The 144,179-nt window shown below is 33.1% G+C and overlaps 1 protein-coding gene and 1 long non-coding RNA gene across 2 annotated transcripts; both read left to right on the top strand.

Annotated features, from left to right (window-relative positions):
* The first annotated feature begins 26,814 nt into the window (after positions 1-26,814).
* On the top strand, positions 26,815-29,090 carry LOC143062257 (uncharacterized). Its single transcript, XR_012974645.1, has 2 exons — positions 26,815-26,952; positions 28,725-29,090. It is a non-coding gene; the product is annotated as an uncharacterized LOC143062257 (long non-coding RNA).
* A 7,017-nt stretch (positions 29,091-36,107) lies between these two features.
* On the top strand, positions 36,108-128,720 carry LOC143063631 (sorting nexin-4-like). The gene is made up of 14 exons (XM_076235877.1): positions 36,108-36,238; positions 53,913-54,019; positions 78,373-78,511; positions 93,969-94,046; positions 98,045-98,116; positions 100,430-100,477; positions 109,164-109,219; positions 109,871-109,943; positions 110,554-110,681; positions 113,277-113,366; positions 115,317-115,407; positions 124,846-125,003; positions 126,110-126,224; positions 128,367-128,720. Exons 1-14 carry the CDS (start codon positions 36,143-36,145, stop codon positions 128,412-128,414), a joined length of 1,299 nt encoding a protein of 432 aa, XP_076091992.1. The 5' UTR covers positions 36,108-36,142; the 3' UTR covers positions 128,415-128,720.
* The last annotated feature ends 15,459 nt before the right edge of the window (positions 128,721-144,179 follow it).

Raw genomic sequence — 144,179 nt, 5'->3', positions numbered from 1 at the left:
ATTAGAATCGGAATAATAGTACTGTAGTTGAAGAGTTGCCACCGTCAATTTTGATTTGACCAATACGCTACATGTCGCCAGTAAAACTGCATTTGCGACCGTCAAATCGACAATTGACGGTTGCAACTCTTCAACTACAGTACTGTTATTCCTTAATTATCGCTAGAAACTAAGGAGGCACGTGGCATTGCTAATGAAATTGACATGGAATTGACAACGTCGTCATAGGTAAAATAGCTAAAAACAGATTATCATTGGTCATCTCAATTCGATTTCTTTTCTCGCTTTCGCCGTACCGGCTCAAGCAAGAAAATCAATCTCTTATGGTATTGTCGGGTATTGCTTGCACTTACATTAGGGCCAAGTGCAACTTCATCGAAACAGGAATCCTTCTGAGAAAAAATAACGCGCATGTCAATAAGGACTCTAGTAAATCATGCGCACAAGATAGTAACTCGTGGGCACAAGATAGTAACTAGTTCGCACAAGTTGTATTTTTTTTAAAAAGTTTTGCATGGGTCTCCAGAGATTCCGTACTGCCAAAATTCCGATTAGTTTACACAAAAATATAAAATATATATGTTAATTATATTTATATTGGGTTTGAATTTATTTACATTATATCGGAAAAATATTTCTCGCAGACAACACTAAATATTATACATCAACTCGACACGGAATCTAAAAAAAAAAACATAAAACATATTTCTACGCAAGCAAATTTAATAAACAATGATTTGATTCATGTTTTTTTTTCACTGTTCAGTGGGTTTTATCTCTAAATCTTATTTCAGAGTGCACGATACTGATTCTTCGTATTTCACCTTTATCAATATTAGGATATCTGTTTAGAATATTCCATATATTATGGAAATTTACATATACAAACTGCAATTTACCCCATGTTCTATTTTCAGCCATGTCGGTCATGTTTGTTGACAGGCGAGGGTCATCGGACCCCATTTTATACTTGATACCCTAAGGATGATTATGGCCACGTTTGGATTTTGTCTCTTTAGTTTCAAAGATAGAAGCCAAAAATGGCAATTTACCCCTGTGTTCTATTTTTGGTCATGTTGCTTGGCAGACGGGGTCATCGAACACATTTTGTTAAACCAGATACCATAAATTAAATGATAATTTTGTCAAAGTATGGTATAACTTGTTTCAGAGGAGAAGATTTTTGTAAAAATTACCGGAAGACGACGACGAACACCAAGTGATGATAAAAGCTCAGTTGGCCTATATGGCAAGGTGTGCTAAATAGAGATGCAGAGGTTCAACTAGGATTGGATTTATATGATAAAAATCAAAATAATAATCGTTGTTCAATCTAAAACTTAGCTATCAAATCTAAATTTAAAACTTTTGTTTATAATCATTTGAAAGATGATCAATTTATGACTGTTAGTATCTCGACGAATTCGAAAAATGTATTATTATTAGAATAATAAAAACCTACAACTACTACTATATGTTTTGTACTACTACTACTTCTTATTATTATTATTATTATTATTCTTTTTCTTATATTATTTATAATAATAAAACATAGTAAGATATAATTTTACGATTAGAATTATTCATAATAAATAATTGAATAAAACAAATATGATTTTACGGCAGACAAATATGCGAATCTACTTACCAAAAGACGAGAAGAACAGTAGTGAGACTAATCCGTCTTCCTTAGGTTATTTTGACTGTTGTCCATTGTGTATAAAAACATGTTGACAGTTAAATTTCTAGCAATGAACAGCTTTATATTTAGCCAATATAATTGACTTGCTGTCAAATCTTTAGAATCCTACAGACTTTATTAAATCAAGTATTTGCGCAGGGGATTGTTTCCTTACTAATTCAATACTCATTTTTTCCTTATTTATTTCTTTAATTATTGAGAACTTGTAAGCTGTGCGGTATGTGTTCGCGTTATAGTTTAATTATCTCGAGCAAATAACATTCGACCAGCTTTATCATGTTCAAAATTACGAAGTACGCATTCGATTTTCTTAATTTAACTGGCCGAAGAATGTTGCAAAAAAGCTATTGATACTATAATATCAAAAATGTTTTTAATGTGATGAACAGATCTAAAAAGATGTGATATGAGAGTCAATGAGACAACTCTGTAGCCAAGTCACAATTTGTAAAAGTAAAACCGATTCACAGGTTTATTTATCATGAATGAGTGGTTATCGCAAATAAATATCCGTTTGTTCTTTCGTCACCTCGTTCGTCCACATTTTTGTATCCCTTTATGCCGATGATTGTACTTTAAAGAGGCTCGAGGGTACAAAACATTTAGCCACAGTTTAAACATGTTCACTGTCATTACAAATTTTATTTATTACACTATTAGTTGTTACTTCATGATATGGTACAAAAGTCAACTAAAGACAAATCAATTCGCTTTGGCCCCAGATGACTTTTTTTTTTTATATCAGTGAAAAAGCTCAAAATTAATTCCCTTTGGTGCACCAAAATTGAAATATCTCTTTTAACTTATCGGTAACTCATATTTTTTATTATTTTTTTCAAATAAGCTGTATTTAAAACTAAACAATTGTAAACTTTAAATGATTTCTGTAATTTCGTTTTTTGTTAATTTCGATACTGCAACTATTTCTCCTTTTAGTTCAACAGAAATCAAAGTACAGAAGTACTGAACATCGGATAACCGCAGGTTCTTGTGGATGGTCAAAAGCCAGTGTCAAAGAAACAAATCACATCTCTATACCTGAAACTGAGGTTAATTTACAGAGATATTTTTTCTGATACAAGTTCGTGCTTGGATGATGAATAAATGACAGGAAATTCAACCTCACCGTAATAACTATTATATTGTAGTGATACAAATCAGTATACCTTGGACTGTTATACTAATATAATAATAGCCCCAGAGAATACACTGGTTTGTTGTTATATATTATATTAATATTACGGTTGCATGTATATATAATTTTCGTCTATTTGTATATCATTCTATTCTACTATTATTATAGTGCAGTGCATGTGCATGGTGGACACTCTTCTGTAAAAAAAATCAAAGCATTTAAGGCTGTTAAAGCAATTGCTGTCATGTTAATGTTTTGGGGACTTTTATTTTTCATCCACATATATAATAATTAAACCTGACAGGGCAGGAGTGTTGTCTAGTGAGAAGCAAGAAGGTTTTAACTTTATATCAATAAAAGACTTATAAAATAATATGTTTTATATTTCACAAGAAGACAACAAGTTTACCAGGCTAAAGTTGGGGTTAATTATACATGTGCTGAAACATAAAACTAAAAAAAAATCATTATAGATTATCCCCTGGTAGTGTTTGTAACTGGGCAGTAATTTCCTTTGTTTATTTAATTTGAACAATTTTCATAATTAATTTAAATTAACCATTTAGTTAAAACATTCTAACTTTCCCGACGCAAATGTTGAAAAACGGGACAGAAATAAAATATCTTACAAAACATAAACATGTAAAAAATAAATAATTTTATATATTTCAGCTTACTAAAAATATTTTCATTATGTTACTTTGACATCCTTTCTTAAAACTAAGTCCCAAACATAATTGCTCAGTTGATATGTGTTATCCTCATGTTATACGAGATAACTATAATTCTGATGCAATCCCGAAAAGGGGGGTCATCACAGGCAAACATGACATTAAATTGTCATTATACGAACAAGAACAAACAGCTCTATGTTGCTTTGATATTTATCAATTTTCAGGAAACATTGCGAAAAAATGATCTGGTTAAATGTGTTACCTTCGTTAAATAAAGAATTTTATTATTTTTATTAATATTATTATTATTATTATAATTTATTATTATTATTATTATTATTATTATTATTATTATTATTATTATTATTATTTCGAAAACATGTGAAATAAATTTCAGGTCCATTTCATTATAGTGCATAACAAGATTGGGTGAGGTGGACGAAATTGACCTTAAAAGAATCGTATTGTCTTTTGATGTCCAAAAATAGGCAGATTGGACATATAAGGACTTTATCTAATGAATACATAAATTTGGGATTTATTATTGTCATAATATTCTAATGAAACTGAAAATTGTATTTTTATGTTAGGATAAACAACAATTTTACCTGGCGTAGCCATGCGTGAAATGGTTATCTTCGAAAACTGGCGTATTTAATGGAATAGAACGTAAATACAGTATTTAAACTTTCTCTTTTTTTCTCCGCAATAGGCTATCACAAATATTCTTTATAATACTACTAAAAATATTTTATTTCCCCCATTTGATCGCTATAAATATGAAATATTCATTTTAATAAAGTGGTATCGTCATAAGGTGCGTTGAAACGAACAGTGGTATAGCAAACATCGAATTCTCTGAACTTCATACAATATAAGGGCATTTCCAAATAGTCTCATATGTAAAGCACAATGCATCTGAAAATGGATGACAATAACACTGAAAAATCGTTGTTCACCTTACATTATTTGCACGTGCAGTATAGGTGTATTTTAAAGGCACAACAGTTAAGCTGCCTTATAATACTTCAATCGACCCGATTTACTTTTTACAGTTAATTCCTAATAAGATAGATATTTGGCTAAATATCTGCTTTTTATCCAGATTTCATGTCCGAATATTTGCCACAGATTTACCGACATTAATGTGGTTTCTAGTTTTGTCCCACATTCAGCGATATAGCGGAGGTCATTTGTAGTCATTTTCAAGCATAATATTTGTTCATTTTATAATATCCGAAGCCTTTTGATTAATTTATGTTGTTTGGTATTGTTGTTAATTCGTTTTGGTTGAATTTAACTGGGAAAGTGAATATAATTATCATTAAAGGGTCCACTTGTATTTTTGTCCATCTGATGAGTTAAGCCTTTTACAACTGATTTTTATAGTTCGTTCTTATGTTGTACTGTTATACCACTGTTCCAGGTTAGGGGGAGGGTCGGGATCCCACTAACATGTTTAACCCCGCCACATTATTTATGTATGTGCCTGTCCCAAGTCAGGAGCCTGTAATTCAGTGGTTGTCGTTTGTTTATGTGTTACATATTTGTTTTTCGTTCATTTTTTTATATAAATAAGGCCGTTAGTTTTCTCGTTTGAATTGTTTTACATTGTCTTATCGGGGCCTTTTATAGCTGACTATGCGGTATGGGCTTTGCTCATTGGTGACCTATAGTTGTTAATATATGTGTCATTTTGGTCTCTTGTGGACAGTTGTCTCATTGGCAATCATACCACATCTTCTTTTTTATATTTGTTTGGTTTTCAGGTGTGTTTGATTTGTTTTTTTTTAATCAATCAAATGGACAATTTAACAGTCTCATTAAAACTGGTCCCGCCAGATGCCAAAAAAAAAGGAGAGTGGATGTTGGTGTTGACAAATGCATTATCTGCGATTCTGTTGTTGAAGAATTTTTTATAACATCAACAGAATCGGGAAGAAAAGTCTGATAAATGCTGCAGCAAACAGACGTGATGATTTGTACAGTTGTTTGAATGAATTCTGCAATGAATCAGCAAGTGAATTACCCGTATTTAGGTATCATAGGTCATGTTATAAAAGCTACACAAGTAAGTAGAATTTATAATCAGTATTATGTTCTTCATCTGAAAAGGAAACATCAGATATAAATAAATTCAGATTTATCTAATTCTTTGGTGCCTGAAAAAAATGATCACAATACATCAAAGTGTATTATTTGCAAAAACAAGTCTCATAAAAGGGTAAAAACATTACATACCAATTCATCTGTTGAAAGGTTAGTCAATCTTAAAGATGCTGCTCTTAGAGCATGCGACGCTGAAATGATTAATCGATTAGAGCAAGATAAATTGCTCAATAATGCAGTGTATCACCCAGCATGTCTGACCACATACTTGGCATATAGACCAAAATCCACTGATAAATCTGCGTATGATTTGGCATTTGAAAGAGTAGTTGAAATTATAGACAGATACCTTATTCGTGACAAAAAGTCTCTTGTATTGTCATCACTTTTAACAATGTACATGTACCAGTCTTTTTTACCTGATAAAGTAAGTAAGACATACTGTAATTTCTCTTAACTTTAGGTTTAACATGCGAAGCACTACAGGGATGCCATTGCATTTTTTGCTCAACAAGGACAAGGTAAATCTAGCATTGTATTTGCTAGCGATATTTCCATTGGAGACGCTGTTAAAGCAGCGAATAACATCTAAGCAGAATTAGAAATGCTTGAGATAAAAGCCGATTTAAGTACATGTCTTAATTAATACTTTTTTTATAACATTGTGTCTTAATCATATTGAATCACTTGTAATCATTTGTATGTAATTAATGTTGATTGTTCTGCTCCTTGTGGGCGCTTTGATTAGCAATAAAATATATTTTATTTTATTTGATTTGATTTGTAGCGCCACCAAAAACCAACGAACAAACCGATATGCATGTACTTTTTGAAGCAGCCTCAATATTAAGACAAAAAATGGAAAATCTTTATATATCTGATTATTATAATGCAAATGACGAAGTATCGTTGGAAATGTCAGAAGCAATGTTGCTACCCTGTTTGATAAGTTTTGTTACTTGGCTTCTTGACAAAAAGTCTTTTGAAACATATCAATGGATATTTCGCATGGCATTCGAAGAAAATGTACTGCTCTCGGAGAGCGCCTGGTGTCAAATTGTAATAACATAATTACTCCATTTAGTCTTGGTCTTGCAGTACAGTTGTATCACGAGTTCGGACTGATTTCTTTGATCGAAAATTTACATGCTTTCTGTTTTAAGTATGACAAGGTTCGGAGGTTTTTGACTAATATAGCGAATGCTGAAATAACAAAAATATAAGGTGATTGTTATGTCCCGTTCGGTATAACTAACTGTGGTTCCTTAATCCAAGAAGGTGTTGTCAATATTGAAATAAATACCGAAACGATTAACGGTAAGAACACATTACACTCGATGGCGCGTGCTTTATTCCAAAATCAGTTCTACATGGAACACTTGGATTTAGTATCAGACAACGGTTTGAACGGAAACAGGACAAATCATTAGTCTATGACGAAAAAGTTTCCTCGCTGATGCAGTGCTTACTAAACCCTTTACAAAACCAAAAATAAGAGGCGAACCGTCTCGTCGTCAAAATGCACTTGAACTATAAAACACTTAAAAGATCCAATCGGCCAGACTCCAGATATGTTGTTGGTAATTCGTAGAATGATATGCAGAAAGTGATCTGTCTTGCTCATGAATTCTCTAGTAATTGTACAGAACAACTTGTTCCGTTTTGACAAAATTATCCAACCCAAAATAATGGCTCCCCATGTGCTTTTGGTTGGAAAAAACTGCGCAAAATGACATGTTAGAGCCAGTTTTCTTTGAAGGACAAATGATATTAGACTTTCTACAAGATCTAATTCGTTCGTGTAAAGGAAAAAAACTTTACAGGCAGCACGTGTTTGCAAGGACCAGGGTCTTCCTTGCACTGATTTATGTTTTTGTCAAAATTAAGGTAGTTGTAACAATGTCCAGCCAGAATCAGCCGACATAGCTGATGACACAGATGAAATAACATAAAAATAGTTCTTGTTGTAAAATTTTGTAACTTTATTTTAATTTGCTATAATTTTTTAAACGTTTCATTTGGTATGAAAATAAACTCATCATGGATACCAAAACAGTCATGTCGCAATTTTTGAATTTGTTCTACAACACGCTTGCACTTATTGAGTAATATAAAATGAAATTCAAAACAGTGTGGCTGTGGCCATTGATTGACACATTAAATTCATCCATTGACTGGGACAATTTACGTGAACGTTTGTCTGTTACGACCACTGTTCACGACGTACCTACGATAGACATTTAAACTGTGGGGTCACCAAAGGTTTCTTAACGCCTTTAATTATAAAATAAATCGAAAAATTAATCAGGAATAACCTTTATGTTTTGATTTATATAATAAGTATAAATCAAAACATCGTGTTATTTCTGATTAATTTTTCGAATTACTTTATTAAGGTGTTGTGAACCTTTGGTGACCCCATAGTTTAAGTGTCTTTAAAAAGTACATAGTGAGCAGTTGTCGTTACATACAAACGTTCACCTAAATTGTCCCAGCCAATGGATGAATTTAATGTGTCAATCAATGGCCACAGCCACACTGTTTTGAATTTCATTCAATCACTTCAATAACTATATTATATGAAAAGGTATCTTGTATTGAGATAGTTGGAATTCATTTTAAGAAAACTCAGTGACCTGTCGAATCCTTGAAAACTGAAAGGAAATTTAACATGACTGCACATTTTGTTTGATTTATCAACTGCATTTCGAATACTCTTTGGCAAACTTTTATCCTAAAGTATTCAAGCAGTGCTATTTGTCGAGGTCAAACATCAAGGTAATTCTGTTACTGTTTTTACTAGGATTTATTATTTGAATACCATGGACTACCTTCAAAATAATTAAATAAAACGTTGTTCTGACGTCATGTGCAAATATAAAAAAGATTTCGTATGAACTAACGCATTTCTACATAATACTACACATATGATTTATTGAATAGATTATTAGTTTTGAAAAATATCAATGGTATTGTTTCTCCAGATGAAAATAGGATTTTTTTTAAGTGATGACCTTTGACCTTGATTTTCGGTATAATTGTAATTATATAAAGAAGACACGTCCATGGATGCAAGTATAGTATTGTTTGGTAGAGAATTGAGGCTTCCCATTTTCTTTAGATAATCAGTCGTATCCTGAATGTAAGAGGGTAGTTCTTTCACATGGGGTCTTAGATGATGGTCTACAAATTCTGATATCTTTTCAGTTGGGTGACTATTCGCTGAAACAATTGGTCGACCTGGATTGCCCGTTTTGTGTATTTTAGGCAACATATAGAATCTTCCAGCCTTTGCTTCCTTCTGAAGAGGTTGAAGATAATTAAAGGTGTCATTGTATATATGCTTTTGGTCGAACATCTCTTGAAGGATAGTGTTGATCCTTCGAATAGTATTTAGTGTTGGATCTGTGGCTAATTGTTTATAAAAGCATTGGAAAATTATAGAAAATGACTCATATCTAAAGAAAGTATTTTCCTCACCACCAGTCATGGCCTTCAGAAGACATAAAACATCCGTTACAAATTAGTGACATCTGCATTAACAAAGCAACCCACTCCTCCTCCCGGTTGCTACACACAATGTGGTCGAAGGAATTGCTTGCGCTGTAAATCTGACAATACAAGCAGTTCTTTCATCAGCTCCGTCCGTAAAAAAATATACCATCTACTCAAATTCCAACTGTAAAACAGAGAACTCAATTTTTGTATTAACATGTGACACTTGTGGCATTCAGTATGTGGGTGAAACAATGGACAAATTCAATATTCGCCTCAATAACCATCGTTCATGGTACAAAACCAACAAAAACTGTCCTCTCACAAGACAACTTCGTCAAAGAAACATCCTTTTGATAATGTTACTTTACAAATCATAGAAGTCAATACTGAGTGGGACACCACGGCGCGAAGGAGAAGAGAACAATTTTTGGATCCAACAGCTCCACACTTAAGAACACGTTAATTTGGTCTTAACGAAAAAGACGAGAAAGATACAGGAAAGATAAAGAATAATTTATTACACAGCTTCGTCCTTTTTATCCTGTTATATTGGCCAATGGACGTTGCTAACTTCAACCACCAATTATGTTAATAATATTGAACTTCATCCAAATTATGTATTATTTTCAAGGCATCTAAATTCAAGTGCAACATGTGCATTGAGCTTCAAAAGTTTCTTATTATCTTCATCCAATATCACCTGGACATATGCAGCTTGATAAAGCTACATGTAGTTTGTCTAGCGAAATATTGCGTTTATTTTTATCAGTTTGTAAATATTTTAAACATTCTAATATTTACATACTAAATAGTGAGTTAAAATAACATTGTTAGGTAATCTATAATTTTATTTGTGTAGTTGAATTAATCTCTGTACTGATTAATCCACACTCTCATAGATTGGTATGTCATGTGCTGCTATTTATATGCACTTATTATTAGAGCAAATAAAAAATGAAAATTATACTTACTTTGCACTTCTTAGGACATTTGTTAACTAAAAACGGTATGTATATCAAGCGTGGTAGAAAGTGTTCTCTAATCAAATTGGCGCAAATAATTCGAAATGTCGGCCTCATATACATGCGCCAATTGATTAAAAAAAATTAAAAAGAAAGTTATTTCGTTCACTTTTATCATGTAAATTTGAAGATTTATGTATATTGTATATACCTGATCTGTATCAGTAATCATTCCATATATACAAAAACATTAGTAAATCAATTTAGATAAAAAGCGGTTATTCAAACAAAAATGAAATCTTCGTAAGTTGGAGAGGATATTTAAGGAAAAGCCCACTTAAGATCTTTGCCTGGCTAGGGGTTACTATAGGAATAAAAAAAAAGTCAACAAAAAGAAAGAGAGATATGGAAAAAAATTGACAAACAAAACGATATAGTAATTCAAAACTATTAACAGTTTAACTATTTCCAGCCAGTTTATGTGAACCTCGCCATGCAGTCATTTGGGTTGATTGTAATAAATATATTAGTAGCAATGCATGTGGTTGTTAAATTTTATTTTCCCCTTTTTTGTGTATCTTTGTTATATTTTTGTTTGTTTTTGTTCTGATTGAGATTGGGACACGGTGAGGATGGCTGTATCTCTATTTTGACAATTTTACCTACTATGTCTGTTTTGTTCACGCATCGTTATAAATATAATGGAATTTAATGCGACTGTCAAACAGGTGAGAGGTTTATCGCTATAAAACCAGGTTCAATCCACCATTTTCTACTTTTGAGAACGCCTGTACCAAATCAGGAATATGACAGTTGTTGTCCATTCGTTTGATGTGTTATATCATTTGATTTTGCCATTTGATAAGGGACTTTCCGTTTTGAATTTTCCTCGGAGTTCAGTAGTTTTGTTATTTATAGATAAATCGTACAAATGCTTACTGGTCAACTCAAAACTAACATTTAAAAAGTATACATTTGAATGTAAAGAATGAGATGAATAGGAGGAAAACGATGAATCCGTCAATGTCAAATAATGTATTGCCTCAAATCCCTCGACACTCTAAATATATGGAGCATGTGGAAAGTAACTATTAAATGTTTAGTAAAATTTAAAGGATACTTTTTTCATATAAGTGTGATTATATTCTTTTTTTTTCTTTCATTTTTATTCGTTTACACATCTTTGTATGGGGAATGTTTGGTTGAATATAATACGTATAGAAAGCGACGCTAAAGGGAATGTATTTGAATATATTATCATATATACATAAATTATATTTATTCAAATTTTAATTAAAGGATCATTTATCTTTCTTTTTTTTATAACAGACTGATGAAAAAAAATTGCTTAAATCGTTCTAGATATTATAAAACATCAGGATTTACGTTTGCTAGCAATTTCATGGATGTATGCATAATTTATTATTATTATGCAGACAAGAGCAGGAACGATAACTCGTGGCGTAGCGTCATTCGATATCGTGTAACCATTTAACATATGTTCAACGTTGTTCAACGTTGCGTGCCCAATGTGTTTACAAAATATTCTGACATATCTTAGGACACGTTCTTATCCTAAGATAGCTTCGAGAACACCACCCCACGATTAAAATTTTATGTGTACGCTAGACGCGCGTTTCGTCTACAAAAGACTCATCAGTGACGTTCGAATAAAAAAATGCCAAATAAATTACGAAGTTGAAGAGCGTTGAGGACCAAAAATTCCTAAAAGTTTGGCCAAATACAGCTAAGGTACTCTTTTCCTCAGGTAGAAAAGCCTTAGTATTTCAAAAAATTCAAAGTTTTGTTAACTGTTAATTTATCATTATGAACATATCAATGATAACTGAGGTCAACACAGAAGTGCTGACTACTGGGCTGGTGATATCCTCGGGGAAATAAATCTCCACCAGCAGTGTCATCGACCTAGTGTAGAAGCATAAGAATTCTACTTTCCAATAAATAACTATAAGTTTACATTTTAACAATTTCGTAAGAATACTATAAGTTGGGCCCAAAAAGGGGTCTTACTGGACCTACTCCTTTGATCAAAACAAAAGAATTTCTAGACACTAAACTCATCAATTACAATCGCTTAACAAATGTAATAAATAACTCGATGCCATTCTGGACATAGTACAAATCAATTTCTGTTATTCCTTTCATTGTTCGCGTATATTCTTAAAATGTATTCCGCAAAAGCGAAAACATATTCGATACTTTCCATCTGTGTGAAAAATTAGATCAATTAACACTCCCCGTCGTAAATATTTAATTGTTTCTTATCGCAGACTCTGTGAAATTCCCTTGTTACTTTCGTAACATATGTGACCATGGTTAATTTGTCGGCTTTATGCCTTGATTTCTACTTGAAAACCGATATCTAGTTCTTGATAGTTTTCCGCAGTGCAAATGACAAATGTAATGTTGTAAATTGGAAACATTCAGTTATCATCGGTTATGAAGAACAATTGATTTGAAGTATACAAACACACAAAATTACAAAAAGAAGTTGTTATGGTAACAACGTTATTAAGTTACTGTGATGCACAGATTGAAGAAATAATATTCACAGTTAGTGCAATGATGTTTCTTTCACATAATCAGTTTCTGATTGTAATGGTATTCGGTAACCAAAAGATAAATTTTCATGTTGATACTAATTAAGATTCACTTAGTTGTCACATCATTTTCGATCTATGAATTTGACTGTCCTTCTGGTATCTTTCGACCCTTTTTTAAGATTCACTCCTGTCACAAGACGTGTGTCAACAACGTCTATAACAACACAATATCAACTGCTCAAATGCATTGTTTTAGGTCATCAAAAAGCTATTTACGTTCATCGTAATCACATAGAACTTTTGGAAAACATTTTGTACATAATATGTATTTTCTAATGCCCGCGTCACACTGTCCCGATTTTTATCTACGATTGACACCCGAATGCGAAAATTGTAAGTTCGTACGAAGTTGGTCCCGATCTCGTTAAAATACCAAAAAGTGACCGAAGTAAAGTACGATGAATAACGAAGTCTATACGATGGTGCCGAAATTATATACGATAGCAAAAGATGGACATACGAAGGTTAACCAAAGACGGGTATTTAAGCTTCATATCTCAGCCGAAGCCTACACGATGGATCACGAAGGCTACACGATGGATTACGAAGGCTACACGATGGATTACGATGATGACGCGATGGCCATACGATGTCTAAAAGACGTCGTGTACAGCTTACGATGCATTTAAATTATATGCCGAAGGCATCACGCTTTTTAAATTGTTTAATCAATATTGAATATATATTATATTGTACATTTAATTTCTGGTTTAATCATAAGACGGAAGACCGTGGGCTTGAAGGGTAAAAGTTGACTCTGAGTCTCTGCATATAATGCCACTAAAATCAGGGAGAGGAAGAGGGAGGGGTATGAGTCTGTACAAGTCTGCCATGCATTGCGGGAAATCGATCTTTTTGTCTAATACTTATAAAACTTAGTTTATTATCCCCTCGCCTACTACATGTAAGTTGCGTGTATATAAAATTGTTATGGACACTCTAGAACCAAAATGCTCAAAACTTTGTATGGTGTTACTCGTTTAGAATATCTTAAGCGCTATTGACTTTAAAGTTCAGAGGTCAAGGTCACAGGGGCAGTTGTAATACAAGGCAATATCACCCTTGTGGACACTCTAAAACAAATATGCTTCTAAAGATTTTAACCACATTTGGTATATTTTTCCTCCTTGTAATGATCTGACATTTTTTACGTTCAAGGCCAAAGGTCAAGGTCATGCAGATGGACTTGTTTTTTCTCCTTGAAATAGCATAATACACAGGAAATTGGTTGCTCATTTTTTTACCTGCTGGTTCTAAAGACAATATTAAAGGTATTTCCAGTTACTGAAAGATTTGGTTGATTTCTAAAAAAATAGTTTATGTATCAAATATGCATATTCAATTTACCATTTTCTGCATGTGTCATATACAAATATAGTGTCCATATTTGTCCCCAATATGTTACATACGAGGGGATGCCACGCTTGGCATTGCCTTGTTTGAACTGTAAAATATGTGCACTAGTCTGAATAATCACCCATAATTATGCCCCTGTTTACTGATCTATCTTAAAGGTAAGGTAATGGGTTCATTGATCCCTTTTATTCAAAAAGAGCTCTTTCCAGGAGAATATCATAATAATATAGACAAAAGGAAGGATGTGGGGAAAGCAACAAATGCGGCAAAATATGACATATAGAAAACAAAATGGTTATGGAGTAAACATTCGTGTGACAACAACTCAGACGATACATAAAAAATCAGAATAATGAAGAAAAAGTTGGTTTCCCTATATACGTGTACCTGCAGTGTTGGTGTACGAGGCGCGTTTTTGATTTTCATTATGTTACTTGATATGAAAAATTGACAAACAATAATATTTTACTTGTAAAAGTAAATCCTGAGCCTGTAATAGCTGCTCTTTTTGTTCCATTTGAATTAATAGAAACAACACTGTCGCCTTTTTTGTTCTCATAGAATCATATGATATGAGCTCCACGTTTTGTGAACGTCTTTCTTAACTGTCGTATTAGACTGACCAGTGCATATCGCGCAAGGCACATTAAATGTATTTTAGCGCGAAAATTAACTTACATTTAGCTTGATTTATTGCCGTCGTAATTCCATCTTGTCGCCTTCGTACTTTTATTCGATGGCAACACGACGGGATTACGAGGTCTTCACGAAGTCATGTTGCCATCGTAAGACCTTCGGGTAGCTTCGTGATTCATTCGTGTAGACATCGTAATGTCAAAACTGCCCGATTGAAACGATGGAAACACGAATGCAATACGATGTTCAAAGATGCATTCCCGGTGACATTACGATGGTGAGGATGGTGATACGAACTCAATACGAACCCTCAACATCGGACGCACCTTCGAGGATTTTTTAACATGTAAAAAAATTTAGAACCCTTCCCGAAGTTGTCCCCGAAGGCTAGAAAAGTGGCCGATGGTTCTACGATGGTTAAAGATGGCACTACGAATAGCCCTATCTGGATACGATCAGTCCCGATTTTGAAAATTTCCATAATCGTGTTGCCATCCGCGTAAAAATCGGGACAGTGTGACGCGGGCATTAACAAACAAAAATGAGTTATAATGAGTTATAAAGTTTAATTGAATTTGTTTTTACATTATACATCGAATGAATCCATGTATCTTAAATATTTTGAAAAATAGTTTTACTAACGATTGATAAATGTTAGTCTGATTAAAATGATAAAAGTAAGTGGCTACATGTTTTGGTATTTAAAGCGCGGGCCCTTTCAGGCATTTGAAATGAGTCTGTGATGCATGTATATGCTTGTATGTAGTGCATTTTAGAAATCATCAAATTAACTTTAATCATTTGAATTCTCTATTTCACTCATAGATGAGGCTTTTAAAATATAAAGCAAGAGTATCTAACATATTTTGTACTTTTTTATTATACTTATGTTTTATGTACTTAGTAGTTTGGTTAATTTAATGCATGCCATCAATCCTGTTCGGGTATACATAACCATAACTAGTAAACGTAGTCATATCGAGGAGTGTTTAGTGCAATGACTTTGTCATAGTTTGATTAAGTTGGTCAAGTTTTGGTTAGATTACTTCCCAGACCGAATGCCTTATTTCATTTCAAATGAGCAAATAGAAAGCAAATACGATGTTTGAATTTATATTGTCAGTTAAACGATGTATAATGAAATCGTTGATATTATGTAATTAACATAAGATGAGCAACATATCGAAATGATATGGTTTAAAGACTAGTTAAAAAAAATAACAACAAAATATCATCTTAAACTCAAATAATGTCAATCACAGCCACGCGATCAATTTATATTTACAAAATTAAACCTTACAACTTCAACAAGCATAATTTCAAAGAATGATATTATAAACTAGAGGCTCTCAAGAGCCTGTGTCGCTCACCTTGGTCTATGTGCATATTAACAATGGACACAGATAAATTCATGACAAAATGGTGTTTTAGTGATGGTGATGTGTTTGTAGATCTTTCTTTACTGAACATTCTTGTTGCTACAATTATCTCTATCTATAATGAACTTGGCCCAGTAATTAGTGTAAAATATTTTGTAAAAATTTACAAAAATTTACAAAAATTTATGAAAATTGTTAACAATTGACTATAAAGGGCAATAACTCCTTAAAATTTTGGTCATGTTGACTTATTTGTAGAACTTATTTTGCTGAACATTATTGCTGTTTACTGTTTATCTCTATCTATAATAATATTCAAGATAATAACCAAAATCTGCAAAATTTCCTTAAAATTACTAATTCGGGGGCAGCAACCCAACAACAGGTTGTCCGATTTGTCTGAAAATTTCAGGGCAGATACATTTTGACCTGAGAAACAATTTTACCACATGTCAGATTTGCTCTAAATGTTTTGGTTTCAGAGATATAAGCCAAAATCTACATTTCACCTCTATGTTCTATTTTTAGCCATGGTTGCCATCTTGGTTGGTTGGCTGGGTCACGCCACACATTTTTTAAACTAGATACCCCAATAATGATTGTGGCCAAGTTTGGTTAAATTTGGCCCAGTAGTTTCAGAGGAGAAGATTTTTGTAAAAGATAACAAAAATTTACGAAAAAATGGTCAAAATTGACTATAAATGGCAATAACTCCTTAAGGGGTTAACTGATAATTTTGGTCATGTTGACTTATATGTAGAACTTACTTTGCTGAACATTATTGCTGTTTACAGTTTATCTCTATCTATAATATATTCAAGATAATAACCAAAAATAGCAAAATGTCCTTAAAATTACCAATTCAGAGGCAGCAACCCAACAACAGGTTGTCCGATCCATCTGAAAATTTCAGGGCAGATAGGTCTTAACCTGATAAACAATTTTACCAAATTTGCTCTAAATGCTTTGGTTTCAGAGATATAAGCCAAAATCTACATATGTTCTATTTTTAGCAATGGTGGCCATTTTGGTTGGTTGGCCGTGTCACGCCACACATTTTTTAAGTTAGATACCCCAAAGATGATTGTGGCCAAGTTTGGATTACTTTGGCCAAGTAGTTTCAGAGGAGAAGATTTTTGTAATCTATAATACTAAAATTACGAGGTCCAATTTGTCAGCCGTCATCGGGTAAAAACGACAAATCAAAGAATTCAACTCTTTATATAACTAATATAGGACAATGGTGTAGATTAAATATGACACCACTCCAGACCTTTTTGTTTTCCATATAATTAATATTGCCAATAATTAACAAGTTCCGGGTCTAATCCGATACCGATACCAATAGTATATTCACCTGTTATCTATTACCTTATCTGTACGTTCCGCATTTGACAGGCGCACCATCAAACGGTCTATTTAGGATTTTGCTATATACACGGGTCATAATCAAAGGGCTGACACTACTAAATTCAATCATTGTCAAATTGTTCCCTATTGTAGCTTTATTCAGCAATCAGCAAGACTTTCTAAGATAACTAATATAAGACAATGCTGTTGATTAAAAAATACCCCATTCCTGGATAGCCTGGACCTTTTGTTTTCCAAATAATTAATATTTCCAATAATTGATAAGTTCCAGGTCGACGGGTTCAAACAGAAAGATTTGAAAGCAGAGAAAACTGTGTATCTTATAATCGACATGACTTTATCAGATGACAATACCAATTACTAAAATAAGGCTTAGGCATAGTTATATACTTTAATTCAGTCACGGACCCGCGATATCACGGGTTTGTACTTGTAGATTACTAAGATTTACGAAAAATAGTTAAAAATTGACTATAAAGGGCAATAACTCCTAGAGGGATCAACTGGCCATTTCGGTCATGTTGACTTATTTGTAAATCTTACTTTGCTGAACATTATTGCTGTTTACAGTTTATCTTTATCTATAATAATATTCAAGATAATAACCAAAAACGGCAAACTTACCTTAAAATTACCAATTCAGAGGCAGCAACCCATCAACGGGTTGTCCGATTCATCTGAAAATTGTAGAGCAGATAGATCTTGACCTGATAAACAAGTTTACCCCCATGTCAGATTTGCTCTAAATGCTTTGGTTTTCGAGTTATAAGCCAAAAACTGCATTTTAACCCTATGTTCTATTTTTAGCCACGGCGGCCATCCTAGTTGGTTGGCGGGGTCACGTCACACATTTTTTAAACTAGATACCCCAATGATGATTGTGGCAAAGTTTGGTTTAATTTGGCCCAGTAGTTTCAGAGGAGAAGATTTTTGTAAAAGTTAACGACGACGGACGACGGACGCCAAGTGATGGGAAAAGCTCACTTGGCCCTTCGGGCCAGGTGAGCTTAAAAAAGAACATCAAACAAACCTCTTCATAAGCAAATCAAAACAAACAGAACTTTTGGAACAACATGTCAATAGATACAATCTTGATTATGTCATAAAAAGAATATATTGAAAAATATTAATAGTTGGTTAAATATTTTGTCTTTGCTGTTACCATGTACAACACAACTTCTGGATATTTAGAAAATGTTTCGTTAAAACTGTAAGCATATTTTGTGCATTTTTTGCATTGCCAATTAGATGGTTTTAGCAGCCAGTCTGGTCAATTTTGTCAAAAAAGGATAAGGAACATTGATGATGAATTATTCACATGCAAGTGAATAATTCGACCTAATTGAATCGTTATTCATGTGAACTTCAATTTAACTCCTTATCTAGAGATAGAGCATAACGCATGAATTGTGCGTGTGAAGTTATTTAAAGAAAAAGAATGTCAATATTGAAAGTGAAACAAATGACTGTTCGGAGATCAACTCGATAGTTAATGTGATGGCGTTTAGACTAAAATACACACGACACGAAGCTATATCTTATCGATCCCATGCCCTGTAAATTGTTTATTTTAGACTTTTTATGAATTGGAAGAATGTTTTACATTGCTATAAATAAAATATGAGAATTTGTGTCAAATCGGTCAACATAAATTTGACAGCTAATTTCTAATAAAAAAATTACCGATAGCAGTATTGCATCTGCTGCAAAAAATAAATTGCGAAGATTAAGATATTTTAATATTTTGATGAATTAAAACAACGAAATACTTCATTATGTGTAAAACTATATGAAATTATCAACTTAAGTTTTTCAAGACGTTTCTGTCAAATATTGTCTATCCTGTTACTGTAACCACAGAATCAGGATAGACATAACACGATAGACACATTTCGTCATTTATGAACGCTGTTGTGAAGTTACTACTCCCTTTTGAGTGATTGGTTTCTTTTTGTAATTTTTGTTTCCAACACGTTATTGCTTTTTTTACAAGTATAATATTTATGTAATTAATAAATATATTAGAAACAGCACTTAGACCCGACAAAAGGGTACCCACTATTTATTTTTTTCTCCAAATGTCTTGAAATTTCTTTTCTCCGTACTGTTATGCAAGACACGTGCTATGATAATAGTTATCAAAGGTACCAGGATTATAGTTTAGTACGCCAGACGCGCGTTTCGTCTACATAAGACTCATCAGTGACGCTCATATCAAAATATTTGAAAAGCCAAAAAAATACAAAGTTAAAAAGCATTGAGGATCCCAAATTCCGAAAAGTTGTGCTAATACGGCTAAGGTAATCTATGCCTGGAAAAAGAAAATCCTTAGTTTTCGAAAAATTCAAAGTTTTGTAAACAGAAAATTTATAAAAATTGCCACATTATTGATAATTTTTATGTCAACACCGAAATGTTGACTATTGGGCTGGTGATACCCTATATATATTACATAGAAAATAGGGAAAATATCATTTAAATATGTAACCCTGACACTTTTCGCACACGCAAAAATCGGATTTAATCTTATCAAGATAGATCTAAATCGTGTTTAGTGTTAATGTTCTAAAATTATAATCCTTGTACCTTTGATAACTATTTTAACCACTGGGTCGATGCCACTGCTGGTGGACCTTTCGTCCCCGAGGGTATCACCAGCCCAGTAGTCAACATTTCGGTGTTGACATTAATATCAATAATGTGGTCATTGTTTTTATATAAATTTCCGGTTTATAAAACTTTGAAATTTTCGAAAAACTAAGGATTTTCTTATTCCAGGCATAGATTACCTTAGCCGTATTTGGCACAACTTTTTGGAATTTTGGATCCTCAATGCTCTTCAACTTCGTAACTGTTTGGTTTTATACATATTTTGATATGAGCTTCACTGATGAGTCTTATGTAGACGAAACGTGCGTCTGGCGTACTAAATTATAATCCTGGTACCTTTGATATCTATTTTAACCACTGGGTCGATGCCACAGCTTATGGACGTTTCTTCCCCGAGGGTATCACCAGCCCAGTAGTCAACATTTCGGCGTTGACATGAATATCAATAATGTGATCATTTTTTTTTATAAATTTCCGGTTTACAAAACTTTGAAATTTTCGAAAAACTAAGGATTTTCTTTATCCAGGCATAGATTACCTTCGCCGTATTTGGCACAACTTTTTGGAATTTTGGATCCTCAATGCTCTTCAACTTCGCAACTGTTTGGCTTTATACATATTTTGATATGAGCGTCACTGATGAGTCTTATGTAGACGAAACGTGCGTCTGGCGTACTGAATTATAATCCTGGTACCTTTGATAACTATTTTAACCACTGGGTCGATGCAACTGCTGGTTGACGTTTCGTCCCCGAAGGTATCACCAGCCCAGTAGTCAACATTTCGATGTTGACATGAATATCAATAATGTGGTAATTTTTTATAAATTTCCAGTTTACAAAAGTTTGAAATTTTCGAAAAACTAAGGATTTTCTTATTCCAGGCATAGATTACCTTAGCCGTATTTGGCACAACTTTTTGGAATTTTGGATCCTCAATGCTCTTCAACTTCGTAACTGTTTGGCTTTATACACATTTTGATATAAGCGTCACTGATGAGTCTTATGTAGACGAAACGTGCGTCTGGCGTACTCAATTATAATCCTGGTACCTTTGATAACTATTTTAACCACTGGGTCGATGACACAGCGTATGGACGTTTCTTCCCCGAGGGTATCACCAGCCTAGTAGTCAACATTTCGGTGTTGACATGAATATCAATAATGTGGTCATTTTTTATAAATTTCCGGTTTACAAAACTTTGAAATTTTCGAAAAACTAAGAATTTTCTTATTCCAGGTATAGATTACCTTCGCCGTATTTGGCAAAACGTTTTGGAATTTTGGATCCTCAATGCTCTTCAACTTCGTAACTGTTTGGTTTTATTCATATTTTGATATGAGCTTCACTGATGAGTCTTATTTAGACGAAACACGCGTCTGGCGTACTAAAGAATAATCCTGGTACCTTTGATAACTATTTTAACCAATGGGTCGATGCCACAGCGTATGGACGTTTCTTCCCCGAGGGTATCACCAGCCCAGTAGTCGACATTTCGGTGTTGACATGAATATCAATAATGTGGTAATTTTTTTTTTTTTTATAAATTTCCGTTTTACAAAAGTTTGAAATTTTCGAAAAACGAAGGATTTTCTTATTCCATGCATAGATTACCTAAGCCGTATTTGGCACAACTTTTTGGAATTTTGGATCCTCAATGCTCTTCAACTTCGTAACTGTTTGGCTTTATACATATTTTGATATGAGCGTCACTGATGAGACTTATGTAGAAGAAACGCGCGTCTGGCGTCCTAAATTATAATCCTGGTACCTTTGATAACTATTCTGACTCATACATTCTACGAAATTTCATTTAAATGCTGACAACTGATTTTCCTTTAGAAATCAAAAGTTAAGCATAGGTGTACTGAAAATAAGAGTAAAATTTGAGATAAACAACGTGCGTCATTAGTTACGCGAGATATTTCCGCTACTCCATGGGATCATGAAAGACAAATGACTTTTAGCCACGGACAGCAAATCTAATTATGGCGTCAATTTCATTATGCTGGTCACGTAATCTTAAGTTAAAAAACAAATTTTTTTAGCAACGGCAATGACTCCGCGAAATCGACGACATAAAGCTATTTTATGGTTAATTGATCATACTTAAATAACTGTATCATTATATACGGTAGGTTTTAAACTTTAAATAAGGTTGACTTTCCATATAAAAAGAAGAATGTGGCTACCGAATTTATTTTTTTTTAGGTCAAGACAGTCTCCGCTTCGGACGCTTTTTGTACCCTTTAAATTAATACAAAAAATCCCTACCTTATATGAATCGATTCAGTGAATATTTTCCTTTAACACTAAACAAATTTTATATCCCCCACCGTGTTCCTCTTCACGGTAATCTAATCATAATTGACTGAACCATGGCGAATATTTAACTACCAACTGTTCAATGTATCTTCGTTAGCCACCTTCTTCTATTTATATTGATAGACGACCTTCCTTTGGATAGAAACGAGAGCCTGTGCTCTGATATTATGAACATGAAATGCCTTTTGTTACTAAAACTTGAAAAGTAAACCGATCGTGTGTCAGTTCAACAGGTCCCAAATTAGAGACCGACCAAAGTGAGATTATTCGAACGAAAAATCGCTGAAAGGACGGCTGAACAGAAACGAGAGAAAATAAGCATTTCGCTCAATTTTAGTGAGGGAAACAGTTTTTCAGTGTTATAATATCTAATAATTTATCAGTATGCCTTATGCCATAGCAAAATGTGTATACATGTATATGATAGTATTAAAATATCTCTGAAATTATAAGCAATCATTGTAATGATGGCACCTGTCGTGTTTCAAGACCCAAACAGTGAGAGAAAGTATTACAGAATGTATTTCTGCTTTGGTGAATAAACTAAGGCAACAGTAGTATACCACTGTTCGAAAGTCATAAATCGATTGAGAGAAAACAAATCCGGGTTACAAACTAAAGCCATGGAAAACACATCAACTATAAGAGGAAAACAACAGAAACACTTTAGTGCAACAAAAACCAAACGACAATGTGACACACAGAGAAACAAACTATAAGATAACAAATGCCATTTTCCTGACTTGATATAGAACAATTTAAGAAAAAAATGGTGGGCTGAACCAGGTTTTGTGGCTAATTGGACAACATTACATGAACATTACATGACAGGACTTCAGTATAAATAAATGCAAGAACATTCAGGGCAGAGAACTACACAAATAAACAATACAGCTATACATGTCTTATAGTTGTCAAAGGTGCCAGACGGGCGTTTCATATACACAAGACTCATCAGTGACGCTCAGATCAAAATAGTCAGAAAGCCTAAATCACTATTTAACTAAAATATTCCAAAAAATAATCTTGTAATCTTCTAGAAATCAGGGAAATTGCCAATAATATTGCATTCATTTTAAATTGAACTAGAATACTACACACAATTAGCTCAGAAAAATAAAACAATTGTCCTACGTGGTAAAATATTTACCAAAGGTGAGGGTTTTTGGCCAGGTCAATTATTAAAAAAAAAATACTAACCAAGGCTTTGGTGAACACAATCCATAATTAAAGGGGGAAATGTTTCAGCATTTTCCTTGATTGCATGTTTGTCTCTATTTTGTCATACTTTGATGGAAACATTTGTGTTAATGCATACATCTTCTTAGAAGAAACAATTGTTATTCTTGATTACACATAAATACTTCACTTCAATTCAGCATTCAGTGATTTAGAAACAGACTTTTTTCTTTGTAGATCTACATAAAAATACTTTTTATAAAGATTATGAGTATGAAATGTACATTTATGTTTTAAATATTAATTCTATTCTAGAGTAATATCTTTAAAGAATTTCTGTTAAGGCTCATTGTCACTTTTTTTAACTGTAATGTTTATTTCGATTCTAAATGTCTTAGATCTGGTCTATATACATGTACCAGCTTTGATAATTGTTTGGTATTACTATAAATTTTCACTTCTTCGTACTATGAACATCATAATGATTTATTTTGTAAAAATATTTCCTCTCTCCATTTTAACTCTATACCTAACAACACAATTATTTTCACTTAGCTGTGTATATCAATCTAAATGGCGGATTTTCGTACAAGGTTATTTGTTGTTTTTCTGAAATCGTTTAACATTTAACACTTTCTAAATCGACAGAGATACCGCGGATTAATTGTACTCGCGATAGCATTGTTTTTATGTATTTTCCCATAGAGTGGCTGCCATCTCTTGTACAACCACACAATCCTTTCTGGACATGGTTGGCACAATCTTCTTACTAGTCGTAGCATGTTTTTCATGAAAAAAACGTCTTTTCACACGAGGTCAGTCCAGACACGATCATGGTAAACGGATGATCAAAAACAAAGTCTTGTCGTTGCTGCTGCTGCTTCTGAGGTACTTCGTAGTCTTCTTTCACCGAAAGGTACTGTTTCTTCTGCTTCTGATGTACTTTAAAGTCTTCTTTCACAGAAAGGTACTGTTGGTGCTGCTTCTGAGGTACTTTGTAGTCTTATTTCACAGAATGGTACAGTCGCTGCTGCTGAAGTACTTCGAAGCCTTCTCTCACAAAATGTTATGTTCCTGTTGCGAATGCTACTGCTGTTGTTGTCGTTGTTGTTTCGTCTGCTGCTGCTGAGCATGCTTGTTTTTCATATGTCGTCGAAGATCGTGATGCAAAGAATAAACGGTACGACATAGGTTGCAACTAAACATCTTCACTTTTTCTACATGTTGATGAATAGTCTCTTTTCGTTTTCTTTCGAAAGTGCAGCAAGCAATAAGGGTGGTCCGGTCTTTATGGCGACAGAATTTGAAATTGTTGTCTCTCAAGACGAATTAGATTTTATACAAATCGGATCTGGTTATTCTCAGGTAAATTGTTTTTTTTTATACACGATGTCCGCGATATATCCGTTCAAACCCCCTGCCGACCGATTGAAGTATGGGCAGACCCATTATCCTAACAGAAATCGTGTATAATGAACAAGAAGCTCTCAAGAGCCTGAATCGCTCAACTGTATTTCAGAGAAGAAGATTTTTTAATGTTAGCAAACTTGATGAACAAATTGTGTAAAATTGTCTTTAAAGGGCACTAACTCCTTAAGGGATCAATTGACAATATGGTCATATTAACTTTTTTGTAGATCTTACTTTGCTGAACATTATTGCTGTTTACAGTTTATATCTATCTATAATAATATTCAAGATAATAACAAAAAACTGCAAAATTTCCTTAAAACTTCCAATTTAGTGTCAGCAACCCAACAATGGGTTGTTCGATTCGTCTGAAAATTTCAGGGCTAAAAAATCTTGACAAGTCAAACAATTTTACCCCTGTAAGATTTGCTCTAAAAGCTTTAGTTTTTGAGATATAAGCCAAAAACTGCATTTGACCCCTATGTTCTATTTTTAGCCATGGCGGTCATGTTTGTCGATGGATCAAAACTTAGGATACAATTTATAAACTAGATACCCGAAGGAACATTTAGTTAAAGTTTGAAGGTATTTGGCCCAGTATTTTCAGAGGAGAAGATTTTTCAAATTGTTTACGACGACAGACGATGACGACAGACGACGACGGACGCCAAGTGATGGCATAACCTCACATGGGGACCTTCGGGCTCCGGTGAGCTAAAAATGGGGTATTTTGTGTCTTGGGCCATCAAACTTGCCAGTATGTGCAGGTCACTGTTATAATTTTATTAAAACAAAAAAAATGAGTCCAATATCTATCTATATATGCGTGAAAACATTTCTAAAATACAAGCATCCAAATGCGGAAGGGGGGTCTTTACCTTAACTATGCTGCACTTTACTGAACGGTATACAAGCTTTGAATGACAATATATCTCAAATTACTTTAACAAGAAAACTATTCGCGCTTTAAAAATCCCGTGCTATTTACATTTCAAATATCATACTTAATATATTTACGCAATGCGAATTGACCAAACCGAAATATCAAATATTTAAAACACAAACCTGTTTATTTAATATAAACACCAATAGATGACCACTGTGCGGACACACACTCACGTGTGATTGTTAACCTCATTGGTTGATATTTTTGGCGGAAGTACATGTGATACATCCTCATTCTTTCAATATCCAACCTGTGGGAAGGTCGTGCTCCACGTGTTGTCGGCAATGTAACTATATTCTTTAACTTTTACTTACATTTGCCTTGGTGGCAATATAGCCTTGGTGGCTTTAAGACCTTGGTGGTCATTTATATATGCCTTGGTGGCAAAAGACCTAGGTGGTCATTTATATATGCCTTGGTGGCTGTGTTAATAGACCTAGTTGGTCATTTTTATATGCCTTGGTGGCAATAGACCTAGGTGGTCATTTTTATGATTTTTTACATTTGCCTTGATGGCAACAGTGAATTAAAAATACTAGCCTTGGGGGCGTCAAGACCTTGGTGGTCATTTATATTCACCTTGGCGGCTTCTTGATGGAACTAGATGGTAATGTTTGACCTTGGTGGCAAAATGTTTTGGGATTTAGACCTTAGGCAGCAACCGTTTGATTTTCTGGGGGGGGGCTATGTTTTTTTTTTGGAAAAAAAAGTTTGTTTCCAGTTTTTGGAGAAAAAAATAATTTGTTTTTGATTCTGAGAAAAAAAAAAAGTTTGTTTCACCCTCAGCTGCCACTATATGTAATGCTAAAATTGAAAGAAAAAAATTGTTTTCGACTTGTCGCGAAAACAGGCGAAAAAAAAAGTTTGTACAGAAAAAAAAAATATACTGAATAGAATGTTTTTGTTTTCAGATGGTGTTACCTACAGCTTTGACAGGGTGACGAATGAAGAAGTAATATGACATTGCACGATGATTCATGTCAATGAGTTCGAACAACCTTTTTAAAAGGAAAGGATTTTTTCTAATCAGAATATGGTGAGAACAAATTGCAATTGAAGTAATGTTTTGATTTCTGAAAATAGGAAAATAATGAATGGGGAAATATTGATACTACACTAAATTATGTATGTCTGTGTTGAGAAAGGCAGAAGATGCTAATATGGCACGGTACTAAAAAAAATCTGTGATGGAAGCGGCTTTATGTTCAAATGAACCTATTTAAAAGTAATGTATGGCAAGCCGTTCTCGTCAAAACTATATGTTTAAACCATTTTTCGAAAAATTTACACACTGAGAATTACAACAAAGCACACCGAGATTTAAAAACTTCAAAACGCACATTGAGAATTGAGAATTACACACTGAGAATTGAAAATTACACACTGAGAATTAAAAATTACACACTGAGATTTCATAAAGACGCACTGAGATTACAAAAATGAAAAACGCACACTGAGAATTGAAAATTACACACTGAGAATTGAAAATTACACACTGAGATTTCAAAAAGACACACTGAGAATAAATAAACTGAAAACACACACTGAGAATTTGAAATTACACACTGAGAATTTAAAATTACACACTGAGAATTTAAAATTGCACACTGAGATTTGTGCGCACTTTTTATGCGCACATATCTAATTAGTATACTTAATCTGAATCTATTACAAGCTTAAAACAACAAGGGGACAAAACTCGTTAGTCCTTCGATTTGGTTCCAAATTATCAATTAAAAAAACTTTAGAAATACAAGAACAAGAAAAATACCCACTTACTCTTATTACAAAATATAACCAAATGGTGAAAAACTTTATTAAAATTATAAGAAAACATTGGAACAATCTGCAAAAGAATGCAGTGAAATTTTTACTCAAGTGTCTATTATAGCATATAAACGTAACAAAAATATAAAAGATTAACTAGCGAAATCAGGGAAACAGTTGGAAGACTTTGAAAGGGGAAACATGTTTAATTACTAGTAGTAATGATCTGAATTATAGGCAACAAACTTATGAATATGAGCGATGTTAAGTCTTGAAATTTACTACGAATGTTGGTTGAAGGAATCGCATTTCATTATAATGACAAGAGTTCTTGAGATCAAGATATAAATCTGTTGAATTATTCATCTCATGAATATTCATTAGTAATTTGCATATTAATCTCGGTGCGTATTTTTGAAATCTCAGTGTGTAATTAACAATTCTCAGTGTGTGTTTTTCAAATGATTTCATCTCAGTGTGTCTTTTTAAAATCTCAGTCTGTAATTTTGAATTCTCAGTGTGTGTTTTTTATTTTTTTAAATCTCAGTGTGTAATTTCGATTTCTCAGTGTGTTATTTTAGGTTTTTAATTCTCAGTGTGTATTTTTTTCGAAAAAAGGGTTTCAACATAGTTTTGACGAGAACGGCTTGCCATAGTAATGCTAATAATTTTTCCGTAATTTCATGATGTTTTCTATTGGATGTGTATTTAATTTCATTGATGTGTTGAAATATGTCACAAAAATCTTTTTGTCATGGGAGATTAAATAATGGTTGCAATATTTTTGTTTTGTTTTGTTTTATCTAAAATAATAAATAAATATAATGTTGAATGATTTTGTATACTAGTACAAATGTATACTTAAATTTTATGTATGGTTAAATTTTTAATTTAAATTTCTTTGTCTACAGTTCGAGTGACACTGATTCCCTAGTGGTTTTCCACGCGGATTGTAGGCAAAGGGATTTTTCCTTTTCAAAGTGTGACTAATGCTGTCTTTAGTACAAATAAACAATTTGTTATTGGTTAATATATTTTCAGCAGACATGTGAAGAATCGAGTGGAAATACAATTGTCAATGTTCCTGATTATGAAGTAAAGAGTGTGTTTGATTCAACAACAGTAAAGACAGAGACAAGCCAGCATAGTTTACACTTGGAGGTTAAGTCCCTTTGCTTACAAGCTTTCCACATGCTGAAGATGTTATTAGAATAATGACAATGTTCATTTTGATATGAGTTCATTGCCTTAACTCAACTTTTAAAAGTCCGTATGTGGTCAAATTCATGAGAATTTATTGAATTATGAACGATTTATAAAGAACTGTTTACATGCATCTTTAAATGTTTAGAAGTGTTTTAAAGTAATTTTAAAAGGAATAATATTTAATAAAAGTGTTGAATTTGTTTTGAGTATTGGGAATACTATTCCTTAAGGGAAAGCCTTTTGCTAGTGGTGTATTTTGAGATTGGCCTGCAAATATGCTGTATGGACTATAGAGTTTTCTATGCCCATAACTTAACATGAACTGGATGCAAGATTATATCAATCACTGAGGATATGTGTATTACATAACAGAAACACGTGTATGCTCAACTTTAATAAATACATTTATATTCTAATTCGTTACCTCAAACGTATATAAAGTATTTACGAAATAAAAACAAACACTTGCTACATAGGAATATCTCGCCAGCATGTGCAGCTATTTTTTACAAAACAAAGAAAACGGCAAAGATGACAAACGTGTGTTTCTAAATTCCTATTTTTTTAGTTACTGTCAGACGTTCACTGATATTCTCTTTACGTATCCGTCCTTAGCCCGGCCTGATTTTCAGCGACCGTGTTATTTTTAATATTCGATCCTTAACATGCGCATTTGCAGCGCCTCTGGACCTCAAACTATGCAAACCAAAATACTTTTTGTCTAATCCAATAAATTCTAAAGTAGATAACAAAATTTATCTTGCAGTAGTTTAAGAAAGCATCCCATTTCTTAATGTGTAACCATTTACGGATTTACAAAAAGATAAAGGGCGAAAAATAAAATCCTTACTGTCCGACTTGATGTTTGCTTAATTTAAATATATCATTAACATTTTTAAAGGGGCACTATCTACGAGATATATAAAAAAATCTAATATATTCTTTGTTTGGCTCAATCATTAATGGAATGCAAATAGTGAAATAATAATTTGCTTTTAGTAGCCAGTATGGTTCAATTTTGCAAAAAAAAAAAACCTTGATTATGAATTATTCACTTGCACTGAATAATTCGACCTCATTGAATCCGCATTCATGTGAACTTCAATTTAACCCTTTAGCTTGAGATGGATAACACGTGAATTGTATGTGTAAAGTTATTTAAAGGAAAAGAATGTCAACATTGAAAATGAAACAAAGGTAAACCATTTGATTGACTGATTTTATCCACAAAATATCATTCTTATACAGGTAAAAACGATGATAAACATTTATTTATAATATATAAATATGAAATCAAATAGACCTAGAATAATTCAACAGCACGAGTTTGCGTAATCTATTTATATCTATATTTATGTTTACATCGCTTATATGGTCATCGGATGACTTTGGAGGCCAACTCGATAATTACTTAGATGGCGTGTAGACTAAAATATAAACGAAACGAAGTTACGTATTTGCATGTCTGTGCCCTGTTAATTGTTTATTTTAGACTTTAAATAGTTTGGATAAACGTTTTACATTATCATAAATAAAATATGATAATTTGATTAAAATCGGTGATTATGAATTGACAGCTAGTGCCCTTTTAAGATTAGATTTATCGTTATCAATTAGAATAACAATTTGGTGCAGAATTTCTGGTGTAATAGGTTCTTTCTAAACCACAATGTGTCCATCAGATCTCAAAGATCCTTCTTTCACAGAAATAACCAATCCGATTTACACGGATTCTCAATTCCGGCTAATCTAGTAGTAAAAAGCTTCATTTATGCTGGTAGTAGATTTACCAATATTTGTCAAATAAACTAAATATGATGAAACAGAAATATCTAAAGCAGGTAATGTGTTTTAAATATTAAACATGTTAAAAGATAAACACCACTTACAAAAAGGATCAGAAAGCGTTGAAAGCGTATGTTTACTGTCGTTGAGTGTTGCCTGCTCTAGGTGACAAACACAAGGAAGATATCTGGTCTAAGGAGCTGCATAGATGGAGATTGTGACTGACGAAAAGAACCAATATCAATTCATCTCCAGGTTTTGAAGACATGTCTGAAAGATGTGTTACCCAATGAAGGAAAATTAAACAAGTATTCATATAATAAAATACATATAGCATTAAACAATCGACCGTGCCTACTACACATACTACGACATATGATACTTGGACCAGGTAGCTAAAAATTGTCATCTTTTATTTACTTAACTGGGCAATATGTACATCATAAAATCTCATTCACCATGTCTGTAATACCGAAATTGATATCAGGACCATGTGAAACATCACAGAATTATAGCGTCTAGTCTAACTGCGAGAACAGTTGATAAAAAATTTTCAATTCCAAAGATACACTTTGGACTTCTTCCTTTTACATAGATTCTATTCGTTTCTTTAAATTCTAGCACATCCTTAACATAAGTCTTGTAAATCAATTTTTTATTAAAAATATATGATCAAAATGGCGCAGATACCCAGAAAAGTGAGTTAAAAATATAGATATTGTTGTCTTGTTATTCATCACACTAGCGAACCTGTCAATAGTATAAGGTCCCCATAAACTTTCTAAAAATTCTAAAAATTCAATTGAAATTTGCCAATCCTCATGATCACTCATTTTGCTAATGCATGTAATCTGCCTTTTAATTCAATGTCACTTTGCACATTGACCTATATATTTTATTTTTGCTCTTTTGGTTGCTTTATTTTAAATCCCATATCAATGTATATGCTAGTGTTATGAAAAGCTTGTTATTTTGAAATTGAATAGTTAACTTCGTTAAATTTGTTTCGGTATCTGTATGGCTTAATCAAACCGCTTAATATTTGCTAAATAAGTTAACCTGGGTGATTGTGTTATACTGTAGTCAACAGGCAACACACTTTAAGTTGGATATAATATTTCGATATAAAGAAGAAAAGCAGCTAAAATAGAAAAACCAAGCTAAAATAATTGCCTCTCAATTTGAAAGGTTTTTTTTTTTTTAAATTTTTGGAGATTTTCTGTAATCATTTCGACATTATATTCTCATTCATGAAATCAGCTGTAAAGGTAATCAAATACAAGTGTTATAATCTGCTTGTAAGAATAATAATGAAGCTGAAGGCATCGATGCCAATTAAACCAAAGATTTGTGATCATTTGTGACTTTATTGATGTGGTGTCTATCTCATTTAAAAAAGTTAATTGCTTTTAGTAATACGTAAAAACTTCTGTTTACTTATAGAAGAAAACAAGGCGGCATGTTTGAAAAGTAAGCGACATAACGACAAGGAGTATTATATTGGTTGACTTCAATATTTTCATTTAGCACTACCGTGGTAACATCTCATTAACGCTATAATATCGCAAATGAAAAGAATGTATAGGGTTTTTGATGACACTGTCGTACCAGTGAAAGGTTTAGCACTATAAAACCAGGTTCAATCCACCATTTTCTACATTTGAAAATGCCTGTAACAAGTCAGGAATATGACAGTTGTTGCCCATTCGTTTTTGATGTGTTTTGTCATATGTTTTTGTCATGTGATAGGGACTTTCCGATTGAATTTACTTTTGACGTCCATGAGACAGATAAAAAGATATTTATGGGGATAAAACGTTTACCGAATTTAAAAATAGACCAGTTTTATTCAAATACTAAATGTATTACACATTCTAAATCGCACCGAGTCCAGTACCTATATATCTCCGCGGATTTTTGAGTGAACCTTAGTCCTATATATTGGTAAGTTTTTGAAGTCATTTGATATCTTCTGAGTTAAGGGCATACGATACAGTAGAGATCCCTCGTTGATTTTTTCTTAAAATTTTAATAGAAGGTCAATTTCAATGTGTACTTTTCAAATATGCAAAGAAAAAAGTACCTTCATGACTTACTTTTTGAGATAATTTGGTTCGACATTTGCATATTTGGAAGAAAATCCCTGAAATTTCATAAATTATGACTTTTAAAGAAAGTAACAATACTTTTGAACGAAAAGTCACAACTTAACCGGGTTTTTCGTAAAATATTCCCTTGATCCATGGCATCAACATGCTGAAAAAAGTTGAAGGTTAAATCAAATCATCATGTTCCGGATTTAGATTGCTATATATCCGGAATAAAGAAATTGACCATATTTTTGCGTCTTTTCGGAAGTGCAGAAAAAATTTGATCGTTGATTTTTTCCTGAAATTTTGGCGGAGTGTTCTTGAAACAGTACTTGATTGATTGCAAAAGAAAAAATTTGGGGTCCATGTGCTTGTTTTTTCAATAAAAGCCATATACCTTAATTATTTACGACGTCTGTCAGTATGTCGCTAAATTACGTTAGATTAAGTTTTAATCGCAACAACGTCGTGTATTTACTGCAATCAGCTATTTTACTATATAGATAAAGCTATACGTATAAACGTAAGCTTTATACGTCAATGACCTCAACTAACCTTTAAGCCCCGCCTACTTACCAGAACTACTGTATTTCATCAACAACGTCACATCACAACCATGACAACGTGTAGTAACAATGGTCAAACTTTTATGAATTTAAACTTGTTATGTCTTCAAATTGGTAATTTATATACCATGTTTATTAAATGTTATTAATAAAGTTCATTTTCCGGCCTGTTTAATAAATTTCATCAAAATGTCAATGTCTTACCGCCTGGACTACGGTCATAGGGAAATACCCCAAAATGGTACCCCAAGAGGGAAATTCCAAACACTTTTTTTTTTATCAATATTTGTTACATATATTTTTTTTTTTTTATCGATTTCAGTATAAAAACAATATACGTATAGTGTCTTGAAATAAGAAATTTATTTGTATTCGGCACGAAACCATGGAAATGCTCGGTTTAACCTCGCATTTCCCCCGTTTCTAAGCCTCATACAAATAAATTTCATATTTCAAGACACTATACGTCTAAGTCTTACATATGGAACACGATGTCGACGTTATTAATATGGTCGTGGTATTACAAGAGCCTGCTATAATCGCAGTAGAAGCGTGGTAAGGTCGCGTTGCAATCGGATAAATCGTGGTATGGTCGTAGTGGGGACGTGATGAGCGTAGAAAGATCGTAATAAGCGTAGTGAGGTCGCCGAACAAGCGTTGTTAGAACGTGGTATAATCGTAGCGGGATCGTTGTAGAAGCGCAAGGAATACGTAGTAGCAACTTGAAACTTACATTTTCATGCCGCTCATACTGCGAGCTCACCACGATCTGAATCTATTTTACATCGCGGTCTAGTGTGACTGGGGCTTAACATAAATATCAATTAATAGAATACCAGTATTGACAAGTTTGTTTTTTTACTTATAACGAATTAACGCAAACTTTGGAACGATAGTGTTTTATACTATTTCAGCACTGTTCCAGGTTAGGAAAGGGTTTGGCGTCAGCAAAGTGTTTTACTTCGCAACACTATATATGTGCATGTCCCAAGTCAGGAGCCTGTGACTTGTTGGCTGTTGTTTGTTGATGTATATCATACTATTTTCCCGTTTATTGTTTTGTAATTATATCAGGCCGTTACTTTTCTCTTTTGAATTGTTAAACCATTATTTTTCGTTTTTCGGGACCTTTTAAAGCTTACTTCAATGTGGTATCGATTTTGCTCATTGTTGAGGACCGTATGGTGATCTATATAATAGTTGTTAAATTCTTTGGTAGAGAATTGTCTCGTCGGCAATCATAACACATATTTTTCTATTAATTAAATTATTTCTGAAGCCTGGTTTGCTGGGCGATCTAAGAAAGGAAATTAACTCCGAATGCGATACCGTGAACTTTGATGTGACGTACATTTTATCAATCATTATGACTATATGATTCCACAATTGTTGGTGTTCAGATGATCAATGCAAGATATGAACGTTACTATTGCCTTTATCCTATATCCACAACCTCCAATGCTCATATACATCTATAAGTTCGGGATTTCTCAACTCACAAATACTTCTGTCAGTGAATGGGAAATTCATATTTTTTTTTATACACAACTACATTTGACGACATTTACAATTGGATTTTCACAAACCATGTTTTTAAAGACGTATAATTGTCTGATTATATATTTGTTTATTTGTCATATTTTTCTTCGGTTAATTTTTGTTTTTCTCCTGTTGCAAATAAAATTTTAGGAAAAACAAGAACGTGTCCATAGTACACAGATGCACCTCACGCACTATTATTTTCTTTGTTCAGTGGACAATAATTAAAAAAGAAGATGTGGTATGATTGCCAATGAGACAACCGTCCACAAGAGACCAAAATGACACAGAAATTAACAATTATATATAGGTCAACTATTGCTTCAACAATGAGCAAAGCCCATACCGCATAGTCAGCTATAAAAGGCCCCAAAATGACAAATGACAAATCAAACGAGAAAACCTTATTTATATAAAAAAAAAAATGAACGAAAAAAAATATGTAACACATTTTATAAACAAACGACAACCACTGAATATTACAGGCTCCTGACATGGGACAGGCACACATACATAATGTGGCGGAGTTAAACATGTTTAACTTAGTGGGATCCCAACCCTCCCCTAACCTGGAACAGTAGTTTAACAGTACAATATTAGAACGAACTATAAAAATCAGTTGAAAAAGGCTTTACTCATCAGTACAGATCATGGACAAAAATACAAGTGGACGTGGCCGGGTACTTGTACATCCCGACAAATAAGTCCACTGAATAGAACGGGCATTCGGGAGTGACGTAATTTATTGAATGACGCCATTGTTTGGTATGTCACGTCACGAACGTCAAGTTTTCATATTTTTCACAACAGCACGCAAATTGTAAGGTAAGCCAGGTGCTTCGGATAAGTAATTGAGAAGTTCTTTTTATGCTTTTGAAGCAAGACAAACGTAGAACTGAAGGTAATCCAGTGCTATGGACCAGAAAACAGTTCATATAATATAATACTCTCCTGTTGAAATATATGATAAATCGTATAAAACATGGCAAAATCCGTATCAGATTCACGACACATATGCCGTATCACCCTCGTAAATCTCAGGTTAAATGTTCTCTTTTACACCCAATCGGCAATCCTCGGGTTCGTGAATTCACAGGCACTTGTTTCTATCAATAGGAAGGTCGACTATACGGATAGTCGACGTTCCTATGGATAGAAACAAGTACATGTGGGTGCAGCCGAGTTTTACATCATAACCTATGGTGGTGCTCCTAATAAAGAAGGAAGATAAAGATCATATATATTCATACAAGTTCCGTTCGATATATTCAAGATGGAGGAGAGCGACAGGTCCTCCCCATCAACACCAGAAATATTGTCATATTCTGCTGACGAAGAGCCTTTAGAGCTTGCAAAGAAAGCTGGAAAGGTAAAAGGGATTTATTTCTTAATGCATTACACTCATAGATTTAAGTTATCTATGCAAAAAACCGTAGCCCCACAGGACGCAAAATTGGCGAACTTTTTTTTTTACGACTGGACACAATTACGAACGATTTCCAATGTTTGCCCTCTGAGATCATATTTATCTCAGAGTTTGCGAAATCTTTTTTCCCCTGTTGGTCCTTGAAGAAAATCTATTGGTCCTCACTATTAGTTCTATTGAAAAATACTAAAATTGTGTCAGTCCTACGCTAGTCCAAATAATTAACCTCACCGGACACAATTACGAACGATTTTTGAACTGTAATTAAGGTTTATGTACCCTTCTGTAGCCATTTTTGTACGAATTTTTTAAACCTCAATTGTATCAAAACTAAAGATATAATAGAGATAGGCCTATTGTAGAAAATCCACAGCCTTTATCCTTGTACTCTCATATTTGGCAATTTGATGACTGATAGATATAGGATTATTGCATGCAGTGCTAGCATTGATTTCCTTAAAACAAGTTTATAAATGTAGTTATTGGTTAAGACAAGTATAAATATGGCCAAAATCAAGTACACCTTTTAGGGTGCGCTCGACTTTAGTGACTCAGCACGAGGTGTTTTGGAATTTACAGGTTACTTAGAACTTTTTGTAAAAAATAAACACTAGCACATCATAGAAAATCAAGTGAGTAATTTATGTTTCAAATTTTATAACAAAAATCTCTGTATTTAAGGCTGTGGATTTTCTATAAAAATCTTGATTTATTTGCCACAAAGTCCTCCTTTTCTATTAAATGCAATGGAACAGTAAAAAATAATGCTTTGCATCAAGTTTCCCCTTGGAACACGTACAAAATGGCCTATCTCTATTATTCATTATATCTGTAGTTTTGATACAATTGAAGTTTTAAAAGTTCGTACAAAAATGGCTACAGAAGGGTACATAAACCTTAATATTTTTTTATGTAGATTTCTTTTTTTGAATTGTTTATACCATAGAATTTAAGATATATGAAGGCTTTCCATTTTGCATCATATCCCACACAATTTTTTATTCACGTTAGGATACTTTAGCATGTTTAGTAAGATTTGCGTGACCTCGTTTTACTGGTCAAGAGAGCCACATATGGACGCAATTCCGAACAGCACTATATTGATATATCTTGCAGAAGAAATCAATGACAACAGTCTAGATTGATAAAGCATACATTAATCTTTATCTTGATTTTTTTGTTTTTGTGTAAGTTCCTCCTTTAAAGGAGCACTAAATTCAAGGTTATCCATCTCGATTGTGTACTTATCATTCATCTATTGATTTTTTTTATATATAGGTCAAAATTTTTTTCGGAGTTCTCTGGACTTTTCAATAAAATTAACATATTTGCTTTTTACCATAAATAGGGTCATAAGAGTCTAAAAAACGTCAATTGTTGGGTGATTTGGGCAAGATAAAAGGCATCACGCATATGAACAGAATCAGGAGATATTTTTCTTTCTATATATTAACAAAAGAAGGCAATATGCACTTACCTTTATGTTTTTTTTTATATAACTTGCAGGTCAGATTGCCGTTCTTATAATATTTTCGGAATGATTTTGTCATAGTCACAAATGGTACATAAATTGTATTATCATGAAAACAAGGGAATTTTAATAGGGTTTTTATTTATAAAAACATTTATTGATAAATATAAATAAATATGATCTCAGAGGGCAAACATTGGAAATCGTTCGTAATTGTGTCCAGTCGTAATTGCGTCCTGTGGGGCTAGGTATCGGTACCGTTCGCCCTAATAACATGTTCGCCCTAGATCTGTTCGCTCCAAGTTCGTTCGCCCAGAGTCCATTTGCCCTACTATAAAAATATCAATATTCAGGGTATTGAAGTTGAATAAACTTATTCAGATATTTCTATGGTATATATATCATGTATATTCTTGAAATTTATGGAAACATTGAAATATTTAAAAGTTTATGGCTTGTTTATGATCATTAATTGTTCAATGACAAAATAATTCGGATAACTGATTATTGTGAAACTTGTCTTTTGATGGATTAATAATAAAAAAAAACGTTTTATTTTGATAAAATATTCAGCTTGAAATTAATAAAACCAATGATGTACAAACTGTAAATTATGAAACAGATTTACAAGTTCATTTATTTAAACTGCATACTTTCGTGATTGACTGATTGTATTTTGTTAACAAATATCAATAAAGATAAATACATTGTATTCCAGTATTCTACTCTGCAAATCAAAGGGAAAATGATAAATTGATTGCGGCAATATAGCTAAATATTCTGTCAATTTTTCAACAAACTTTAACATATTTTGTTCAAATACTTAAAATAATGCGACTAGACAACAATTAGAAAAAAATAATAATCAGGGCGAATGGACCCTGGGCGAACATGTATCAGGGCAACAGGTACTAGGTCGAACATGAATCAGGGTGAACGGACCCGGATTCAAATAATTATGACGTCTGGCAAGGCTATTTTATTTTTTTTCTTGGACGCCTTCCTACGTCAGAAAAAAAATTAAAATAGCCTTGCCATACGTCATAATTATTGGACTAGTCCTACGCAAAATTTTGGTGGTAAAATCCTGAGAACTGACACTTTTCGCGAACTCTTTTATTTATATTTATCAATAAATGTTTTTATAAATAAAACCCTATTAAAATTCCCTTGTTTTCATGATAATACAATTTATGTGCACTTGGTGAATGTTGATGACGATGACAAAATCATTCTGAAGATATTATCAGATGGCAATCTGGCCTGCATGTTATATAAAAAAAAACATAAAGGTAAGTGCATATTGTCTTCTTTTGTTAATATATGGAAAGAAAAATATCTGCTGATTCTGTTCATATACCTGATGCCTTTTATCTTGCCCAAATAACCCCACAATTAACATTTTTTAGACTCTTGTGACCCTATTTATGGTCAAAAGAATATCAGTGTTCTAGGATTCCCATTACCCGTTAGGCCAAAAAAAAAAATAGGTGTGTTTCCGGTCGCCCGACCGACCCTAATTTTTTGGCGCCGACCCTAACTTTTTTTTCCCGGAAAAAAAAAAAAAAAAAAAATCCGGATTTTTTTCGTTTTTTTCCGGAAACGGTTTTTGTTTAGTATAGCCTTTGAATGGCATCTTTTAAACGTTTGATTTCAAATAAAATTTTAATACAGTAAGCATTTGTGTGATACAGATTGAAGTCAAACAACGGCATGGCTTCTGCTATGGCCATCAGTCAAAGTGTGTTATCAATAACAATCGATGAGTGTCCACACAGGAACGAGATTTGGTATTTGTAGAAAAGCTGGCATCAGTTCTGTGAACTAAATTGTCTGAAAGAAACTGATTATAAAACAGGTCTTTGCTGAGACAGACTTTGATGGGCTTTCTGTGTAAGACTATAGCCTGACCCGTACAGATGGCATATCAGTTCTAAAAAGTTTGAAAATTTTATAAGCTGGAAGTCCTGGCCAAGTCTTCTGCAACTTTTGAACATGGACTATTCATATCTTGTATACTTTATACAATGAACTGATGAAAATAACCTGAAAGAATAACAAACTGATTATAAAAATACACAAAAAACAACCGAAGCAGGCCAGTAAAAAAAAAAAAAAAAAAAAAAAAAAAAAAAATACCTACCTACCGACCCTAATTTTTTGGGGCATGCAACAGGAAACACACCTATTTTTTTTTTTGGCCTTACCCGGGGTAAGTGGATTAGGACAACGGGTAAGTCATTTTTTAGCCTTTGTCACCCGGTGGTAAGTCAATTTTCAAGTTCGGGGAAGCCGAAAAACTCTTGAAATTTCCTGGTCCTCTTCAATTTTCCCATATCTGCTTTTTATTTTTATTAAATCACGAGAAAAAACTTTGATAAAAGATCGAAGATTTTGTCGATGTCTATCGGCGCTTTTATTCAAGCACTCGTTTACTAGGTGTAATCAAGCGCAAAAGAGACCACATTCTTCTATCATTCTAAAAGTCGGTCACGGTGTCGGTAAAATCGGAAAATCTGGATTGATAACTGGTGCTTAAATCGGGACATAAACGATTTTTTTTCTTGTCATCGGAGGAAAATAAACTTACAGTTGCATTTATTATAGCTCTTAATAAATTACATAGTAATAACTATAACATATTTGTCAAATTTAGTAATCAAATTTAGTAAGAAATCGTTTTTTTTGCGCCGTCCGCATTGGTTGGCAGATTTAACTTTTAGATGTGGGTAAGTAATTTTTTTATTGATCTTACCCGTGGTAAGTCAAGGTGCCAAAAAAATCCTAGAACACTGAAAATATGTGAATTTTATTGAAAAGTCCAGAGAACTCTGAAAGAAATGTTGACCTATATAAAAAAAAAATCATAGATGAATGCTAAGTACACCACCGAAATGGATGAACTTGAATTTAGTGCTCTTTTAAAGGAGGAACTTACAAAAAAAAAAAGAAAAAAAGAAATCTTTCCTTTAGGGGACGACCATTTGATATTCTGGGGGGGTTATTTATTTTTGTAAACTAAGAGGACAGATTATTCATTTTCTGCACTACAATAGTATTGAAGCAAGATTTTTCATTTTCATTAAAGCAAGGGACTGATTATTCATTTTCACAACTATATTTTTGATATTCGAAAACATATAATTTTTTAAATGATTTGTTTTTATAAATAATACATATACATGTAGTATAGTCAAGTCATTATGTACTATTTAATTAGAATAACCATCCCCCTCTGCAGAAATGAATCTTTTAAATTCCCAACTGCATATACATGTATTGCATACATACATAGTATTAAAGTTAAGTCATAACTAGGCACTTTGAAATGTATTGGCAAACATACTACAAAAAATTTTTTTGAAGGGTTTTGGAGCCACTGTAGGCCCAAGAAGCTATAGAACAAATGATGCAAAATCATGCTTTCTGGGTGTTCCGAAGACCCTTTCATAATCTGGAAATGAAGTTTTGTTTTAATAATTTTTTGACAATATTTTGGTCTCAAAGCAAAATGTATAAATTCAACGTAAGACTGAAGTTTCTAGGGACAACATCAAAAGACCAATGTGCATGATAAAGCAAAAATGGAATTCACATAGGTAAGCCTGTGGCTGCTGTTTTTTTTTTTAAACTCATGATCAAGTTCATAACAAAATTACTAGATTACAAAAGGAATGTTACACTAACAGAAAACAGAAGGGCAATCAATGAACAAAAGACAAATAAATAAGAAACATTGATCCCGAAAAATCAGGGCTATAAGTCTGAGGGAAAACAGAACTTTCTTCTTGCAAGGTCGTGAACACAATTTGATATGGAGACAAGCGGTTGGTTTAGAAATTTCCTACATGTAGTTACGGCCCTGTTAAAATAAAGGTGAGGTAAGGTTTCCTGAGACAATATACCTCAAGTTAAATGAAACCAATTTTCAGACATTTCAAGTATATTTAAATAGTATTTATACTTTTGTTATTAAAAAATTTGGGAAGTGTTTCACGATTTTTTTGGGGAAAAAAGATGAATTTATGAAGAATCTGGTGCCATCTCATACTTTCGATTAGACCTGCTGAGTTATTTATTTTCTATACATTGCAAGTCAGGTAATTTATTTTCAAACTACCACAGAACAAACCATTTATTTTCGTGATTATCAAGGCTGAGTTGTCTATTTTCAAAATCCTCCTGGCCCTCCCCCCCCCCCCCCACAGAATATCAAATGGTCGTCCCCTTATATAGGCCACACCAATTTGATTCCTTGTTCCATGGACCCGCCCGCACCTATTTTTTTCAAAACAGAATTTTTATTTATTTTTTTTATATTCCCGCATCCGCAAATGTAATCATGTCCATTTCCCGCACCGTTTTTTTTTGTAAATATTATAAAAAGATATCAACATTTGTTTTTAAAATTACAGTCTAACCTGTATATAACGATTTTAAACATAAAAGCACCCCAACACACTGTGTAAATATCTGTGAGAATATTTGTTTCAGCATGAAACCTAATTATCCAAAGTGGGAGTGCTTCGATATAAATTTATAACAGCGGAAATACCTGTAAAGAACAAAAAATTGGTTTCTTTCCCCCTTACTTATATTCCCTATCAAAAAATGTTCGTTGTTAGAATAAAGTACAAAGAACTTCTGAAGGATTTGCCTTCAACAGCAATTATATTGTATGCTGGCGAAACAAAACTATCCATAGCGGCTGCATGTTTATGCACCTGTCCTGATTGATTCAGGGGCCTGTCGTTCAGCAGGTATCGTTTGTTGATGTTGTTCATTGGTATTTTCCCGTCTCGATATATAAATTAGATCGTTGGTTTTCCTGTTCGAATTGTGTACGATAATATTTTGGGGTCCTTTATAGCTTGCTGTTTCTTCTGTATCAAAGCCCTGTGTAAAAGGCCGTACTTTGACCTGTGTTTGTTTTTATCAGGTTGAGAACAAACCTCCCTCAGACAAGGGGTCATTTTAATGATGTAGAAAAGAAAATAGAAATACCAAGGATTTGTATAGTTCTTCTATACAAAACCTTTGAAAACTTTTTTAGAAAGAGGAGAGTTGCATCATATTTTAAACAACTTTTTCTAAAAGAGGGGTTCACTTATTTTGAATGATATTAAACTGTTAAAGTAAATGTGTTATTAAATTTAACATGGTTAAAGTCCAGGAATATTACAAAATTCTTGGACATGTTTTAACCATTTAATACCAGATAGATATATAGTTCTTTGAGAAAATATGAGCCCTTTTGTACAAACAAATATATTATAACTTATATTGATCCCTCATAAAACATGTAAAAGGGATATTTATAACATTAAGGGGTTGCCCTCAAACTGATTATGACTTGGATGGAGAATTGTCTCATTGTCAGTCGCACATACATAGACCAGATTTAATTATTTCTTGGTGAACAGGGAAAAAATACTTCAGAAATTAAAGAAATTTCAAAGTACAAGTAATAAATCAAGTTTTAATATTGTCAAAACCTACTATTTTATGTTTACAAAAAAAAAATTATAATCGCTCGCCTTTACTTTTCACGCTTCGCCTCAAAAATTTGCAAATTAAATAGTTTTTTATTAAAATTTTCAAAACGTTCGCTCGCCCCAAATTTTGGAGTCCAAAAATCCGTAGAACAAGAAATTAAATTGGTGTGGCCTTACACTTGACCATGATGACTGACATTTCGTCTGCAACCACTGCTGATGTAATTGAAGTAAAAAACAAACCTGTGCATCTTATTTTCCTATGAAAATGTGTTTGAGATAAAGATTAATGTATGCTTTATCTATCTAGACTGTTGTCATTGATTTCTTCTGCAAGATATATCAATATAGTGCTGTTCAGAATTGCGTCCATATGTGGCTCTCTTGACACGTAAAACAGGGTCAAGCAAATCTTACTAAAGTAACCTAACGTGAATAAAAATTAATGTGGGAAATGATGCAAAATGGAAAGCCTTCATACATCTTAAATTTTATGGTATAAACAATTCAAGAAAAGTAGTCTACATAAAAAAAATTTAATCACAGTTCAAAAATCGTTCGTAATTGTGTCCAGTGAGGCTATTAACGTGTTGGTTGCTTTGACTCATACTATGACTATAGTCAAAATATCTGTATCTGTATGTTACACAGTGCAGATCGTGGATATATGCGCACTGGAAGGAGAGCAGGTTGGTTAGTCCAACCGTTGGAGGGCAGCCATGAAACCCTCAACTGTCTTTTGACATGCAATTTCCTCGTCCAGATGGTTCCACTCTACTTTTGTTTTTGGAAAAAAAGAGTTCTGTCGAATGTCTGTTTTGCAGTCTATTAATTTGTACGATCTGCTATTTCTGGTTTCTTGTCTTTCCACGATGTTTGTGTATTGGAAGTCACTAAATTTTTTTGCCTTGACTTGGCGTTTATTTCTTGTCTTTTGCAGGTAATTAGTTGGATCAATACCCGGCACCAATCCCTCAACCACTTTGTAGAACATAGTCAGCCTCTGATGTTTCCTTCGTTCTTGGAGAGGTGGTAGTTTTAGCTTAGAATGCATATTTGATACGCACCCGGTGTCTCTGGATTTATAATCGTGCAAGATGAAACGTGCTCCTCTTTTCTGTATGCTTTCTATTTTTTCTATTTCCCTAATGGGGAATGGGTCCCAGATGACAGCACCGTATTCTAGTAAGAATCTTACCATGGCTAAGAAGGCAAGTTTTTTGCACTCTTGGGGGCACTGGCGCAGGTTTCTTCTCAGGAACCCTAGTGTTCAGCTTGCCTTGCTTGTTGTTTTCCCTATGTGGCTGGCTCATTTTAGGACATCAGATATGTTAAGACCTAGCTAGGTAAGGATTTGTTTGTACCTGTTCTAGTATGTGGTTGTCTAGTCGGTAGAAGTGTGTTGATTTTTGTTTGAAGCTCATTATATAGCATTTTTTTGCGTTAAATTCCATTCCCCAATTTAGTGCCCATACTTCCAGAGCTTTTAGATCTTCTTGGAGAGTTTGATGGTCTTTTGTGTTGTTAATCTCTCGATAGAGTAGGCAGTTTGCAAATAAACGAATTTGAGATTTTACGCTTTCCTGGAGGTCGTTGATGTGGCATAGGAAAAGCAGCGGTCCTGTACTGTGCCTTGTGGTACGCCAGAGTCTACATGGGCATATTTTGAGTGCTCACCTTCTACGACAACCCGCATTGAACGTTTTTGCAGCAAATGCTGCTAACCGTTTGTTCAGATTTTCATCTATCTGAAGCTGTTTAATTTAGCCAGTAGTTTGTCATGTGGCACAGTATCAAATTGAAAAGTCGAGTATCGCCATATCGAGTTGAATGCCACTGTCGAAACTCTTTAGTAGGTCTTCTGTTGTGACTGAGAGCTGTGTTGTACAAGAGTAACCTGATCTGAATCCGTGATTTAAATTTGTCAGTATATTGTGCTTTTCCAGGTGTTTAACAGTCAGGGGACTTACTGAAATAAGTGATTTTTAAATCACTTATTTGAGTAGCAAATTCGAGGTTTTGTCACAAATTGGGATTTTGTAGTTTTTTCAAAATTTTAAACACATAGGTTTAAATAATATCTTTTAATTAGTAAAATTAAAAAATATGAACTTTTTGCTTCTTTTAAGTAGCAAGATTTATGCCTTTAATGCTATCATTTAGCTGAAAATTCTATTTTAGTTGAAAAAATGCTATAATAATGGCTTTACATAATGAACTGATAGTTTCTTAAAAGATTTTTCACAGCAGTGGGAGTATTTTTCCTGTGAAGTTCAAGGTTTCATCTTTAAGATTATGTAATAAAATTCTACTGTTCGCGATAAAAAATTCACTGTTCGGGTGTTGAAATTAGTGGGGGTAATTAAAAGAATGATACTTAAAGAAGTGATTTTTGGGAAGGAAATTGAGGTTTGATATTTAAACAAGTGATTTTTATGTCATTATCCTGGATTCAGTACAAGGTCATCACCTGAAATGACCTGGTCATCCTAGACAACACATGTACAGATGTTGGTTCTGATAAGTTTAGAAACATAATTAGTGCCTGGATCATTAGTATTCTATATTTAAAGCTACAATAAAATTAAATCACTTCTTCTAGTGATTAATTTGTACTACTTAAATAGGTGATTATTAAAGAAAGACAACTCTAACTTCCAACCTTTATTGAAATAATGTTACTTGAATCAGTGATTTAAAAAATCACTTGTTTAAGTAAGACTGTTTAAGGATGTGTTTACAGATGATGTGTTCCAAAAGCTTACATGATACACAGGTCAGTGAAACTGGTCTGTAATTTTCAGCTGCGTGGACGTCCCCCTACTTAAATACTGGAGCTATGTCTTCACTTAGCCAATCTTCAGGGAGAGTGCCTGTGTCAATTGATTTTTGAAAGATGGCAGATATACTAGGTGCGATTTCTTCTGCACATGTTTTAAGGACAGTGTTTGGTATTCTGTCTGGTCCCATTGCTTTGGATGGATTTACATTTTTCAATAATTTGTGTACTCCTTCTGATGTTATGCCCAATTTCAAAATATTTGAAGTTGATCTTTTTGTTAGTGGTGGTATTTGTGAGTTCGGATCTAATTTTGTGAATACTGATTTGAATTGGTTGTTTAGAATTTCTGCCTTTTCTTTGCTGTTGTTTGTGAGGCCTCCATTTGACTTTAGTGGTGCTACTTCTATATTATCTTGTTTCGTTGCTTTCATATACAGTAGTTCCCGAATGGTTTAGAACTAATCTTTTCAAAACCTGCATTGATGATGTCATTAATGTAGTTCCATTCTGCTTTTCTAAATTGGCGTTTGCAGTCTTTTTGGAATTGTTTATATTCTTTGTAGCTTCCAGTGTTTGGGGAAAGACGGCTTCAAGCCGTCAATTCCCTAATGGGGTTGGCCAGAGTATCATTCGCTCACGTCAATCATTTTGTTTTGATAGTTTGGAAACCCCCTCAAAATGTCATACTGAAATTGATGACAGGAGAACAGATTGACTTTAAATACATTTTTTACACATTTCCCTTCTGTTTCTCGTGAAATTATCGTAAATTGAGCTTTCCCTTACACTATATACGTTTCTTTTACAGTCCGGAAAAAAATCAGTATTACAAAATATTCTAAATATATCTAACCTAGTGACGTCATTGTTGGAATGCCACACAGGGATATCCTTCATTCATTATAAAAATCATTCACAGTATTTGTATACTAATTTAAAATCCGTATTTGTTAAATGTAAACCTAATGATGTTTGCTGTAGCATGTGTAGTGTCGATCATTCACACACCAACATGTAATGCTTACATCTGAGGCTATAATCAGATAATTTGTAGGTCAACTTTCGCGTTAAATAATGTCAATGGGGATACATGAGATTGGGGAGAGAAACGACAGTTTTCATTGTTTCTGTAAAGTTCTGTTTTTAGAATCTTCCTCCAATTCAGGAGCACCTCCATTGATGAGTAATTATACACTAAAATCAAAGTAAATGTTTCTGAACACTTAAAATGTGACATTTAGTATATGATAAGTAGTCTTCTATATAAAAAAAAATTTGTGTACCAACATAATTATTGAAACGGTAAAAAAAAAATTAAAAAAATTAAATGTTGCTTATATAAATTGTAGTTTATACCTATTGAGATTGGGGAGAGTTGTTAAAACTGCAGTTTTCATTCTTTCTGTAAAGTTATGTTTTTAGAATCTTTCTCCAATTAAGGAGCACCTCAATTGATGAGTAATTACCCACTAAAATGAAAGTTAATGTATCTGAACACTAAAAATGTCACATTAAGTATATATATGATAAGTAGTCATCAATTAAAAAATAATTTTACGTACCAACATAATTATTGTAGTGGTCATTATTTTTTTAATTTTTTTTTTTAAATATTGCTTTTTGTAGTTTAAAGCTATTTATTCATGAATTTTACAGATATATCAAAATGTGGGATCTGGAAACAAACTTCACACAGCTTATATCAATCATATTTGATTTTATAAGTACATGTATCTCTGTGATGAGAGTTGTAACTGGGAACTTTATCAATGGAAAATTAAAACTGAATAGATTTTTCAGTCCTCACTTTCTTGAGAATACTGTCACAAAAAACTGAGAATGGTCCAGGGCTTTCCATTGAAGCCAGTAGCCGGCGGAAATCCGCCGTTTACGGTGGCTTCAAGTGCCGGCTACTTCACTGACAAAAATATAAATTCAAAAAGAAAATAATATCTTTTTCAAATGTTTACAGGCAGCCGAGAGACGTATTTTCGCAAAGTGGCGGCCACGATAAACAAGGATGAAAAGTCAGTGTTTACCTTGGGCTAAATATAGTTCACATGAATTCAGGTCACTGATTGGTTGTCTATTTAAAGTCAGAATGCATCGTTTCTTTTCAAAGATAACAAGAGAGACGTTCCGGTGGTCATTGAAGGATAACAATAGAGACGTTCCGATGGTCATTAACTCGTTGGCTTTTTTTACTTTTAAAACGTGAAGACAATCAGATAGGATGACAATCTTATGTTATGGAATAATATCAGTCAAATTAAAGAAAGTGTAGTAGATCATATTGTTCAGAATCTGAAAAACAGTATCTTTTGAAGTTCATTTTTCAAAGCCCACGTGGTGTTCAGAGAATCAAGGTCAAAAACGAAAGTAGAATATTGTCGACTCGACCTCAAATAAATAACATTTCCAAATGATTTATGTATCCGACTTATTGAACAGTATACAAAAAAAAAAGAGAAAATCCGAGGATATATCAATTTTCTGTCAATGCTTGAGAAATAATTGTATGATTTTAGTTACGCGTAACAGTCTTTAGAGAGAAAAGGGGGTCATTTGTTTACAAATGCACGTAGTTCTGCTAAATAAATCGATCAAGATTTTTAACAAACCCGATTATTATATAAATAAATCTCCTTTAAAAGTAAATGAATTTTAAGCATAAGGTAATGAAAATAAAAAACTATAACATAAAAAAAAATTTAATTTCTTTGAGATTTTTTTTTTTCTTTAATTTCATACATAAAAAATGGTCATTTGAAAGATGAAATTAGGTGCCAGGAGATTGCGAGAATGCAGGATTTTGCTCTGTTTATGCCAGAGCTTCTGGGGGCCTTGAGCGGCCCCCAGACCCCCTGCCATAAGGCACCAAGCTTCCAGCTTGGTGGGCGTCCGGCTTCGCGAACGCATGTTACAGCCGCCTATAATTTTAATTCAGCCTTCTACTTCAATTTCAATGGAAAGCCCTGATCAACATGATCAAATGCATAAACTTTGCTACTTAAAAGAAGCACAAGTTCATTTTTTAGCTCACCTGGCCCGAAGGGCCAAGTGAGCTTTTCCCATCACTTTGCGTCCATCGTCCGTCGGCATCCGTCGTCGTTAACTTTTACAAAAATCTTCTCCTGAAACTACTGGGCCAAATTAATCCAAACTTGGCCACAATCATCATTGGGGTATCTAGTTTAAAAAATGTATGGCGTGACCTGGCCAACCAACCAAGATGGCCGCCATGGCTAAAAATAGAACATAGGGGTAAAATGCAGTTTTTGGCTTATAACTCAAAAACCAAAGCATTTAGAGCAAATCTGACATTGTGTAAAATTGTTTATCAGGTCAAGATCTATCTGCCCTGAAATTTTCAGATGAATCAGACAACCCGTTGTTGGGTTGCTGCCTCTGAATTGATAATTTTAAGGAAATTTTGCTGTTTTTGGTTATTATCTTGAATATTATTATAGATAGAGATAAACTGTAAACAGCAATAATGTTCAGCAAAGTAAGATTTACAAATAAGTCAACATGACCGAAATGGTCAGTTGACCCCTTTAGGAGTTATTGCCCTTTTTAGTCCATTTTTAACCATTTTTTCGTAAATCTTAGTTATCTTTTACAAAAATCTTCTCCTCTGAAACTACTAGGACAAATTAATCCAAACTTGACCACAATCATCATTGGAGTATCTAGTTTAAAAAATGTGTGGCGTGACCCGGCCAACCAACCAAAATGGCCGCCATGGCTAAAAATAGAACATAGGGGTAAAATGGGTTTTTTTTGGCTTATAACTCAAAAACCGAAGCATTTAGAGCAAATCTGACATGGGATAAAATTGTTTATCAGGTCAAGATCTATATGCCATGAAATTTTCAGATGAATTGAACAACCCGTTGTTGGGTTGCTGCCCCTGAATTGATAATTTTAAGGACATTTTGCTGTTTTTGGTTATTATCTTGAATATTATTATAGATAGAGATAAACTGTAAACAGCAATAATGTTTAGCAAAGTAAGATTTACAAATAAGTCAAATTTACCGAAATGGTCAGTTGACCCCTTTAGGAGTTATTGCCCTTTTTAGTCCATTTTTAACCATTTTTCGTAAATCTTAGTTATCTTTTACAAAAATCTTCTCCTCTGAAACTACTAGGACAAATTAATCCAAACTTGGCCACAATCATCATTGGGGTATCTAGTTTAAAAAATGTGTGGCGTGACCCGGCCAACCAACGAAGATGGCTGCCATGGCTAAAAATAGAACATAGGGGTAAAATGAGGTTTTTGGCTTATAACTCAAAACCAAAGCATTTAGAGCAAATCTGACGGGATAAAATTGTTTATCAGGTCAAGATCTATCTGCCCTGAAATTTTCAGATGAATCGAACAACCCGTTGTTGGGTTGCTGCCCCTGAATTGATATTAAGGAAATTTTGCTGTTTTTGGTTATTATCTTGAATATTATTATAGATAGAGATAAACTGTAAACAGCAATAATGTTCAGCAAAGTAAGATTTACTAATAAGAACCCGTTTAGGAGTTATTGCCCTTTTTAGTCCATTTTTAACCATTTTTCGTAAATCTTAGTTATCTTTGACAGAAATCTTCTCCTCTGAAACTACTGGGCCAAATTAATCCAAACTTGGCCACAATCATCTTTGGGGTATATAATTTAAAAAATGTGTCCGGTGACCAAGCCATCAAATCAAGATGGCCGCCACAGCTAAAAATAGAACATAGGGGGTAAAATGCAGTTTTTGGCTTATAACTCAAAAACCAAAGCATTTAGAGCAAATCTGACGGGATAAAATTGTTTATCAGGTCAAGATCTATCTGCCCTGAAATTTTCAGATAAATCTGATAACCTGTTGTTGGGTTGCTGCCCCCGAATTAGTAATTTTAAGGAAATTTTGCTGTTTTTGGTTATTATCTTGAATATTATTATAGATAGAGATAAACTGTAAACAGCAATAATGTTCAGCAAAGTAATATTTACAAATAAGTCAACATGACCGAAATAATCAGTTGACCCCTTTAGGAGTTATTGCCCTTTATAGTCAATTTTTAACCATTTTTCGTAAATCTTAGTAATCTTTTACAAAAATCTTCTCCTCTGAAACTACTTGGCCAAATCAATCCAAACTTGGCCACAACCATCTTTGGGGTATGTAGTTTGAAAAATGTGTCCAGTGACCCAGCCATCCAATCAAGATAGCCGCCATGGCTAAAAATAGAACCTTGGGTAAAATGCAGTTTTTGGCTTATAACTCAAAAACCAAAGCATTTAGAGTAAATCTGACATGAGGTAAATTTGTTTATCAGGTCAAGATCTACCTGCCCTGAAATTTTCAGATGAATTGGACAACCCGGTTTTGGGTTGCTGCCCCAGAATAAGTAATTTTAATGAAATTTTGCCGTTTTTGGTTATTATCTTGAATATTATTATAGATAGAGATAAACTGTAAACAGCAATAATGTTCAGCAAAAAAAGATTTACAAATAAGTCACATGACCGAAATGGTCAGTTGACCCCTTTAGGAGTTATTGCCCTTAATAGTCAATTTTTAACCATTTTTCGTAAATCTTAGTAATCTTTTACATCTTCTCCTCTGAAACTACTTGGCCAAATTACACCAAACTTGGCCAAAATCATCATTGGGGTATCTTGTTTAAAAAATGTGTCCGGTGACCCGGCCAACCATCCAAGATGGCCGCCATGGCTAAAAATAGAACATAGGGGTAAAATGCAGTTTTGGGCTTATAACTCAAAAACCAAAGCATTTAGAGCAAATCTGACAAGGTGTAAAATTGTGTAACAGGTCAAGATCTATCTGCCTTGAAATTTTCAGATAAATCGGATAACCTGTTGTTGGGTTGCTGCCCCTGAATTAGTAATTTTAAGGAAATTTTGCTGTTTTTGGTTATTATCTTGAATATTGTTATAGATAGAGATAACTTGTAACAGCAATAATGTTCAGCAAAGTAATATTTACAAATAAGTCAACATGACCGAAATGGTCAGTTGACCCCTTTAGGAGTTATTGCCCTTTATAGTCAATTTTTAACCATTTTTCGTAAATCTTAGTAATCTTTTACAAAAATCTTCTCCTCTGAAACTACTTGGCCAAATCAATCCAAACTTGGCCACAACCATCTTTGGGGTATGTAGTTTGAAAAATGTGTCCAGTGACCCAGCCATCCAATCAAGATAGCCGCCATGGCTAAAAATAGAACCTTGGGTAAAATGCAGTTTTTGGCTTATAACTCAAAAACCAAAGCATTTAGAGTAAATCTGACATGAGGTAAATTTGTTTATCACGTCAAGATCTACCTGCCCTGAAATTTTCAGATGAATTGGACAACCCGGTTTTGGGTTGCTGCCCCAGAATAAGTAATTTTAATGAAATTTTGCTGTTTTTGGTTATTATCTTGAATATTATTATAGATAGAGATAAACTGTAAACAGCAATAATGTTCAGCAAAAAAAGATTTACAAATAAGTCAACATGACCGAAATGGTCAGTTGACCCCTTTAGGAGTTATTGCCCTTAATAGTCAATTTTTAACCATTTTTCGTAAATTAAAGTAATCTTTTACAAAAATCTTCTCCTCTGAAACTACTGGGCCAAATTAATCCAAACTTGGCCACAATCATCTTTGGGGTATATAGTTTAAAAAATGTGTGGCGTGACTTGGTCAACCAACCAAGATGGCCGCCACGGCTAAAAATAGAACATAGGGGTAAAATGCAGTTATTGGCTTATAACTCAAAAACCAAAGCATTTTGAGGAATCTGACATGGGGTGAAAATGTTTATCAGGTCAAGATCTATCTGCCCTGAAATTTTCAGATGAATCGGTCAATTGGTTGTTGGGTTGCTGCCCCTGAATTGGTAATTTTGAGGAAATTTTGCTGTTTTTGGTTATTATCTTGAATATTATTATAGATAGAGATAAACTGTAAACAGCAATAATGTTCAGCAAAGTAAGATCTACAAATAAGTCAACATGACCAAAAGGTCAGTTGACCCGTTTAGGAGTTATTGCCCTTTATAGTCAATTTTTAACCATTTTTCATAAATCTAAGTAATCTTTTACAAAATCTCCACTGAAACTACTAGGCCACAATCATCTTTGGGGTATCTAGTTTGAAAAATGTGTCCGATGACCTGGCCATTCAACCAAGATGGCCACCACGGCTAAAAATAGAACATAGGGGTAAAATGCAGTTTTTGGCTTATAACTATGAAACCAAAGCATTTAGAGCAAATCTGACATGAAGTTAAATTGTTAATCAAGTCAATATTTATCTGCCCTGAATTTTTCAGATAAATTGGACAACTGGTTGTTGGGTTGCTGCCCTCCAATTGGTAATTTTTAAAGAAATTTTGCCGTTTTTGGTTATCTTGAATACTATTATAGATAGCGATAAACTGTAAACAGCAATAATGTTCAGTAAAGTAAGATCTACAAATAAGTCAACATGACCTAAATGGTCAATTGACCCCTTAAGGAGTTATTGCCCTTTATAGTCAATTTTTAACAATTTTCATTAATTTGGTAAATTTATGTAAATTTTTACCAAATATAGTTCTCTGTTACTAATGGGCAAAGTTCATTATAGATATAATTGTAAGAAGCAAAATCGTTCAGTAAAGTAAGAACTTCAAACACATCACCATCACCAAAATACAATTTTGTCATGAATCCATTTGTGTCCTATGTTTGATATGCACATAGACCAAGGTGAGCGACACAGGCTCTTTAGAGCCTCTAGTTTAAAATACATTTGATTTATACATGTATATAAATGCATTTTATAATCATTTTAGTTTACTTGTCTTAGACAGTGTTGATTGTTTGTTGTAGAAAAATTTGTTACAATGGATGGAAATTACAGTATCAGAACCAGAGAAAAGAACTGTTACTTCCATGAAAGTTCAGGATACATTTTATGTGTATCTTATAGAGACAAGGTAAGATCAGTCATTCCAAAAGTTTAAGAAACCATAGTAAAAGTTAGTTAATTTGTGTTGTTCTTGCAGAAAAGGTAAGCTTACTCTAGTACAAGTAAACATGGTAAAGTCATATTACTATTTAGATGTCTAAATGCCACAAGATGTCAGACTTGTCTGACAGTTGTCCGAGTGTTAACCTGCTGAAATAAAACCTCTGCAATACACGAAGGTCATCCATCAATCTTTACCAGACTGCTTGAATTAATTAAAATTTTATTATTTATGAAGGTAAGATATCTTAATATATTGTATTGTCTTTAATAAAGAAAATTACAATTAAATAATCCCAAATCAAAATCTGGAATCAAATTTTACTTTAGCTTGTGAACTGATCACATACAAAATGAACATGACATAATTAATATTAAACATGTTAAACATTAAAATCAAGACTTTTTTTGTTAACCCAAAATATTGCATAAACATTTCATTGGGACACTTTAAGAATTTTGTTTAGTTGGATACAATTAGAAGAATTAAATTGTGTTTTAATCGAAGTTTCATTACTTAAGACTTATCTATTTAGTTATGTGCTTTTTTAAAGCCATGGCCGTATACGTAGTGAAGAGGGCATTAAGTTTTACCCTTGTTTGTTTGTACATTTGTCAGTGTGTCCCAAAATTGGTTTTGGTTCTCTAACTTTAGTTTTCCTCAACCAAATATTATGAAACTTATACACACTGTTAATTACAAATAATTACCACAAAACACAGGCCAGAGATGAATTTTGGTGGCATCGCTTTTATCATTTTAGAGTTATGCTCCTTTACAATTGGAAAAATTGCTGGAATTTTTTTGTCGAGCCTGCAACTTTTGTTGCAGAAAGCTCGACATAGGGATAGTTATCCGGCTATGGCGGCGGCGGCTACGGCGGCGGCGGTGTTAGCTAACTTCTTAAAAGCTTTATATTTTAGAAGGTGGAAGACCTGGATGCTTCATACTTTGTATATAGATGCCTCATGTTACGAAGTTTCCGTCAGTCACATGTCCAATGTCCTTGACCTCATTTTCATGGTTCAGTGACCACTTGAAAAAAAAGTTCAAATTTTTTGTAATGTTGAATTCTCTCTTATTATAAGTAATAGGATAACTATATTTGATATGTGCGTACCTTGCAAGGTCCTCGTGTCTGTCAGACAGTTTTCACTGGACCTCGACCTCATTTCATGAATCAGTGAACAAGGTTAAGTTTTGTTGGTCAAGTCCATATCTCAGATACTATAAGCAATAGGGCTAGTATATTCGGTGTATGGAAGGACTGTAAGGTGTACATGTCCAACTGGCAGGTGTCATCTGACCTTGACCTCATTTTCATGGTTCAGTGGTAATAGTTAAATTTTTGTGTTTTGGTCTGTTTTTTTCGTACTATATGCAATAGGTCTACTATATTTGTTATATGGAATGATTGTAAGGTGTACATGTCTAGCGGGCAGATGTCATGGGACATTGACCTCATTTTCATGGTTCAGTGGTTATAGTTAAATTTTTGTGTTTTGGTCTGTTTTTTTTCATACTATATGCAATAGGTCTACTATATTTGTTGTATGGAATGATTGTAAGGTGTACATGTCTAGTGGGCAGATGTCATGTGACCTTGACCTCATTTTCATGGTTCAGTGGTCAAAGTTAAGTTTTTGAGTTTTGGTCTTTTTATCTAATACTATATGCCATAGGTCAACTATTTTTGGTGTATGGAAATATTTTATGATCTTTATGTCAGTAGCGCAGGTTTCTTTTGACCCTGACCTCATTTTCACGGTTCATTGCACAGTGTTAAGTTTTTGTGTTTTGGTCTATTGTTCTTAAACTATAAGTAATAGGTCAACTATATATGTTGTATAGAAGCATTGTTAGCTGGACATGTCTGCCTGGCATGGTTCATCTGACCTTGACCTCATTTTCATGGTTCATTGGTCTTTGTTTAGTTATCTTGGTTAATGTTAAGTTTATGAGACAGTTGTAATAAAGCTTTATACTTAGGACTATCTACATAATATCAATGATTAGTATAGAAGGCGAGACATTTCAGCGTGTGCACTCTTGTGTTTCTGTTCTCTGACTTTAGTTTGTCTCAACCAAATGTTATGAAACCTAAACAATCAAGTTTGAATTTTGGTGGTGTCATTTTTGTCGAGCCTACAACTTTTGTTGCAGAAAGCTCGACATAGGGATAGTGATCCGGCGGCGGCGGCGGCTACGGCGGCTACGGCGGCGGCTACGGCGGCTACGGCGGCGGCGGCGTTAGCTCACTTCTTAAAAGCTTGATATTTTAGAAGGTGGAAGACCTGGATACTTCATACTTTGTATATAGATGCTTCATGTTACGAAGTTTCCGTCAGTCACATGTCCAATGTCCTTGACCTCATTTTCATGGTTCAGTGACCACTTGAAAAAAAAGTTCAAAATTTTTGTAATGTTGAATTCTCTCTTATTATAAGTAATAGGATAACTATATTTGATATGTGCGTACCTTGCAAGGTCCTCGTGTCTGTCAGACAGTTTTCACTTGACCTCGACCTCATTTCATGGATCAGTGAACAAGGTTAAGTTTTGGTGGTCAAGTTCATATCTCAGATACTATAAGCAATAGGGCTAGTATATTCGGTGTATGGAAGGACTGTAAGGTGTACATGTCCAACTGGCAGGTGTCATCTGACCTTGACCTCATTTTCATGGTTCAGTGGTTATAGTTAAATTTTTGTGTTTTGGTCTGTTTTTCTCATACTTTATGCAATAGGTCTACTATATTTGTTGTATGGAATGATTGTAAAGTGTACATGTCTAGCGGGCAGATGTCATGTGACCTTGACCTCATTTTCATGGTTCAGTGGTCAAAGTTAAGTTTTTGAGTTTTGGGTCTTTTTATCTAATACTTTATGCCATAGGTCAACTATATTTGGTGTATGGAAATATTTTATGATCTTTATGTCAGTCGCGCAGGTTTTATTTGACCGTGACCTCATTTTCACGGTTCATTGCACAGTGTTAAGTTTTCGTGTTTTGGTCTATTTTTCTTAAACTATAAGTAATGTGTCAACTATATATGTTGTATAGAAGCATTGTTAGCTGTACATGTCTGCCTGGCATGGTTCATCTGACCTTGACCTCATTTTCAAGGTTCATTGGTCTCTGTTAAGTTATCTTGATTAATGTTAAGTTTATGTGACAGTTGTAATAAAGCTTAGCCTTATACTTAGGACTATCAACATAATATCAATGATTAGTATAGAAGGCGAGACATTTCAGCGTGTGCACTCTTGTTACCGTTCTAGGGTTATGCACCTTTACAAATAATTTAAGTTTGGATTTAACACCTCTTCTGATTGACTGACATTATTTTGTTATCAGCCCATAGACATAATTTAGTCATGTGACCGTGACGTCATCAGCATTTTTTCGTGGTTTTCTACAGTTTAAAATGGAATTTAGAATTAATTATAAGAAATGACTGTTATATTTTTTCTGTCTATTCGAAATAACATAAAAAAATGTGGTGCACACTGTTAAATAACCCGCTACGCACGTTATTCAGTATGCACCAAATTTTTTATGTTATTTCTTCATAGACAGAAAAAATATTGCAGTCATTCCTTAAATGGAAAAATTGATTTAATTTTGTTGAAATGTACATGACTTGTATACACAATGCTTCTTTCACAAAAGTCAGATCAAGTACAAATCTAGGTAAAGTCACTTTTAAAGTTCTTGTATTATGACCCCTTATAACAATAAATACTAGCTGGGGCATCCTCCAGTCAGGGGTACTACTTGTACAAGTAGTTTTTATTATACGACCGCAAAAATTTTAATTTTTCGTCGTATATTGCTATCACGTTGGCGTCGTCGTCGTCCTGCGTCGTCGTCTTGTGTCGTCCGAATACTTTTAGTTTTCGCACTCTAACTTTAGTAAAAGTGAATAGAAATCTATGAAATTTTAACACAAAGTTTATAACCACAAAAGGAAGGTTGGGATTGATTTTGGGAGTTTTGGTCCCAAAATTTTAGGAATTAGGGGCCAAAAAGGGCCCAAATAAGCATTTTCTTGGTTTTTGCACTATAACTTTAGTTTAAGTAAATAGAAATCTATGAAATTTTGACACAAGGTTTATGACCACAAAAGGAAGGTTGGGATTGATTTTGGGAGTTTTAGTTCAAACATTTTAGGAATTAGGGGCCAAAAAAGGGCCCAAATAAGCATTATTCTTGGTTTTTGCACAATAACTTTAGTATAAGTAAATAGAAATCAATGACATTTAAACAAAAGGTTTATGACCACAAAAGGAAGGTTGGGATTGATTTTGGGAGTTGAGGTCTGAACAGTTTAGGAATTAGGGGCCAAAAAGGGGCCCTAGTAAGCATTATTCTTGGTTTTCGCACCATAACTTTAGAATAAGTAAATAGAAATCTTTGAAATTTAAACACAAGGTTTATGACCATAAAAGGAAGGTCTGGTTTGATTTTGGGAGTTTTGGTCCCAACAGGTTTTTAGGAATAAGGGGCCCAAAGGGTCCAAAATTGAACTTTGTTTGATTTCATCAAAAATTGAATAAGTGGGGTTCTTTGATATGCCGGATCTAACTGTGTATGTAGATTTTTAATTTTTGGTCCCGTTTTCCAATTGGTCTATATTAAGGTCCAAAGGGTCCAAAATTAAACTAAATTTGATTTTAATAAAAATTGAATTCTTTGGCTTTTTTGATATGCTGAATTTAATCATGTACTTAGATTTTTGATTATGGGCCCAGTTTTCAAGTTGGTTCAAATCAGGATCCAAAATTATTATATTAAGTATTGTGCAATAGCAAGAAATTTTCAATTGCACAGTATTCAGCAATAGCAAGAAATCTTCAATTGCACAGTATTGTGCAATAGCAAGAAATTTTCAATTGCACAGTATTGTGCAATAGCAAGAAATCTTCAATTGCACAGTATTGTGCAATAGCAAATATTTTCAATTGCACAGTATTGCGCAATAGCAAGAAATATCTACATTGCACAATATTGTGCAATAGCAAGAAATTTTCAATTGATTGGAGTTATCTTTCTTTGTCCAGAATAGTAGTTGAATCAACTTAAATCATTGTTTTAAACAATACACAATGTATATTCACTTTTACTACCAACTGATAAATTAAAACAATCTTTACCATTCAGTGATAACATGCACTTTTTGTTACATTTTAATATTTTATGATGTATTTAAATGAGTAGTTATTGTTGCAAACTCCATTAGAAATTTGAATTGAGATCAGTTTTGAAAAAAGGGAAAGGGGGATGTGAAAAAAAAATGGTGGGGGCGGGGGGGGGGGGTAAATTTTTCTCATTTCAGATTTCATAAATAAAAAGAAAATTTCTTCAAACATTTTTGTCGAGCCTGCAACTTTTGTTGCAGAAAGCTCAACATAGGGATAGTGATCCGGCGGCGGAGGCGGCGTTAGCTAACTTCTTAAAAGCTTTATATTTTAGAAGGTGAAAGACCTGGTTTCTTCATGCTTTGTATATAGATGCCTCATGTTACGAAGTTTCCGTCAGTCACATGTCAAATGTCCTTGACCTCATTTTCATGGTTCAGTGACCACTTGAAAAAAAAGTTCAAAATTTTTGTAATGTTGAATTCTCTCTTATTATAAGTAATAGGATAACTATATTTGGTATGTGCGTACCTTGCAAGGTCCTCATGCCCGTCAGACAGTTTTCACTTGACCTTGACCTCATTTCATGGATCAGTGAACAAGGTTAAGTTTTGGTGGTCAAGTCCATATCTCAGATACTATAAGTAATAGGGCTAGTATATTTGGTGTATGGAAGGACTGGAAGGTGTACATGTCCAACTGGCAGGTGTCATCTGACCTTGACCTCATTTTCATGGTTCAGTGGTTATAGTTAAATTTTTGTGTTTTGATCTGTTTTTCTCATACTTTATGCAATAGGTCTACTATATTTGTTGTATGGATTGGTTGTAAGGTGTACATGTCTAGCGGGCAGATGCCATCTGACCTTGACCTCATTTTCATGGTTCAGTGGTCAAAGTTAAGTTTTTAAGTTTTGGTCTTTTTATCTAATATTATATGCCAAAGGTCAACTATATTTGGTGTATGGAAATATATTATGATCTATATGTCAGTCCCGCAGGTTTTATTTGACCATGACCTCAATTACACGGTTCATTGCACAGTGTTAAGTTTTTGTGTTTTGGTCTATTTTTCTTAAACTATAAGTAATAGGTCAACTATATTTGTTGTATGGAAGCTTTGTTAGCTGTACATGTCTGCCTGGCATGGTTCATCTGACCTTGACCTCATTTTCATGGTTCATTGGTCTTTGTTTAGCTATCTTGGTTAATGTTAAGTTTATGTGACAGTTGTAATCAAGCTTTATACTTAGGACTATCAACATAATATCAATGATTAGTAAAGAAGGCGAGTGCACTCTTATTTTGAGAGGATTAATATTCAACAGCATAGTGATTGCTCAAAGACAAAAAAAAATATTTTAAGTTCATTAGACCACATTCATTCTGTGTCCAAAACCTATGCTGTGTCAACTATTTAATCACAATCCAAATTTAGAGCTGAATCCAGCTTGAATGTTGTGTCCATACTTGTCCCAACCGTTCAGGGTTCAACCTCTGCGGTCGTATAAAGCTGCGCCCTGCGGAGCATCTGGTTTGCTTTGAAGAAGTAAATTTTAATACACTTTGTAAGTGAATTTGTAAGATATTTATTAACTTGTATAGGTAAATAATTTTATTGGCTTAGTTATGTCCCTTAGATATTCAGATTCAGATATTAGATTTTTTTTGCTTATACAAGTAAAAAAGTCAAACAGTCAAACTATCTTTTTTTCTTGAATTTCTCAATACTTCTTTGTTCTAATAGAATTTTAATTGTCTGTCCTTTGCAAATGTCTTTACTTTAAATTTAAGTGTTATTTCATGGACAATGAAAATCTCACATGTCTATTATTTTCAGAACAGTGCTCATTTACTAGCCCCAATTGGGCAATTTTTTTTCTTGCACAATTACTTATAATCTTTAATTTGCACCATTAGTTTCTCTGTTGAATTAATTATATATAATGAGATGAAACATTGAACTCTAATAAAAAAGATATGAGCTAACCTGAGAAAAATTGTTATAAAAGGCATGTTTTTGCATCTCAAAAGTTGAGAATTTTAGATATTGTAAAACAAGTTGCTGTCTTTAAAAAAAAGAAAAGCAATACTTGAACCTAAGACTACTGACTCTCCGGGCACCAAAAGATTGTTATACGACCGCAAAATTTTTTTTGTGTCGTATAATGGTATTGTGTTGTCGTCGTTCAGTCAAGACACATTTAGTTTCCGGACAATAACTTAGGTTTTAGTGAATGGATCTCTATTAATTTTTACCAGAAGGTTCAATACCACTAAAGGAAGGTTGGGATTGATTTTGGGGGTTATGGTCCCAATAGTTTAGGAATTAGAGGCCAAAAAGGGGCCCAAAATAAGCATTTTTGTAGTTTTCAAACAATAACTCGTGTTTAAGTGTTTGAATCTCTCTGAAATTATACAACAAGTTTCCATACCATGAAGTGATGGGCAGTAATGACTTTGGGGGTTATGGCTCAAAATTTTTTGGAATTAGGGGCAAAAAAGGGGAAAAACTAAGTTTTTCTGGTCAATGGACAATTAAGACAATTTAAAAGCAGTGTAAGGGAGGTAATTCAAAAACAGTTAACATACAATGTTTTGTATGTTCAGATTTACCTCCCTTACACTACTTGTAAATTATGTATAAAGAAATGTCAGGTTTTGGACTCATTGCTAAAAAAAGGGTGGTTGAAGTAGTTTTCAAATTTTTTTCCCAAATTTCTCAAATTCCAAATTTTTGAAAATATTGCATAATAGATTTGTAAGATCTTGACATTTGTTTTGTGTCAGAAACTCATATAATGTCAAGAATTTGTTAACTATCCAAATTCAGAGCTGTATATCAAGTTTGAATGTTGTGTCCATACTTGTCCCAACTGTTCAGGGTTTGACTTCTGCTGTGGTATTATTAAAGCTGCGCCATGGGGAGCACCTGGTTGCTGATTTTTTTTGCTTTTGAATAAAATAATTGACTGTGAATCGAAGAAGATAATGATTATGTTAAAACACCTTTATTGATAAAATTCAATTGTGTGTACATTCACAAGTCTACTGAAAGTGTATATCCTCGTCTTATGGGTTTTCGTGCTATGAAGAATGCATTGTGACACCACCATTTCCATTAAAAAAGCATGCTTAACACAAATTCATATGACTAAGAAAACACAACATTTAACCATATATACAGTTACTATTTGAATATAAATTTTAAAGCTCAAAATATTTTAATTTTTAATTTTATATGACCAAAAAAATTTTATATGTTGGTATCATGTCGTCATCCTCATCCTAAGACATTTGGTTTCCGGACAATAACTAAGTATAAGTTAATAGAAATCTATGAAATTTGAACACAAAGTTTATAACCAAAAAAGTTTATAAAGGTTGGGATTCATTTTGGGTGATATGGTCCTAACAGTTTAGAAATTAGGGGCTATAAAAGGGCCCAAATAAGCATTTTTCTAGTTTCCAGACATTAACTTGTAGAACAGTTATGAATGTTCCTGACCATATAAGTATTTGGACTGTACACATGTATAGTCTGGACTGAATGCATACTTTTTCAAAATACGCATACGGTCGTACTGTACGAGTATCACCATACATAAAAATATGATTCGAAATTACTCAGTCTACTCTTCCAATCTTTCCATGAGTGATTTCCATCACTTTGACAAAGGTGCCTTCTATTATACTAATACTCAAGTTTAAAGAAAATTTACTTATTACAAATTAGATTGATTTAAGGGGTTATGGCCCTAACTGTTTGGGAATTTAAGTAACCAAAACAATACTTTACTAATATTTTGTGTACATTCAATTTGGTTATTTCTTGGCCAATTTCAATGGGGAATATTTCAAGTCTTGAATTCTTGCGGTTCTTTATTATTCTGAATCTAACCCTTTATTTAGATTTTGGATTTTGGGCCCAGTTTTCAAATTGGTCCACATCAAGGTCCAAAATGTCCAAAACTGAACTTTGTTTTATTTGAACAAAAATTGAAATCTTTGGGTTCTTTGATATATGCCCCATCTACATGATCATGTGTATTTATATTTTTGTCTCACTTGTGTTGAAATTAAGTCACTGAAAGAGAGACATAATTATAAGGATAGCCATTTCAATGTCGTGGATGTCATCATCATTGGTGGCTTCAGCAATTGTTCAATTTTCTGCTCAAGTAAGTTTCATAAGAATTATGTTTTCTATAGACTATATATACAACCTTGTATTACTAGGTGTAATACCACCATTGATTTTTCCCTATTAGTCTTTGTTAAATTTGCACTTTTCAAAAAAATGTGCAGAATTTATCTTTGTTTCAAACTTGGCATGAGTAAAGTTTTATCCTGTCCAGTACTATAAAAGAAAAAAATTCACATAACATTTCATTGCATGTAAGAAAATAACCATCACTGGAAGTTAACCAATCAAATTTCTCCCCTTATTTTAAAATCTTTGTACAAGGTTTAGTAAACATGTAACCTAAAGTTTACAACATATTCAATAGAAATCCCAAATAAAAAATAATGGTGCTTTGAAATACCCAAGACATATGTTTATGACATAGAAATGTTTTACTGCAATAAAATGAAGGATTAATAACCTACAACTGTAAAATTCAACGGAATATTTTTTTTTTACCTATTTTCGTATACAACCGGATGTGACATACCATGATTTGGTGGTATTACACCTTACTAGCAGTACATATCAGTTCGGCAACTATTTGGAGGCCCTGTCCCTGTAGATCATGGTCCAGTGACTTTTTTTTATATGTTTAATAAGGATTTGCTTATTTAATTTAGTTTGTTAGGAACTACTTACAATAGACAATGATATTTTCTTTAAAAGTAACATGACTTTCAATCCATCTTAGTTTGTCAACCCACTAGTTTATGGTCAAGCAACTTCGTTTTAATTAGCAATGTTGCAGTTCATCATATTATCTTTTTTTCTGAATTTTATGACAACAGGTGAGACATATCTTTATTTAAACAGTTGTTGATTTTGGGCCCTGTTTTCAAATTGTTCCGCATTACTGTTCAAAATTAAACTAAGTTTGATTTAAAAAAAACTTTGAATTCTCTAGGTTCTTTGGTTGGTGGACTTCGGCTGTTATCTGATCTTTGGTCGGGTTGTTGTCTCTATGACATATTCCCCATTTCCATTCTCAATTTTATGAATCTAATCTAATGTTATAGATTTTGGATTTTGAGCCCCATTAAAGCACCTTTTATCAAATTGGTCCACATTAAAGTCCAAAGAATCTATGATGGTATTACTTTTGATTTCCTGAAAATTTATGGTTAATTTATATGCTGTATTTTATCGTGTGTTTTTCTATGTTGTGATGTTATGCTATTGTTTCAGAAAAAGGGAGAAGGTTTGATACCATTAAAACGTTTAATACCGCTGCAAATGTTTGCACCTGTCCTAAGTCAGGAATCTGATGTACAGAAGTTGTCGTTTGTTTATGTAATTTATACGTGTACATGTTTCTCGTTTCTCGTTTTTATACGGCCGTCGTCTTTTAGACGGGACCTATTATGGTATACCGTTGTCCGTCCGTCCGTCGTACCGTCTGTCCGTCCGTCCGTCTGTCCGTCCGTCCGTCGTCCACACTTCGGACAATAACTCAAAAACACTTTCACCAATTTCCATGAAACTTAAGTGAATTGTTTATATCTATTGACGTAAGCTCCCTTTCGTTTTTTTTTAATTTCAGATTTTAAGTTTTGGATTTATGGGGCTTTATTCATAAAAAAGGGGGATTTTCAACACTTCGGACAAAAACTCAAAAAGGCTTTCACCAATGTCCATGAAACTTTGGTGAATTGTTTATATCTATTGATGTAAGCTCCCTTTCAATTTTTATAAATTTCAGATTTTAAGTTTTGGATTTATGGGGCTTTATTCATAAAAAAAGGGGGATTTTCAACACTTCGGACAATAACTCAAAAAGGCTTTCACCAATGTCCATGAAACTTTGGTGAATTGTTTATATCTATTGATGTAAGCTCCCTTTCAATTTTTATAAATTTCAGATTTTAAGTTTTGGATTTATGGGGCTTTATTCATAAAAAAAGGGGGATTTTCAACACTTCGGACAATAACTCAAAAAGGCTTTCACCAATGTCCATGAAACTTTGGTGAATTGTTTATATCTATTGATGTAAGCTCCCTTTCAATTTTTATAAATTTCAGATTTTAAGTTTTGGATTTATGGGGCTTTATTCATAAAAAAAAAGGGGGATTTTCAACACTTCGGACAATAACTCAAAAAGGCTTTCACCAATGTCCATGAAACTTTGGTGAATTGTTTATATCTATTGATGTAAGCTCCCTTTCAATTTTTATAAATTTCAGATTTTAAGTTTTGGATTTATGGGGCTTTATTCATAAAAAAGGGGGGATTTTCAACACTTCGGACAATAACTCAAAAAGGCTTTCACCAATGTCCATGAAACTTTGGTGAATTTTTTATATCTATTGATGTAAGCTCCCTTTCAATTTTTATAAATTTCAGATTTTACATTTCCGTGTTATGAATTTTTATGCTTAAAAAAGGGGGGATTTTCCAATTTTGGGACAATAACTAACACTTTCACAAAATTTTATGCAACTTTGATAAATTGTTTATATCTATTGACATAAGCTCCCTTTCCGTTTTTATAAATTTTAGATTTTACGTTTTCTTAAGTAATGAATTTTTATACTTAAAAAAGGGGGATTTTATGAAACTTTGGTGAATATATTAATGTAACATCCCTTTTGATTTGTATATATATTTCTAGTTGATCATATAAATTCATTTAAAGCATAAAAGACAAGTTAAAAGAGCAACGGGCGTATAATGTGCTAAAGCGCAGCCCTTTATTTATATAGATGAGACCATTGGTTTTCCCGTTTGAATGGTTTTACACTAGTAATTTTGGGGCCCTTTATAGCTTGTTGTTCGGTGTGAGCCAAGGCTCCGTGTTGAAAGCCGTACATTGACCTATAATGGTTTACTTTTATAAATTGTTATTTGGATGGTAGAGTTGTCTCATTGGCACTTACACCACATCTTCCTATATCTATGAATCTCTAAATATATATTTAGATTTTGAATATTTCACCATAATAAGGCTAATGTGTAATTTAAGTTTTTTGTTACACAACATTTATCCTCTGTCAGAAACCTATGCTGTGTTCCATATTTGTTAAACTCAGATCAATGTCCACTCCCTGATCAATGTCCGTTCTCAAATCAGTGCATGTCCAATATTTTTACCCTCTAATCAAAGTCTTCTCTAGTCAATATCATATATATTATTTGTTCTGAGTTTTATCTTTTTTATATTATCATTATCGTTTACTCTTTATGTAATCTGCAAGCTTAAGGAAACTAATTGTTTTCATAAATCTCTATAAACTTTACAAATCCTAAAAACTAAGTTGACGTATATGTAGGAAGGAACAACAAAGTAGCCAACATCCATTCAAAAATAATTAACTAAATAAACATAAATGGACAAAAAGACAAACACCAACATCATATTATGTATATTAATATATTGGAGAGAAAATTAGTTAATCCACTCGATTTACCTTGTCATATTCCTTTAATATTCATATACATAATTGACATGTGGATGTAAGACAGTGTGACAGCAGCCCAAATATAAATTTAAGCAGAAGTCTTCTAAGTTCTAGGTCTAATATTAAAACAGTCTCAAACAATAACAGAATACAGTTCTAAATTTAGTCAATTGTTGAAAAGTATTAAATCTATTATAAATAAATACCTTCATAAAAATAAAAAGAAAAGATATATATTTGCTTCATAGACTTTAAAAAAGCCTTTGACTCTCTTTGGCAGCTAGGACTAATGTATAAATTGTGTAAACTAGGAGTTGGTAAACACATCTTTAACATCATTAAAGCACAATTCAATCATACTCTTGGTTCTTTCAAACATAAGAATTCAGAGTCTAAACATTTTATTATAGATAAAGGTGTAAGACAAGGAGATTCTTTATATAATTTTGATATCTTTGAAAATTCAAATTGGTCTAGCTATAAATCGTTTAAGTGGGACTCGCAAAAATCAAAATTAAAATTACTTGACCATTTATCAGATGAAACTGGTCTGAACAATATTTTAAACTTTGAAATGCAAAACTTCAGTAATGATCAAAGAGGTGTTGATGATGAAACAAATAAACTAACAACTATTTTATGTAATTTAGCTGAAAATTCATGTGTAATTAAAAGAAAAAACTTTAAGAAAAGTAAACCAAAAAATAAACAACCGTGGTCGGATAATGCAATAACAGATTTTAAACATCAAATAAATGCCATCGGCAGAAATATTAAAGCAAATCCATTTGATAAAACATATAAAACTAGATATTTTAACCTTCTAAAAACTTTTAAAAAGATGATTAAACAAAAAAAAGCTAAATATAAAACAGATATTTTTAAAAAAACTTGAAAACTGTTATAAAAATAATTCAGAGGAATATTGGAAAATTCTTAAAGAAATGAAAAAGACCACAAAACATGAAGATAACTCTGAAGAAATATTTAAAAACTTAGAAGAGCTAGAAAAACATTTTCAAAACCAAGGAAACTGCTCTTCTGTCAACAAAGAATTTCAAAAAAACATAGAAACAGAATTTAAAAACATTGAAGATAAAATGTTATATATAAACACCACTGACAAACCTTTTACACTATCAGAGGTTAAAATTGTTATAAATAAACTAAAAACAGGTAAATCTTCAGGACCTGATAAAATCTGAGCTGTTTGTCAAAAGTATTTAGTGCATTGTTAAATAATAGACTAAATAAACATATAGAATCCAAATATAACCACTCACAGTTTGGATTTCGAGAGAATCATAGAACTTCTGATAGCTTATTTATTCTTAAATCTATTATAAATAAATACCTTCATAAAAATAAAAAGAAAATATATATTTGCTTCATAGACTTTAAAAAAGCCTTTGACTCTCTTTGGCGGCTAGGACTAATGTATAAATTGTGTAAACTAGGAGTTGGTAAACACATCTTTAACATCATTAAAGCACAATTCAATCATACTCTTGGTTCTTTCAAACATAAGAAATCAGAGTCTAAACATTTTATTATAGATAAAGGTGTAAGACAAGGAGATTCTTTAAGCTCCACTTTATTTAATATTTTTATTAATGACTTAAGTCAGATATTTGAAAAGAAAAACTGTACCCCTGTAAAACTTATAAATTCAGACATAGGAAGTCTCCTATTTGCAGATGATTTGATCATATTATCAGAGAGCGAAAACGGTCTGCAAAATAGCTTAAATAATCTCTCTGAGTATTGTGATAAATGGCAATTAACAGTTAATACAAAAAAATCTAAAACCATGATACTACAAAATAACCCAAGTAAAATAAATAAACCCTTTTTATACGACCGCAAAATTTGAAAAATTTTTCGTCGTATATTGCTATCACGTTGGCGTCGTCGTCTGCGTCGTCGTCTGCGTCGTCGTCGTCTTCGTCGTCGTCCGAATACTTTTAGTTTTCGCACTCTAACTTTAGTAAAAGTGAATAGAAATCTATGAAATTTTAACACAAGGTTTATGACCACAAAAGGAAGGTTGGGATTGATTTTGGGAGTTTTGGTCCCAACATTTTAGGAATAAGGGGCCAAAAAGGGCCCAAATAAGCATTTTCTTGGTTTTCGCACTATAACTTTAGTTTAAGTTAATAGAAATCTATGAAATTTTGACACAAGGTTTATGACCACAAAAGAAAGGTTGGGATTGATTTTGGGAGTTTGGTTCCAACAGTTTAGGAATTAGGGGCCAAAAAAGGGCCCAAATAAGCATTATTCTTGGTTTTCGCACAATAACTTTAGTTTAAGTAAATAGAAATCTATGAAATTTAAACACAAGGTTTATGACCATAAAAGGAAGGTTGGTATTGATTTTGGGAGTTTTGGTCCCAACAGTTTAGGAATAAAGGGCCCAAAGGGTCCAAATTAAACTTTGTTTGATTTCATCAAAAATTGAATAATTGGGGTTCTTTGGTATGCCGAATCTAACTGTGTATGCAGATTCTTAATTTTTGGTCCCGTTTTCAAATTGGTCTACATTAAGGTCCAAAGGGTCCAAAATTAAACTTAGTTTGATTTTAACAAAAATTGAATCCTGGGGGTTGTTTGATATGCTGAATTTAGAAATGTACTTAGATTTTTAATTATTGGCCTAGTTTTCAAGTTGGTCCAAATGGGGGTCCAAAATTAAACTTTGTTCATCAAAAATTGAATAAATGGGTTCTTTGATATGCCAAATCTAACTGTGTATGTAGATTCTTAATTTTTGGTCCAGTTTTCAAATGGTCTACATTAAGGTCCAAAGGGTCCAAAATTAAACTAAGTTTGATTTTAACAAAAATTAAATTCTTGGGCTTATTTGATATGCTTTATCTAAATATGTACTTTGATTTTTGATTATGGGCCCAGTTTTCAAGTTGGTCCAAATCAGGATTCCATATCAAGTATTGTGCAATAGCAAGAAATTTTCAATTGCACAGTATTGCACAATAGCAAGAAATATCTAATTGCACAATATTGTGCAATAGCAATTAATTTTCAATTGGAGTTATCTTTCTTTGTATAGAATAGAAGTTGATAATATATGTTGGAAATTTGCCAGACATGACTATGATGTCATTTTCTATTTTTATTTGCCAATAACTTTATGTAAATAACTTCATTGGAAATTTGCCAATATAAAATGTTGCTGATGAAGCTTTTTTTCCTTATCTTATCTAAAATGTTTTTAGATAATGTATGTTGGACATTTGCCAGACATGACTATGATGTCATTTTCTATTTTTATTTGCCAATAACTTTATGTAAATAACTTCATTGGAAATTTGCCAATATAAAATGTTGCTGATGAAGTTTTTATACGACCGCAAAATTTGAAAAATTTTTCGTCGTATATTGCTATCACGTTGGCGTCGTCGTCTGCGTCGTCGTCGGCGTCGTCGTCGTCGTCGTTGTCGTCGTCGTCCGAATACTTTTAGTTTTCGCACTCTAACTTTAGTAAAAGTGAATGGAAATCTATGAAATTTTAACACAAGGTTTATGACCACAAAAGGAAGGTTGGTATTGATTTTGGGAGTTTTGGTCCCAACATTTTAGGAATTAGGGGCCAAAAAGGGCCCAAATAAGCATTTTCTTGGTTTTCGCACTATAACTTTAGTTTAAGTTAATAGAAATCTATGAAATTTTTACACAAGGTTTATGACCACAAAAGAACGGTTGGGATTGATTTTGGGAGTTTTGGTTTCAACAGTTTAGGAATTAGGGGCCAAAAAAGGGCCCAAATAAGCATTATTCTTGGTTTTCGCACAATAACTTTAGTTTAAGTAAATAGAAATCAATGAAATTTAAACACAATGTTAATGACTACAAAAGGAAGGTTGGTATTGATTTTGGGAGTTTAGGTCCCAACAGTTTAGGAATTAGGGGCCAAAAAGGGACCCAAATAAGCATTTTTCTTGGTTTTCGCACCATAACGTTAGTATAAGTAAATAGAAATCTGAAATTTAAACACAAGGTTTATGACCATAAAAGGAAGGTTGGTATTGATTTTGGGAGTTTTGGTCCCAACAGAATAAGGGGCCCAAAGGGTCCAAAATTAAACTTTGTTTGATTTCATCAAAATTGAATAATTGGGGTTCTTTGATATGCCGAATCTAACTGTCATGACTGTGTATGTAGATTCTTAACTTTTGGTCCCGTTTTCAAATTGGTCTCGGGGTTCGTACGGGTCCTTGAATCCTGGAAAAGTCATGGATTTTTATTTTGGGGGGAAAAGGCCTTTAAAAGTCATGGAAAGCTTTATTTTCGTGAAAAGTCCTTGAAAAGTCCTGGAAAGTTATTATTGCTTGAACTGTAAACTTTATTAGGTGTCTATAAACATTTTGCGTAGTTTTTGTCGAAACTGTTTCCTCAATAGAGCTACAAACAAGGTCCCAGTCTTGGTAAATGTAAAATAAGGATTTAAAAATTCGTTTCTTCATAATTTTAGGTGAAAATATATGACCGAATCTGGTTCCCTGTAATCCCATAATTTTTGCAGTTTGCTTCATTCAATAACATTATCAGTATAAGATACCAGTTATAGGAATATTTTTAAAAAATGGCTTGATTTGATCAGTTGATACGAGAAAAATGCCAGGTAACTGCCATTTTCAGTTAAAATGGTTGGAAAAACCAGAGTACAACAAATGGCTAGTGAGAGGGAGTAACGATTCAAAGGTAAAATGCAGCCTTTGTCTGAAAGAGTTTGACGTTTCAAACATGGGAGAATCTGCCTTGAAAAGCCACTGTAAGAGCTCCAAACACATCGAGCTCTCAACTAAATCAAAAAGTTTGAACATATCTGAATGGTTTCAAAGTGGGTCTCCAGTTACCAGTAGTGTATCCAAACAGCTATCGAAAACTTTGGATGAATATTTTAAAACTTGAATAAATACTTTTATACTGATGTGTAGGTCTTCCTCTTTCAAAGAATCTCTATTTTACCCTTTGGTTTCCTGTTTTTCTGGGTATGGAAATTTCATAAAACATCCTTGAAAAGTCATGGAAAAGTCCTTGAAAAATGGAACAAAAAAGGTGTATGAACCCTGTGGTCTACATTAAGGTCCAAAGGGTCCAAAATTAAACTTAGTTTGATTTTGACAAAAAATGAATCAGTTAGGTTCTTTGATATGCTGAATCTAAAAATGTACTTAGATTCTTGATTATTGGCCCAGTTCCAAATCGGGGTCCAAAATTAAACTTTGTTTGATTTCATCAAAAATTGAATAAATGGGGTTCTTTGATATACCAAATCTAACTGTGTATGTAGATTCTTCATTTTTGGTCCTGTTTTCAAATTGGTCTACACTAAAGTCCAAAGGGTCCAAAATTAAACTTAGTCTGATTTTAACAAAAATTGAAATCTTGGGGTTCTTTGATATGCTGAATCCAAAAATGTACTTAGATTTTTTATTATGGGCCCAGTTTTCAAGTTGGTCCAAAACAGGATCTAAAATTATTATATTAAGTATTGTGCAATAGCAAGTCTTTTCAATTGCACAGTATTGCGCAATGGCAAGAAATATCTAATTGCACAATATTGTGAAATAGCAAATTTTTTTTTAATTAGAGTTATCTTTCTTTGTCCAGAATAGTAAGCAAGAAATATCTAATTGCAAAATATTGTGCAATAGCAAGATTTTTTTTAATTGGAGTTATCTTTCTTTGTCCAGAATCAACTTAAATCTTTGTTATATACAATATACAATGTATATTCACTTTTTACTACCAACTGATAAATTAAAATAATCTTTACCATTCAGTGATAACAAGCAGTTTTTTTACATCTTAATATTTTATGATGTATTTAAATGAGTAGTTATTGTTGCAAACTCCATTAGAAATTTTAATTGAGATTAGTTTTGGAATAAGGGAAAGGGGGATGTGATTAAAAAAATTGGGTTCAATTTTTCTCATTTGAAATTTCATAAATAAAAAAGAAAATTTCTTCAAACATTTTTTTGAGAGGATTAATATTCAACAGCATAGTGAATTGCTCTAAGAGAAAACAAAAATTTTAAGTTCATTAGAACACATTCATTCTGTGTCAGAAACCTATGCTGTGTCAACTATTTAATCACAATCCAAATTTAGAGCTGAATCCAGCTTGAATGTTGTGTCCATACTTGCCCCAACCGTTCAGGGTTCAACCTCTGCGGTCGTATATAGCTACGCCCTGCGGAGCATCTGGTTTTTATTGTTTTATACAATAAACAATGTATATTCACTTTTACTACCAACCAATCTTTACCATTCAGTGATAACAAGCACTTTATTTTACATTTTAATATTTTATGATGTATTTAAAAGAGTAGTTATTGTTGCAAACTCCATTAGAAATTTGAATTGATATCAGTTTTGGAAAAAGGGAAACGGGGATGTGAAAAAAAAGGGGGGGGTTTAAATTTTTCTCATTTCAGATTTCATAAATAAAAAGAAAATTTCTTCAAACATTTTTTTGAGAGGATTAATATTCAACAGCATAGTGAATTGCTCAAAGGCAAAAAAAATATTTTAAGTTCATTAGACCACATTCATTCTGTGTCAGAAACCTATGCTGTGTCAACTATTTAATTTTAGATTTAAAAAGTTTGAAGAAGAAATCTTTAATTGATTTGTAAAATCTTGACATTTGTTTTGTGTAAAAAAAAAACATGTAATGTCAAAAATTTGATCACAATCCAAATTCAGAGCTGTATCACGCTTGAATGTTTTGTCCATACTTGCCCCAACTGTTCAGGGTTCGACCTCTGCGGTCGTATAAAGCTGCGCCCTGCGGAGCACCTGGTTGAAACTTAAAGGAAAATACCTTGAAAAAGTATATGAATATAAATACCTTGGATGTGTTATAACATCTAATGGCAGTCTAACTAGTTGTAGTTCAGATCTTGCAAAAAAAGCAAGAAAAGTTTTATTTGCTATTAACTCTTACTCATCAGGCTTTGGACAACTTCCTGTGAGAGTGTCTTTCAACCTTTTTGAAACTTTGGTCAAACCTATTTTAACATATAATAGTGAAATATGTTATATGGACACTTATATTCAATTTTATAGAGCTAAACTCCAAGCTTACAAAAATAGTTCAACACCAGATGCTATTCATTTTATTGATAAAACTATTTTAGAAAAAACCCAGCTACATTTTATTAAACAAGTACTGGGGACAAAAAGAAGCTCAACAAATCTAGCTGTTAGAAATGAACTAGGACTTCTACCATTAGAAACTTACACAAAAACCCAAACTATGATGTACCTATCTAGATTAAATAATGAAAATCTAAACCCACTTCTTAATGAAGCCTTTAAATTAACTAAAAGTTTAGATACTAAGGGAACATACTCTTGGTATACTTTTGCAAAAAATGTGTCACAAGGTGTAACACCACTAATTCGGGCCCGGCCAGAAAGCACATACCAGAAAGTAGTACATATTTAACACAAAATAGTTCATACACATGAGTGTAACTTTCAAAATATGTAGAATATTTAGGTATTTTTGGTATCAAATGAAAGCTGAAGGACTGGTGATCATTTTAGAACACTTTTGGACTTTAATTTTGAATATTAAAAAAACTGCACCAAATTTTAAAAAGAGGGTACATTTTGTCTGTTTGTCAGATCTGAAGTACCTGTTTGGGTACATCCGAAGTTCCGGGAACCAGTTCTTTCTTATATGCAATTAAAGGTATGTTGATTTTTTCAGTACAAGACACCATAAAGTGTTGCTTTGCAATGCAATGATTGCCACTTTATTTGAACTTAAAACAAAAGAGGTGTGCCTGCTTGAAACGGAGGAATTTAACATAGAAAGCAATGGGACCATGAATTAGTGGTGTACTTCCTATTACAGAGAATCATCAGAAATCAAATTTTTAGAAGTTGTATCTATTCCAATGAAAATAAGTCAAATTTGATGCTAGTAATCATGTTTCATCATCTTTTTTTGGTGAACCATCCTGTTTATAGGAAATGTAAGCTCTTAAATTGGCATACTCAAGTATTTTAGCCTTTTATGGTCATACAACATGCATGCAGTTAAGACTTGACTCCAAGTTCTTATTTTTGCATTTTTTATGATTGAAATCAATAAAACATGTATTTTATGACTTGCATATGGTACAACATAGCTCTTGGTCAAAATAATCCTATAATTTTTCAAGTTTTATTGTGTATCTTATGGTAGCCTTTTACAATCTAGGCAAATGGTATATACTCATATAAGAATTCCAAAATCTCACTGTACATGCAATTTTGAACCAGTTAAGCAAGTTAACTAGCTGAGGGATATATACATTGCTCTTAATAATCTATGTTTTACCACAGAAGTAAGGTTTATACAAAAAAAGGCCATTTTTTTATTTGAAGAAAAAAGGGGGGACAATATTCTCGATTGTGTCTTAAGTTTGGACTAATAAATTTTTATTTAATGAAGAACCTCTGATAAAAATATGACTATTGGTTAGCACAGAGCTTTCCTAATAGAAATTAATAAATAAAACAATAATATTGAGAATAAAAAAGGATTTTGGCCAATATACAATATCCATATGCAGTTTTCTTTGAATAACCCATATATTACTACCAGTCCAATTTGAGCTTAAAATTAGTAAAATAGTATTTTGACTAAAGCTTTATATGTTTTTTATTGCTTTGAATAGATCATAGAATGAAATAAAGTAATGCTCAAGTCAATATAACAAGTTTGGTTCTGTTATAGGTGTAACACCACTAATTCGGGCCCGGCCAGAAAGCACATACCAGAAAGTGGTACATATTTAACACAAAATAGTTCATACACATGAGTGTAACTTTCAAAATATGTAGAATATTTAGGTATTTTTGGTATCAAATAAAAGCTGAAGGACTGGTGATCATTTTAGAACACTTTTGGACTATTTTGAATATTAAAAAAACTGCACCAAATTTTAAAAAGAGGGTACATTTTGTCTGTTTGTCAGATCTGAGGTACCTGTTTGGGTACATCCGAAGTTCCGGGAACCAGTTCTTTCTTATATGCAATTAAAGGTATGTTGATTTTTTCAGTACAAGACACCATAAAGTGTTGCTTTGCAATGCAATGATTGCCACTTTATTTGAACTTAAAACAAAAGAGGTGTGCCTGCTTGAAACGGAGGAATTTAACATAGAAAGCAATGGGACCATGAATTAGTGGTGTACTTCCACAAGATATAAATATTGACATTAAACTTATTGAGGAAACTAAAACTTTAAAACAGACTAAAATGTTAAAACCCCAATTAAAAAAGAGTTATATCAACTATTATCAAACTCTTATTGATGATAAAATAAATAACTTAAACGAAAATAATAAAATATATCTATAAAAATTTCTTAAATCTAATATAAATAACCAAATGAAATACTACCTATCACACCCAAGTAAAGAAACAAGAAAAATGTTAGGCAGCAACCATTTGATTTTCTGGGGGGGGCTATGGTTTTTTTTGGAAAAAAAAGTTTGTTTCCAGTTTTTGAAGAAAAAAATAATTTGTTTTTGATTCTGAGAAAAAAAAATTGTTTGTTTCACCCTCAGCTGCCACTATATGTAATGCTAAAATTGAAAGAAAAAAATTGTTTTCGACTTGTCGCGAAAAAAATAGATTGTTTTTCGCCGGAGGCGGAAAAAAAAAATTTGTCCAGAAAAAAAAACCATAGCCCCCCCAGAAAATCAAATGGTTGCTGCCTTAACCAAATTTAGAATAAGCGATCATTGTCTCTTAATAGAAACTGGACGATATACCAAAATACCACGAAATGAAAGAACATGTAAAATATGTAATATCTTAGACGATGAATTTCATTTTTTCTTTAACTGTAAAATAAATAAAAATAAAAGAGAAATCTTTCTAAAATATTATATACAAATATATGTAAATTTTAATACACTTAATTTTACTGATAAACTCGTGATTATACTAAATCCATCAACACCAAATGATGTAAAAGCAGTTGTTTCTTTTATTAAAGAGTCATTAGAACTGAGGAAAGGAGAACAGTAACTGTTTTTATCATATCTCTTATAATATTGTCGAGTTTTCATTATGTTTGATCATGTTTGTTTTGTCAATGTATTTGCCATAACCAAAATTGGTTTTTGTATGTTTTGCAAATAAAGAATTATATATTATTATTTGAACAAGATTTTTTTTTACAACTTTTTGAGTTTAAAAGGTTTTATAACTATAACCAATTGTTTAAGAGAATGCCTTCATCAAATCAGTATACAAATTAGTTTTTAACTGGATTTACTATAAGCAATTCAATACAATAAAAGGTCTACCATATATATATTTGGTGTATATATTGATTGTAAGATGTACATTTCCAACTGGCAGGTGTTCTCTGACCATAACCTCATTTTCATGGTTCATTGGAATTTGTGGTTTGGTTTATTTCTCTGATATTATAAGCAATAGGTCATTTATATATTCAGTGATATTTGGTGTATGGAATGATTGTATGGTGTACATGTCTGTCAGCATGGTTCTTCAGACCACGACCTCATTTTTAACCGGATTTTTGTGACAAAAATGTCGGTTATTGATTTGGGGATGTACGGCGGGCGGTCGGGCTGTCGGGCGGGCGGGCGGCAATCAAATGTTGTCCGTGCATTAACTCATGAACCGTTCAACCAAAGATTTTAAAATTTTAATATGTTATTACTGACAACTATACGATGGTCAAGTTCAATAATGGCGATTTTGACTTTTACCGTTCAGGAGTTATGGTTCTTGAAAGATTGAAAAATGGAGTTTCCAGTCGTGTCCGTGCATTTATGCATGAACTGTCCTACCAAAGCTTCCCAAATTTTAATATGTTGTTACTGATGACAGAATGGAGGTCATGTTCAATAATGACGATTTTGACTCTTACCGTTCAGGAGTTGTGGTTCTTGAAAGATTGAAAAATGGAGTTTCCGATTGAAAAATGGAGTTTCCAGTCGTGTCCGTGCATTTATGCATGAACTGTTCTACCAAAGCTTCCGAAATTTTAATATGCTGTTACTGATGACAAAATGGAGGTCAAGTTCAATAATGACGATTTTGACTTTTACCGTTCAGGAGTTATGGTTCTTGAAAGATTGAAAAATGGTGTTTCCCGTCGTGTCCGTGCATTTTCTCATGAACCATTCAACCAAAGCTTTTGAAATTTTAATATGTTGTTGCTGATGACAAAATAGAGGTCAAGTTCAATAATGACGATTTTGACTTTTACCGTTCAGGAGTTATGGTTCTTGAAAGATCGTAAAATGGCGTTTCCATTCACGTTGTTGCATTTACTCATGAACCATTCAATCTAAGCTTTTCAAATTTTAATATGTTAAATGATACTGATGACAAAATGGAGGTCAAATTTGATATTGACGATTTTCACTTTCACCATTCATCAGTAATGGTTCTTGTGATATTGCCAGGACACAAATAAATGTTAATAAATCCGGTTTGCTGTCGTTGTGACAGCCTCTTGTTATACAACATTGATTATGAGGCATTTTAGTGTATCCTACTTTATATCACTTATTTTGATTAGAATTACAGACAACAGTTTGGCATGTAAAGGTGATGGAACAACATCATTATGGAGAAGATATAATGAGTTTGAGTTGTTAAGGAACTACTTGGAATGTACCTATCCTGCACTAGTCATCCCTCCACTACCTGAGAAAAAGGTATCTTTGTTTTAGTTTATAAATTTGTATAAATTTTATTGACTGTTTCATAATAAAGGGATCATTTAATGTTTAAGATAACAGAGTGACATTGTAATTTATTCCAAATGTTACTAAATTACACCATATAAATGTGGGATAATTTTGTGCACAATGCTAGTTAGGTCACCAGGTTGGAAGGGCCCCATGTGAGCTTATGCCATAACTTGGCGTCCATCCTTGTCGTCTGTCGTCATTGTCTGTTGTCATAAACTATTTAAAAAATCTTCTCCTGTAAAACTACTAGGCCAAATACCTTTAAACTTTAAATGAATGTTTCTTAGCTATAGGGCATTAACTGTATCTGAATTTTTGAACATCAACAAACATGGCCACCATGGCTACCATGGCTAAAAATAGGACATACATGTCAAACAGATTTTTTGGCTTATATCTCAAAAACTAAAGCATTTAGAGCAAATCTCTCATGGCCTAAAAATTTTAAAAATTTCAAAATCTATCGGCCCTGGAATTTTCAGACTAATCAAACAAACCATTGGGTTGCTGCCACTTAATTGGTAATTTTAAGGAAATTTTGCAGTTTTTATACAACTGCACAAAAAATTTTTGGATTATATAATGGTATGATGTTGTCGTCTGTCGTCATTGTCTGTTGTCATAAGCTATTTAAAAAATCTTCTCCTGTGAAACTACTAGGCCAAATTATACCTTTAAACTTTAAATGAATGTTTCTTAGGGTATTAAATGTATCTGAATTTTTGAACATCAACAAACATGGCCACCATGGCTAAAAATAGAACATACAGGTTAAACACATTTTTTGGCTTATATCTCAAAAACTAAAGCATTTAGAGCAAGTCTCACATGGGGGTTAAAAAATTTAAAATTTTAAGATCTATCAGCCCTGGAATTTTCAGACAAATCAAACAAACCATTGGGTTGCTGCCACTCAACTGGTAATTTTAAGGAAATTTTGCAGTTTTTATATGACTGCAAAAATTTTTTTGGGATCATATAATGGTATGATGTTGTCGTCGTTGTCTGTGTCGTCTGAAGACACATTGGTGTCCGGACAATAACTTAAGTTTAAGAGAAGGGATCTCTATGAAATTTATAAAGAAGGTTCAATACTGTGAAAGTACTTTAATTCGTGGGTATCAATTTTCGTGGTTTGAGCAATATTTACATGTTCGTGGGGTTTTAAATTCGTGGATTTTAGTTTTCTAAAAAAAAATTTGAAAATTAAAGCCTTTAGAAACGAAGGTTACAAATAGTCTAGATTGAAGGAAATTGCAAAGTAAACATTAACCCGTGTAAATCGTAGTGATAACACTAATTAACCCATGATAAAGTGATCAACAGATTGAAAACCATCAAAGGTGTTAATCAGGCCATAAACATGTCACCTAAAGAATACAGTAACATAAACAAATGCTATATACGTATCTTTAATTGTCAAATAATTCTTATCAAAATCAAGCCCAACATGAAATTATTATTTCCCATATGTACGAAAACTATGAGGCTATAAAATGAACACTTTATCATACTAGCATATCAATACCGGAAATCTGACTTTCATCGATCAAAAATATTTTTTATGAGAATTAAAAGATAAAAAATTGTACAGTTTAGGTTATTAAAGATGACATGGGTATAATCCTGCATGCGGTTGTAGTTCTGTGACTGCTATTGAAGTGTTCTCAGATTTGGTGTTATTCAATATATATTCTCTAGATCATATCAGTAGTCTAATCTACCGATGGGGATCTTTCCATGTCTTGATTTGGACAATAGTTGTTTTATTTCGTTGGACACTTAAATTCGTGGATACAGTCATCCACGAAAACCACGAAAATTGGTACCCCACGAATAAAAGTACTTTCACAGTACCACAAAAGGAAGGTTGGGATTGATTTTGGGGATGAAGGTCCCAACCGTTTTGGAAAAAGGGGCCCAAAAGAAGCATTTTCAGGATAATAACTTGTGTATAAGTTTTTTGATTGCTCTGAAATTGTACCACAATGTTTAATACCACAAGTTGAAGGTTAGGATTCCTTTAAGGGGATAAGGGGCAAAAGGTTTAGGAATTAAGGGCCAAAAAGGGGCCAATAACAAGCATTTTTATACGACCGCTAAAATGGAAAATTTTTTGGTCGTATATTGGTATCACGTTGGCGTCGTCGTCTGCGTCGTAGTCGTCGTCGTAGTCGTCGTCCGAATACTTTTAGTTTTCGCACTCTAACTTTAGTAAAAGTGAATGGAAATCTATGAAATTTTAACACAAGGTTTGTTACCACCAAAGGAAGTTTGGGATTGATTTTGGGAGTTTTGGTCCCAATATTTTAGGAATTAAGGGCCAAAAAGGGCCCAAATAAGCATTTTCTTGGTTTTCGCACTATAACTTTAGTTTAAGTAATAGAAATCTATGAAATTTTGACACAAGGTTTATGACCACAAAAGGAAGGTTGGGATTGATTTTGGGAGTTTTAGTTCAAACAGTTAAAAAATTAGGGGCCAAAAAAGGGCCCAAATAAGCATTATTCTTGGTTTTCGCACAATAACTTTAGTATAAGTAAATAGAAATCAGTGAAATTTAAACACAAGGTTTATGACCACAAAAGGAAGGTTGGGATTGATTTTTGGAATTGAGGTCTTAACAGTTTGGGAATTAGGGGCCAAAAAGGGGCTCAAGTAAGCATTATTCTTGGATTTCGCACCATAACTTTAGTATAAGTGAATAGAAATCTATGAAATTTAAACACAAGGTTTATGACAACTAAAGGAAGGATGGGTTTGATTTTGGGAGTTTTGGTCCCAACAGTTTAGGAATAAGGGGCCTAAAGGGTCCAAAATTGAACTTTGTTTGATTTCATCAAAAATTGAATAATTGGGGTTCTTTGATATGCCGAATCTAACTGTGTATGTAGATTCTTAATTTTTGGTCCCGTTTTCAAATTGGTCTCTTAAGGTCTAAAGGGTCCAAAATTAAACTTAGTTTGATTTTAACAAAAATTGAATCCTTGGGGGTTCTTTGATATGCTGAATCTAAAAATGTACTTAGATTTTTAACTGGATTTTTGTGACAAAAATGTCGGTTATTGATTTGGGGATGACTACGGCGGGCGGCCGGTCTGCAACCAAATGTTGTCCGTGCATTTACTCATGAACCGTTCAATCAAAGCTTTTCAAATTTTAATATGTTGTGACAGACAACAAAATGAAGGTCAAGATTAATAATGACGATTTTGACTTTTACCGTTCAGGAGTTATGGTTCTTGAAAGATTGAAAAATGGCATTTCCAGTCGTGTCCGTGCATTTATGCATGAACTGTTCAACCAAAGCTTCCCAAATTTTAATACGTTGTTACTGATGACAAAATAGAGGTCAAGTTCAATAATGACGATTTTGACTTTTACCGTTCAGGAGTTATAGTTCTTGAAAGATTGAAAAATGGCATTTCCAGTCGTGTCCGTGCATTTATGCATTGAACTGTTCAACCAAAGCTTCCCAAATTTTAATATGTTGTTACTGATGACAAAATGGAGGTCAAGTTCAATAATGACGATTTTGACTTTTACAAATTCAGGAGTTATGGTTCTTGAAAGATTGAAAAATGGCTTTTCCAGTCGTGTCCGTGCATTTACTCATGAACTGGGTCCAAAATTAAACTAAGTTTGATATTAACAAAAATTGAATTCTTGGGCTTTTTTGATATGCTGAATCTAAACATGTACTTAGATTTTTGATTATGGGCCCAGTTTTCAAGTTGGTTGAAAATTATTATATTAAGTATTGTGCAATAGCAAGAAATTTTCAATTGCACAGTATTTAGCAATAGCAAGAAATCTTCAATTGCACAGTATTGTGCAATAGCAAGAAATTTTGAATTGCACAGTATTGCGCAATAGCAAGAAATCTTCAATTGCACAGTATTGTGCAATAGCAAATATTTTCAATTGCACAGTATTGCACAATAGCAAGAAATATCTAATTGCACAATATTGTGCAATAGCAAGAAATTTTCAATTGATTGGAGTTATCTTTCTTTGTCCAGAATAATCGTCCTGAATATGCATGAAATATTTGCCACTGGACGTTAAGCAACCAACAATCAATTGTCCAGAATAGTAGTTGAATCAACTTAAATCATTGTTTTATATAATATACAATGTATATTCACTTTTACTACCAACTGATAAATTAAAACAATCTTTACCATTCAGTGATAACAAGCACCTTTTGTTACATTTTAATATTTTATGATGTATTTAAATGAGTAGTTATTGTTGCAAACTCCATTAGAAATTTGAATTGAGATCAGATTTGGAAAAAGGGAAAGGGGGATGTGAAAAAAAAATGGGGAAAGGGGGGGGGTTAAATTTTTCTCATTTCAGATTTCATAAATAAAAAGAAAATTTCTTCAAACATTTTTTTGAGAGGATTAATATTCAACAGCATAGTGAATTGCTCAAAGGCAAAAAAAATATTTTAAGTTCATTAGACCACATTCATTCTATGTCCGAAACCTATGCTGTGTCAACTATTTAATCACAATCCAAATTTAGAGCTGAATCCAGCTTGAATGTTGTGTCCATACTTGCCCCAACCGTTCAGGGTTTAACCTCTGCGGTCGTATAAAGCTGCTCCCTGCGGAGCATCTGGTTCTAGTTTCCAGTCAATAACTTGTGTGTCAGTATATATATATGTATATATATAGATTTCTCTGACATTGTACCACAAGATCCATATAACAAAGGGAAGGCTGGGATTGAGTTTAGGGTTAATTGTGCTAAACATGTAGGAATAAGGGGCCCAGAAAGGGCTGAAAACAAGCATTATTATAGTTTCCAGACAATAACTTGCGTTTAAGTGAATGCAATATCTCTCTGAAATTGTACCACAAGATTCCATACTGCAGAGAAAAGGCTGGGATATAGATTAAGGGTTGTTGCTCCAAGGTGGGTTTCAAAAAGTCGGGGGGGGGGGGGATTTTTTGTTCCCAATTTTTTTGAGGGATTCATATTTTATTTTCAAAATTTTTCAAAATTTAAAATTTTTGAAAAGTTTCCAGAAGAATCTTCAATTGCACAGTATTGCGCAAAAGAATTGTTAGAAATTTGACCACATTTATTTTGTGTCAGAAACCTATATTATGCCAAAAATTTGATCACAATCCAAATTAAGACAATATCAAGCTTGAATATTGTGTCAAAATTTGCTTCAACTGTTCAGGGTTCGTCTTCTGTGGTAACCGTTGTATAAAGCTGCGCCCTGCTGAGCATCTGGTTCAGGTTATCATCTTGAATATTATTATAGATAAAGATAAACTGTGAACAGCAATAATGTTCAACAAAGTAAGACCTACAAATAAGTCAACATGATCAAAATGGTCAATTGATCCCTTAAGGTGTTATAGCCCTTTATAGTCTAATTTTTAACAATTTCATAAATTTTGTAAATTTTTGTAAATTTACAAAATATTTTCCACTGTCACTACTGGGCCAAGTTCAATAATGCAGCTATAATGTTCAGTAAAGTAAGATCTACATACACATCACCATCACCAAAACACAATTTTGTCATGAATCCATCTGTGTGACCTTTGTTTAATATGCACATAGACCAAGATGAGGGACACTCTAGTTTATATAGGCCATTTACATGACCTATGCTTATGGTATACATGTAGTCTGTTCCTCTGTCCACCAATCGTCTACATGTTGGACAATCTCAACAAAACTAATTTTCATGAAACTTTGGTGAATTGTTTATATCTATTGATGCAAGCACTTTTCAGATTTTTTTTAATTTTAGATTTTATGTTTCAAAGTTATCTTTTATATACTGAAGTCGGTGATAATATTTTGGAAGCTAATGTAAGATATCACTGTCCTGTGAGTGGCATAATAAACATTCAAAAAACACCAAATAAAGTTTTTAGTAGGAAGATTTGGGACTATGACCACGCAGACCTAACTAATTATAAATTTGATCTAAGTGAAGTTAATTGGGATGATATTATTAATAATAATGACGTAAATGTTGCCGCGACAAAAATTACAGAAACTATATTAAAAATAGCTGCAAAACATATATACCTTGTAAATTTGTCAAGTTTAGATCTCAAGACCCGCTATGGCTAACTGGTCATATAAAAAAACTAATTCGACGCCGAAAAAGACTTCATAAAATGGCAAAAAAGAAAAATACTGCTGATTCTTGGCGACAATTTCGGTATGTTAGGAATCAATGCATAAATTTCATTAAAACAGCTAAACTTGACTTTTTCAACAAACAAATAAATATATTAGAGAATCCATAAACCAATGTTAAGAATTGGTGGAAGCTTTTAAGAAATTTATCTGGACAGCCTTCGAAAGCGTCAAATTACCCCCCTTTGTTAGTAAATAATGAATATATAGAAGACGGTAATGAAAAATCAAACGCATTTAATCTCCTTTTTTGTAAGCAAGCTACTGTGGATGATTCTACAGCGTCTTTTCTTAATACCCCCATGTCCAATAATATACCAATTTTAAACAATATTATAATAACTGAAGAGGAAGTGTTTGATCACTTGTCTTTGTTAGATGTCACTAAAGCGACGGGCCCTGATGTAATTAGCGGAAGGCTTCTGAAGTATGCTGCTCAAGAGTTAAGTAGGCCCCTGGCTCAGCTTTTCAACAATCTATACGTGAAGCTGTGTATCTAGAAACCTGGAAATTATCAAGCGTTATACCAGTTTTCAAAAGTGGTGATAGAGAACTGGTGTCAAACTATAGACCAATATCACTTTTGTCGATCATTGGTAAGAGTATGGAACGTTGTGTTTTTAAGCACTTCTTTAACTTTTTAACAAAACATAATATAATAACAAGTGCCCAGTCAGGTTTCATGCCTGGAGATTCTACAATTAACCAACTCTTACACATAACAGATTTATTTGGCAAAGCTCTTGACTCAGGAAAAGAGATTCGTGTTGTCTTTTTTGATAGAAGTCGTGCTTTCGATCGAGTCTGGCATGAAGGTCTAATTTATAAACTTAAAAATATTGGTATAAGAGGAAACCTATTAAAGTGGTTTATGAGCTATTTATCAAATCAAAAACAAAAAGTTGTTGTTTCAGGTCAATCCTCGGATACTTTTTGTGTAAATGCTGGCGTCCCTCAAGGATCAATATTAGGCCCCTTACTTTTTTTATACGACCGCAAAATTTGAAAAATTTTTCGTCGTATATTGCTATCACGTTGGCGTCGGCGTCGTCGTCGTCGTCGTCGTCGTCCGGCGTCCGAATACTTTTAGTTTTCGCACTCTAACTTTAGTAAAAGTGAATGGAAATCTATGAAATTTTAACACAAGGTTTATGACCACAAAAGGAAGGTTGGTATTGATTTTGGGAGTTTTGGTCCCAACATTTTAGGAATTAGGGGCCAAAAAGGGCCCAAATAAGCATTTTCTTGGTTTTCGCACTATAACTTTAGTTTAAGTTAATAGAAATCTATGAAATTTTGACACAAGGTTTATGACCACAAAAGAACGGTTGGGATTGATTTTGGGAGTTTAGGTTTCAACAGTTTAGGAATTAGGGGCCAAAAAAGGGCCCAAATAAGCATTATTCTTGGTTTTCGCACAATAACTTTAGTTTAAGTAAATAGAAATCAATGAAATTTAAACACAAAGTTAATGACTACAAAAGGAAGGTTGGTATTGATTTTGGGAGTTTAGGTCCCAACAGTTTAGGAATTAGGGGCCAAAAAGGGACCCAAATAAGCATTTTTCTTGGTTTTCGCACCATAACGTTAGTATAAGTAAATAGAAATCTATGAAATTTAAACACAAGGTTTATGACCATAAAAGGAAGGTTGGTATTGATTTTGGGAGTTTTGGTCCCAACAGAATAAGGGGCCCAAAGGGTCCAAAATTAAACTTTGTTTGATTTCATCAAAATTGAATAATTGGGGTTCTTTGATATGCCGAATCTAACTGTCATGACTGTGTATGTAGATTCTTAACTTTTGGTCCCGTTTTCAAATTGGTCTACATTAAGGTCCAAAGGGTCCAAAATTAAACTTAGTTTTATTTTGACAAAAAATGAATCAGTTAGGTTCTTTGATATGCTGAATCTAAAAATGTACTTAGATTCTTGATTATTGGCCCAGTTTTCAAGTTGGTCCAAATCGGGGTCCAAAATTAAACTTTGTTTGATTTCATCAAAAATTGAATAAATGGGGTTCTTTGATATACCAAATCTAACTGTGTATGTAGATTCTTCATTTTTGGTCCTGTTTTCAAATTGGTCTACACTAAAGTCCAAAGGGTCCAAAATTAAACTTAGTCTGATTTCAACAAAAATTGAAATCTTGGGGTTCTTTGATATGCTGAATCCAAAAATGTACTTAGATTTTTTATTATGGGCCCAGTTTTCAAGTTGGTCCAAATCAGGATCTAAAATTATTATATTAAGTATTGTGCAATAGCAAGTCTTTTCAATTGCACAGTATTGCGCAATGGCAAGAAATATCTAATTGCACAATATTGTGAAATAGCAAATTTTTTTTTAATTAGAGTTATCTTTCTTTGTCCAGAATAGTAAGCAAGAAATATCTAATTGCAAAATATTGTGCAATAGCAAGATTTTTTTTTAATTGGAGTTATCTTTCTTTGTCCAGAATCAACTTAAATCTTTGTTATATACAATATACAATGTATATTCACTTTTTACTACCAACTGATAAATTATAATAAATAACATTCAGTGATAACAAGCAGTTTTTTTTTACATCTTAATATTTTATGATGTATTTAAATGAGTAGTTATTGTTGCAAACTCCATTAGAAATTTTAATTGAGATTAGTTTTGGAATAAGGGAAAGGGGGATGTGATTAAAAAAATTGGGTTCAATTTTTCTCATTTGAAATTTCATAAATAAAAAAGAAAATTTCTTCAAACATTTTTATGCCCCGCCTACGATAGTAGAGGGGCATTATGTTTTCTGGTCTGTGCGTCCGTCCGTTCGTCCGTCCGTTCGTCCATCCGTCTGTCCCGCTTCAGGTTAAAGTTTTTGGTCAAGGTAGTTTTTGATGAAGTTTAAGTCCAATCGACTTCAAACTTAGTACAAATGTCCCCTATGATATGATCTTTCTAATTTTAATGCCAAATTAGAGTTTTTACCCCAATTTCACGGTCCACTGAACATGGAAAATGATAGTGCGAGTGGGGCATTCGTGTACTGAGGACACATTCTTGTTTTGAGAGGATTAATATTCAACAGCATAGTGAATTGCTCTAAGAGAAAACAAAAATTTTAAGTTCATTAGAACACATTCATTCTGTGTCAGAAACCTATGCTGTGTCAACTATTTAATCACAATCCAAATTTAGAGCTGAATCCAGCTTGAATGTTGTGTCCATACTTGCCCCAACCGTTCAGGGTTCAACCTCTGCGGTCGTATAAAGCTACGCCCTGCGGAGCATCTGGTTAGTATATATATAAATGACATTGTAAACGACATAGACTGTAATATAAAACTATATGCTGACGATACTTCCCTTTTCATAGTAGTTGAAGATGAATATGCAGCAGCGAGCAAACTTAATTCTGATATAGAGACTATCAACAATTGGTCAGTCCATTATGGCTAGTAAATTTTAATGCAAAAAAGACTGAAGCTATGACAGTTTCCAAGAAATCAGTAAAACCCCATCATCCACCTCTTTATATGAATGATGATATGATTTCAGAAGTAGAAAGCCATAAACACCTTGGATTAATTTTTCATGAGGATGGTTCATGGCATTCTCATGTCAATAAAATAATTGAAAAGATAACACCTAGATTAAATTTATCTCGTGCCTTGAAATTCAAATTGAAAAGAAAGTATTTACAAACTACATATTTAAGTTTTATCCGACCTTTATTTGAATATACAGATATCATTTGGGACAACATTCCAGACTATTTAAGTGATAAACTAGAAAATATGCAACTTGAAGCGGCTAGGATAGTTACTGGTGGTACTAAGTTATCGTCCATAAATAAAATTATACGACGAAACAGGATGGGAGTTACTATCAGAAAGACGTAAAAAAACACAAAATTATAAAATTTCATGAAATGTTTCACAATAAGACCCCTGATTATTTAAGCGATATTATCCCTCAACTAGAGGCTCTAAAGAGCCTGTGTCGCTCACCTTGGTCTATGTGAATATTAAACAAAGGAAGCAGATGGATTCATGACAAAATTGTATTTTGGTGATGGTGATGTGTTTGCACGTCTTACTTTACTGAACATTCTTGCTGCTTACAGTTATCTCTATCTATAAGGAACTTGGCCCAGTAGTTTCAGTGGAAAATGTTAGTAAAGATTTACAAATTTTATGAAAATTGTTAAAAATTGAGTATAAAGGACAATAACTCCTTAGGGGGTCAATTGACCATTTCAGTCATGTTGACTTATTTGTAAATCTTACTTTGCTGTACATTATTGCTGTTTAAAGTTTATCTCTATCTATAATAATGTTCAAGATAATAACCAAAAACAGTAAAATTTCCTTAAAATTACCAATTTAGGGGCAGCAACCCAACAACAGGTTGTCCGATTCATCTGAAAATTTCAGGGCAGATAGATCTTGACCTGATAAACAATTTTACCCCATGTCAGATTTGCTCTAAATACTTTGGTTTTTGAGTAATAATCCAAGAACTGTATTTTACCCCTATGTTCTATTTTTAGCCATGGCGGCCATTTTGGTTTTATGGCCAGGTCACTGGACACATTTTTTAAACTAAATACCCCAAAGATGATTGTGGCCAAGTTTGGATTAATTTTGCCCAGTAGTTTCAGAGGAGAAGATTTTTGTAAAAGATTACTAAGATTTACGAAAAATGGTTAAAAATTGACTATAAAGGGCAATAACTCCTAAAGGGGTCAACTGACCATTTAAGTCATGTTGACTTATTTGTAAATCTTACTTTGGTGAACATTATTGCTGTTTACAGTTTATCTCTATCTATAATAATATTCAAGATAATAACCAAAAACAGTAAAATTTCCTTAAAATTACCAATTTAGGGGCAGCAACCCAACAACAGGTTGTCCGATTCATCTGAAAATTTCAGGGCAGATAGATCTTGACCTGATAAACAATTTTACCCCATGTCAGATTTGCTCTAAATGCTTTGGTTTTTGAGTAATAAGCCAAGAACTGTATTTTACCCCTATGTTCTATTTTTAGCCATGGCGGCCATCTTGGTTTAATGGCCAGGTCACTGGACACATTTTTTAAACTAAATACCCCAAAGATGATTGTGGCCAAGTTTGGATTAATTTTGCCCAGTAGTTTCAGAGGAGAAGATTTTTGTAAAAGATTACTAAGATTTACGAAAAATGGTTAAAAATTGACTATAAAGGGCAATAACTCCTAAAGGGGTCAACTGACCATTTTGGTCATGTTGACTTATTTGTAAATCTTACTTTGGTGAACATTATTGCTGTTTACAGTTTATCTCTATCTATAATAATATTCAAGATAATAACCAAAAACAGTAAAATTTCCTTAAAATTACCAATTTAGGGGCAGCAACCCAACAACAGGTTGTCCGATTCATCTGAAAATTTCAGGGCAGATAGATCTTGACCTGATAAACAATTTTACCCCATGTCAGATTTGCTCTAAATGCTTTGGTTTTTGAGTAATAAGCCAAGAACTGTATTTTACCCCTATGTTCTATTTTTAGCCATGGCGGCCATCTTGGTTTAATGGCCAGGTCACTGGACACATTTTTTAAACTAAATACCCCAAAGATGATTGTGGCCAAGTTTGGATTAATTTTGCCCAGTAGTTTCAGAGGAGAAGATTTTTGTAAAAGATTACTAAGATTTACGAAAAATGGTTAAAAATTGACTATAAAGGGCAATAACTCCTAAAGGGGTCAACTGACCATTTTGGTCATGTTGACTTATTTGTAAATCTTACTTTGGTGAACATTATTGCTGTTTACAGTTTATCTCTATCTATAATAATATTCAAGATAATAACCAAAAACAGCAAAATTTCCTTAAAATTACCGATTCAGAGGCAGCAACCCAAGAACGGGTTGTCCGATTCATCTGAAAATTTCAGGGCAGATAGATCTTGACCTAATAAACAAGTTAATCAATGTCAGATTTGCTCTAAATGCTTTGGTTTTTGAGTTATAAGCCAAAAACTGCATTTTACCCCTATGTTCTATTTTTAGCCATGGCAGCCATCTTGGTTGGATGGCCGAGTCACCGGACACATTTTTGAAACTAAATACCCCAAAGATGATTGTGGCCAAGTGTGGATTAATTTGGCCCAGTAGTTTCAGAGGAGAAGATTTTTGTAAAAGATTACTAAGATTTACGAAAAAATGGTTAAAAATTGCCTAAAGGGCAATAACTCCTAAAGGGGTCAACTGACCATTTCGGTCATGTTGACTTATTTGTAAATCTTACTTTGCTGAACATTATTGCTATTTACAGTTTATCTCTATCTATAATTATATTCAAGATAATAACCAAAAACGGTGAAATTTCCTTAAAATGACCAATTCTGGGGCAGCAACCCAACAACGGGTTGTCCGATTCATCTGAAAATTTCAGGGCAGATAGATCTTGATCTAATAAACAATTTTACCCCCATGTCTTTAAATGCTTTGGTTTCAGAGATATGAGCCAAAATCTACATTTTACCCCTATGTTCTATTTTTAGCCATAGCGGCCATCTTGGTTGGTTGGCAGGGTCACGCCACACATTTTTTAAACTATATACCCCAGTGATGATTTTGGTCAAGTTTGGTTAAATTTGGCCCAGTAGTTTCAGAGGAGAAGATTTTTGTAAAAGTTAACGACGACGGACGCCGGACGACGCCGGACGCTAAGTGATGAGAAAAGCTCACTTGGCCCCTTGGGCCAGGTGAGCTAACAATTGTTTAATATTCATAATTATGACACAAGACGAACGAATGACACGCAACATATAAAGTGTAGAACTTAGCATTTTACCAGAAATCTTTTCTTCCCTCAGTTATTGGATCCTGGAATGGTATTCTGGACGATATCAGACTAAGTCCATCTAAGTTTACACTTAAACGTTACCTTAATCAAAATGTAAGTAAAAAACCATATTATTTTTTTTATGGAGACAGGAAAGGACAAATACTTCATGCCAGACTTTGGATGGATTGTAGTAATCTGAACGAACATTTGTTTAAGAGAAATCTTGTAGAAAGTAAAAACTGTACCTGTGGTAGAATCGAGAGCAGTAAGCATTTTCTTCTCGCGTGCAATAATTACTCCCTTGTCCGAAAACGTACGAAAGAAAAAATTCCCTTCCCATACAATATAGAAACACTCCTATTTGGCTGCAATAACCTCAATCAAGAGGAAAATGTACTCATGTTTAAATAAGTGCAACAATTTTTGGTAGATTCGAAGGGTTTTGGCTTATAGCATCCTTCGTGCATGATTGGGGTCATAATTGGGTGAGACAGTCTTGACAAAGTCCTGTAAACACACTCCGCCGCCGGTACATATATATATAGGAAAGATCTGACGAATAAAAATCAACTTTTTTATTTGCAGTTATTTCCCTTTATCTTTTTTTTCTACAGGGGGACGGATTAATATAATGGAAACCTAGTTTCCGAATCCTTTTGTAATATTTTATCACTATATATATGTGTATGTCATGTACATGATTTTTTGAAATAAAATATGTTTAAAGTAAAGTTATCTGGTTTTATTCATAAAAAAGGTGGAATTTTCAAGTTTACAAGACAATTTCTAAAAATGCTTGTATCAGCTTTCATGAAACTTTGACGACTAGTTTGTATCAATTTTAAATAAGCTCCCTAAAGTTATGTTTATGGCCTCACCGTAGCAGATCTAGAGGTAACATTAAGTTTGACCTTTGTCTGTCTGTAATTTTATACACAGTGCTCATTACTACAAATACATTTATGTGTCACTCATACTATTCTAGAGTTATGCCCCTTTACGAACGGAAACATTGCTAACTATATTCGTTGAAAAAGCAACAGCATATCATGTGCTCATAAAGCAATTCTTTATCAGAGCTCAATCTTACATACATAATGAAATTTCCACTGAGTTCAGACTTTTTATTAACATTTAAATGATTTTACAATTGTGAACACAATTCTGTCTTTTAGAGCTTGAAGGCTGTATAGTGACCTATAGTTGCTTACCATCATTTCAGCTCTGATTGAGAGTTGTCTCTTTGTCAAACATACCATATCTTCTTATTTGTATACAGTTCACACATTTTATTCAGTTTTAAAATCTCCTTTTTATGGTTATTGTTAAATTAACATTACATTGGCATGATAGAACAGGCTTGTGATAGTGGCTGCTGCTAAGCTTTTTGTTGAGCATGTGACTTTTGTCACAAAAGCAAGACATAGCAATCCTACATTCCTCATTGGCTGCGGTGACGGCTTCCAAAAATATTCACTCTGTGGTTAAAGTTTTTGAAATCTTAATAACTTCCTAAAATATTCTGGATTTGTACCAAACTTGGACAAAAGCTTGTTTATGATCCAATAATTGTTGTTGGTACATGAATTTCGGTTTTAATAATGTAAAAAAATTAGGGGTCACTTACTTCGTTTTAATGGTATTTACTAATCCTTTAAAAAAGTTGGTAGTGAAAAAGTAAAAAATCAATGTTTTACAGCCTTCTATGCATGATGATGTTAGACTTATTTTGACGTTTTGTGGTATTTTTTTTTGAATACCTAGAACAATACTTTCAATGATATATATACCGTAAAAACAAAGTCGGTGGCCCCATCATTATTTTACGTACCAAATTTTATGTACCAACCAACAACATATAAATTTTTTAAGAAAAAACTTTGCACTTTGAAATATAAGATTTTATGATTTTCAGATAATTTTGAGAACATTTTTCGCTCATTTAATGTGCTTCTATACCATGTATACAAATATTAACCAATTTTAAAAGAATTCAATCAGTTATAGCCTTTCAGAAATTAAAAAGAAGTTATTGCATCATATTTTCAATTTTCATTTAAAGATCAACGAGCCAAAGATGTATGGAAAATTTTACCAAAATCTGTGACCTAGCTATAGGCCATTTACTGTAACTTGACATAAACATTTTTGTTGAGCCTGCGACTAACAGCAAAAATCGGCCAGGCGAGACACTGGGTTCCGCGGAACCCTTTCAAATTTTATTTCTGTATAACCCTTTCATTGAATATTTTGTGATTTAGGAGTTCATAGTGAATTACCCATACTCAACAGCATTCACTTCAAGTTGCAACCATGAGTGACATTTAACTGAATCACCTTCTTAAGTGTAACAAGTCCTCATACTTTTAAAATTAAGGACAACTTACAAGGTTTGATGTTGAAAGTTACAGTGTTTTGATTTCTTCTTCAGCCATCGTACCTTTGGCAAGGAGCACCAACAGATAAATTTGATCCAGAATTTGTTGAAAGACGACGAGCTGCACTGGAGGTATGAACTCATGTACAGGTTTTATGTAATGCCTTGACCAGCAAATCTCTCTGACATAATAAGACATTCACATAAAAAGTGGAAACAATATCAAGCTTGAATATTGTGTTCAAACTTGCCACAGCTGTTCAAGGTGCGACCTCTGCGGTTGTATCAGGCTGCACTCAGTAAAGCAGTTTATTGGTTATTATCTTGAATATAATGTTATAGAATATAGCTATATATAGAGATGAACTGTAAACAGCAATAATGTTCAGCAAAGTAAGATCTATAAATTTAAGTCATGGATTGACTGTGAGGTGTAAATGTCAATTTCAATCTGCCTGGTTTTATCTGACCTTGATCCCATTTTCACAGTTCTTAAGTCTATATTAAGTTTTGCGTGTATTGGTCTAATTAATTATGCCCCACCTACGATAGTAGAGGAGCATTATGTTTTCTGGTCTGTGCGTCCGTTCGTTCGTCCGTCCGTGCCGTTCGTCTGTCCGTGCCGTTCGTCCGTCTGTCCCGCTTCAGGTTAAAGATTTTGGTCAAGGTAGTTTTTGATGAAGTTGAAGTCCAATCGACTTCAAACTTAGTATACATGTTCCCTATGATATGATCTTTTTAATTTTAATGCCAATTAAGAGGGTTTACCCCAATTTCACGGTCCACTGAACATAGAAAATGATAGTGCGAGTGGGGCATTCGTGTACTGCGGACACATTCTTGTTTTTCTAATACTTTAGGTTGCATTTTCATGTTTGAATGGTTTTACACTAGTCAGTTTTGGGGCCCTTTGTAGCTTGCTGTTCTGTGTTAGCCCAGTCTCCTTGTTGAAGGCCGTACTGACCTATAATCATGACAATAGTTTACTTTTACAAATTGTGACGTGGATGGAGATTGTCTTATTGACACTCATACCACATCTTGTTATATCTATATACAGTAAGATGTGGACTAAAAACAGTGGCAAGGTTGAATACATTTTATAATCTTGAATGTTGTAATGATTAACCACTTCAGGTAGTTCAGGGGTAAACTGCCATCTTGAATTGTACAATCACAGTAGATAATCCGTCTAGTTCTTTGCCCAAATCTGCAAATTTGGAGACAGAGACAGATTTGCAATTTATTGGTTACACTATTTATTTATATTAAGAAAACTTAGTTATTCATTGCATTGTCGAAAATGTTTTAACAAATACCTGAATACCAAATATTTGTGCTTTTAGAATTATTTTTTCAAATAAGCCATTTACTCATCTAGTACAAAATTTATACTGGACATAAAGGGAAATTTTCTTTTTTACTTGTAGCAAGAAAACAAATTTTGGTGACACTATTTTTTCTTTTTTTTAAATATATAAAACTATCTTCTCATATTCTATTTCAAAATTCTGTCATTTACCCTTGGGCCAGGTGAGCTTTTCTCATCACTTGGCGACCATCGTCCATTGACCGTCGTCCGTCGTCTGTTGTCGTTAACTTTTACAAAAATCTTCTCCCCTGAAACTACTGGGCCAAATTTTACCAAACTTGGCCACAATTATCATTGGGGTATCTAGTTTAAAAAATGTGTCCGATGACCCAGCCAACCAACCAAGATGGCCACCATGGCTAAAAATAGAACATAGGGGTAAAATGTAGATTTTGGCTTATTATTGTTTTATCAGGTCAAGATCTATCAACCCTGTAAATTTTCAGACGAATCAGATAACGCTTTGTTAGGTTGCTGCCCGCGAAATTAGTAATTTTAAGGAAATTTTGCAGTTTTCTGTTATTATCTTGAATATTATTATAGATAGAGATAAACTGTAAACAGCAATAATGTTCAGCAAAGTAAGATCTACAAATAAGTCAACATGACCAAAATAGTCAGTTGACCCCTTAAGGAGTTTTAATAATTGCCTTTTTAACAATTTTACCTAAATTTTTGTAATCTTTTATAAAAATCTTCTCCTCTGAAACTATTGAGTCAAATTTAACCAAACTTAGCCACAATCATTATTAGGGTATCTAGATTAAAAAAATGTGTGCAATGACCCAGCCAACCTATCAAGTGGCCGCCATAGCAAAAAATTGAACATAGGGGTAAAATGTAGATTTTGGCTTATAATTCTGAAACCAAAGCATTTAAAGCAAATCTGATGGGGTTAAATTGTTTATCAAGTCAATATCTACCTGCTCTGAAATTTTCAGATGAATTGGACAACTGGTTGTTGGGTTGCTGCACCCAAATTGGTAATTTTTAAAGAAATTTTGCCTTTTTGGTTATTATCTTGAATACTATTATAGATAGAGATAAACTGTAAACAGCAATAATGTTCAGCAAAGTAATATCTAAAATAAGTCAACATGATCAAAATGGTCAGTTGACCCCTAAAGAGTTATTGCCCTTTTATTTAATTTTTAGTAAATTTTTGTAATTTTTTACAAAATATTTTCCTCTGTATCTAAAGGGCTAAGTTTATTATAGATAGAGAAAATTGTAAGTAGCAAGAATGTTCAGTAAAGTAAGATCTACAAACACATCACCATCACCAAAACACAATTTTGTCATCAATCCATCTGTGTCCTTTGTTTAATATGCACATAGACCAAGGTGAGCGACACAGGCTCTTTAGAGCCTCTAGTTCTAAAATTTTAGTAATCTTTAAAAAAAAAAATCTCCTCTGAAACTACTGGGTTAAATTTAACCAAACTTGGCCACAATTATCATCGGGGTATCTAGTTTTAAAAATGTGTCTGATGACCTGGCCAACCAACCAAGATGGCCGCCATGGCTAAATATAGTACATGTTGTACAGAGGGGTAAAATGTAGATTTTGGCTTATATCTCTGAAACCAAAGCATTTAGAGCAAAATTGACATGGGGAGAAATTGTTTATCATGTTAAGATGTATCTGCCCTGAAATATTCAGACAAATCTGACAACCCTTTGTTGTGTTGCTACCCCCGAATTAATAATTTTAAGGAAATTTTGCAGATTTTGGTTATTATCTTGAATATTATTATAGATAGAGATAAACTGTACACAGCAATAATGTTTAGAAAAGTCAGATCTGCAAAAAAGTGTTTTATTTCAACCAACCATCAATTGTCAATTGTCAATTGCTGGATAGCCAATGAGACTAACTCTTCAAAAGAAATAAAATGGCACAGAAATTAACAAATACAGGCCTTGAGTCCTTCAACAATGAGTAAAACTCATACATTATAGTATGCTATAAAAGGCTCCTTGAATGACAAATGTAAAACAATTCAAACAGGAAAACTAACAGCCTGATTTATGTGCAAAATAATAAATGAAAAACAAAAGTGATATATACAGCAACAAACAATAACCACTGAATTACAGACTCCTAACTTGGGACAGGCACATACATAAATTTGTTCTATAAGAATCAATTATAACTATTAACTTCCAGTACACATTTGTTTACATCTTTCATCACTGGTTTTCACTAGCACTTGTGCTGTCACTGCTGTGTGGCATCCAAAAGGTCTTGCAATTAAGGCATACTGAAAAATATTGGCGAATAAGAGTATGGGAAAACAATAATTCAATAGCAGTACATTTCTTAAGATTTTGATAGAACAGAGGTTTGTTTTTATGTCCCATTTATGGGCATTTTGTTTTCTTGTCAGTGAATTCATCCGTCCATCAGTCCATCTGTCCCGCCTCAGGTTCAAGTTTTTAGTCAAGGGAGTTTTAGATGAAGTTGTAGTCCAATCTTTTTGAAACTTAGTACACATGTTCCCTATGATATGATCTTTCTAATGTTACTGAACCTAGAAAATGAAAATGATAGTGCGAGTTGGTCATCAGTGTACTATGGTCATGATGGACACATTCTTGTTTACAAGTTAGTTCATGTACACATGGTACACTTGTTTTATAGGTCAATCATATAAAACATTTCAACTTGTTTTTCAAATTTTAATATCTTATAACTTAAATCTTTCTAAAAATTTTCTTTGATGTCTATAGATAATCTTTTATCTTTCATCTTCAGATTTTCCTGTTAAGATTAGCAGCTCATCCAATTTTAAGTCAAGACAGAATGTTTATATCATTCCTGCAACAGGTAAATTTACACAGTGAACAATGGGAAATATCAAATGGATAAGTGAACAATTTCCTCGGAGATGCAGTGAAAGCGCCAACAAAAACAATGCTTGATTTATAATGTGATTTTTGTGTTTTTATACGATAGAAAAAATTTAAAAAAATTTTGGTCATATATTGGTATCACGTCGTTGTTGTCATCGTTGTCAGCTTCGTCTGAAGACAGATGATTTCGGGATGATAACTTTAGTATAAGTAAATATAATTCAATAAAATTTTAAGACAATATTTATAACCACTAAAGGAAGGTAGGGATTGATTTCTTGGTTTTTGGTCCCAACAGTTTAGGAATTAGGGGCCAAAAAGGGGCAAAAATAAGCGTTTTTCTTGTTTTTGGCACAATAACCTCAGTATAAGTGTATAGAAATCTGTGAAATTTAAACACAAGGTTTATGACCACAAAAGGAAGGTAGGGATAGATTTTGGGAGTTTTGGTCCAAACAGTTTAGGAATTAGGGGCCAAAAGGGGCCAAAATTAAATTTTGTTTGATAACATCAAAAATTGAATTATTGGGGTTCTTTCATATGCCGAATCTAACCTTGTATTTAGATTCATAATTTTTGGTCCTGTTTTCAAATTACATTATTCATTAAGGTCAAAAGGGTCCAAAATTAAACTTACTTTGATTTTAACAAAAATTGAATTTATGGGGTTCTTTGATATGCTGAATCTAACCAGGTATTTAGATTTTTGATATTGGACCATAAAAGGGAAATGTCCAATTTAATTTTTTCAAGTTCTTAAACCACATTCATTCTGTGTCAACTATTTAATCACAATCCAAATTCAGTGCTGTATCAAGCTTGAATGTTGTGCCCCAACTGTTCAGGGTTCAACCTCTGCAGTCGTATCAAGCTGTGACATGTGGAGCATCTGGTTTATTTTTGTGCCCCATTTATTATGCCCCATTTATGGACATTATGTTTTCTGGTATGTGCATATGTTTCGTCTGTCCATCTTCCCGCTTCAGAATAAAGTTTTTGGTCAAGGTAGTTTTTGATGAATTTGAAGGCCTATCAACTTGAAACTTAGTACACAGGTTCCTTATGATGTGATCCTTCTAATTTTCATGCCAAATTAAAAATGTCAATAGTGCACTTTTTTAAAATTTGATAAATATACAGCAAAATATGATGTAATAGCATTTTACTCAAAAAGTAGCACATGAAGGTATATTTTTTATTCAGTTTGATTTAATCAGGACAAAAATAGCCTATATGTAAATTGACAGCAAAATTTCAATATGGGATCAAAACTGTATCGTATGGCCTTAATAATCAGGAGAAAGTGAGAAAGGTTCTGGATTATTTTGGCGGGAAAAAGCTTGCTAGGCCTAGGGTAAAAATGGAATATCCAAAATGGCAAATACCATGGTATTTTAGGCAAATTCACCGACATTGGTGAAAAGAAGGCAAATTCTTTTGAAATGAGGAAAAAGGTTAGAATGTGCAAAAAAATACACTGGTTCTCAACCAATCAAAATCCAGCATTCTTACATAAGGTGTAATTAATGATCATATAAATTGATGAGTTTTTGTCGAGCCTTCGACTTTAGTCGAAAAAAGCGAGACTAAGCGATCCTACATTCCGTCGTCGTCGGCGTCGTCCACAAATATTCACTCTGTGGTTAAAGTTTTTAAAATTTTAATAACTTTCTTAAACTATCCTGGGTTTGTACCAAACTTGGACAGAAGCTTATTTATGATCATAAGATAGTATCCAGAAGTAAATTTTGTAAAAAGATAACTTCATTTTTTCTGTATTTTACTTTTAAATGGACTTAGATTTTCTTCCAGTTAACATTACATACAGTCTGCAGTTAAAGTTTTCAAAACATTTATTAGATTCATTAACTATCCTAAATTTTTACCAAACTTGGACAGAAGCTTCTTACAATCATAAGATAGTATCAAGAGGAATATTTTTATTGATTTTTTTCCTCATTTTTGTTGAGCCTGCGATTTACAGCAAAAGTAGGCAAGACACTGGGTTCCGTGGAACCCTTACAAATTTTTTGTTACCGTTTCCGTTCTCTAACTAATGTTTGCCTCAACCAAATTTTATGAAACTTAAACACAAATGCTTATTATCACTAAACAGTCTAAACTACATAAATGCAGCATCTGTGGGGCATCGAGTCCATAGACACGTCCTCAATTTATTTTTCAATCAAATGCACAATATTTAAAGAAGAATTCACATTAATAATGTCTGTTTGATAATTAAAAACTATTTTAATGATATTCTCTTTTTTCTAAATTTTTGTTGCAGGATGAAGGTTGGAAAGAAACAATCTACTCAACAGACTTTCAGAGCAAAGTAAGATATAGAAATTGTCCACTTAACCAAGGTCGTAGTTAAAAATTGCTAAGCTCATCAGATCGATACCAAGCACATATATAAAAACCATAATAAAAACACCAACTTCACAAAGTACAGATCTTAGAGTTCTCCCATTTACTGAAAGCTAGTTCAACTAATGATTAATTACATAAGATATCTAAAACTGAAATATCAATGATTTCAAATCTAGCATCCAATACTTTTAATTTAAAGATGTCATGAACAGTCAAAGAAAATCATGACCTTGTACAATGCCAAAATATAGGTATCTGTAGATCTGTTAATGTACATACAGTGAAACCTGTCCAAACCAAACACCCATGGGACTTTGTTTTTTGTTCGGTTTTCACCAGTGTTCTGGTTGAAGAGGTAAACGTAAGTTCACAGTTTAAAATCTATTTTGTCACTGACGACGGACACCATGCAAATAAAACAACAGACGACGGACACCATGCAAATAAAACAACAGACGACGGACACCATGCAAATAAAACAACAGACGACGGACACCAAGAAATACAACAGATGACAAGTATTTTCATGTGGGTTCAATGTAAAATATAATAAAAATGAAATACTGTATATCAAAAAGATATTTTATAGATGCAGAAAAAAAATAATTACAATTTTAATAATCAAGTGCAAGTTCAAACTGTTCATTGATCTCATTGTAAAGAGAAATTATCATTCAATGTTGTCTGGTGTGTAGCTAGTTTGCTTTTCACAATTAAGTCCTCGGTCATTAAAATCATTTGTTCCGTTTACTCTAAGTAACGACTATCCTTAGAAAAAGAAAAACCGTGCATCTTTGTCAATAAATCCAAAATATCAGTTGGACATCAGCTGAAGGCCACCAATGGGTCTTCAATGCAGCGAAAAACTCCCACAACCAGAGGAGTCCCTAAACATATATGTATACTAGTTAAGTAGTCTGTTTCCCAAACAACATCAAATGAAAGATTTTTTTGTGTTTTTGTACGCCATGAGAGCTTTTAAAATCGCAGAGATTTGTAGCATTTTTATACGACCGTAAAATTGAAATTTTTTGGTCATATATTGGTATGACGTTGTCGTCGTAGTCGTCGTTGTCGTCGTCCGAAGACATTTGGTTTTCGCACTATATCTTTAGTAAAAGTAAATAGAAATCTATGAAATTTAAACACAAGGTTTATGACCATAAAAGGAAGGTTGGGATTGAATTTGGGAGTTTTGGTCCCAACAGTTTAGGAATTAGTGGCCAAAAAGGGCCTAAAGGTTGCAGTCTTGTAATTGACTGCTCCATAGGCTTACATGCAAAACAGCTGATCTTTGAAAATTAAAAAATAAAAAATGCTACATAGAAAAAAAATTTCATGTTCATATCATGTATGTACTAATGTGAAATTGTGATTTAATTGAAAAAAAAAGGGGGTCTTGCCACGAAGAATAAAAAGTTACGCAATCCTGAAGTCAAAACATTTTTTTTCTACTTTCTGTTTGCTATTTATACTAGGCCGCACCACTTCCAGTAAACATGATATCCTTCCACTTTCCTGGATTGATATCCCCAAAAGATGCAAGATTTTTTTTAAAGTCTATATATATGTTTCAATTCAGCATAAACCTATAATCAAACAGAAAAAATTGAGTTCAGAAAAAAATTCAGAAAAAAATGCACTATTTTGTTTCCCTCCATGTTTTGACATGCACCGGAAACTGGAGTTGTAATACAAGACTGGTACCTATAACAATAATGACATGTCTTAAAAAAATAATTCATTTACTTAGTTTCATTAAGTAGCCATATTTGAACATAAAAAATGCCATTATAAGAACTGTTTGGCTGTATTAATAAAAATAACCCCACTAGCTATTAAAGCAGTACCCCTTTCTGAAAACAGGCAAAATTTGAAAATCAGTCATGTCTATCAAATGATCTGTAAATCTCATTCTAGTCTATCTTTATGAATGTTTTCCTATTATTTGGATACTGTGGAGCTAGAAGAGTATTCTTATCTATTATTTTAATTTTTTTCCTCCTGTTTAAATGAACCACATTCAATAGTTTACCCCTCCCCCTTTTTTCAATGAAATCTACCCAAGTGGGCCTCTTGTTTAAGTCAAAATTGAAAAACTACCCAAAACTTTTTCATATTGAAGAATTTGCTACAATACAACTATCTGGACACAAGAAAGACCATACCTTTCTCTTTTTTGACTATACTGGTCTGTATACATGCCTACTATATCATGGTTTTTAGACTGTACTTGACCCACCAATGCATATAAAATTTAAAATAAAATTCAAGAAAAAACAAAATGAATACTCAAGTTGGTGTTTTTGGTAAGAATATTGATTACTTGTCACACCTAATCACAAAAATCCTTGTCGTGATGGATAGTTTTAGAAAAATTCTACTTTTTAAACAAATTTTTAACCCAAATATGGAAATTTCAATTAACCATGCAGTGCCGCAGACAGGAAAAGAAGTATAGACTCATGAAAAATGAACATTTTGTGAAAATCTTTTCACCAAAAGTTCATTTTATACATATTCTACCTAAATGTCAACAATTGAGCCATAAAAATAATAACCCTAAAGAAAAACATTACTTTTGTATGTAGCTGTCTCTTCAACTTTGCTCTAATTTTCAATAAAACTGCTACTAAAATTTTCATCATAAGAAGAAGATTTCATTGAGAAAAAAATATTTCTATGTTCTTTTTAATTGAAAATCATGTATGTAATACCATCAAAATCTCTATTTGCCTCAAACTGTTGTGCTTTATATCTATTAATACTTTTGAATGGTGTCTAGTATAAAAATGCATAATTATTACATAATTTCAGTTTTTTCAGTGTAACTTGATACCCCATGATTTTTTTCTCTTAAAAAGTTCTTAAATCATGATGTTTTATCATTCTGGGCACACAAAAGTCCACATGAGCTACTTTCTTGCAGTGAACATATGAAAAAATTACCCTATGCAGGTTGCAGTCTTGTAATTGACTGCTCCATAGGCTTACATGCAAAACAGCTGATCTTTGAAAATTAAAAAATAAAAAATGCTACATAGAAAAAAGTCAAAACATTTTTTTTCTACTTTCTGTTTGCTATTTATACTAGGCCGCACCACTTCCAGTAAACATGATATCCTTCCACTTTCCTGGATTGATATCCCCAAAAGATGCAAGATTTTTTTTAAAGTCTATATATATGTTTCAATTCAGCATAAACCTATAATCAAACAGAAAAAAATGAGTTCAGAAAAAAATTCAGAAAAAAATGCACTATTTTGTTTCCCTCCATGTTTTGACATGCACCGGAAACTGGAGTTGTAATACAAGACTGGTACCTAAAGAAGCATTTTTCTTGGTTTTCGCACAATAACTTAAGTATAAGTTAACAGAAATCTACGAAATTTTAACATACGGTTTATGACCATAAAAGGAAGGTTTGGGATTGATTTTGGGATGTTGGTCCCAACAGTTTAGGAATTAGGGGCCAAAAAAAGGTCCCAAATAAGCATTTTTCTTGGTTTTTGCACAATAACTTTAGTATAAGTAAATAGAAATCTATGAAATTTTAACACAAGGTTTATGACCACAAAAGGAAGGTAGGGATTGATTTTGGGAGTTATGGTCTCAAAAGCTTAGGAATTAGGGGCCACAGGGTCCAAAATTAAACTTTGTTTGATTTCTTCAAAAAATGAATTATTGGGATTCTTTGATATGCCAAATCTAACCGTGTATTTAGATTCTAAATTTTTGGTCCTGTTTTTAAATTGAATATATGGGGTTCTTTGATATGCTGAATCTAAACATGTACTTAGATTTTTGATATAGTTTTCAAGTTGGTCCAAATCGGGGTTTAAAATTAAACTTTGTTTGATTTCAACAAAAATTGTATATATGGGGTTCTTCAATATATGCTGAAGTTATTATAACCATGTATTTAGATTTTTAATATTTGGGCCTGGTTATCAAATTGGTCCACATTGAGGTCTAAAGGGTCTAAAATTGAACATTATTTGATTTCATCAAAAATTGAATCCTTGGGGTTCTATGATATGCTGAATCTAACCATGTATTTATATTTTGGATATTGGACCATAATAGGTAAATGTCCAATTCAAAGTTTTTAAGTTTAAGTTCTTAGACCACATTCATTCTGTGTCAGAAACCTATGTTGTGTCAACTATTTAATCACAATCTAAATTCAGAGCTGTATCAAGCTTAAATGTTGTGTCCATACTTGCCCCAACTGTTCAGGGTTCGACCTCTGCGGTCATATAAAGCTGCGCCCTGCGGAGCATCTGGTTGAGTATTTGTATTGATCAAAGTAGATATAAAAATATGGAGATGTGGTTGCCGATGAGATAACTATCCACCAATGTGTAAATAGACGTGGATGTAAGCAATTTTGTAAAGTTCAAACGAAGTGGATGTAAGCAATTTTGTAATGTTCAAATGAAATAGATGTAAGCAAAGATGTATAAAAGAGGGGCAAAAGATACCAGAGGGACAGTAAAACTCATAAATCTAAAATAAGCTGACAACGCCATGGCTAAATCTAAAAAAGACAAACAGACAAACAATAGTACACATGACACAACATATAAAACTAAAGAATAAGCAACACGAACCCCACCAAAAACTGGGGGTGATCTCAGGTGCTCCAGAAGGGTATGCAGATCCTGCTCCACATGTGGCACCAGTTGTGATGCTCATGTTATAACAAATCTGGTAAATAGTCTAATTCGGTAGATCACATTCATGAAAGGGAAGCAGATTGTAGTTACAACGTAAGGAACATATCAGATATCATCTGTGAAACGGTTATTCCATAACGGTCAACCAACTCGTGATGGAGTCTGTAAAATTTACGAGGGGATGATTTCAACTTCACCATTTGGAACTCTTGGTTTAATAGCTTCCTTGTGAGCAGCAACCCTCTATCAAGAAAATCATGATAGGAAATACAAGCACAGGAATATAGTATCAATTGGGAGATATATATCCCTGTATGCAGGTGCTGCTGGAATGTTGCTACTTAGAAATGGAAAGTTCACAATTGGAAAGCTGAAATCATCTCTTTTGTCGTAAAGTTTTGTTTTCAACCGACCCTCATTGTCAATTTCTAGATGTTAGTCAAGATATTAGGCCAACTTAACTGTATCTGTTGTATCCTTTATCTCTAGTTTGATGGGATAGCTGCGTTTAACATAGTCACCAAATTTTGAATTATTAAGTGAGAGAACATCATCTATATAGCGGAAAGTAAAGTTAAGGATATTGCTAACTTCTTATCTTTCTTCCTAAGAAGTTCCTGTATGAAGTATGCCTTAAGCTTATAATAATAAAGAAACAAGTAGGCAAGTAGAGGGGCACAATTGGTTCCAATTGCAATGCTGACAGTCTGTTGAAAAACACGTCCTCCGAACGTAACAAATATGTTGTCAATCAAAAAAATCAAGCATCTTGATAATGTCAGTTTCAGAGAACTTTTTGTTTGAATCAGAGTGATCCTTTACAAAGAAGAATTTATCCATCCCTAGCTAAGACAAGATACTTGTATCTACGTTGGCCATTCTTTTTAGCTCACCAGACCCAAATCTTCTCCCCTGAAACTACTGGACCAAATTTAACCAACCTTGGCCACAATTATCATTTGGGTATCTAGTTTAAAAAACGTGTGCAGTGACCTTGCCAACCAACCAAGATGGCCGTCATGGCTAAAAATAGAACATAGGGGTAAAATGTAGATTTTGGCTAATAACTCTGAAACCAAAGCATTTAGAGCAAATCTGACATGGGTAAAATTGTTTATCAAGTCAAGAGCTATCTGCTCTGGAATTTTCAGATGAATCGGACAACTGGTTGTTGGTTTGCTGCCCCCCAATTGTTAATTTAATGAAATTTTGCTGTTTTTGGTTATTATCTTGAATATTATTATAGATGGAGATAAACTGTAAACATCAATTATGTTCAGCAAAGTAAGATCTACAAATAAGTCAACATGATCAAAATGGTCAGTTGACCCTTTTAAGGAGTTATTGTCCTTTATAGTAATTTTTTACCAATTTTCATTAATTTGGTAAATATTTGTAAATTTTTTTTAAATATTTTCCTCTTTAACCAAAGGGCCAAGTTTATTATAGATACAGAAAATTATAAGTAGCAAGAATGTTTTGTAAAGTAAAATCTACAAACACATCACCATCATAAAAACACAATTTTGTCATGAATCCATTTGTGTCCTTTGTTTAATATGCACATAGACCAAGGTGAGCGACACAAGCTCAAGAGCCTGTAGTTTTTTATTGTCGAGCCTGGAACTTTTGTTGCAGAAAGCTCGACATAGGGATAGTGATCCGGCGGCGGCTACGGCGGCGGCTACGGCGGCGGCGTTAGCTCACTTCTTAAAAGCTTTATATTTTAGAAGGTGGAAGACCTGGATGCTTCATACTTTGTATATAGATGCTTCATGTTACGAAGTTTCCGTCAGTCACATGTCCAATGTCCTTGACCTCATTTTCATGGTTCAGTGACCACTTGAAAAAAAAGTTCAAATTTTTTGTAATGTTGAATTCTCTCTTATTATAAGTAATAGGATAACTATATTTGATATGTGCGTACCTTGCAAGGTCCTCGTGTCTGTCAGACAGTTTTCACATGACCTCGACCTCATTTCATGGATCAGTGAACAAGGTTAAGTTTTGGTGGTCAAGTCCATATCTCAGATACTATAAGCAATAGGGCTAGTATATTCGGTGTATGGAAGGACTGTAAGGTGTACATGTCCAACTGGCAGGTGTCATCTGACCTTGACCTCATTTTCATGGTTCAGTGGTTATAGTTAAATTTTTGTGTTTTGGTCTGTTTTTCTCATACCATATGCAATAGGTCTACTATATTTGTTGTATGGAATGATTGTTAAGTGTACATGTCTAGCGGGCAGATGTCATGTGACCGTGACCTCATTTTCATGGTTCAGTGGTCAAAGTTAAGTTTTTGAGTTTTGGTCTTTTTATCTAATGCTATATGCCATAGGTCAACTATATTTGGTGTATGGAAATATTTTATGATCTTTATGTCAGTCGAGCAGGTTTTATTTAACCGTGACCTCATTTTCACGGTTCATTGCACAGTGTTAAGTTTTTGTGTTTTGGTCTATTTTTCTTAAACTACATGTATAAGTAATGTGTCAACTATATATGTTGTATAGAAGCATTGTTAGCTGTACCTGTCTGCCTGGCATGGTTCATCTGACCTGGACCTCTTTTTCAAGGTTCATTGGTCTTTGTTTAGTTATCTTGGTTAATGTTAAGTTTATGTGACAGTTGTAATAAAGCTTAGCTTTATACTTAGGACTATCAACATAATATCAATGATTAGTATAGAAGGCGAGACATTTCAGCATGTGCACTCTTGTTAGTTATTAGAAGAGCCTCTAGTTTTTTATTAGTTATAAGTGGCTTTGAACTAGCTGTCAGTAAACTGTGAGTACTCTCAGATCAGTCCTTAGTGTCATTTTATTGTTGGGATATACACGTTCTGGGCCACATCAACTCTGTGTTTTTGTTAGATGTATTTCTATTTGTATCTTTCTGTTCAGTTAAGGTATTTTTAACTGATTTTTATACACCCATTTATGTGACTTATAATGGTATACCGTTGTCTGTCTGTCATCAACATGTCAGACAATAACTCAAAAACGCTTGAACTCATTCGCATGAAATTTTGGTGAATTGTTTATATTTATTGACCTGAGCTCCCTTTTGTTTTTTATTAATTTTGGATTGGAGTTTTTGAGTTACAGGGTTCATTCATTAGAAAAAAGGGGGGTTTCCAGTATTCAGACAATAACTCAAAAATGCTTTCATAAGTTTTCATGAAACTTTGGTGAATTGTTTATATCTTTTGACGGAAACTCCCATTAGGATTTCTATAAATTTTAGATGTTAAGTTTCAGAGTTATGTGATTTTATTCTTAAAAAGGAGGATATTCCAGTTTTCAGAGAAAGCTTTGAGCAGTTATCATGAAACAATAAAAATAACCTTCCTTTAGTTATTCCATGAATTTGTGATATGACATTGAAAAGTTTTTGAACTTTATTCTTTGAAAAAGTGACAGGTGTATCATGCGTTCAGTGCACAGCTGTTTATTATAGTTCGTTATTATGTTGTTACTGTTACACCACAGTTTGTATATATGTGCCTGTCCCAAGTCAGGAGCCTGTAATTCAGTGGTTGTTGTTTGTTACATATGTTTTTCATTTATTTTTATTTACTTAAATAAGGCCGTTAGTTTTCTCTTTTGAATTGTTTTGCATTTGTCATTTCAAGGCCTTTTATAGCTGACTCTGGGGTATGGGCTTTGCTCATTGTTGAAGGCCATACAGTGACCTATAGTTGTTAATTTCTGTGTCATTTGGTCTCTTATGGAGAGTTGTCTCTTTGGCAATCATACTACATCTTTTTTATATCTAATCTTCATTACATTCTTGAAAATAACATAGATTGCTTTCTTCCAGGAATAGATTTTTTAAATTTTTATCTTAAAAATGCTCTTTTTTAATTAAGAAATAAACATTTATAAGCTTGACCAATCATTATAAAATCAGTACTTTTGCTGAACCTTAACATAAAAACTCATGTTAAATTTTTAATTTGTATAGTCTGAATCAAGGTTAAAGGCATTAAGTGCTGCATACAGATTGAAAAAGCCAGAAAAGTGAGTAATTTTGGTTTTCTTTTAATTTCCGTTATTAATTTGAATTGAAAATATGTTTTTTTGCTTTTTAGACAAATTTTAAAAGAAAAATTAAATTGCTGAATGATAATCCTAATATGTGTATGATGCAAGCTAAGAGGCAATGTACAAGAAACAAATTGTTTTCTGAAATTCTTTTTTCTCAATTTTTGTGCTATTTTCACATTTCTTGAGCGGTGTGAGAAAATATTTCTCCTCACTAGTTATATATCTGTTCTCGTCAAAGTCATTGGTCGAAATTTAATTGTGACGTCTATTTTTTTTTGTTTCACCTGAATTTTCCTATTATGACAGCATGAAAAAATACAACCATACCTGATGACGTCACCTATAAAGAACACAACTTTTGGAAAATCTTTGAAAGAGAAGGAAAAAATCATAAGAGATACAGATTCCGACACTATAACTCGTGTATAATGATATTTCTCCATTCTCAACAGATAAATTTTGATTATTTAAAAAGCTCTGCAAGCCTCTCACTTTAAATATAAATAAAATTTAACTGTCTCGAGTGGAGAAATTTTGTAACAGACTTGTTGCAGTGTAGGAATCTATATGTCTATATGTTGATAAAATAAATTAATAAGTATGTTATTTTATTTCCTTTTGCAGGAGATTTGAGGAGCTGAAGAACTACAGTAATGAATTAGAAAGTAATATAGCCAACCTACTAAAGATAAGAGCTGTAAGATCTTTTGTTATGATTTGCCCCAACTTGTTTTACATAATGCATGTATTTTACTGTTGTCTGCTCTTTGTTCTGGTTGTTGTCTCTTTGACATATTCCGCATTTACATTATCAATTGTATTGCATCTGACACTAAATATCAAAACCTGTCCCAATATGACTATATAAAATTTTGAAAATTTTCACTAGTCTGAATCAATATTTACTATGTCTGGGGTATCGTAACAGTGCAGACTGCAAATGTACAGATATTTTTTTTTTGGGGGGGGGGGGGGGGGCAAATAAAGTGTTTTGTCTCACCCATCTTACCTTACATCTCATCTCTTAGGTAGTATGAAATTTAGGAAATATGTTATGATTGCCAACTATCCATAAACAGATGGAAGAAGTACAGATGTCAACAATGAGCAAAAAGGATTGCAATGAGCTTAAAAATCCCCTGATAACAAAATGTGATACAATACAAAAAGAACAATAACAGCTACCTTGATTTGAAAAAGAATATTAAACATAAACACCTGTCAACCAAAAATAATCACCAGACTAAGTGCTCCTCACTTGGAACATTGAATAATCCACCAGATTTGAATGATGTTCTATTTTATAGAGAATGGCAGACAAGGTTTATGGTATACATAAAGTGCATTCCAACTATGGCAGAGTTTTCTGTGAGTGGAGTGGTATTGAGAAAGAGATGGCAGAACCTTTGAAAAGTTGTGGACATTATATGAACGTGTTAGTATGAAAACTGCAAATTGTTTAAAGAAAAATAATTGTTTTTATGCCCCACCTACGATAGTAGAGGGGCATTATGTTTTCTGGTCTGTGCGTCCGTTCGTTCGTCTGTTCGTTCGTCCGTTCGTTCGTCCGTTCGTTCGTCCGTCTGTCCCGCTTCAGGTTAAAGTTTTTGGTTGAGGTAGTTTTTGATGAAGTTGAAGTCCAATCGACTTCAAACTTAGTATACATGTTCCCTATGATATGATCTTTTAAATTTTAATGCCAAATTAGAGGGTTTACCCCAATTTCACGGTCCACTGAACATAGAAAATGATAGTGCGAGTGGGGCATTCGTGTACTGGGGACACATTCTTGTTCAGGCCTTACTTAATCTTTACCTGGTTCTTTGGATACCACATGTGTTGTAGAAGGTTGGCAAGAAAACAGATATTTTTTTGAAAACACTCACTCAATGATTAGTGAGGTTGACCATAGTTTCAATCCAAAATTTACACTTCAAAAATGTTTTTCGGTCTGTGCGTCCTTTCGTTCGTCTGTCCGTCCTTCTGTCTGGCCTCATATATTTATATTTTTAAATGGGTTATTATGGTTGCAAAGTCCATTGGGAATTTTAATTGAGATTATACCATATCTTGATGGAAAATTTGTTTTTTTTGGAAAAAAGGGAGGGGGGAGGGGGTAAAAAAAAATTGGGGGGGGGGACAATTTGTTTTCAAGATTTCAGAATTTAAAAAGAAATTTCTCCAATTTTTCAAACCTATTATGTATCAAATATTTAATTACACTCCAAACTGAGACCTTTATCAAATGCGAATATTGTGTCCATTTTTGCCCCTAATGTTCAGGGTTGACCCTCTGCAGTCGTATCCAGCTGCGCTCGGCGAAGCTATTTATTAAGATCTTTCACCACATTCATTTTTTGTCAGAAACCTATATTTTGGGTTATTTTGGTTGTAGTTTTATTTTCGTTTATTTGGTGCCTCCGGTGAAAGTGCCAAAATTAAACTCGCCAAAATAAAGCAAACACTAAAGATTGAAACGCCAAAATGACGTACCGGTACAACAATATCGTAATGCTAATTGTTGGGAAAAATATTTTAGGTTATATCTTCCGTATATTTCCTACAAGTCTATACATATAGCTAAATCTGCAAATAAGTATACCTGGTATAATTTGGCAACAGCACTGTTTCACTTAATTGTGAATTTTCTGAAATTGTTAAAGGGGCAGTTACTAAGCTACGAGATATATAAAAAATCAAAACTATAATATTTTTTGTTCAATCATTATTAAAAGTGAAATCGTGAAATAATAATTCGCTTTTAGCAGCCAGCATGGGTAAACTTTGTCAAAATAAGCGAAGAAACATTGATAATGTATTACTCACTTGCAAGTGAATAATTCGACCTCATTAAATCCGTATTCATGTGAACTCCAATTTAACCCCTTAGCTAGTGATGGATAACACGTAAATTGTGTGTGTATAGTTATTTAAAGGAAAAGTATGTCAACATTGAAAGTGGTACAAAGGTAAATCATTTAATTTACTTATTCGATCCACAAAAACTCATTCTTATACAAGTAAAAACCATGATTAACATATGTTTTTTATCTATAATATAAAATTAAACGAGTTCGCTTTATCTATTTATCTATTTATATCTTTATTTATGTTTATATATTTATATGGTCATCAGAAGTATTCAAGGCCAACAAGATAATTAATTGGATGGCGTCTAGACTAAAAAACACACAAAATGAAGCTACATATTCTCGACACTATGCCATGTAAATTGCTTATTTTATACTTTTTATGATTTGGATAAATGTTTTACATTGTTATTAATCAAGTACTAGAATTTTAGTCAAATCAATGTCCATGAATTTGACAGCTAGTGCCCCTTTAAGAAATCACAGCATGAATTTTTATTCACACGTGTTATTAATATGCCAGGCTAATGCTGATTAGACGCCATTAATTGGTTATTAGAATATCAAAACTCCTTGTTATCCTTTATATTCAAAAAATAAATAAGTACTGCCAGAGGCATAAGAATTAAAATTTAAATCCTTAATTGTCAATAGATTAACATGTACTGCAATATAGTTGATTAAAATTTATGTCAAATGATATTTAAAAAAAATAAATAATCCATTCCAAAAATTGATTTTAATGTTCAAGATTTTATTAGCTTTAAACCTTTATATAAGGAATTATTTGCAATTGCCATTAAATTAACTTTGTCGTGATTCTAGTTTGAGAAATTCAATGATAGTTTGTCTGACAATAAACAGGTAAATAATAACAAATATGAATGAGCTTGCTCACTACTGTTGTTCCAAAGTAAAATAAAACATATGAATTGGAAGAAGCACCAAATTACACACACCAAAATAAAACACATGACTTTGGAGACAAAACCACCAAAAAATCCCAACACCAAAATTTGTTTGTTATGCACATTTATCAAGGTGAGCAACACAGGCTCTTTAGAGCCTCTAGTTTACCTTAAGAAGCTGAATCTCAAAAGATGTGCTGCATTACAGCAAAAAAGATATCACTTGTATCACCTAAATCATCTATATTTCAGTTATGGACAGACTGTAGAGGGTATATTAGAAGAAGAGGAACAATATGCTGATCAATTGAAAGAATACATGGCATTTGCTGATTCTTTAAGGTATCAGTATGGTATAAATTCTTACATTCTTAATACTTTAACTGAAAATTGATAAACATATTAACTGTTACTAAACATGACTAAATGGCAAACAGGCACAATGGTAGATTTGTGAAGCTTTCTATGTAAATATACCTAATCAAAATCAAGTTTTCACTTGTTACTATGTTGGCCTTTAGTATTTGGGAAAGACGGCTTCAAGCCGTGAATTCCCTATGTGACTGGCCAGACTTCCAAGCCTCTCACTTCACTCATTTTGTTTTTATAGTTGGGAAAATACCTCAAAATTCTAAACTGAATTGATGAGAAGGAGACACACAAATGATCAGATTGACTTTAAAATCTTTTTTACTCATTTGCCTTCTGTTTCTCGTGAAATTATCGTAGCTTGAGCTCTCCTGGACACTATTTACATTTCTTTTACAATCCGAAAAAAATCAGTAATACAAAATATTTTGAATATACCTAGTGACGTCATGGTTGGAATGTCACACTAGGTAGAAACAGCATTATCCTTTACTTATTATTAAAATCAGTCACAGAAATTGTGTACGATTTAGAAATAAATATAGATATAAAATTTTCAAATGGCTTTTTGTAGCTTAAACATATTTAAATGGATGAAATTTAAAACTGAATAGACTTTTCTCAAGAAAATATTAAAAATCTTTGAGCCCTGTCACATAAAATGCAGAATGGCTCTATCTTGCAGTTCAGTGGTATACAATAAATATATAAATATATATTGTTGTAGTTATTAAATGATAGAATTCAATTGAATTTTGAATTTTAGATATTAATTAACTTTCAACTTTAATGAAATGTTTTGAATTAAAAGGTGCCAATCTCTTCCATTGGTCCAAATTGAATCAATGATGAATCTAGACTATAGGGTAATGACTTTAATTTACATTAAACAACATTTTAATATTATCAATCTTTCTACATGTTTGATACTCATTCTTTGTATGAAGACTAACATAAAATACCCCCCCCCCCCCGAAACCTTGGCCGTCTTTTCCCTCAGAGCTTAAAATTTATTGTCTTGCCTTGACAGAGTCAAAAAGCGAATATGGTGAACCACAAGTGGTAGGTCATTTATATTTGGTATATTTTTGAATGAGTATTGGCACATCTCATTCTATGGAGATTTTTTGACTCCTTAGTCATGGTCTATTGACTCATCATAGTGATTCATCACTCAACAACTGCCTGTTTACTTAACACTTGCATTATTTTACACATGACATCAAAGTTTAAAATTGTCACATATTCTCAGGAACTAAATTACAAGGATTTCTGAAATTTTGTTTCATGATTTATACAAGTCAGTCAAGTTATACCATGTGATGCATTTTCAGATTCATCACTCAAAAACTTTCTGTTTACCTAACACTAACTAACATCATTATACTCACGACATCCGAGTTGAAAAGTTTTATTTTTCTCAGGAACTGCATAACAAGGATTTTCTGAAATTTGGTTTCAGGTTTAATTTAAGTCAGCTATACTGTACATGTGTGATGCCTTTTCAGATTTATCACCCAACAACTTCCTGTTAATTGTCATTAGTATTTGGGCAGGGGTATCATAAGTGAGCAGTAGCTTGCAGTTTCACTTATTTTTCATTGAACTTGTTTGTGGATTCTGACAGGAAATCTAAATTCATGAATTGTCTATTCCAAACTTTAATGTATATATACCTGTTTAATATAGAATGAATTCATTCAATTATTGGTTTGTTGTCATTTTCAGCTTTAAAAATCTAGCATACCTTCTTGGTTCACTTAATAATCTGTTTGTGCTTGTTTAACACATCAAATACAGCTGATGGTCTGTAGAAAACACACAAAAAATGAAAAAATAATGTGGGTCATGCAAATTTGTACCATTTATAATAAAGTGTGTACTCAACTTTACTACTATTTGAACGTTATTTGTATATTTTAGGACAGTATGTAGAAAGTATGAATGCATGCAGTATGATTTTGAGAGAGCTGAGGATAATCTAACAAACAAACAAATACAAAAAGAACAACTTGTATGTAAACTTAGTATTTTTTAATCATGAGCAGTTGTTTTGAAGTGCAACAATGTATTTTGTCGTTAAATGAAACCAGTAAAATTTAATGCCGAAAAAATATGTTATTCTGTTTAATTGATAAATGTGTACAGAGACAAGATTTGGTTGAACACAATTTAAAGCAATAGGTTTGAAATCTTTAAACCATATATATGTGGGACTGCTTAGACAATCCTGAAATTGCTACTTCAAATTTTGTTAAGTTAGATACAAAAAAGTTTTACTGGTTTGTTCGTTCTCTGTTGCAATTGCTGATATTGAAAAAAATTAGTATTTTGTTTATGATCATAAATATATAGTATTTGATGTTCCTCATAAAAGCATTTATTTAATTTTATACCCCCGCTTTGAAAAAGGGGGGTATACTGTTTTACCTCTGTCTGTCTGTCCGTCCGTCCGTTCATCAGTCCGTCAGTCTGTCTGTCCCATGAATATTTTTTGTCACATTTTTCTCAGGATCTACAATATAAGGATTTCTGAAATTTGGTTTCAAGGTTTATATAAGTCTGATTTACCGTGTGATGTGTTTTCAGATTCATCACTCGACAACATCCTGTTAAACGAACGCTTGTATGATTTTACACATAATAGCCAAATTGAAAATTTTCCTCACATTTTTCTCAGAAACTTACAAATACAAGGATTTCTGAAATTTGGTTTCAGGATTTATACGATTCAGCTATATCGTGTGATGTGTTTTGAAATTCATCACTCAACAACTTCCTGTTTACCGAACACTTGCATATTTTTACACTATTAAAATTATCCACTTGCGGCAGGGGTATCATCAGTGAGCAGTAGCTCGCAGTTTCACTTCTTTATTTTTTGTGTGTGTTTTAATGCCATTTTTTTAAGAACTGCTTTTGGGCTATTTCATGGTGGCCAGTTTTTATTGGTGGAGGAAGCTGGAGTGCCAGGAGAAACTCATTGACATTCCATAGGAAAACTGACAATCCTAGTCAATTAAGATTTAATATTTTTAAATGTCTATTAAAAGTTTGGAAATTAAACTGTTGCTGCTATACTTTTTCAAAGGTCTTTCAAATCTACAGTAAACTTGCATAGCCTATGTGTCAGTCAAAATTATGCAATTGTGCACACAAAGGATCACAAATGAGTTTATTAAGAGCACAAAGGACATACAATTGTTTACGTTATGGGGAATAATGTCATTTCACACACACACAAAACATGTATTATTATTAAATACTGTGTGACATCTGTAAGTTACATTTAAAGGTTATCAAGTATCTAAGATTTTATTATTTAAGGAATGACTAATATTTTTTCAGTCTATGAAGAAATAAAATAAAAAATGTGGTGCACACTGAATAATCCCTGTAGTAGTGTTATTTTAAAGTGCACCACATTTTTATGCCCCACCTACGATAGTAGAGGGGCATTATGTTTTCTGGTCTGTGCCTCTGTTCGTCCGTCCGTCTGTGCGTCCGTTTGCTTCAGGTTAAAGTTTTTGGTCAAGGTAGTTTTTGAAGAAGTTGAAGTCTAATCAACTTGAAACTTAGTACACTTGTTCCCTATGATATGATCTTTCTAATTTTAATTCCAAATTAAAGTTTTGACCCCAATTTCACGGTCCACTGAACATAGAAAATGATAGTGCGAGTGGGGTATCCGTGTACTTGGGACACATTCTTGTTTATGTTATTTCGAAAAAATTTAATTCTAATTTCCGTTTTAAGCGGGAGTAAATCATGAAAAAACCTTGATAATTATGTATATTTCAATTTCTGCAAAACATGAACAATATGAATAAAGGGGATGACAGTGTATGTAGGGGAAAATAAATCAAACATTGTTTATTAAAATTTCATTTCAACAAATAATACATGCTACTAGTAACAAATTGTTAAATGAGGATTGGATTGGGCTTGCCATTCAAAGAGGGGAATATTTGTTATTTAACTGTGTGTGAAATAAGTTAATTTTGATATCTTTTTCATTTCAAATTGTGATAATTAAGTTATGAGGTGAATGCAATACAAATAAATAAATTGAGATGATGGGCAGTGGTAGATCCAGAACTTTTCATAAAGGGGACCCGCTGACTGACTTAAGGGAGGGGGGCGCTCCCCTCATGTTTCAGTGATTCCCTATATAATCAACCAAATTTTCCCCACAAAAGGGGTTGGGGTGAGATTTCCCCTGTATCCGCCTATGATGGGTATAAATCAATAAAAACAACCATGAATGTCAATGACACAAATATAAAGTAAAGAGTGTTGTATGTATAGCAGTGCTTTGCTTTTGCGCCAACTGACATTCATTTGTGCCACAAACCATATTTCATGTGCGCTAAGATAAAACATTTCATTCGCGCCAATCATACAGGTAAATACGGTAGACTAAGTATGAAAAAAGTTTTATTCAAAAGAGACTTTTGATAATAATTTTAAAACAGTTTTTTGATTGCACAATAAAAACATTTTCCTTTAAAATCAGTCATCGTAACCATAATGAAAGCTACAAAAACACTGGAACGTTCCAAATAAGTGATTTTTGTCGAGCCTGCAACTTTTGTTGCAGAAAGCTCGACATAGGGATAGTGATCCGGCGGCGATGGCGGTGGCGGCGGCGTTAGCTCACTTCTTAAAAGGTTTATATTTTAGAAGGTGAAAGACCTGGATGCTTCATACTTTGTATATAGATGCCTCATGTTACGAAGTTTCCGTCAGTCACATGTCTATAGTCCTTGACCTCATTTTCATGGTTCCGTGACCACTTGAAAAAAAAGTTCAGAATTTTTGTAATGTTAAATTCTCTCTTATTATAAGTAATAGGATAACTATATTTGGTATGTGCGTACCTTGCAAGGTCCTCATGCCCGTCAGACAGTTTTCACTTGACCTCGACCTCATTTCATGGATCAGTGAACAAGGTTAAGTTTTGGTGGTCAAGTCCATATCTCAGATACTATAAGCAATAGGGCTAGTATATTTGGTGTATGGAAGGACTAGAAGGTGTACATGTCCAACTGACAGGTGTCATCTGACCTTGACCTCATTTTCATGGTTCAGTGGTTATAGTTAAGTTTTTGTGTTTTGGTCTGTTTTTCTCATACTTTATGTAATAGGTCTACTATATTTGTTGTATGGAATGATTGTAAGGTGTACATGTCTAGCGGGCAGATGTCATCTGACCTTGACCTCATTTTCATGGTTCAGTGGTCAAAGTTAAGTTTATAAGTTTTGGTCTTTTTATCTAATATTATATGCCAAAGGTCAACTATATTTGGTGTATGGAAATATATTATGATCTATATGTCAGTCCTGCAGGTTTTATTTGACCATGACCTCAATTGAACGGTTCATTGCTCAGTGTTAAGTTTTTGTGTTTTGGTCTATTTTTCTTAAACTATAAGTAGTAGGTCAACTATATTTGTTGTATGGAAACTTTGTTAGCTGAACATGTCTGCCTGGCATGGTTCATCTGACCTTGACCTCATTTTCATGGTTCATTGGTCTTTGTTTAGCTATCTTGGTTAATGTTAAGTTTATGTGACAGTTGTAATAAAGCTTTATACTTAGGACTATCAACATAATATCAATGATTGGTAAAGAAGGCGAGACATTTCAGTGTGTGCACTCTTGTTCATAATAATGTTTAAACACAGCTCTGTTATTAATTGGGGCCTCGCTGAATGGCAAACATTCTGTAGTGATCCGTCTGTCCGTCTGCACAATTTTGTCCACTCTTTATCTAGAAAACCATTTTGAAATCAAAGTTTATACTTGACATGTATATTAACCAACACCAAATAAAGGGTGTGTCATAATGTATGTACTATGACATAATGTATGTACAACTTCCTAAATCAAGGTTCAAGGTCAAAAACTTTGGTTTCAGTTGACAACCCCATGTCCTATGGAAAAGATCATGTACACTCTATATCTTGAGAAACATTTTGATTTCAAAGTTTATACTTTACATGTATATAAACCAACACAAGAGGATGTGTCATTACTTATGTACAACTTCCTAGGTCAAGGTTCAAGGTGAAAAACTTCGGTTTCAGTTGACAACCCCATATCATATTGTAAAGATATAAATTTTTTACCACACATGCATTATTCACAGCAGCCACAGTGATGGGTCCAACCTCAATGATATCTAGTATAAATTAACAAAATCTAAACCCTAGATGAAAGCACTATACACTGGAGTAAAACCAAAAGTATGTTTTGATACAAGACTTGTAAGCAGCAACTCATGTAAACAAGCAAGGATCTGGATTTTTTTTCACCTAATTTCGGTCATTTTGAGATAACTTAAAAGATGGTGCCCATGGTGCAACGAAGTTGTCGGTGCCATATAGTATTACCCTTGTCCTTCTTTCCGTCTTTCCCTAATTCTGTCATTCGGCAACAAACCATTATACAGAGTTTTTTTCTAAACCCCTTCCGATATTGGGCTGATTTTTGGTATGTGAGTTAACCATGATGAGTTACAGATCAAGTTTAAGTTTCGTTCCGCTCCACTAGTTTTTGCCGAAATTACAGTATTTGGACTTTGAGAAATTGTTAAAAATCACAGTTATACAGACTATTTTTCTAAACGCCTTCAGATATGGGGCTGATTTTTGGTATATGAGTTACAGATCAAGTTTAAGTTTCGTTCCGCTCCACTAATTTTGGCTGAAATTACGGGCTTTGAACTTTGAGAAGTTGTTGAAAATCACAGTTATACGGACTTTTTTTCTAAATGCTTTCAGATATTGGGCTGATTTTTGGTACATGTGAGTTAACCATGATGAATTACTAATCAAGTTTAAGTTTCGTTCCGCTCCACTAATTTTTGCCTAAATAACAGGATTTGGACTTTCATAAATTGTTAAAAATCACAGCTATACTGACTTTTTTTCTAAACTCTTTCAGATATTGGGCTGATTTTTGGTATGTGAGTTAACAATGATGTGTTACAGATCATGTTTTAGATTCGTTCCGCTCGCTAATTTTTGCCAAAATTACAGGCTTTAGACTTTGATAAATTGTTGAAAATCACAGTTTTACAGACTTTTTTTCTAAAGTCTTTCAGATATGGGGATGATTTTTGGTATGTGAGTAACTATGATGAGTTACAGATCAAGTTTAAGTTTCGTTCCGCTCCACTAATTTTGGCCGAAATTACGAGCTTTTTACTTTGTGAGAAATTGTTGAAAATACGGACTTTTTTTCTAAACTCTTTCGGATATTGGGCTGATTTTTGGTATGTGAGTTAACCATGATGTGTTACAGATCATGTTTTAGATTCCACTAGTTTTTGCCGAAATTACAGGATTTGGACTTTGAGAAATTGTTGAAAATCACAGTTATACAGACTTTTTTTCTAAACTCTTTCAGATATTGGGCTGATTTTTGGTATGTGAGTTAACCACGATTCGTTCCGCTCCACAAGTTTTTGCCAAAATTACAGGATTTGGACTTTGAGAAATTGTTGAAAATCACAGTTATACAGACTTTTTTTCTAAACGCATTCAGATATGGGGCTGATTTTTGGTATATGAGTTAACTAGGATGAGTTACAGATCAAGTTTAAGTTTCGTTCCGCTCCACTAATTTTGGCCGAAATTACGGGCTTTTGACTTTGAGAAATTGTAGAAAATCACAGTTATACGGACTTTTTTTAAACTCTTTCAGATATTGGGCTGATTTTTGGTATGTGAGTTAACCATGATGTGTTGCAGATCATGTTTTAGATTCGTTCCGCTCCACTAGTTTTTTCCGAAATTAAAGGATTTGGACTTTCATAAATTGTTGAAAATCACAGTTATACTGACTTTTTTTCTAAACGCATTCAGATATGGGGCTGATTTTTGGTATGTGAGTTAACTATGATGAGTTACAGATCAAGTTTAAGTTTCATTCTGCTCCACTAATTTTGGCCGAAATTACGGGCTTTGGACTTTGAGAAATTGTTGAAAATCACAGTTATACGGACTTTTTTTTTCAAAATGCTTTCGGATATTGGGCTGATTTTTGGTATGCAAGTTAACCATGATGTCAAGATCATGTTTTAGATTTGCTCTGCTCGCTAATTTTTGCCAAAATTACAGGCTTTAGACTTTGATAAATTGTTGAAAATCACAGTTTTACAGACTTTTTTTCTAAAGTCTTTCAGATATTGGGATGATTTTTGGTATGTGAGTAACTATGATGAGTTACAGATCAAGTTCAAGTTTCGTTCCGCTCCACTAATTTTGGCCAAAATTACGGGCTTTGGACTTTGAGAAATTGCTGAAAATCACAGTTTTTCAGATATTGGGATGATTTTTGTCGAGCCTTCGACTTTAGTCGAAAAAGCGAGACTAAGCGATCCTACATTCTGTCGTTGTCGTCGGCGGCGTCCACAAATATTCACTCTGTGGTTAAAGTTTTTGAAAATTTAATAACTTTCTTAAACTATACTGAATTTCTACCAAACTTGGAGAGAAGCTTGTTTATGATCATAAGAAAGTATCCAGAAGTAAATTTTGTAAAAATAAAATTCCATTTTTTCCATATTTTACTTATAAATGGACTTAGGTTTTCTGCAAGGAAACATTACATTCACTCTGTGGTTAAAGTTTTTAAAATTTTAATAACTTTCATAAACTATCCTTGATTTGTACCAAACTTGGACAGAAGCTTGTTTATAATCATAAGATAGTATCAAGAAGAAAATTTTGTAAAAATAAATTTCCACTTTTCCGTATTTTACTTATAAATGGACTTAGTTTTTTTTCCAGAAACAAAACATTCACTCTGTGGTTTAAGTTTTTAAAATTTTTATAATGTTCTTAAACTATCCTGGATTTCTACCAAACTTAGACAAAAGCTTGTTTCTGGTCATAAGATATTATTCAGAAGTAAATTTTGTAAAAAAAAAATTCACTTTTTCCGTATTTTACTTATAAATGGACTTAGTTTTTCTTCCAGTTAACATTACATACAGTCTGCAGTTAAAGTTTATAAAACATTTATTAGATTCATAAACTATCCTGGATTTTTTACCAAACTTGGAAGCTTCTTTCAATCAAAAGACAGTATCGAGAGGGAAATTTTTATTGATGTTTTTCCTGATTTTTGTTGAGTCTGCGATTAACAGCAAACGTAGGCGAGACACTGGGTTCCGTGGAACCCTTACGATTTTTGGTATATGAGTTACTCAAGATGAGTTACAGATCAAGTTTAAGTTTCGTTCTGCTCCGATAGTTTCTGCCAAAATTAAGGGTTAACAACTTTGAATATTGTTAAAATTCACAGTTATACAGACTTTTTTTCTATATGCCTCCAGATTTTGAGCTGATTTTTGATATATGTCTACCATCATGTGTGTGTCCACATGTGTTATTGAAATTGCAGATTTTTCAACTTTTTGAGACGGGGCCATTCGTGTCCCTTTGACACATCTAGTTTCTACGAAAATTTAATCAATTTTTAATTAATTTGAAATCAGAATTCAGTGGCGTAGCTACCATTGACCCAACAATTTTGCACATGCATGCACAAACGAAATGGCAAAAAAAAATCATTATTAAAAATTATAACAGTCAAAAAAGGAAAAGGTGCATTTGACTGTTACTATATATAAAAAGAATCCAAGAACTACAGGTTACCAACGTAATCGGGCGAATCCCGCTGTTGTCGATATCCAGGATTATTGGCACGTCATCAAATTCGCACATTTCGCAACTATAAGTCTGATCTTCAATCAAAAGATCAGTTTCTTCTCGAAATTAAAAGGTCGGTTGCGAGTTTGGATATCTATCTATCTAAGAAATCAGACAAACTCTGTGCAACATTGGAGATGACGCCGTAAGAACTTTACCCAAATATATTCTGTATTCTGCAAATACTTCTGAAATCGGACAAGAAAATCTTTCTTCACTTGTACTGCTGCACGTTCATTCTGATTTTGTCATTGACACTTAAGAAGTTGTTGACATGTCTAAAAACGCTAGGCAAAGGAAAATGTTACTCTCCTAAAGGACTTCGGTTGATAACTTCAGTCTTTCATACAAATGTCACATTCATATATCACAAAATTAAAAATTGATTGTTTGGATTGCTTTGTTTTCGTATGTTAACTTAGAATTATAAATGTCATGATAGGATCCAGTTCTCTAGCACTTTCTTTCTCTGAAACATAATAAATTGGGGAGCATTGCAAAGTTTTTAGATTTTGTTAGTCAGTTTTAGGTCTTTGATTTGATATATAGCAAAACACTCAACATGCAGACTTCTTATACGTTCAGGTATTTCGTATCCAATTTTTTATGGAAATATTCTTTATAAAGCACAAAAATGTCAGTATATACCTCAGAAACTAACAAAACCTTTAAATAGACTTATTAAGAAGGGACATAGTTACGATACTGTTGTCAGGTCATTAAAGATTGCATATTTTGGCGTTAATATTGATTCACTTATAGGGTCTTTGCATTGGAACTAAACACATGTATTCAAAACAGTTGTTGGCATGACACGGGTTATGTTCTTCTCATATATGTTATGAGGGTATGAGTCTAAACACCTAATGGGAAGGATTGTGCCTGATATTCATATGATGAAATCATAATCTTTCAATCATTTTAATTGAAGTCTGGAGCTGGCATGTCAGTAAACTGCTAGTAGTCTGTTGTTATTTATGTATTATTGTCATCTTGTTTATTTTTTTTGGTTTCATCTTCTGACATCACACTCGGACTTCTCTTGAACTGAATTTTAAATGTGCATATTGTTATGCGTTTACTTTTTTACATTGGCTAGAGGTTTAGGGGGAGGGTTGACATCTCATAAACATGTTTAACCCCGCCGCATTTTGCACCTGTCCCAAATCAGGAGCCTCTAGCCATTGTTAGTCTTGAATTATTTGAATTCAGTTTCTTGTGTACTATTTGGAAATTAGTATGGCATTGAGACATTATCACTGAACTAGTATATATTTGTTTAGGGGCCAGCTGAAGGTTGCCTCCAGGTGCGGGAATTTCTCACTACATTGAAGAACTGTTGGTGGCCTTCTGCTGTTGTTTTTTCTATGGTCGGGTTGTTGTCTCTTTGACACATTCCCCATTTCCATTCTCAATTTTATAGTTCACTTACAGAATTAACCATCTTAGATAAAAAAAAAAATATTCATTTTTTGCAAAGAAAGGGCCGAAATCAATTCTTGCATTGCTCAGCATCTTCTGAGTGATCAGTAAAAGTGTAGCTACACCACTGGAATTGACAATTGTCTTAGCTAAAAAGTAGTTAAATAATTGAAGACAGTTGTTATGGAATTTTAATTTCTTTATAATATTAGTTCTGAGCTTGTAATTAATAGCCAGGTGTTAATTAAAATCACAGATAAAAGACAGACATAGGGAATTATAAATATCATGTTTACAATTCCTTTCAGAACCTAGGAAAAGCAGGAAGTTCATTCTCACTGACAGGAATGAAGTCAAAACTTTTTGGTGGAGACACACCTGAACAAAGAGAACAAAAAATTAAACAGTTAGAGGAACAAATTAAACAGGCTGATAGTGACCTTAGGAAAGTCGGAGAGGAAACCCAGTAAGTTTTTTTTTGTGTGAAGAAAACGAAATATTTAGACAATAGATGTCATAAATTATTTAGCCCATTTTAGTAAATTTAAAGTATTGTGCAGGATGCAAAGATTGAAGAGGCATTGACAGGACCAAGTTAGAATACATTATCTGTACAGGAAATAATACAACACTGGCACAATGCACCAGGATTGGCTCTCTGACAGCCTCTTGTTTTTTTTGGGGGTAGGGGTCAATTCGCAACAGCATAGTGTATTGCACAAAAGTAAAAAATAGAATATAACCAATTCTAAGTTCTTTGACTATACAGTTATATTGTGTCTGAAACCTAATATGTGTCAAATATTGTGTTCTTTGTTTGCTCTTCAGTCTTGGTGTAGCAATTTATTGTTGCTTGGAATCAGTGGAATAGATTTCCCCCTTATCTTCTATTTTAACTGTATACTGAGATTAAAGCTGTTTAAATGGCAGTATGTTTTTATACGACCGCATTTGGTTTTCGAACAATAACTTTAGTTTTAGTAAATACAAAAGAAGAGAATGGATTTTAGGGATTATGATACCAACAGTTTTAGAAATTAGGGGATAAAAATGTTTCCAGACAGTAACTTGTGTCTAAGTGAAGCAATCTTTCTGAAATTGTACAACGTTTCATACCACTAAGAGAAGGCTTAAATGGAGTTTGGGGGTGGTTTTCCCAAACTTTAATAAATTAGGGGCAAAAAAGGGGCCATACCAAACATTTTTCTAATTTACAGACAATTATTTATGTGAAATTTTATGGAAATCTCTGAAATAGTACAGTTTTCCTAAAAGGAAAATAATCATCTAAATTTAAAAAAAATTTCCCATATAAGTTCATAAAAGAATTACCAGATGTCTCGGAGAAAACCTTCTTTTTTTGCTAGTAAAATCAGCTTTATGTTATTTACAAAAGATACAAATACATTGTATAAGTTATATATTATTTAAGAGACTCATTTTCAACATTACTGTAATAGATTATTTTGAAAAGAAGCTTGTTCATGACATGTTCATGACTGATTAATACATTTTATCTGAAATATTGCACAAAAGAATTTTTGATTTTTAATTGAAATAAATTTTTTACAGAAAGTTTATTGACACAGCTTTAAGAGACATAGACAGATTCAAAAGACAGAAAGTGAAAGATTTAAGAGAAATATTTACAAATTATGCCATCATGCAGATCAAACAATGTAAAAAGGTATTTTGAAGCTTATGAATGGATTAGTTAGATTGAAAATATATTACCCAGGATAGATATATCTGTGATGTTTGAGCCTCAGTGGCTCTGTGGTCAAAGTTATCCAACTACTGGGTGTCTGTCAATACTAAGGTTGTGAGTTAAACCCCTCAAATGGCAATCTTAATTGACTATGAATGTCAGTTTTTTTCTGGGGAAAATCGTGGTTCCCTCCGTGCATTCTGACTTTCTCCACTGATAAATTACTGACTGCCACAGTATACCACAATAGTGCTGAAAGTGGCATTTAACACCAAGCAATCAATCAACTATTGGTTGATTTTGATACGTTGGTTTATGCAATGAAGTACCAATTTCCAAGTCCAAAAATAATTAATATCTCGCATGTCAAAACTCTTGTAGTCACTCCTCTTATGTCATATGACAACAGGTGTGGTCAAGACATTGTCATAAAAGATGCATCAATATAAGTGACGACTCACAGAAAGATAATATAGTTCTCAAACTTTGACCATACGCTTTGAAAATCAAAGACCTCAGAAGAATCTTAAAAATCAAAAGAACTTAGGTCTTAACATCTTAAGTTTTCTGAGTTATGAGTTAGTAAAATAGTAAGGGTAGATAACTCCTTTAAGATTTCTCTCTGAGTTCATTTGGTAGAATTGACTGAAGCTTTCAGAGCATGTTGCGATTTAAAAAAGAAAAATTGTATCTTGGGATTTGATCATTTGATCCATCAACAAACTTTGCCATTGTTGCTAAAAGTAGAACACAATGGATAAAATGCAGTTTTGTCTTATATATATAAAATTACAGCAGTAAGAATAAATCAGACATTGGTCGAAAATGATCTGTCTCCTGTTACTTTGTATATATATATTGAAATTCAATTTTCATATAATTTCAAATTTTTTGGCTTAAATTTCTAAAACTTATTTAGAGTTGTTATTTGCCTCTAAAATGATACATTTTTAGGAATTTCTCAGGGTTTTTTTTAACTGGCTTACAAAGTAATAATCAGTTATTGATTTGGGTATGTATGGCAAGTGAGCAGCTGCAAAATAGTGTCTGTGCATTTATTTTTGAACTCCAACTAAAGCTTTTCAAATTTAAAAAAATCAAGGTCAAGTTAAAAATTTATGATTTTCACTTTCACTATTCAGGAGTTATGATTCTTGAAAGATTAATAATGGTGTTTCCAGTTATATCCTTGCTGTAATTCATGAACCATTTAACCAAAGCTTTTCAAATTTACTGATGACAAAATAGAGGGTAATGTTTTATACTGACGAATTTCTCTTTCACTGTTAAAGAGTTATGGTTCTTGAAAAATTAAAAATGGTGTTTCCTGTGGTGTCCAGGCTTTTACTCATGGACCATTTAACCAAAGCTTTTTCAATTTTTGAACAGTAAAATCTACCAGAGCAATATTTTATTTTTTTTATTTTTTATCAAAATGGGTTTTAAAGAGGCACTAGCTTCAAGATACAAGAAAATTAAATTATAATTTTTTGTTTTTGTTCAAACATTAATGAAAGTGCAATAATAAATAAAAATTCACTATGAGAAGCCATATATGGTTAAATTTTGTCAAAATAACCTAAAAATTTATCGATGATGAATTATTCACATGCAAGTGAATATTTTGACCTCGTTGAATCCGTATTCATGTCAACTGCAATTTAACCCCTTAGCTAGAGATGGATTATGCATGATTGATGCATGTTAGGCTATTAAAAGTAATGAATATCAACATTGAAAGTGAAACAAAGGTAAATCATTTGATTGACTGATTTGATTCACAAACGATCATTCTAATACAGGTAAATTTGAAAACAGAAAAATCAATTTGTATGAGCTACCTGGGACTTATATAAATAATAATCTCAGGAGCTACATATATCTATTTATGTTTATGTTTGTGTTGTGTTATTTGACTAAAATATACACAAAATGAAGCTACATATTGTCAGGCCAGTGCCCTGTTAACTGTTTATTTTAGACTTTTTATAATTTGGATAAATGTTTTACATTGTTATAAGTCTAATATGAGAATTTGAGTCAAGTCTGTGAACATGAATTTGACAGCTAGTAACCCTTTAATTGAAATGAACAGTTAATAAATGATGTTTTACACCACAGGGAATAGCTGTTTGGACAAGTGCTAAAGATTGTTTGACAAAAATGTGACCATCTAGACCAGAAGGGAGGACCTGTGTGGCTTAAAAGAGAATGATCCAACAAATAATCCAAAATGGATGCCTGAACTATAAATAGAAAAAAAAAACACTTTTCAAAAGTATATCCTGGTTGTTATAATATATTTTATTTTAAAATTATTTCACATTGAAAAATGTAGTATATTCTGTTCCTTTTGGGTTCACATTTTAATTAAAATGTTTGCCACTGGACGTTAAGCAACCAACAATCAATCAATTATTAAATTTGACTGATGTATAGTGAAAATTAAAGGAATCCAGATATTGTAAACTTTAAGGCAATTTTTGCAAACATTATTTTGTAGGTAAGTATGAAGAATAAATATTCATACAGAATCAATGAACACAGACACATTTTTGTATATTGGTATCATGTCGTCGTCACAGGACATTTGGTTTCCAGAAAATAAATTGTATGCTTGTTAATTATGTATAAGAAATGCTGTATTGTCTTGAGGTTATTAGCTGTCAATATATTTTTAGAAGTTACTATTAAATGTTGACAAAGGAGTTTTATTCTTAGATATTACTAAATATAATATTGATATTAATTTTAGCCATGAGTATCTATGTCATTTAATATTTTAAGACTTTTATGATGTAATGAAATTGGAAACTACAGTTGCAAACTGCATTAGAAATTTTAATTGAGATTATAACCATATCTTGCGGGAAAGAATGTTTTTTGGAATAAGGTAAAAGTGGAGGTGAAAAATTTCTCCAGCATAGTGAACATGGTGTATTGCACAAAAGCAAAAAAAACAGGGTAACATTTTTTTTGGGGAGGGGGTCAATTCTCAACAGCATAGTGTAAATTCAAATCATATAACCAATTTTAAGTTCTTTGACTACAGTAATTCGGTGTCAGAAACCTATCATGTGTCAAATATTTAATTACAATCCAAATTCACACCTGTATCAAGCGTGAATATTGTGTCCATTTTGACCAAAACTTTTCAAAGTTGGACATCTGCGGTCGTATCTAGCTGCACCCAGTGAGGCGATTTATTTGTACATAAATTAGGCTGTTAATTTTTTTGTAAGAAATGTTTTACATTTGTCCTTTCCAGGTCCTTTATAGCTGACTATGCGGTATGGGCTTTTATGTTGCTTTTGTAGGTTCCAAACTGCTTGAAAACAATCTTTGGTGAAATATCCTGAATAGGGTCTGGTGCAATATAATAAAGTTTGTTTGTGTATAGGACCTTGACAGTAAAGATGTATTTATATCAGTAGGGCTAAGTTTTTGTTAATAACATGTTGATTTTACCATATTAAAGCTGGGTTTTTTTTCACAATTCAATTATGAAGATTAAAGCAGGATGAGAGATCTTGTGACATTTAATACTTTTTGCATTAAGGTAACCAAAGAAAGCAAAAAATAGTAAAGATTTGTATATTCTAATATGACATGTTTCGTGCATTTATAAGAATTACTAAAATGCAAATAGTATATCTCAATTCAAACAGTTGACAAAATAAACATAACTTTACTGAAATGATACACATATAATACCTACATCTTTGCCTTTTTGGGATCACACGAAATTATGCAATTAATTCCTACAAAGATAGATCAACATTCTCTAAAGTCTGAATTTACAGTACCCTTTTCATCTTTTCCAACAGATTGTAATTTGGGTTTCTACATAACTGATAAAGTATATGTTTTAGATACATATAATTGCTTTTCTTAAATAAACAAACATTGCTGAATCTATTGAGAAAAAGTACTGAACCTGAACCTGTGGATAGTATTCATGTCAAAAATAAAAAAAATGTTTTATGAAAATAAAATTAAGCAAAACATTCATTTGTGAATAACAATTGGTTACAATTGTGTTTACATACACTATTTAGTACATTATTCATCCCTCCCCCATTTGTAATGTAATGTAAGGATTTACAAAATTGTAGTGATTTTATATTTTTATGAATTGTAAGAAATGTTTTGTTTTCTGGATATATAAATACCCCCATGTTTTACGTAGGACATTCTGTAATATTATTCTTGGCCACCCTGCTTTATATGTATTGAAAATGTATATACAAATGTGAAAGTTAAGTACTTTTAAGTGGAAACAACTTTTTATGCCCCACCTACGATAGTAGAGGGGCATTATGTTTTCTGGTCTGTGCGTCCGTTCGTCCGTCTGTTCGTTCGTTCGTTCGTTCGTCTGTTCGTTCGTCCGTCTGTCCAGCTTCAGGTTAAAGTTTTTGGTCAAGGTAGTTTTTGATGAAGTTGAAGTCCAATCAACTTGAAACTTAGTACACATGTTCCTTATGATATGATCTTTCTAATTTAAATGCCAAATTAGAGTTTTGACCCGAATTTTACGGTTCACTGATAGAAAATGATAGTGCAAATTTCAGGTTAAAGTTTTTGGCTTCAGGTTAAAGTTTTTGGTCAAGGTAGTTTTTGATGAAGTTGAAGTCCAATCAACTTGAAACTTAGTATACATGTGCCCTATGATATGATCTTTCTAATTTAAATGCCAAATTAGAGTTTTGACCCCAATTTTACGGTTCACTGAACATAGAAAATGATAGTGCAAATTTCAGGTTAAAGTTTTTGGCTTCAGGTTAAAGTTTTTGGTCAAGGTAGTTTTTGATGAAGTTGAAGTCCAATCAACTTGAAACTTAGTATACATGTGCCCTATGATATGATCTTTCTAATTTAAATGCCAAATTAGAGTTTTGACCCCAATTTTACGGTTCACTGAACATAGAAAATGATAGTGCAAATTTCAGGTTAAAGTTTTTGGTCAAGGTAGTTTTTGATGAAGTTGAAGTCCAATCAACTTGAAACTTAGTATACATGTGCCCTATGATATGATCTTTCTAATTTAAATGCCAAATTAGAGTTTTGACCCCAATTTTACGGTTCACTGAACATAGAAAATGATAGTGCAAATTTCAGGTTAAAGTTTTTGGTCAAGGTAGTTTTTGATGAAGTTGAAGTCCAATCAACTTGAAACTTAGTATACATGTGCCCTATGATATGATCTTTCTAATTTAAATGCCAAATTAGAGTTTTGACCCCAATTTTACGGTTCACTGAACATAGAAAATGATAGTGCAAATTTCAGGTTAAAGTTTTTGGTCAAGGTAGTTTTTGATAAAGTAGAAGTCCAATCAACTTGAAACTTAGTATACATGTTCCCTTTGATAAGATCATTCTAATTTTAATGCCAAATTAGAGAATTTATTCCAATTTCACAGTCCTTTAAACATAGAAAATGATAGTGTGAGTGGGGCATCCGTGTACTGTGGACACATTCTTGTTTTATTTGTGTCATTGTTGTAGCTTGATTTGTCATACAACTTTAATACTAGTATTCATTTTTTACATTTGATTACAAATTCAATCATGTGTTTGAAGTCATATTGCAGACATGTATTATACCTTTTTTGATAATAACTATGTATTTCCACTTTTTCATGAATTAGTTGAACATCAAAATATTAATTTTTGAAGGCTTACTGTTTATGAATTTAAAAATTTGTGCAATATGTTGTTATTTTTTTTTTTTACAATTGTTTAAATAAAAATACCATAGAGATGTAAGCCTTTTGATACATTACCTTCTATGAGAGCCCTTAGTTTAAAAAACAACTTTTCTTGGTGCAGTTAAATTTTAACATATTTTTAGTATTTTCTTGGGAACATCAGTTCACCCAGGTGGTTGTTGGTACAGCTCACCTGATCCAAAGTGCCGAGTGCATCACCAGGCGTCTGGCATCTGTTAACTTTTACACCAATCATACCAAACTGGTCCCCCATCATCATTGGAGTATCTACTTTAAAAATATGATGACCCTGCATGCCATTCAACATTTGAAATAATTGAGAATGAGACTCTATGGTGGATGCACAGTTTTACCACAGCACAAGTTTTTAACTATTTTAATGTGTTATAGTTGACTTATACCCACACAAGTGTAATATAGTGTACAGATATGCACCCCTTGTCCATTTAATCCTGTAAATTAAACATTTTAGCCAAGTTTTTGTTCTTAATAGACATTTTAATTGGCACATTTTATCACCGGCAAACCAACGCCATCTTGGAAATTTTTACATAGTGTAAATAGAACTTTTAGTAAAGGCATTTTTATTGAGAACTTTTACCCTGTGAACTTTTAGCTGAATTTTAATCTACTCATATATATTTTCAAAATTGCTAAACATAGTGGTTTTGTCTGCTGGGTTTCAATTCACTTTATCATTATCATGTCACATTCTAGACGTATTTATATAACACGAAATGCTCCAATTTGGCATACCCAATGAAATTGCCAACTCAAATTCAAGGTGTAGATCTCAAGAACGGAGTAAATCTAACATAGACACTTGTCGTAATGATATTATTACAGACAGTGTGATAAAAGTGATACGCCCATCCAATATACACTCAACCTCAATAAAGCCATGTCGGGCAAAATTGAGGCAGCAAGTAGAGAAAATCCATTCAAAGTTGAATTAAAACATGACAATCTGGTTCTTGGCTCACAGTTGCTTGCTACGAAAAATTTAAATGAATAGTCAAAAGATGTTTAGTCCCAAATCACATCAATTTCGATACAGTCAACAAAACTGATCGAAAAGGCTGGGTCGTTGAGGAACAATAGTCAATCAAAAACACTAATAAAAAACAGCAGTATAGAATAAACAGTTAAAATACAAGCAGTAGAGTTCTTGTAAACGGAAATTCACTGGAAGTTTTTATGGTAAATATCTTACCCAAGGTTGTAGACATGCTCAGTCAAAATAAAAGTTTTGCCAAATTGAACTCATTAATTAGACACACATGTGGTAAACTTCTGCAACATTCAACATCAGGAAATATTTCATCCACAACGCCTGCTAAATACGCCAAAAAGAATGACAATATCGTCGTTAAAAGAGTCATTGAATCAATAAGTTCACTTGAGAAACATAGTATGAAACATAAACTATCTACATCTGACAAAATCATCGTTAATGGCATACCAACTGAAAGTAATACACCAACAGACTGTGCTGGAGCGCAGGATAATGACTCCTTCGCAATATGTCCTAATTGGAATCCGGGTCCGTTCGCGCCCATTCACGTTCGCACCCACTAATGTTCGCCCAATTTCACTTTCGCACCCTACATGTTCGCACCCAAAGTCCGTTCGCACATTACATGTTCGCGCCCAATTTAATTGGTTTTGTGTTTAATAACTTTGTAATCAAGTTTTGGCAAGTGTATTCTTATAAGTATATTTGTTTTCATTGTCTCAAAATAAAGTGAGACAGCATTTTGTTTTTGTGTGTTGATATCTTAATCATGTTTTCGATAGTGTATTGTTAAAAAATTAATTATCCTTTCTAAATAAAGTGGGATTCTGTCAACGTTTTATTTTGTGTTGAACAACTCTTAATCATGTTTTGGTTAAGTGCATTGCTATAACTTTGTTGCATTGACTTGTTACAGAAAAAAGTGAGATTCTGACAACGTTTTTTTTTTTGGGGTGTTGCATAAATTTTATCATTTTTGGTTATAATAGTGCATTACTCATGTTACTATATTTTATTGTTTCATTGTTTCAGATCAAAGGGACCAAGCTGTTGAAAACAATTATCTTTTGCGTTTTTCATTTAAAATCTTCAATGTTTTACTCATACCAAGCTAAATACATTCAGTATTTACACCAAAGCAATTTAAAACAACAATCATGATCATCCAATTATTCAACTGGAATTTGAATTAAAATTGGACGCGAACGTGTACCTACTGCAACAACAACGCGGTGGAATGCTGCATCTGTATTTACTGGTTTTACTATACCTGCTGAAACCTTTTACCAAATGAATCAGAAGCTCTCGAGTCATCAACGAACTCATACACATGTCGTGGCTGTGAACACATGCAAGTCTTCCTTGACTGCGAACAGGCTGTCAATAGATCATCAATTGACATTTAAACTCCAGATGAGGACAGTAACATCCCGATAATAGATGTAACGTCCGATAAAGTTATATCAAATTCGGAAGATGCCTTACCCAAGCTCGGCCAACCTAAAACGTGATAGACCAAAGAAAACTGCAAAGTGATTAAATACAGAAATATACACTAGTAGTTGAAACATACAACAAAATCAAACTTCCTGTGCAGAACTGGTTCCGAAAAACATTACAACTCAACAAAGTAATTTGTGAAATTGTGTGGGCTAAAATAAGCCTAGCTGGGTACAAAGATATGTATCTTGCATCATTCTACAACACCAAAAACAGCAAACAAAGAAAGCCTTGAAGAACTAGGACTGAGTCTGGAACGGGCAAGTACAACGAAAAATGCATTCATAGTCGTTGGTGGCGACTTCAACCGTCCATGCTGGAACTGGTTAGCAAGAACTCTAAAACCAGACTCTACTTACCAAAAATAAACCACTACAAATTTGGCGACATTTTAGACGACAATGGCTTTGTACAACTGGTAGAGGAACCAACAAGAGGTCCAAATACATTGGACCTAGTGATCACAAACAACCCATCACGCTTCACTCGTACCAAAGTAATACCTTGGGTGTCAGACCATGATATTGTCCTCAGTGAAATAGACACCAAGCCTATATCAAGGAAACAAAAACCAAAAAGAAAAATAGCCTTGTAAAGGAAAGCAAATTGGGAAACTATCAAACAGGAAATGAATGAAACTTTCCAGAGGGTCAAAGAATTAGCTGCAAATGGGAGTTCAGTGGAGGAACTCTGGTTACTGTTCAAATCCAAGCTTAACCAGAGTGTAAATAATCATATCCCGCATAAAACTGCAAAACAGAAAGATAGCCTCCCCTGGCTTACTCCGAATATACGCAAGTTAATCCATCGACGAGACAGACTGTACAAGAAAAAGCAAAAGTCAGCTGATCCAAAAATCACCTCCAAATTTAAAGAAACCAATCAAATGGTCCAGAGAGAACTTCGCAAAGCATACTGGAAATATATTGAGAACATAGTAACACCTAAAGAGGAAAATAATCAATACAGTAGTATGAAACAGTTCTGGACGTACATAAAACATAAACGTACAGAGAGCAGTGGAGTGGCACCACTACGAAGTGAGGGACTACTACACTCACACCCAGTAGAACAAGCAAACATCCTTAATAAACAGTTTCAATCGGCTTTCTCCACCAAAGAGACATACAACCAGCATGAGTTCTCATTTCGATGTCAGATGTCAGGAAAATACCCGTCCGCTGAGGAACTTACCATAACAAAGAATGGTTTATTAAAATTACTTATAAAAATCAATCCAAACAAAGCAGCAGGACATGACAACATAAGACCAAGATTACTGAAAGAGCTGGCGAAGGAAATAGCCCCCATACTCACACTGATCTTCCAAACATCAACAGAAACGGGAGATGTACCATCTGACTGGAGGAATGCCAATGTTATCCCAGTCTTCAAGAAATGCGAGAGATATAGAGCAGAGAACTACAGACCAATATCTCTGACTTGTATATGCTACAAACTCATAGAGCACATAATCACAAGCCATATCATGAACCATGCAGATCGCCACCAAATTCTATACCCATTACAACATGGCTTTCGCTCCAAACGATCTTGTGAAACCCAGCTAATTGAATTTGTGGACGACATCACTAAAAACATGAGTGCAGGTAAACAGACAGACGTACTAATTATGGATTTGTATAAAGCTTTCGACAAAGTTGGTCACAGTCTACTCGTTCATAAACTCGAACAATACGGAATCAGAGGAACTGTCAATAGATGGATTGCTAGCTTCCTATCACATCGGACACAACCAGTATAGTAGTGGATGGAGAGAGCTCATCACATATTGATGTAGAATCTGGGGTACCCCAAGGCTCAGTCCTTGGGCCTTCGCTATTCCTGTTTTACATCAACGACATGCCTGCTGGAATTCAATCTACTATTCGCCTATTTGCTGATGACATAATAGCCTACCTTACAATATCAAACGACAAAGATTCCAAAGAACCTACAAAAAGATCTAGATAAATTGGCAATATGGGAAACCAAATGGAAAATGGCCTTCCACCCAGACAAGTGCAATGTACTCACCATCAGCCGGAAAAACAACACCATTGCAACATCATACAAACTACATGGTCACACTTTAGAACCTGTCAAAAGCACCAAATACCTAGGCTGCACATTCACGTCCGAACTGAAATCGAATGACCATGTTAACAACATCTGCAACAAAGCCAATAGAACAATCGGCTTCTTAAAACGAAACCTGAACATCGGATCAACGTCTGTAAAGGAAAGTGCGTACAAAAGTTAACACTTGTGAGACCAATAACAGAATACGCCAGTCCTGTATGGGATCCATACAACAAAACAGAAATAGACCCGACTAGAAATGGTCCAGAGACGTGCAGCACGTTATGTGATGAATAAACACCAAAATTACTCTAGTGTAAGCAAGATGCTAAACCATCTATAATGGAGATCACTCGAACAAAGACGAACAGATCCAAGACTAACCATGCTCTTTAAAATAGTAAACGAGAAAGTTGCTGTGACAAAGGAAGATCATTTGATTCCACCTAAACGATTGTCAAGAAATATGCATGACAGAAGCCTCCAAATTCCAGCAGCATCAAATGATTACCGGAATTTTTCTTTCTTTCCACGAAGCATCAAAGATTGGAACAGTATCCCTCCTGGGGTAGTGTCAGCGCCGTCAGTAGAGGCTTTTAAAGCCTCGGTGACAAAGCTGAATTAAATTCAAACAATATGGGGGGAGGGGGAGGGATCCGTATGCGCACCGAAGTCATGCAAAATATTCAGTTAGTTGATTGTGGCCATTATCCGGTAGAAGTAGAAGAATACTGAGTATGTTCATAGATCCGAACTAAAAAGGAAAAGCAGCTAAGATCACCAGAAGAAAAACTGAGTAAAACAGCTGGACCTCAACCAAGCCAAGAAACAACTTGTTACTGCAAAGGCATTTATTGCAAATTAGAAGACAAAATTAATGTAAAGATATGGAAGAGTCCAATCGCATTCAAAAAACTAAAATCCTACTTCTAGAGGGTATCCATGACAAAATGTTAGGTATGAATATGCAAATACGGACTGCCATATAGAAAATAGCCTGTATTACATACATTACATAACCTTGAGGTTCCTATAAACCCACTATGAGGGCTATTTTTATCTTCAGCTATCCAAAAATGAATTGTATTGCACACTAGCTCTCCTATTTGAAAAGCGGTGTTGTGGACTTTAACAGTGCCAAAATGCTCCTTGTTGCTAGGGCGATGTGGTATTTAGGTATATTTGGTTTGAAACATGATCAGAAAAAGCTTACACTTTTTTTTATTTTGCCATTTGTTAATATTTTTTGCCGTATGAATTTTCCTTGGGAATATTTGTTATTTTACTTTTCTCAGTATTGAACGTTATTTATAATCTTTATGTTCATAAATTGTTTACTGAGTAGATTTATATTTGTGTCGAATCTGAGATTGCATCTCATTAAAGCAAAATTGAACTTTAATCATTTTACTGGCCCTTTTGATCATAATTATTTTGGTGATACAATGTAATGAATTCCTTAGATTTATGCAAACTAACAGTCCGTTGCTCTGAAATGTTAACACCAAAATAGTCACCGAAAGCATTAAACTTATCTATTATCAAATCAAATCAAATATTTTATTGTCGTATAAACTTTACAGTTTGTGACCAACATGTATCATTCCTAGCCAATCAGCCAGACTTCGCTGCTCTTATTCACAAATCAGAAGGGAAGCAGCAAGTCTCTCAGTTATTCAAGACAAAGACTAAACCTGCAATCCTCACCACAAAAGTCTTGAGTTCAGCTAGGACTTTCACTAAAACAACACGGAAGACAGTTCATGGTAGATATAGTACATTGATAAGCTGCAGCTTATCATCCAAGTTTTTCTAGAATGCAGAATAAATAAAGGCAACAGTAGTATACCGCTGTTCAAACTCATAAATCCATGGACAAAAAACAAAATCGGGGTAACGAACTAAAACCGAGGGAAACGCATCAAATACAAATAAAGTCAGAATAGTAAAACAACAGTTCTGCTCTTGGAAATTTATGAAAACACATTTCTCGTTGCAACATGGTCATTTTTTTCCAAGGGCGCTATAGGCAGTTAATTAAAAAAAACAAGGCAAACTTGGCAGAAGTTAAGATGAATATTGTGAAAAAATTGGTTTTAATCAATTACTTATCTCAGCTATTTCAAGTTTAAACATGTTTGTACCTTAATGTTTCCGCTATCCAATCTTACCATTTTCAAAAGTTATTTCTAATTTATTTTAAATATGTTTCCTTTAAAACTAGCCTTAAATGAAAAATTTCACAGGCTCAAGAATAACAAAATACATAAATAAATAAATTCAACCTTATTCATTTCTTGTATCAATTAAATTCTCTAATAAACAAAAAATAATTGAAACAGGATACTGTTACGAAGTCTCCCAAACAAAGCTCCTATAAATCGCCATTCCCATGGTCGCCAGAGATTGGATAAAGTCCAGTACAAATTGGTTCGGTCAAGTAAAGTGATATACATATGAGATTGACCCTGTATGTCATTCAAACATTCCTGAGTTAACGAACAGGAATATATATGGTTTAGGGATCTCGACCGTTTTCAAGTTCTCGAAAGGTGGGGGTTGATCCCCAGGGGACTCTTCCTTTATTTCATTTGATTTGTTTTGATGTCCCATACAAGAATATATGTGGTTTCGGTGTGGGGATCTCGAGCGTTTGAAAATTTTCAAAACGAAGAGGGGTAGGGTGACCCAGTTAGACTTCCCCTTTATTTTATTTTTTTGTTTTACTGACCCATACAAGAAAATATATGGTGTAGGGGTGGGGATCTCAACCGTTTACAATTTCTGAAACAGGAGGTGATTGGGCGACCGCCAGGGACTCCCATATATTTAATTTCATTTGTTTTAATGTCCCATACATAACTGGATGGGGATCTCGACCATTTACAAGACCTCAAACAGAAGGGATGGGGATCTCGACCATTTACAAGATCTCAAACAGAAGGGATGGGGTTCTATGGTAAATCCCTCCCTTATGTAGGCCCTCAAAATTCCCCAACGCAAAAACGAAAGATAGATGACTCCGCTAGATATTTTATGAAACCTTAAGTAAATCTGATAAGCGGTTCGAGTTGTCTCCTAGACGTTCCGAACTTGTCTCGGGGACGATCGCGAGTTTTCCACATTTCTTAAAACATCCCATCAACGTCGATTTTCGAATCTTTTTCGTTCTTTCCTAAACAAACAACTACTGCCAAGGTCAGGAATAATATATTAATAAAAGACAGGAATTTAAATGTGCATAAATTTAATTGAAATCAAGTAAATAATCACAATCTTCTTAAATGAAAAGAACATCATTATTGACAAAACGTCAGAATACTTACCTTACGTTTCATGTAAGTTAAAATGACCACCAACTTAGACTACTGTATAAGTCTATAACTTTATTTCCTCTATCATAGACATTTGGCGTATATGAACAATATTACTGCGCCTTAAGCCATATAGGGAAATATAAACGACTTGTAATTACAGCCTTCCCTTTGTGGTATAGAACCTTGTAGTACAAATTTAGAGAGATCCATACACTTTAAATAAAGTTTTTGTCCGGAAACCAAATGTTTCTTCGGACGACGACGACGACGGCGACGACAAAATCATAGCATTATACGAACCAAAAAAAATGTTTGCGGTCGTATAAAAATCGAGTTAAGAAAGTCATTTCCAGTGTCAGATGATAGCTTATTGTCTGCTCATTTAAAAAATATATGGTTTTCGGACATTTTTAAATAAGGGAGATAATTTGTTACTTCCGGTTTGAAAATATCACTTCCGGTATTATTTGATAGTTTACTTGACACCAATTCCAAAAATAGATATGGTTCTATATACTATATATATACATAACACAAGTACAAAAAGACAGCTACTTCCGGTTTACACAAGGTCACTTCCAGTTGGTCATATGCATTGCAACCTAATGCAAAAATTCCCATGGCTGTATCATGTTTACATATTGAAAAAGTTCGAAGTTAAAATCTAAAACGTCAAATTTACCTATGACCTTGTGCTCAATTTGAATGTCATAAGCCAAGGACCTCAGATCAAATTACCCTAGGTCTTTATTATATATGAGAAATGAGTTATAACACCATACGCGTAATTTTTAATATAAGAGGGGAGAAAACTCCAATTTAATGTTAGTATACCTTTTCAACCAAAATGTATGTGTTAGGACATGTCGCAACTTACAATTCAGTAAAATATGTTGGCTATATCTTATAGTTTTTGAAAAGTGAAAAATAAGCCAAAATCTATATTTAGAATTGACCTTGACCTATTTTTTTTACCAAGGACCTCGAATCAATAGACCCTAGGTTTGTATCTCTTATGGTTTACCAGTTAGAAATGAATATCACTTATAGCAAATACATTAGGGGAAATAACTCTCATAAGAAGTCTCCCATTAGCTTCAGTCAAAATAAAATGTAACTTCCTAAGGATGTTATCAGCATTTTGGAAAAATAAAATTGTCACTTTCTTTTACGGTTGCAGAGGCGATCTCATAACATGAAAAACTGTGTTTGGGAAGATAAGTTTAACACAGAAAGGTATTATGTTAAACAGGGTCAGTTAATATAAGCATATAGGCTGTATGATATCAAATACAAATCAAAGACCAGAATGCTCTGAGGGATACGATTGCCATAGTTTTCATTGACACATGTATAGCAGTTCTGCCAACTTTTCATTAAGCAAATGCGTGAGATTTGGCCAAAATTTAAAAGATCCAAGAGGAAAAAAATAGATCCAAGGATACTGCTGCAAAAAAGCATGAATATGCGCGAGTCTCACGCTTTTTTGGCAGCCCTGGTACAGCTAGATAGTATTATTTATTTTCAAAACTAATTCAACTGCACATGCAAAATGTAATAATCATAATAGTCACTCAACTTTAAAAATGGCCAATCCCGGATACAATACCATACAAGTGTATGAGCAACGTACTTGTTGTGTTTTATTTTTGTACTATCAATTCCAAGTTTACTTTCCACAGAAGTCACTGAGAATGAGAGAAGGTATTTCACTTCGTATCTTATCACCGTTAATTCTAGGAGGAACCCCATTTCTAACTCTTTAAATATTAATTTCCTTTGGGTCAGTGGGCATGACTCCTTTCCGTACACACTCCTCTGTTTAAATTGAGATCGTTCTCAATATAATACGACGTTTATCGACATCTAACGAGTTAATTTTTCTTGACGAGTTGTACTGTATTTCAATTTTGACGGAAAATACTTCCGGATGGGAGACAACTCGAAACGATAACATGGAAGACTCCATTTCGGCTGAAGGGGTGTTATAGGTAAACCCGTTACGATGTGGACATTTATTTTTATAATTTAAATGATGCATACGATTTAAAATTATGCAACAACAATAACCCTCAATAGCAGACAGACATAGAAATAATCCCATGAGTTTAAAATTAATCAATGAAGCGGGGAATCCAGAGCAACCACTCAATCTGATACCCCTTGAAATCAAGAAAACTATACGCATGCGCATTAATACATAAACAAACCCGCCACTTGCGATTTGGAACAAAAACGTTTATTAAATGATATGATGAATGGTTCTCCATTTCTTTATGAGAGTACAGTATCAAATATCAGTTTCATAACAGTAAAATATAGAAAAACTCCACTTCAGTTCTTATATGACGCATTTATCAAAACTTGGGAAGTCCCTCTGACGTGTTTCTAAATTTTTAAAAACACTAAATATAAATACTGCTTAATTCTGATTTTCCGTTTTGTTAAAAACACGCATATAAGTCAAGGGAAATATCAAACATGAAGATTATGAGAAGAACATTACAGGAAAGTTGTTTATGTTCAATCCTTTTGCTTATTTTTACCTTTTAAAGCAAGACAATCATAAGAATCTGAGATGTTGCTGAATGTTTAGAATAAAACAGTTGACGTGAGGGAATGCAGCCCTGAGTCAACGGTAAAAGTCTACAGATTGCTTGAAAGCAATCGTATCCCAAAAAACTAAGTGACATCTTTCATTCTTTAGAAACAAAAATACAGCGCAAGAAAAAAAATTGGCGGAAGAATTTTTTTTACACCACTTGTTCAGAGAAGAATTGAAGGTCTTTGTACCTGGAAAGATTTTATTTTATTCAAAAAATATATAAATTCGGTTAAAAATGTCATTTCTAGCGTCAAATGATAGCTAATTGTAAGCTGATTTAAGAAAATATATGGTTTCTAGATATTTTTATTTAGATAAGAGAGATAATTTGTTACTTCCGGTTTGAAAAATTTCACTTCTGGTATAATTTGATAGTTTTGTTGACACTGATATCAAACGTATGTTTCTATATACTTGTACACTACAAAAGTACAAAAAATAGCTACTTCCTGTTTACACAAGGTCGATTCAGGTTGGTTTTTCAAAGGTCATATGACTTACAACCTAATGCAAAGAGTCCTATGGCTGTATCATGTATACATATGAAGAAAAATCAAGGGTTAAAATCTAGAACGTCAAAGGAGTAGGTCCGGTAAGGGTCGATTTTGGCCTCAAATTTCAGGTTCATATAATGAAAGATTTTGCACACTTTTTAAACACTTAAGTGTCTATTTCAATTGATTCAATTAGTTTATGTGAACATTTTTAACTGATTTAGTAATTAAAAACGCCCCGATTCAAGCTTAAATATGAAAAATCTATCAAACATGCTAAAAAAATGTAACTTTTCAGATGGTTTTTTGTCAAAAATGAAAGTGGCCGCATCCGTGTTCATCCTCAACCTTTTATATGTTATGTATTATCATTAAATACAACCTACATTTCAATATTATGAATGACCACGAATGCGGCCACTTATCAGACGGAAACCGTCTTAAATTTAACTAAAATGCTAAAATTCTGAAGATTTCAGTAATTTAGCATGACTTAATGATGCTAGTAACCGATATATATGTGCATTGTATTGTCAAAAACAGCCCATATGTATGTAGCAGAAGCATTCTATCCTCCAGTAAATAGCTTAAAGAATACATTTTCACAATTTTGTAAAACTGCTATATCTTTGGGCCCAAAAAAGGGTATTACTGAACCTACTCCTTTAAAGACATTTTCTCTATTCTGTAGCATATACAGACAATAAGCTGATTTATATTCTTCTACCTATGACCTCGAGTTCAATTTGAGGGTCATAAACCAAGGACCTCCAATCAAAAGACACTAGGTTGTTATTATATATGGTGAATGAGATATATCATCATACGTGTAATCTTAAGTATAAGAGGGGAGAAAACTCAAATTTAATGTAAGGGTAGCTTTTCAATCAAAATGTATGTGTTACGATATGTAGTAACAAACAATTTAGTAAAAATATGTTGTCCATATCTTATACGGTTTTTGAAAAGAAGTGAAAATAAGCCAAAATCTAAATTTAGAATATGACATTGACCAGTAAGAAATGCATACCAGTTATTCAAATGCATAAGGGGGAATACCTCTCATATGGAGTCTCAAGATAGCTTCGGTCAAAATAAAATGCATTATCCTGAGAATATAAAGAACAAATCCAATAGGTATTTCAACGGAAAAGTGGAAAGACCTAATAATCAGAAGAAAACCAATAGGTCT

The sequence above is a fragment of the Mytilus galloprovincialis genome, chromosome 2 (assembly GCF_965363235.1).
Source record: "Mytilus galloprovincialis chromosome 2, xbMytGall1.hap1.1, whole genome shotgun sequence".
Classification (NCBI taxonomy): domain Eukaryota; kingdom Metazoa; phylum Mollusca; class Bivalvia; order Mytilida; family Mytilidae; genus Mytilus; species Mytilus galloprovincialis.
The sequence above is the reverse complement of the archived record's forward strand: the minus strand, read 5'-3'. Positions and strand labels throughout refer to the sequence as shown.

Bases quoted from the DNA above. Each gene is read 5' to 3' on its own strand.
- LOC143063631 (XM_076235877.1), top strand. From the start codon at position 36,143: ATGGAGGAGAGCGACAGGTCCTCCCCATCAACACCAGAAATATTGTCA. The intron at 125,004-126,109 runs GTAAGTTTTTTT...AATTTTTTACAG, and splicing joins AAAGTCGGAGAGGAAACCCA to AAAGTTTATTGACACAGCTT. The intron at 126,225-128,366 runs GTATTTTGAAGC...TTTACACCACAG, and splicing joins AGATCAAACAATGTAAAAAG to GGAATAGCTGTTTGGACAAG.